This window comes from Parasteatoda tepidariorum, chromosome 2, assembly GCF_043381705.1.
Source record: "Parasteatoda tepidariorum isolate YZ-2023 chromosome 2, CAS_Ptep_4.0, whole genome shotgun sequence".
Taxonomy (NCBI): domain Eukaryota; kingdom Metazoa; phylum Arthropoda; class Arachnida; order Araneae; family Theridiidae; genus Parasteatoda; species Parasteatoda tepidariorum.
The window spans coordinates 101,124,652-101,265,063 of record NC_092205.1 but is presented as its reverse complement, the minus strand read 5'-3'; the positions used below and the strand labels follow the sequence as shown (position 1 = coordinate 101,265,063).

The following is a 140,412-nucleotide window of genomic DNA, read 5'->3' as shown; positions in this document are numbered from 1 at the left end:
TATATATATATATATATATATATATTCTTTCATTCTTGGATTTCCTCTTTTTTACTTTCTGACTACTCTCATCCCTGATTATTAAAGTTGAATACAACAATGATAACAGGGATGTAGCCCTGTTATTATATATATTATATACATATATATATGTTACTGGCAAAGTATGAAACGCTTGCATTGTATAGAATGCCGGATGTTTTTAGGCAAAGTATGAAATGTGAGAAATATTACATACTTTCCCTAGGCATTGTATAAAATGCCTAGGCATTTTATAAAATGCCAAATGCTATTTGGGCAAAGTATAAAATAAACATACTGATGAGCTTATTATGTAAATAATGTGCATGTTACTGTGAATGACCAAAATCGTTGGTTGTGGACTTTCTCTGGTGAATGTTGACAATCACATAGTCGCTTTGGTGAATGTCCGAAATATTTATTACATCCGATTTGATATTAATTTATTCGTGGATATAATTACATTTATTTGATATTTTAATACTTACTGACGATAGATTAGAAGAATCATCAGTGTTTGGAGTATCGGGCAAATGTATACCGGACAATGGCACCTGACCTTAAAAAAACATCAGTGTAGGGTATACTGAGCAATGGTACTTGACCCTAAAAAACATCAGTGTAGGGTATACCGGCAATGGCACTTGACCTTAAAAGAAACATCAGTGTAGGATATACCGGGTAATGGCTCTTAACTAGGTCTACTATGACTAGACCTTTGGTAAATGTCCGAAATATATACTAGGTCTAGTGCCACTGCCCGGTATACATTTGCCCAGTATATCCTTCGCTGATGTTTTTTTAAGGTCAAGTGCCATTGCTCGGTATACCCTACACTAATGTTTTTTTAAGGTCAAGTGCCATTGCTCGGTATACCCTACACTGATGTTTTTTTAAGGTTCAGTGCCACTGCCCGGTATACCCTACACTGATATTTTTTTAAGAACGAGTGCCATTGCCTGGTATATATTTGCCCGATACTCCAAACACTGATGTTTCTTCTAATCTATCGTCAGTAAGTATTAAAATATCGAATAAATGTAATCTGTCATCAGTAAGTATTAAAATATCGAATAAATGTAATTATATCCACGAATAAATTAATATCAAATCACATGACGTTTTGAATTTGTCATTTTTGAATGGCATTTTGACGAATCGGAGATGTATTTTATACTTTGCCAGTTTCTCATTTGGCATTCTATAGAATACCCTGGCAATGTGGGAAATATAAATCATTTCATACTTTGCCGGCTAATTTTAGGCATTCTATACAATGCCATATTTCATACTTTGCCGGTAACATATATATCAGAAGGAGGTAACCAATAACTCCCCTCTAACATACATTAAAACTACATCACTGTTTGCTCTTGGACTCAGAGTTACATTTTCGAAGTGTGCACATTAATTAGATGCAGTTTTTTTTCTTTACTAGCAATGGTATCAGCCATGGATGATTCAGTGGGAAAAATAGTCTCAACTCTGAATTCCCAAAATATGTTGGACAATAGTGTGATACTCTTCACTACAGACAATGGAGGTCCTGCAGCTGGATTCAATAACAATGCAGCCTCTAACTGGCCCCTGCGTGGTGTGAAAGCAACTCTATGGGAAGGGGGAGTAAGAGGAATTTCTTTTATATGGAGTTCACTGCTGAAGATCAGGAGAATATCTAAGGATTTAATGCACGTCACTGATTGGTTGCCCACACTTTATCGAGCTGCAGGTAGTGAGTTCATTCTTTATACATTATAATAAAAGTTCAGATTTCTTCTGTAAATTAACTTATTTCTCCTCTGAAAAATCTGCAAAAAAATGTTTTTGGAAGAAATGAGGCAATAAATAAATGAATTAAGAGAACAGTTTAAATTTAAACAAATGAAACTTAACATACAGTACAAGAAAGTTGAAAAGTTTTTTTTTTCTTCATTTATTTCTTAAAAAAAAAAATTGTTTTCTTATTATTTATATTAGTTCTGTAAAAATTTTAAAAAACCTTTAGAATCTCTATTGTATTAATTGATAAGCATTTGAATTTATGTTATCCCAATTTTCTTACTTAAATAAATACACTTATTGATATCTAAATCAATTATGTGTGCTTATATTATTTTTGGCTCGCTTCTTATTCAGTTTTAAAAAGATACATACATTGTTATTGTGTTATACATTGTTAATAATTTCATGCAGATATAATTATTATTGTTTATGGGTTTAATTCTGATCACTAATATGACTGTTTTGTTTTAAAAATGTTACTTTAAAATTTTTCTAAACTGGCTAGCATTTTTTTATCAGTGTATTTTTTAAAAATTGGCCATATTTTGTTTTTGATATCAGACATAATAAAATAAAGATGTCATTAAAAAAATTAAATAGCTTGGAAATTAATGCTATTAATGTAACTAGAATTGTTTTAATATTTTTTTTGTATTGTTATAATAATGTTTTGTATTGTTTAATATTTTGTATTTTGTCATTAAAAATTGTTTTTACTATTCCTTTCTTCTGGGTTGAACCAAATATTTTTTCCTGGGTCATTTTAAATTTGGTTAAAAAAAGTTTAGTTTAAAATATCAAATACTAAACCAATCCTTTCTTGGTCAAGGTTTTTAATTTTGCTTAGTTGTAAAATTGAAACAATAACTTCTAATTCTCATTTTCAAGTCTCAATTATCTAAAAAAGTACTAAGCGATTTTATATACCGGGTTCGATTTAAAATGGAGGCTTAATTAACAATTCATAAACTACAAATTTTTGAAATGTTAAACTTGGGGCTTTCCTCAAATGTTCTGAAGGGATTCACTATTCAGGCATATATATTCTTCCTGGATTAATATTTATTTTTCCTGAATTGTTGAATCAAAACTATTCTAACTTTCAAGTAATTCTCTGGTGGGAAAATAACATTATTAACTAATTTTGAATTTCGTGAAATTCGATATGGATGACCCTGGTCGGACAACAAAAAAAGTTTAGTGGTCAAAAGAAATTGGGATGCTTTATTTTTTAATGGTGCTGTGACATATTTTTTATTAACATGCCTAAATTATAATGGTATTATGCACACTATTGTTTAATCATGCGTTGGCAGTAATTCTATTGACAGACATGAAAAATGGAAAGAAACCATTTTTATAAGCAAACAAAAAAATATGTAGTATGTCTTGTTACAAATATTGATTCAAGGAAATCTTTAACATGTGTTTTATTTCCTCATTTCCTAGATTTTTCTGTTGACACATAAATGTTTTTAAGATAGCTTGAAAACTTGTAGCGAGTTCTGCAGCAGCAATTCAAATGCGTTAAAATTCTGTTCGCCTTTTAAGAAAGCTAATTTTACCTAGAAATATTTCTATAAAATTTTTTTAGATTTATGGTTATGTAATGTTGTTTTTGGAGTTTAGATTACTAAATAAATTAACTATTGTACCTGAAATAAGTGGCAAAGTCTATTTCATTTTATAGTTGTTTTTGAAATATATCAACCTATTTGAATACCAAAATTATATTTTATATTATGTTGCGAGAAAGAGAGTCATATATATAATTTTTAAAAAAATATTTTATTATATAAACAAATTTGACCCTATCTGAGTCTTAAAAATAATCCTTTGTTGCTTCAATTTTTGTTTGTCAGGATAGTTTAATGTCATGTTCTGAAATTGTTTTCCTGCTTTTTTTGGAACCTGAAAAGGCTTTTAGATTCATGATGAATTAAAAAAAAAATCTAAATGTAGTTAGCATTAAGTTTGAACTAAAAAAATATGTAAAATAAAGGAGTGTTTTTCCCCCCATTCAACTGAGAATTAATTTGGATTTAAAGAGTTGCAAGAATCCTACAAGGCCAGTCAAATCATCTGTATAAGGGGTAGGCAACTAGCGGTTTGGGGGCAGCTGTGACAATTTTTTTTAATTATTTATTTATTTTGGCTTGCAAAGAGAGTCAGAAAAATTCATTTTGAACATTGGTGTTGCTGGGGAAATAGATGGGAAAACAGCACTCGCAACTAAAATGCCCTTTTTATTAATTTTGCAGTTTTTTATTAATTATATTTTTTACTAATTTTAAAATTTGTTTAATTTTAAGTTTTTATGTATTTTAATTTGTTAAAGGAAGTTTAATCTGTTACTGCTTCAAGCAAAATACCAAAGCTAACCATCAATATTCTGGTAGTGCTTTATTTACTTCGCTTTAGAGCTGTACCAGCAACAGTCTTAGAAACATCATTGAAGATGATCCAAAGACATGCCATCACAATTTTGATCCTCTTCTGAAGGCAGGTCTTGTCAACCACTCACTCACTAGTGATACTTGGTGATCTGTTGCCTGTACAGTCTACAAAAGTAAAACATTGCTATAAAACAGTTGGGCAATTCCATATGTGACGGAATGACATTTTGACTTGCAAAATAACAATTAATTGAACTTTCTATGTATCTAATTTCAAATGAAATTTTTTTTCTCTCATGCATATCATTATTATTGGCATAATGCGCTTCATAAACTAAAAAAACAGGATTTTCTACCTTTTTTACTTTTAATTTTACGAACTTCTTATTTGCGTGACGGAATGACATTTTGGCAACCAAGCTTTCGGCATGCTGCTTAGAACTGGTAGTTTCTGCAAATTTTGCAGCTATTATTTTTCTGAACTATTTTATACTTTTAGTATAATGTGTAATCAATGTAAAATACGAATTTGGAAAATTAACTTCAGGTTGGCTAGCAGTTATTAACATCTATTTGCTGTGACGGAATGACCGTGACGGAATGACAAAAAGTTTAGTAGAAGAAAGCCTTCATTTAAAAAATGTTTTATTAATATGTAAATGATAAACAGAATGTAACAGATAAACAGGATTAATATTTATGTAAGAATTAGTAAAAATTTCAACAGTTTGAAAATTAGGTTGTCTCTGAAGAGGTTTTATATCTAACTTGCCAATGTCACATCTTATCTTCGTTCTCAGGAAATTTATGCATTATTAAGACATGTGACGGAATGACGCAAAAGAAGTTACTTTTATTTTATATTATAAACTTAAAATGTTTACATTTTGTTCTATATGCATATTTTTATCAAAATATTGCAAAAGAAAGATACATTTCTTTTGTTTTAAAAGTTTTTTTCAAGAAAACAATTTGAGCACAAATGTGAACAATTCACTTGTCAGCCATGTGATTACTTTAGAATGCTGCCAGATTCAAAAAATTTGAAATTATCAAAAATGAAACGGCAATATGTAGACTTTGGCTATTTTTGAACATATTTTTAAAATTAAAATATGCAATTCATAAAAAAAAAATTTTCACTTAAAAGTTGGCAGTTCCGTGGAATTGCCCAGTTATATAAAATTAGAACAGTTGTATTTTATTTATTTCCATAAGTTTTTATTGTACAATTTATACCTTTTCTGAAATGCAAAAATTGCTACTGAATCCAAAAATTTTAAAAGGTGCTGCTCACCAACCCGCAACTCAGAAACTATCGCTCGTCCCTAATCTGCAGATATACGAAAACACGCTTAAAGTCATCGGAAAATCCCTTGACTTTTCAAGAGTAAAAAAGTCATAAGTTTTCCAAATTAATTTTATTTAATCATAATTCTTTATATTGATTACAGGTGGCGATGTGTCCCTTCTAGGTCCATTGGATGGATATGACATGTGGGATACACTGCGTGGTAATAAACCCTCACCCCGTTCTGAAGTTTTGTTGAACATAGATCCTATACACCAAAACTCTGCACTACGAGTTGGCCAATATAAAATTATCCAAGGTAAAATGTACGATGGCAACTGGAATGGATGGTATGGGCCATCTGGAAGAAAGAATGTATCTGAGGTCATCTGTGGTCCAAAACCAGCCAATGCATCCACTAATTGTCAACCTACTGTAAGACCCTGCTTATTTAATATTGAAGACGATCCCTGTGAATATTATAACCTGGCAGCTGTAAAACCTGAGGTAACATGTTCTTAACAAATCTTCTAACTTATTTTTTTTTAATTGTTTGACTCTGACAGTGAAGGTTAAGTGCAGGGTATCTGCACTCCTGAATCATGGAAAGTCATGAATTTCGGTATTGAACAAAATTTCTCATGAAATGTCATGTTTTTAACTACAGTCAATTTGTGATAACTTGAATCTGATAGGACTGACAAAAAACTTCAAGAGATTGGAAGTTCGACTTACTGTTAGTTTCGATTTTGGACTTTCAAAATATTGTGGGATTATTTAATTAATGCTTATTGATTACAAATCTTCTAAATGCTTACAATATTTTAGGAAAAACTGTAAAGTATAATATAATAACTTACTTTATTATTTGTACTACATTTTACGTTTTTTTGAAGTAATCCGTCACTTTACATTGAAGTAATCCCTTTTGAGTCTCTAGAAACAGTAAATCTTCAATTTTCTACTGGTGCACAAACATAGAATTATCAATTCCTTCTCGACTCTCTAGAAACTTTTGAAGAACTTCGAGAGATGCACGCGCTTCAAGTATGTTTGGGACTATTGTTTTTTAACCTTCTTCCTCAGCAGCACTTTCGTCATTTTCTTCTGTGATCTGCATAAATTCTTCATCGGGAATATCACCACAAACAGCAATGTTTTCATCGAAGTTTATGAAATCGGATTTCTCAATTACTTCCTCATCTTGAAGCTCTTCTATCACAGGTTCACTCTGTGTTTCTTTAAAAAAACCACACTTCCGGAAACAGTTTCTTATTGTCATTTCGCTTACATCATTATTCCAATCACTGGAAAGTAGACTCATGGCTTCAAGTACATCAACTTTGAAAGAATCTTACATAGTCTTCAAATACAACTGATGTCATCCAAGGCTTTTTGTTAGACTTGTAATCCGAAGGATATGTTTTTATATTTTTGAAACTTCGGGGATGTTTGTATTTTCCGATAACAAGTAAGGGCAATTTCTCTGTCCCAGGCGCATTTCCTCCAACTAGGACAGTCAAACGTTCCTTGCTCATTTTACCCCCTGAGCGGTTTTCATCCTTAAACATCATAGTCTTATTTGGAAGACATTTAAAAAATAAACCCATTTCATCAATATTGAAAACATCATTTTCACTGTATCCTTGAAGTAAATTTGGTAACGTTTCATTTAACCACTGTTCACATACTTCAAGAGGGACAGCTTTAGCTTCTCCATGAAGAGTGCGAAAGACAATATTGTGTCTGCTCTTGAATTTTTCTAGCCACCCAGTACTAGCGTGAAAATTGTCTATTTTTAACAGTTTAGCAAAATCTATCGCTTTCTCACGTAGCAAAGCACCACTTATGGGAATGGCATTTTCTCGATTTCTGTACTGCTGAAGCCATTTCAGAAGAGCTGATTCCACCTGGGGAAAGGCACACATATTCATTCTTTTAGACAGCGGATTCGTAGATTCATATCGTTTAAGGATATTTTCTCTTTCTTTTAATATCGTAGAAAGGGTATTCAGGAGAATTCCATACTTCAACGCTATATCTTCCTTCTTCATGTTTGGATTTCTATCTACATCATTAATAAGATTAATTTTATCTTCCAAGTTGAGAATTTTTAATTTTCGCTTCGACTTCTTTAGAGGTAAACACTTCTTCCACACAATCTCTAACAGCAAATCATAAGCATAAAGCTTGTTCAGACCAGAAAAAAGTTTACTCATTCCCCACAGGTGTTATCCCTTTATCTCACACTGAAAACTTGTTCTGATCAGAAAACAAATTTATCATTCCCCACATAATCCCTTTCTCTCACTCTGACTAAACTTGTCCTGACCAGATGAGTCTATTGTGTGTGTTGCAGAGGAAGGGGCAATATATCAGCTCCTAGGTTTTTTTTCTTGCTTTAAAAGATTCAGTAATCTTTTTAAAAAAAATGGAGTTAAAGGGAGTAAAATTTGAGTAATCGAGAATAATTAACAAGAAATAAAAGATAAAAGGGTCGGGACCTCATAAAAAAATCGAGTTATAGTAATATTCGAGTTATAGTGAATTAACTGTATTTTTTAAAAAATAAGGAAAAGTCATGGATTTAGGTCACCGAAAAATCTAATTTTTAAAATGGCATTTACCCCCTCCCGCTCCTCCCTCTAAATTTCATGGTGTTCCGAGTATCTAAATTTATAACAAAATCCCCACTCACAGTCATATTTTATTAAAATATAAAATGTTTTTATCATGCTCTTTAAAAATTATGGTGTTCTTTCAAAAAATGAAAGAAAAATCATCATTTCTTGTGGGAATTAAATTTTAAACTTCCCTGATTTTTGAATTTACTTATTTATTTATTACTTTATGTTTATTTTATCAATTTAAAATTCTAGCTGGAGCAAAGCAATAATTGGCGAACTTTTTTCCCCCCCGAATGCGAGCATAAAAATCATGAGCATTTCTTTCTTTACCAATGATAAAGGAAAGTATCTTTAGAGTATAATTCCGCAGAAAAAAAAATCTTTAAAATTCTGCGGAAAAGAAAACCAAAATTTTTAACTTCCCAAAAGAAAAATCATTTTGCTCTAATCTTCTGCAAGTACTCAATTGCGTTCTGCGACAATTGCCTGCGATTTTGTCATGGGGCTTTGAGAGTGGCCAGCAATGATATCCAGTGGTTAAAGGCTGATGCTGCATGCTTGAGCGGATGAAGGAGAATTATTAAATTTATTGTTGTGTTTTTAAATAGTAACTTCGGTAAGTCATGAAAAATTCTTGGAATTAGTCATGAAAAGTCATGGATTTGAAAATCTGAAATTTAGCAAATACCCTGAATTTTTTTTTTAATTGTTTGACTTGGACAAGATGAAGTAAACAGTCTTTGAATACTTTCATATAAAAGTATCAAGCAGTAATATTGCTACTGGCTCTGCAATGTCCCAAATATCAGCCTTTAGCATAGTGCCAACTCAACTGGATTTTGCCAGTTTCTCCTGGTTTTTATACATTTTTGAAAATTCCCTAAAACTGAGTAAGCTTCCACAAGAAATCCCTATTGAAATAGAATTTTTGTGCAGATTATTGCTTGCTTGAATATTTAAATAAATGTCACTAATACATAATAAAGCGGGCCTCATTTACAAAATTCAGTTAACTATCTTTGATTTAAATTCCTATTACTATTCAAAATTATGAAAAAACTCAATACATAACATTTCAAGATCATTTAATATTAAATCAAAACTGAAAAATATTGCAGTTTTTTTTTTCTATTTTGATGACTTTGAAAATCCCTTATGTGTAAAATATTTAGTATATTTTGCAACAATTATCATTAAATTTATGTTATTTCATAAAATCTGCTGTATTTTTCCCTATCTTGTTGTCAGTTATGCTTCAAAAAATTAAAATTTGGGTGATTTGGGAAGGCAACATGTTGAATCATCCCACAAACCATGTCTTTGTAAAAGGCACCTTTGTATGTTCATGAAAAAAATGTGCTGTATATTTGCAAAATTAATGGTGATGTATAATAAATAGCAATAAAAATATAATAAACAGCGATTGAGCCACGGTGACTCAGGGGATAGAAGGCTCCCCCCCCCCTCCAATGATGCGACTCAGGTTCGAATCCCAGGGATGGCAACGAATTCCGCACTGACCACTGTGCTGATGTGAAATATCATCAGTGGTAAACGAATCATGGGTTTGAGTCCCGTTGCTGTCAGGCTATCCATGGGAGGTTTTTGTAGTTTCTGCAAATGCGGGTTAGTTCCATTGAAAAGTCCTCCACAAAAGCAAATTTCTCCCCTGGAGTTTCCTTTTCTTCTAGATTGGATTCAAATTGAAAAGGCTACGGAGTTGTACATTAGTATTCGTAAACTCAAAAAATTGGGTTGGTTGTTCTACGACGATGATAAAATAAAATAAAAAATAAATAAGGATTAAAAAACTGCCTGCCAGTTGCCACCTGACTTTTAGTTTTTTTGACAAATATATATGCCTAATTGTTTTTTATTATTATTTTAATAGATATGGAATTATTATACATATTTTATTATATTCTGAAATTTACTTTACTTTGCGCTTGTTTCTTAAAAGTAAGAAAGTCATTTAGAAATGAACCTTATTAATATTTACCATACTTTGAAAAATGCTTCTAAAGAAATGCCTTAACATCCACAACTTTTTTTAAACCTTAAAAATTTTAAACCTTGGAAGTTGCATGTTTTTAGGAAGTTCATCTATAAAAAGATGACAACAAATATATTCTTCAAATCAGGAGGACAGTTTATTGGTGGCCATCTCATGATACCATAATGAATCACGAATTTTTATGAGAAAAAGCTTTTTTTTTTTAAAGTGTTTACATTTTCTAAAGTTACGCACGCTTCTGTACTTAACTAAGAACTCATCTAAAAAAAATATGTATATTTCTCTATCCTCTATTAACGCTTCATCTTTCAAACTGTGGCCACTTTGTTTTGAAAATATTTTAAAATTATTTTTGACATACATCACTAAATATATGGACGCCTGTTCTCATTCCTTTCTTTATGTGTTGCTATTTGTGCTTTATTTTGTATTTTTCTAGCATTTTTTGCTTGATATCTTTTATTTTTTAATCTGTTTCTTTTTTTTTATTTGGTGCTCCTTGTGTGTTGATATAATTTGCTTTGTCTATATTAATACAATATAAAAAACACTTTTTTGTGGTTATAATCATGTAAACTAGGGACAACATGACATTTGTTTGTTGTTTTTCTTCTGATTTTTTTTTTCAATTTTATATAAATTTTCATTATATTATTAAAAGTATAAAAAAAAGCAAGGAAGGAAATAAAAAAAAACATTTTAGAAAACGAAGAAAAAATGAACCAAATCAACCGCTTGATTATATCTGGAAAAATAGTTCTTTCTAATATTGTATTAATTTAGCCAAAGCAAAATATAACAATACAATTGTGTGAAGAGTGCCAAAGAAAAGAATTTGATTTGTAATTTTACAGTTTTCCGGACAGACGAATTAAGCGTGATTCTTCATGTTAGTTTGAAAGCCACTTAAAAATGTATCTCATTACCTTCTATTTACACTTTCGTTCCATACTTTGTAAACTGGCAAATAAGATATACTATTAAGATATTTATATAATTTGTTGGAATCTGTTCTGCCTTCACGATTAATATATTCTTGTACGTTCCTATTTATATTTTTTGTATTTTTCTTGAATTTTTGTGATTTCTTCATGATAAAACTTTTTTTAGGAATTAGATAATCTTCTTTTTGATGCCCTTCATACTATTCCTATTTTCGTTTTTAAAAGCCCTTACAGGTGCTTTTTTCCATGGGTGTTTTTAAAAAGTGCTTAACTTTCCCTTATCCGAAATATGATTTTTTTTTTAACCATGTTGATTTTCATTACAAATTATGCAAAAACACATTGTCCTATTCTACGTTTTCACAATTAATACAACCCCAATTTATTCTGGCGTACCTCCGGTATGTAGTGTATGAAAGCACCATTTTTTTACATGTTTTATGAAATACTTGCGGGTTCACACTTGCGTATACCAAGCTGTATTCAGTGGTAAGTATTTTTGCAACCTTTTGCCATATTTTCAGACTTCATTTTCCACCCTCTGTAATAGAATCGAAAAATCTCTCGAATTTTTGCTGATTACGGGGACTCACTAAGCATTGTCAATTTCTTTTTCTCTATTAGCGATAGAAAATTTTATTTCTCTTGTTAATTTCATCATTTGTGACGCGCCATCTTTTTCGTCACTGTAAATAAAACCGGATAAAACCATCAATTGTCAAAACTTGCCAACCCTGTCTAATTATGATATTTTTCAAAGTGTTTACAAATATTCTTTGAGTACTTATTTTTTGTTGAAAAATTTGGCCCTGGCTAAGAAAATCCCAAACATTCCCTGCACTCTGTGTGTTTTTAAACAAGTTAAAAATTTTAAATTTTCCCTTTCGTTAGAGAAAATCTTGCTACCCATTCCCTTTCAGAATCCTTAAATAAGACCTGGAAAAGCCCAGTTTAGCATATCTTTATGACTATAAGACTCTGTGAATCATGGAAACTGTTAACGTAAAGTGCGAACATAATGTGTATATTTATTTTAAAAAGTCCTATTTTCTTATAAGTGATAGCCATTGAATGACAGTTTATAATATATTATCTTCTTTTAGATTCTGACTGCTCTATTGAAAAGATTATCAGAGTATAACTCAACTGCTGTACCACCTGGTAATAAACCGATGGATCCAATGAGTAATCCAAAATACCATAGTTACCAGTGGACCCATTGGATGGATTGAAGGATCACTATAGAATTTTATTCTTAGTTATTGTATAAATTGCTCTCCCTTGTAAATAATATTTTTTCTATTAAAAAGTGTCTCTCTATTTAACATAATGGTCTAAAACCCTTTCCAGCACATTCTTATCATACAGGAAAATCACATAAAATATTTCAAAGAGGTTAATTTAAAAGGGCCAAGAAAATTACCAGAACTTAATCTCATAATAAATCTTAGCTAGTAAAGACACACAAAAATGAATTGCAAGACGTTAAATGTTCTTATTAGTTTATTGATTAAAACATGCTATAGGGATGATCAAAAGCAGTAAAAGCCTGGTCAAATCTAAAATAAAGGGTATATTTAAATGTTAATACAGAAGGAAGGAAAAAAAAAACTTCTTTCTTATATATTAACTGTTGTTTTGTGTTTGAACTCAAATAATAAACTCACTAATGCAACTATTTATAATTAGTATTTAACTAATCCTTAAATGCCAATAAAGACCCAACCTGAATAGCTTTGTTAAACTTAAGTACTTAATTTAGTTAAAGGTTGCAATAGAAAAAATATTTTAAGATTACTTTAATTGAATTTTTTTCTTTTAATTTTTTATTTTTTTATTACTGAGTTCACAAAGAAAGACAAAAGCATTTTCTTTATTCAAGAAATCATTTTTTAAATGCTGACTTCACTCTTAATGCTTATTAGCAATATATAATCGATAATTATAATTATAACACTCCTGTGTATTAGGAACAAGATAGCTCAACTGCTATACCAGTGCATGGGTCGTCAAACTTTTTTGATCATCGACCCCTATATAATTTTTCGAAATCTTCATCGACCCCCATAAATGTAATTTTCTGTTAATTAAAATAAAACTATTAGATACTGTGTTTGCACATTTATTTTATGATTTTAAACATTTATTAAAGTAATAGTACATTGTGTAACAATAGTTTTATGAAAAATATATTAATGTTGAAATTTAAATACCTTAATATTTATTAAATAATAAGTAATTATAAGTAAGTAGAAATAATAAGTAAAGTCACTACAGATTTATTGCTTCTTAATCAATGAGATGGGTGTGTCTGGTATTTTTTTGCAAGGTTCGCTATATTGGGTTCAAAATTGGTCAATTTTAATCTTAAATCCCCTCAAAACTCCACATTTAATTTATTTCCGTACTTAGTTAAGATTGAATTTACGTGACTGAAACCATATAGGAACTTGGAAATGCTAGCATAAATGGCTGAGCTATTTCGTAAAGTTTCACATATTTTTGCATAATATTTATATTTGTCCAAAATTTGCTTATTGTTAAATTTTTAAAAAGCGTCTTTGCTTCAAGATCCGATAATAATTCAGCAAGCTCATCTTGCAATTTTGTCTCGGGCTGTACTAATCCATATTATTAATGCTTACCTTCTTTTTTACATGTATTGATAATTAAAAATTATTGATATCTAAACTAAACGAATGGTTTTATCAAAACAATAACTAATTATCAAAAACTGTAAAAGTTTTAATAATGAAACTGCAAATATTCAACACTGTGTTCGATCCCCGGCCAGACACCGGATTTTCGGGATACAGAAAATCCTCAGCAGCCATGTCGTATGATTATGCGACATGTAAAAGATCCCTGGAGTGCCTTATTGGCTCTTGGCATTTCCGGCAAAATTAAATTCCTAGTGCACTTTAGCATCCAAATAGTCTCAGTGCTGCCATCTAGTGTGGCAGAAACTAGACTTTCAAATTAACATGACCAACGGTATCTCACCCATTGTGGTGGTCCTGAAAGAGTGGATACCACCTCCTGAGAACGCACTGGGTCTGCTCATCGGCAAGATCAATTATGCAGCTCATTGGAATTTTAAAAAAAATATTCAACACTGTTCACAGTTTGCAAAGATAGCTGGAGCTGCATATGATATTTGCGTTTTTAACATCAATACTCGTCACATGTGACATTTGGACAAGCGCACATAGGCATATGACTTATAATCCAGCTTGCTTCACCCAAATAAATATATGTTTATTAATTTTTGTTTTATAAAGAAACTGATATTAAGTCAATTACAAAAAAATTCACTAATTTTACATAAAACAGTTCTTAATTCGCAAACCACACAAATTACGTATGTGTGATTTGCGTATTAAGAGCTGTTTTTTCTTCGACCCCTGGAGGTCTATATAGACCACTTTGGCGACCTCTGCTCCGGTGTATTAGGAACAAGGGTGTAGTGGAGTCAGATTGCGACGTTCTTAGAATATTGGTCAAAAAGGAGTATATAAATTAGAGATCGTTAACATATTTTTAACAGGGTGGATAGCCAAATTATTCAACAAAAAATAAGCACTTCAAAAAACTATCACAATTAGGCAAGGTTGGAGAGTTTTTAACAATTTACGGTTTTATCTGGTTTTAACCGTCATGTAGAAAGAGAAAAAAAACTTTTGGCATTGTTTTCTACAATTGTCAAAATTTTTTAATCATGTAAATCGAATGGCGTTCTCACACGCTCCGGACTAACGATGTGCCGAAATAGATTGGGGTTGAAATAATTGTGAGAACGCTGAATAGAACAATGTAGACAGTGTCTTTCTGCATAATTCGTAGCGAAAATCAACATGGTAATGAAAAAAGCACCTTTAAAAAAAGGTTCGCACCCTGTTTTAAGCTATCAAACTCTTAACAGAATTTTCCCTGTGATGATGGTACTAAAAACAATATACAGTAGAAGTCCATTAGTCCTGCATCGCTCCGGAAAATTGTATAAACTTTGGTTTTCTCCAAAAGTGTGTCTTTAAAACAAATAAAAACGTTCGAGAGCTATTCGGAAGTTTTCGGGATCATCCTTCTTTTGGACAATTGCAAAGCCCCGCCAGTAGATGAGTCAGTTTCTGGAAATATTGTTGCTACTCTGCTCCCACCTGACGTAACATTTTTGATTCAACCCATGGACCAAGGGGTTATTCAAAATTTTAAATGCTTTTATAAAAGGTCTTGTATTCAAGGCCTGTTAAATGCCGACTGTGACGTGACTGATTTTCAAAAAAAGTTTACAGTAAAAGATGCGGTCTATGCTATTGCACTGTCTTGGAACCAAGTAAAAAATACAACACTCCAAAAATGCTGGAGAAAACTTTGGCCAGCTGCAAACCCTGCATCTGACCTAACTCTACAGACTGATGAGTAAAGCCCGGATTTTGATGAACCAAAAAATGCCCTTAAAAAGTGCGAAAAATGCAAAAATTGCGCTGAAAAGGCCTTATGACATGACTTTAAAGTAAAAATATTGAACTAAAACAATGTTTTACTCTTTAAAATTATTATGAGTCATTTCAAAAAATATAAAGCAATGCAATACTTGTTCAATAAAGTTTGAAAAATATGTTTACATCCTAAAATAACAAAAAAAAAGGAAAATATATCGACTCCAAAACATTTTCATTTTGTATAAAAACTTTAATGAATATAACAACTTCCAACTCATAATATTGCTAAATATCAGAATTACTTTGGATTATTAAATTTTCTTTGATATTTTGAAATGTAAACGAGCGNTTGGGGTTGAAATAATTGTGAGAACGCTGAATAGAACAATGTAGACAGTGTCTTTCTGCATAATTCGTAGCGAAAATCAACATGGTAATGAAAAAAGCACCTTTAAAAAAAGGTTCGCACCCTGTTTTAAGCTATCAAACTCTTAACAGAATTTTCCCTGTGATGATGGTACTAAAAACAATATACAGTAGAAGTCCATTAGTCCTGCATCGCTCCGGAAAATTGTATAAACTTTGGTTTTCTCCAAAAGTGTGTCTTTAAAGCAAATAAAAACGTTCGAGAGCTATTCGGAAGTTTTCGGGATCATCCTTCTTTTGGACAATTGCAAAGCCCACCCGCCAGTAGATGAGTCAGTTTCTGGAAATATTGTTGCTACTCTGCTCCCACCTGACGTAACATTTTTGATTCAACCCATGGACCAAGGGGTTATTCAAAATTTTAAATGCTTTTATAGAAGGTCTTGTATTCAAGGCCTGTTAAATGCCGACTGTGACGTGACTGATTTTCAAAAAAAGTTTACAGTAAAAGATGTGCTCTATGCTATTGCACTGTCTTGGAACCAAGTAAAAAATACAACACTCCAAAAATGCTGGAGAAAACTTTGGCCAGCTGCAAACCTTGCATCTGACCTAACTCTACAGACTGATAAGGAAGAAGACCCTCTGACCAAAGTTTTGGATGTCGTTAGAAGTGCTGACAATCCTTTGAAAAACCTGCCTGAAGATGAGGTAGGGGAGTGGCTTCCAATCGCCGAGAATGAGCCTGTTGAACAAGAACTAACCGATGAGGACATTATCAACATTGTAGTAAACCCTCAGCCTACTCAAAATCTTGAAGAAAGTGACTCAGATGCCGAAACGGAAGAAAAAATCAGCTGAGGCTAGTACTAGCTACAGAAATTATCACCGAGCCGGGAACGTGCCGGATTATTCTACTGTATATGAATCTTAGATTGAAGCTACCCTCCCTAAAATGCGCCATTCTTGTTTCCGTAGCACCAGACGACCTTAGACTTTGTGTCCGGAGGAGTTCTTAACCTAGACAAACTATAATGGCCTTTCCGCTATATTCTATTAATAGACCATAATCCTTGAACTTTACTTGGGGAACATTCACTAATTGCGTATTTTCATGTGGTTCCCCAGAGCAGTAGAGCATCGCAAAGCTTCATCCCCTCAAAATTTCCCTTTCATTCATTAAATTTTCTGTACTCTTAAGTTGTTTTATGAGAACAAGATTTTAAAATAGTATGAAAAAAGGGGTTTATAATATTTTAAATGCAGCAAAAAATTTTATTATAGTTTTGTAAAAATATTCAGATTCGGTGTAAAAGTGGGTATAACAGATGGTAAAATAATTTCAATCAAGAAAATTAGTAAATAATTTAAATTAGTAAAATTAAGAAAATTCAAAGAAAAAATTCCATCTTTTCTTTAAAAATCCCTGATTTCTATCCAAATTTCTGATTTTTCCAGTATAGAAAAATGTCCTGATAATTCCTGGTTTTCAAGGTGGGTGGCCACACTGTTTAATCTACTTTCAGGGTTAATCTTGCAAATGAATCATTCAGCACTGCATCTTTTGGCTTCGAGTACCGAAATATAATTTTTTTGAAGTATTTATATAAACTGAAAATCTTAGTAACTCATTCAGGCCAAAACAATCCCCCCCCCCTCAAGATATCCTAAAGATACTTTTTATAAGATTTCGTTGATAACCCTACCGATATTTTCTCTTGAAATAAACAAAAGCCAATGGTTTGATGGATCTAGATCATTAAGAGATCGAGTGTTTGGAATATTTCATTTTATATAGTTATATTTTATATGTTAGTGTACATTTCATTTTTAGTCTTGAAGTGAAAATTTTTTGAACTCAATCGTTCGAAATCCGTTTAGAATAGATAATTAAATGTAAAGAATAATTTTGAATAATTATATCATTTAATAATGGTCAAAAAAATTTTAGTGAGAATATAAATTTTTACATTTCAAACTACGAAATCAGCTGAATAGCCTGAGAGAAAAGGAACTAAGAATAAGGTTTTTTTTCTCTAAATAATATTATTCAAAACAAACTGGGTGACTTAAAATTACATCATTCAAAATGGTATGAAAAAAATGTCTACCAATATTAAATAAGCAATTACTAGAAATTTTCTTTTACATTACTTTGCATAAACGAATTTATGATTATACCAAAAATTTGAATCACTTAAAAACTTCAAGGTATTCAAAAAGTGAAATTAACAATGAGTGACCTTAACTTTCAACTGCTCCTCCAGATTAAACTATTGGGGCATTTTTCAGATTGCAGCTACTAAACACAAAATTTGGAAATTTTACTATTGAAGAGTCGTAGCATTTCTTAGTGGCCACTTTTTAAATATTTCAAACATATATATACATAAAAACTTGACATTAATAATGTAGGGTATTTAGTTTAAAACACTGATCAAAATATGGTTAATATTAGGAAGTTCATTTCTAAAATGAAGAAAAATTAAGAAAATAATTAAGTTTTCAGATTTAATAAATACTGAATTATTATGAGAATTTAATAAAGAAACACAAGCATTTTCAATGAAAAAGTGAGGATTGGATGGCCATTAGTCACCCTATGCTGTAAGTGGCTACCCACTCATTTAAAAGGCAAAGAATCGGGAATAAAACTCCTCCAGGGAAAAATAGGAGGTATGTTTATACAGAGAAAGTATATTAAACTGTCGCATGAACAAATTAATTAACATATTAGAGGTCAACCCGTTGAACCACTTAGTTTGATACTCAGTTAGCGAGAATCCAATCATTAGAACTAACATTATTCAGGTTTAGTTTTGCGAAGTGAAATGCCAAAAACAATCCTGTTTTGTGAGAAAGCACTGTAAAATATCATAACCCTACAGCAATCTGAAACGTTTCAGAATAAATTCAACAATAAAGAATGCCAAAAAATACATTTTTCGAACAGAAAGGGAATTTAACGAACACATTTTTCTCGTCGTATTCTGAAAAGAAAAAAAAAAGAGAATTCAATAGACAACATCTACCGATCACTTTGACACTTTATTTTTTCACCTACAAGAAATTTTTTACAAGTCGTTCAGAAATTTTTTTTTATTTCATTTATTTATTTTTTCATAAAAATGGACAGCTAAAGATTTGCAGAGGATTTTTTTTTGTTTTTCACACGCCATGTGAATTGTATAGTCGAGATAAACACAACGTAACTCCAACTCAATTATTGTGCTCGACTACAAATCTACACTTGTGCACAGGTACGACGCTATGCTTCTACAGAGATTTACTCCACAGCGGGTCCCAGCTAAAATGGTATAAACAAAAACACTCGAATCAAATATAAATTCTGTTGAAAAAGAAATTCTGAAACCGTTCATCGACTTGCTTTCAGAAACTGTGCAAGGCTTGGCTTAGTAATGAATTAACTGTGGAAGAAGTTTTTCCTCTCAGAGTAAATGACAATGTTCCAATCACTGTGAATCCCACCATATGATAAAAGGATGGATGTTAATATGCACAGCTGCTTACTCTACAAATGTGGCTAAATAGTATAATATATATATGTAAGTATGATTAGGCAATTTTTGTTGAAAAAGTATCTCAGAGAGCTTGGCAAGGATTGCCTTTATACAACAGCGCCAATTCAATAAATACACATTTATGAAGAAAATAATCAAAAATCTGCTTTGTGTTACCAACTTAATACAGTACATTATATTAAAAAACCAGTACTCAAACCTTCAATGCTCGCTTTAACGTCGATGAAATATCACCAAATATATTAGACAGTTTTTGCTCTGAACCGTTAAACATTTTACCGAGTTTAAGTCCTGATTGCCACACAATAGCAAAATACATTTTGACAACACTTGATATTTTTTTGTAGGCAGCTCAAGTTCATTGAAATGTGAAAACAACATGAGCAGAATTGATTTCACATTCCATATCACATAGATTTATAGGAAGGCATTGTACTATGATTCAAACCAAAGAAAAAAATCAAGGATGTTGCTTACTAAGTATCGCTTAAAATGATTATAATCATATTTAGCAGCAAAGTTTGCTGAAGTCAATAATTTGTTACGCATTGAAGATTTGACATACAGGGGGGGGGGGGGGATAATAGAGGCCTGAATTTATTTTGATACAAGACAGCTTTTAAAATCGATTATTAGCCTTGAGATGCATATACATTTCGCAGACATAAGCTACATACTTTTGATGTTGAGTGCTGAAGCACAAAGAATATACTGGTCGCTTAGCACAAAGTTCTACATAAATAGGATAAAAAGATAAATATATCAAATATTCTATTAAAACATAACTAACATTCTTTCATATTCTTGAAGCTTTAGATATTACAAGTATGAAGGAAAAAAAATTACACTGACAATTATGTAAAAGAAAAAAAAATGAAACACCCACAATGATTATAAGCAGATAAAACAGGCACAAGGAGAAAGTTTCACTATACCTTAAATTGATGCCATAAAAATCTTTTTTTTTTTTTTCCTTTCTCTTATCAGGTTACAAAGTTATAATACTAAAAATTTTTTTCCATCGACAATAGGCATACAAGACAAACTTATGAATAAAGCAGTGACATTTCTCTTTCATTTATTTTACAAGTAGCAATGAAAGAAATACCAAAAACTTATTAATGTTAAAATATGAAAAACAAAATATCTGATTAAAAAGAATATATCCTAAGAAGTACTATTCAAAAGAAAATTCTAAAATAAACTTTTTAGGAAAAGAAAAACAAGTAAGCCATACATTTGAAAATATTTAACAACTAAACAAACCTAAAAAAAGGTAAGAAGAAACAAATGATTCTTTTTCCTCGAAACCATAAGTTTCATTTATTGTTTTTTTTCTTCTCAATATATGTTGAAGCTCCAAGTGCCTCAGACGTCAGGTGTTAACTGAATGGCTACATATATAAATTCATTTAAATTTTCTTGATTTTTTCACCCACAACAAGAGGATTGTTTTTGCGGATTTCTTGAGCACCAAGCTGTTTGTAATCGAATTGACAATTATGTTCGTTAGAGTATCTGTGAATACTACAGAAGAGACCTTCACATCGACAGGGGAATCCTGTAGGGGGAAAAAATAGTAACAATTTAACAAATGTTTCACTCATTACTGATAAACACTTCACATAGCTGCCAACACGGAAAGGACAGTACACTTTGCAACATAATATAAATTTCTTGATAACTATTGCCTTATATACTAAATATTTAGAGACTTTTATACCTGTCAAAACACAAAAACTTTATTTCATTAACAACTATTAATGGTCTGTAATATTTTCCATTTATGATTGACATTAAATGAACTCAAATTTAAAATGTTTTTTTTTTTTAATCATGCTAACTCATAATTTTGAATAGATAGTAATTTACTATAGATAAGTTAAAAAGATTGTGATTAATTTGAAAAGGGAGAACTGAACAAAAATAAACTGAAAATTTCAGAAAAAAAGAATTCCAGAAAAGAAGAAAAGAAAAAATTTCAGAATTTCAAACAAGCAATTAAGTAAAAATTTAATTTCAATAAGGATTTTTTTAAGGAACCTTGCTTAGTTTTAGGGAATTATTTTAAACTAAAAATTGGCAAAATCCAGTAGTCTATTGGTGAACCCAACAGAGTTGGCAGCTATGTTGCAATGTTTAGAAAAAATTCCTATTTTATAATGCTAAAAACCCCTTATTTGCTCATTGAGGATACTTGACATATTTGCAAATACAGTAGCATGCACACAAATTTTTCAGATAGTAGAAACAAGAAATTTCACCCAATTCTTTCTTAATATTTAATACTAAAATTTTAAGCACATCATAAATTTATCAAGTAAAGTAAATTAAAAAAAAATAGTATATAGCCCTAGCTGAAATCCACACACAATTAACAATATTAATAAAATTACTACCTCATAACAGAGAGAATTTTAAAGAATTGAAAATAGTAATTTCAAATTAACACAATGATAAAGGGGATCTAGCAGCCACCACAGTGAAGTGAAGTACCACACATTATAGAATTACTCAAGCCTTTCGCAAGTAAGAAATAAGTTAGCAAAATAGAACTATAACTATTTCAGTAAAGCAATGCAACATAGTTATTATACAGGGTAATTCAAAATAAATATAGCTGTTACAAATGGCTATAACTATTTAATAAAAAATAAATAATCGATGAAATTTACACAGAATGTAAAAAGAACTTCAAAATTTTGTATACATGCGTCACAGATTCCCCTCGGTTACATGGACAACATGTAGGCGGCAGTCCATTTCACGACGCATGTTCTGAAGCATTTGTGACAGTCACCGACGCAAAGCGCATTACAAAGCGTTCAGTTGTTTTGGGCATGGGAAGTACATATCTGGGTCTTTGGTCTTTACATCACTGGTTTTTGATTGTTTGCTCATGATTATTCTTTTCTGCACTGTGATAACACAATGAAAATTGTTAAACTCCAACAGGGTGCGTAGCCAAATTAGTCAACAAAAAAGCACCTTTTAAGCACTCAAAAAATATTTTTAAGTACTTTAAAAAAATATCATAATTAGACAGGGTGGTTGGAAAGTTTTTGACAGTTGTCAAAAATCATGAAATTTTGATCATGTAAAACCAATGGCATTTTCATATGCTACAGACTGACTATACGCCGAAATAGATTGAATTGAATTAATTATGAAAACGTCAAATAGAACAAAGTGAACTGTGTCTTTTTGCATAATTTGAAGCGAAAATCAACAAAGGAAAAATCTCATTTTGAAAAAGGAAAAATTAAGCACTTTTTAAAAAGACACCATGAAAAAAGCACCTTCAAGGGCTTTTAAAAACGAAAATCTAAGCACCTTTTAAAAATGCTACGCACCCTGTCTCACATGCAGAACGCTTTCCGCACAAGGCTCGCCATTTTCCCTAATGAACTTGTGCACACGCACAGATTTTACAAGGTTAGAGCTGAAAGATAAAAAATAGGGCGGAAACAAAGAAAGCTTTTTTAGTTGGCAACTACACACATGCTAATCAATTGTCTGTAACTGATGGGTTCTTGATTCTGAAATTGAAGGCTCTTGATTCTTCATTTTCTATCCAAGAATCCATTTTGGGTTCCCCATTCTTTCGTATATTGTTGCTATTTTAGACTAATAATGAAAGAGGAAGATGATGATCAAGTTTCACAATAGCTTAAAATCTATTTTCTAATAGATATGGGGGGTGGGCACACAGACTGTCAATAGACAATTGTTTTGTTTAAGCTACCTTACAACTAAACTAATTCACCTGAAAGAATTGGACAGACCCCTGACTGAACTAGACAGTTTGTGAAAGGTCCTGTTATTGTGAAAAAATTACTCGTAATTTGTGAATATAAAATAAACGTCAAGTCACATTCTTTCAACCAGGGCCCAGCTTTTGCGAATTTGTGAAAATAGGGTCCTGTTATTGCAAAAACTTTTTCAAGGAGTTTTTAAATTGTAACTGTAAAATTATAATAAAAATTTAAATTTTAAAAAATAAATAGCAATTTCTGATACTAAATTAGAGATGCAACATACAAATATTTGGCATTTAGCATATACTGCTGAACGTAGAATATTAATTTCGGACAGATAATGGAAGAAGCGTCTACCGAAGACAAAACTTAATTCGTTTACATGTCCTTCTCCCCCCGGGAAGGGTTTATTCGATTAAAAAAAAAAAAAAATGAAGATAAACAAATTTGTGAAGGGTCCGATTAAAAGATAAATTATTTTGCACAGGGTCCATTTTTATGAAAAGATATTATGTGAAGAGTCCATTAACGGACCCAAATCTCCTCTGACCCATGTAAGTTGTTAACACTGTTAAGAAAAATTATTTTTAGGAGTCAAGGACATTTATGAAAATAATGTACATTCAAAAGAAAATTATAGCAAGAGAACACCAGTAAATAGAGGCAAAATATGTGAGTTTCCTATAATTGAAAATGAGTAATCAAAGATACGGTAACAGACACCCTTAGGATATGATTCTAACCAATATATCCAAAGCAGACACTAATGACATTATTTAAAAGAAATGTACACAGGGCAAGGAGCACATAAAATTTTTTTTCTTTTTAAAAAAAAAGGTAATTAGTTTATCAAAAAAGGTGACAATTGGTAGTTTTTTTTTCTTCCTTTACATATTCGCTAAATGCATTATTGTAAATTGACTGCAATTCAAGTATTAGTAGAAGTGCAAATTGATCTTGACAAGCAGTCACTTTATTATTTCACTTTGTCAGGCTACCAAATAAAGCTAGAAGTTTAAGGAGAGAGAGGAAAAAATGATTTGTTAAATATCCCCGACTGAACTATCCTAGTTCAAACAATATGGTTCTAACATTTTTTTAATAGAAATTTTACAATATTTATCTTCCTTCTTTTTTTAACAATAAGAATGTCTTACCTAAAACAAAAAAAATTATGGCTATAAAATAAAAACTGGATCAAATAATAAAAAAAATCATTATACACTCCTGGTTTTTGCTTCTTTTAAAGACTATTTTATTCATTTCTGTAGCCTTTTCTCCAGATTTCATATTCTCGACACCCTTGAATTAGCTTCATTCATTTAAAATAATTCTTTTTTTTTTTCCACAGCTGGCAAGGTTTAAGACAGAACGGATTAATCTACAGTTTACACTGTCCGGTAGCATGACACTGTCCCACAACAATGCAGAATAATAATGGTGAACGAGCTCAGCTCGTCAGCTTGCATTGGAGCAAATTTCACAACGTGAGTAGTGCTCGTTACGAGCCACTACGGTCTAAATCTTGCTCCCGAGCGGAACTCATTTGTGCGCATTATGAAGCACGATTCAATTGCGAGCCAAACTCGCTCATAACCGTCAAAGGGTTAATGAAGTAAAGTTTTTCTTACTAAAAATCACCAAAAAGGTGAAAACCTTCAAAAAAAAGGAGACAAAAGGTGACTAACTCCTCACCCTGACAATAGTTCCTCAAATTTATCATTAACAATGCAATCAATCAAATTCACAATAAAATCCATTACATATAATCTGATTTTGCTTACAAGTTAAATCCAAATCTTAAACCAACAACCATCCGAATAACTTGCTGCTGGGGTGTTGTAATTACTTTCATTTTACTTAAAGATAGGAGAAAGAAAATAGATTACTGTAATTTACACCATTTAAAGTTTACACAACAATTCATATTATAATCTCCTTTCACATAAGCTATTCATAGTTTTATTAAATTGGAGACCCACTTGTAACATATTTTTATGCACACACACATAAGCATGTTTTTAAATTTTATTTTTCAGTATATATATATCTGTTTCACTACAAATATCGTTTAAATCATTTGACATCTTTGCTTCAGCCATCTGTTTTCTGAATGCCTTTTCCTTTTTTCAATAGTTAATCCTAATTAGAGTTCACACTGTTACCATTTGTTCTAACGAAGTTAATAAAACAACAAAAAAGACCAATAAAAAGGTCAATAACTTATTTTAATAAGCAGGGCTAGCGCTAAGCATCCATCACCTCACCAAACGCGATAAAATCGTACATTTGGTGAAAAAAAACTATGCTTTGGCTAATGTTTTTTTACCGAAAAAAAAGAAACATTCCCCTCAATCCCAGCAACAACAAAAAATTCTTTTAGCAAACCTAGTAGTTTTTATCCAATTAAGGTAAAAAGTTGTAGCAAGATGCATATTAATTATCATCTAACTATTTATGCTTCTCGTGACAATAACCTGGCAATAATATATGCAATAACAATGTTACTTCAGGTTTATCCTTATATTACACTTGTTTACTGATCTAATAAGTTATCAAAAATCAATCCTAACCTATTCCTCAAAGACCAACATATTTTACCTCCTCTCTTTCATTCATAGCTTGTTCTTTACTCCCCCCTCCCCTAACTCCATAATACCTCTTCATTTGAATTTGCATTCTTATAGAATAATTCAATTTAAAATAAATTTGTATTTTGATTTAAAGTTTTAGAAGGTAAAAAATCAATCTTAAAAATTGTTTAAATTTCACATTGGCTATGAATTTTAAAACTTGGCTAATACTTCAGCTAATTTAGTGGACAATAATTTGAAGTCCATAACACGGGCCCTGAATAAGTAAATTAAAACATAGCTTTAACTATTTTGTAGGTACAAGCATAAGATACTAATAGAATTTAGATTTTTGAGACATTTATAAAACAGGAGATTTCTAAACATCCAACCAGTGAAACAAAACATAGTTTTTAATCAAGGATCAAAAGGTTTTTTTAAAAAAAAAAATCTGCATACTTCTATAATAGTAATGTTTTAAACAGAGCGATTTTATGTATAAGTTTATGATTCAGAATAAAAAAAATGTGTGCTCCAATTGGGCAAATTAAACAGGGAAATTTATTTACTTTCACTTAAATCTGACACTAAATTGAGAAAAACATTAACATATTAAAGAACATGATCTAAAAGAATGAAATAAGAAAAGAAAAACCTATTGAATTTCAGTTAAAATCTAACTTATCAACAAAAGAATGTTGCTTATAAGAAAAATATCAAAGTACCAGAAATTGAAACATTAATTTTACCACAAATGCGATTCTGAATGAAGGTGGGGTGAAGGGTTTCCTTACCAGTTAGGCCTACTTTCTTTTTGCATATGTGGCATCTATTTTTCTTTTTCTTCTGATCTTTTTCCATATCATCCTGTTGAGAAGAGTTACCATCACCTTTATCTGAGGAAGCAGGACTTGCTGGTGAGGCTTCATCGAGAAGGGACTGTTTTGACGCCTTTAAATAAATTTATATCTTAATAGAAATTCAAACAAGTCAGTTGTTGTTAAAAATTGTTTAAAAAACTCTCCATAAATCAAACATTCTTACATTAACTTATAAATGAGTATTAATATTGTACAACAGGTTTTAATAAAATGAAAAAACTTTTTGCAAACAATTGATTAACTCTAGTAACTAGTTTCAACCCTTTTGTTGCCACATTATTTTTAAAATTTGTATGAAAATTAAGGATTTTTTTAAAAAATGTTTTAGTTTATATAATATCCTATATATTAATTCATACCAGAGATTTAAAAAAATAAATAAAAAAAAGCTGAAAATAGAAACCTAAAACTGTTGCGGGAACACATTTTTTAAAGAACTTAAAAAATTCATCAAATTGAGCAAGAAAATAGTATTCGCGATCGCAACGCTCGAGTATGCCGTCTAGCGGGAGCCTGTAAATATCAGACATTAATTTATCACGTTTTCATTTAGTTACATCAAAGTCATTGACAGAATCAGACGCCATTTTTTAGCAGCAAATAAGAAACAAAATTTCCCTAAGGAAAAGGCCGAAGAACTTGAAAAAAAAGCTCCAGAATATTAGTAAATCTTTCAGGAACAGAACACGCCAAACATTTGAAGAAAAATTCCTCAATAATTTTTGATTTCTATTATCAACAAACTTGCAACTGACGACTTCCGTTTTCGGATACTGTTACAGATGTGTGTATTAAGGTAAAATGCATTTCTTCTGTCTTCAATTCATTACGAATTAAAGTGAAGTCAACATTGCTTTCGTCATTCCAGTGAATAAATATGAATTCAGAACATACAGAATTGTAATAGTTATAGCATATTCTTCTTCGTTATAGAATAGTATATATTTCTGTATCCATATAATTCGGAAAACAACAATAAAAAATTATCCAAGTTACTTGAAATAGTGCCATTTGTGCTGATTCTTAATTAATTTAAATCGTTTTCTTGGTAAGTTTTTTTTAATTTTGAAAGAATAAGTTCAACTAGAATTCAGCTATTCTGTTTTTAGCTACATATTCAAATTCATATCAATTATAAAATTTTGCTGTGTAGTATGTTATCTAAAAGTAATGAAGGTATAAACTATGTATCTATTATTTGAGAATAAAGTTTTCAAACAAGGAACTTATCATTTTGGAATTCTCCGGGAATCATAAATCAGGTAAGTGCAATGATTTTTACAATAAAAAATTTGCTTGTAAATATTTTTTTTTCATTTGATGATGGTTCTCTACAGAATGGTTTTTTACGTCTGATTAAGAACTATAAGAATAATAAAAAAAGAAACAATATGAAAGTTTTTATTTCAATGTTAATAATTCTTAAAATCGTTTTTTTTATCCTAAGAATTCTTTATTTTCCGTTTTTTAGTTTATAATTTTTTGATAAAAATTGTTCTCAAAATACTTTTGAAAAATTAAATGGTATAACATTATGTGTTTATGTATACTTCTTGTATATTCCAATGTTTGAAATAATATGATTCAGAAAAGTATGGAATAAAAATTCGGTACTTACGACGTATTAACGCCACCGCCGCTACAGATTTGGCGGTTTTTAAGTGCCGCCAATCTACACTTAAAATTTTTGCGACAGTTCATAAAATAAAACACTTTATTTAAAATCAAAATAGTTAATTGGATTTCGGTGGAAAATGAGCCGATATAGAGTTTAGCATAGATTCAAAACAATCATATCGCCATATGAACTCTGATGAATAAGATTCCAAATGAAATAACATTTCCAAAACGTACGTTTGCCAAGATAAAGTTTTATGTTGTGGGAATTGGTACATTTTCGTTTTTTCGGTAAAATATTTCCCTCCTGAAAAAATAAAATTGCATCTTGTTTTGTTTTTGGCAAATCCCAAAGACGAATATTCGTAGCACTAAAAATGGCGACAAAAAAGAATTGTTTTTTTTTTTTTTTTTTCGTCAGCATTCTTTATTTTACGTTTCTTAGTTTCTAAATAATGATTTTTATTGAAACTTGAAATTTTTTGATAAAAATTGTTGTCAAAAAACGTTGTTTACAAAATTAAATTTCATAAAATTATGAGGCTTATGTATACTTTTTGTTCATTTTAATTTTTGAACTAATATGATTCTTAAAACTATAGAATGTAAAGTTTAAATGGGCCTTTCATGTTATATCATTAAATTTAGTAATACTATTTCTCGGGCATTAGGTTTTAACTCTTATAAGAATATAAATATTTTTTTCTGTTAATGTACAAATATTTTTCCGATGTGTTGTGGATATTCCTTCTCTAATAAAAAGAGATACCATTTTGTTTTCGGTTGTGCAAGAAAGAATATCAAGCACTTTCTTTTTTAAAATTAATAAGCCACATTAAAGAAGGAACGTTGCAATGCTACACGCTACATCAACGACGTCTATAACGACATTAACGACGTAACATATAGAAATCGCAGGTATGCGTCTCATACAACAACGCCCCCTATAGCTCGTTGCGATCGCGAATATAGTATAGTATAAAGTCTAAAAATATTTCCAAAATAATTGGCTAGCTTAAGCATGAATAAAAGTGAAAATATTTAAAAAAATAACCGGCTAGCAAAAACATGAATAAAATAAAATAAACACATAAAGAGATAAATAAAAAAAAATAAAAGCAGACGAGAAAATTAGAAGACTTTTTGTAGAACAGAGCTGTTGTTTTTTTAGAGATTAGTTATGTTTTGGAACTTGAGTTTTCATATAACCCGTTACGGGTTTTCCTAGTTTGTTTTATAATATTTTGACTATCCCGTTACAGGTACTTCATATTTGTTACTGTTTGTGTTGTTTGCGAATAAAAGTTTTTCTTATAAGAAACAGAACTGTTATTTATTTAGCTGGATATGTTATAGTAGGAAGCATTCATCCACAGAATGATATAATTGGTGTAATTTGTAAATTATACAGCTCTCAATGTGCGGTATTTGAATCGCGTGAACCGCTATATTTAATTTCAAAGACGAATTAAGTCACATGAACCATAATATTGGATTTTAAATTGAATACGAAGCGCAATATTTGATATAAAACTCTAAGGATACAAAACACAAAGTGCAATCCTAAATCGAGTAAATGCAAATCGCAGTGGATGACTTTAAATCATGTCAATATGAAGAGATGAGTGATCATATGAATGTAATTTTAAATCGGGTTAACAGATGCTATGGAGTTCTTGAATAAATATTTTTCTTTTGAAAAGTAAAAAAAAAGTTTTGTTTTCAACAGAAATTTACACGTATAATTTGAATCATGCATTTAGACAATCCTTTTTTGACATTTGATAATATTGGATTTTAAATTGAATACGAAGCGCAATATTTGATATAAAGTTCTGAAGAAACAAAAGTGCAATCTTAAATCGAGTAAATGCGAATTGCAGTGGATGACTTTAAATCATGTCAATATGAAGAGATGAGTGATCATATGAAAGTAATTTTAAATCGGGTTAACAGATGCTATGGAGTTCTTGAAGAAATATTTTTCTTTTGAAAAGTAAAAAAAAAAAGTTTTGTTTTCAACAGAAATTTACACGTATAATTCGAATCATGCATTTAGATAATCCTTTTTTTGACGCAATTAATTTACGTCGATAGTACCGTAAATCAATGTAATGTTTCGATCGAATTTTCGGAAGTTATTAATATTGATTTTCATGCGGATTTTAATATCCTGATACATTTCAGACAATATGGTAAAATTCGAATCTTGCATTTGAGTATTTACTTTTTAAGGCAATGATTCTATCCACTTTTTGGCAGGTATTGCTATTAATTTCCCCAGTTTTTTAATCTGATATCTTTTATATGATATTATTTATTACAACGACTTATTTTCGAAATGAAACACGCATGAGTAAACTCTTTTTGAGGAGTTCGATTCGTGTGGTTTCGTCGATCTTTTTCTCAGCTGCGGATTTCATGATTTAAAAATAAAAAAAAAATTTCTATTGTGATGATTATTTACAAAAAGCAAAGAAAGTAATAATAAGTGTGCAAAATACGAGAATATACCATCCATAATATAAAAATAAATCATTACAAGTTAAATTTTAAAAAATAATAGCTTTTTTTTCATAAACACAGTGCTTTTGTTACTTTAAATTAGTAACATATATGTTTGTGATCATTTAAAGTATCTTGCAGAAAGATATTGGTGCTAAAGAGTTTTGTCGCAGATAGCTCGAAAATATTCTGCCACAGGGGTAACAGGGGCCTTTTTTGATACATAAAATATAGTACAAAACATTTATACTTGTTTTTAGAGGTGGAAATAAAAAAAAAAATTTTTTTTAATTGTTACAAGAAAAACTTTACTTAGAAAAAAAAAAAAACATAGGTCTATTTAGTATCTTAAATCTGCAAATTTCTTTTACAAACTTTTATTAAATTTTAATTAAATTCCCTAATTTTTTCAGATTCTTAAATTTTCCTGTTCAGCGGCCAACCTGAATATAAAAAAAGTAATCAATACTAAATGCAATCTTTAATCACCAAAGAAATTACAAAAAAAACTAATGTAATTTACATAGCCTAATTTTACATCCTGTAATTTTACACCCCCCCCCAAATCCTTTCATCCTCATTTGAAAACTAAAGGATTTGCTTGGCAATTAAGCATAATTTTAATTGCAAGCTTTGCAATTCTCAAAGATCTCCTCTGAACATTAAATCATTTTGAAAAGTTTTAAGTGCAATTTAAAAAACAATTTTAAATACACTAAAAGAACATCAATATTGTTTTTAAGGAAATCACCTCAGGTTTGCTCTGGTCTTGACTAGGTGGGGTGACAACAACAGCGGGTACTGTGGGAGATGCAGTGGATAAATCATCATCTTTCGGTAAAATACTTTTATCCTCACATTCAGAGATGGCTGAAATATTTAATAAAAAAACATTAACTATGACATATATGAGAAATAAACACTCACTTATAATAGAATGAGTAAACAAAGCCTAAATTTGTTTATATAAATTTCATTGCGATCTTTCTAAATTTCTTACATTACAATCTTTCAAGAAGCTTTCGTGAATCATAAAGGAAGTCCCCTTAAATTCTGACCTGGGGACTTACTATGACAACAATACAGCTTAATAATAATAAGAAAGGAAAAAAAATTAAAACAAAGAAATTTACACATTTTTCAAATTTACGCCTCCAAATTACAGAATAATAAATTGACACATAGTTTTAAAACAGCCTGAGTGACTAATTCACAGGGTTCCCTCTTTTTTATCAAATCAAAAATGAAGGACTTTTTTTCTTTTGAAAAATTATGAACCCTAATAATAGCTTATCATTAAATATATATATTCCCACAGTGACAATGCCTATTAATTACCTTTTGTGAAAAAAAATATATTATAATGCAAGCACTGATATTGTATTTATTACCAGGGTTCGCCAAAGTAGGCTAGGCAACTTAGGCGAACCGGGATGAGTTTATTCTGGTGGGTCCACTCGTAAAAACTCACTTCTACAAGGTGAATTCTTTTCAACATTTATCGTACTAAATCAATAGGTTTTGCTACAAAAGCAAAATAACTGTAAATTTTTGTCCTTGGAGCAAGAACTCTAAACAATTGAAGATACTGATTAAACATTAGTCTAACAGAAAAAAGACTAAGCTATTAATTAATTTCTAAATGCCTAATAACTATTAATTTCTAAATACCCAATCAGTCGTATACTGAAACTCATCAGTAACTTGGGCAACGACACAAAAAGAAAAAAAAACGCTCTATGTCTTTGAGCAGTGGATACTAGGAACTATTTTTTTTGGAGGAATACAAGTTGATGGCTAATAGCACAGATGCTCAAATTTAGAACTTTATCATGTTTTCATAAAAAATCCAAAGAATTAAAAAGGCTGCTCATGCTATAAGAATGACAAATGCAGAAAATATTCTTGGCCAAGCCCTCTGGTCAACTAGTTCTTTATTTAGGGCTTTACTTAGTTCCCATAATCATGTGCGCTACCAGTAGAACTGAGTTTCTCAAACTCTGCAGATTTTGAAGGTCAATGCGAGTCTTATGTACCTTATGCCTACTTATGTACCTTAGAGCTGCCCATCTCCCACAAAAATAGGCATGATCTCTTCTGTAAGCTGTACTCCTCTTGTCCACACCTTATTTATATTTTTTTCAGAATGCTCTACTGTCCTCATGTGGTCTCACTCTAAACAAAAGGTAGAATATATTAATGAAAGGACGTAATGCTTCCTTCCCTTGTCTGTAACACCTCATTTGCCCCTTCATGTCTCTCAAAACGCTCTACCCTTGATTCATGGTCTCATTCTAGGCAATAAAAGAATGACTTCTAGTTATAAACTTTTTTTGTAAGACTTAAACATTTTTCTTACCAACTATTGTAATACTTTAAATTAAGGATTTTAAGAAACCTGGAACCAAAATAAAGTACTCTTCAGGGTCCTTATTTTCCAAAAAAAATATTAACTAGTTTATAACGACTTTTAAGGACCATGGGAACCCTGACAAGGACTCAGAATAACCCAGCTTGTTGAGTAATATATAAATAGGAAAAATTTGGAAACTTTAAAATAATTGGCATAGCATAGACCACAGTTTTAAAAATATTAGCTATATGGACAGTTAAGGTGCACTACATAATGCTGAATAAAATTTTTTAACCTTTTCATAACTTATATGATTGTAACAAAAGTGCTTAAAGTAAAAATTATCCAAATTGTGCTTATTGTTCTTTACTTAATTTAGATACTGGTACATACTTGTTCACCAAATTTAAACAGAGTAATATCATAATCTTTACAGGACAGGTAACTCACTAGATATTGTAGCAGTTGATGCACTGGGGCTATTGCGACCAGCTCCACTCAATTGTGATGGAGCAGGATTTGCGTTTTTTCTTTTCAAAGCATCTTTATAACATTTCGAACACAATCCATCAGTCTTGGGGCTACCATAAAACCCACAACCAGATCTACATAGAGAAGGACTCTGGGACATTTGATTTGTATCACGCTCCATTTGAAGATCTATAAAAATGTAGATAAAAATTAAAGTACATAGTATATGTCTCCTTACTTTTGACAATGTAAACATTAAATTAACAGGCTATAAAAAGGCTACTTAAATAGGGTTAACAAAAAACATAATTTTTTAAAAATTGCCCACTGTAATACAGGGGTGATTGTGAGTCCAACTGAAAAAATCCAGAAAATTTCTTACGTAAAATCATTAATGACGCATTTCAAAAAATTAATGCCTTTATAAATTTAAATCATTGATATTTTCAGAACATTAAATTCTAAATAAATTATATACAGCATAATTTAAATGAATAATTATGTATAAGTTTACTTTTATCTTCAATCACATTTATTATTCTACCAGAAAAAAATATTTACAAATGAAATATTTTTTCATGAATTTATATGAAATGTATAAATTCTAGTTCTAATATTTTTAAATAAAATATATAATTTTTATACACAAATGTGACTGATGATTTCTTGAAATTTCTGGAGCGTGGTTAGGGAAAAATCCGAAATTTTCCGAAGCACAATCAATCATAGTAATACAAGAGGGAGAACACTGCTGCGTTATTCTTATAGAATTTATATTGTAACCCCTTGACTTGACGATTCTCGCTTTTCCCGAAGCGAAAGAAATAACTCATTAAAAAAGCTCTTTAAAAAATGCTGTGTAATAACAAAACACTGATAAAAAGAAAAGTTATAAAAAATAGTATAAAGAATTTTTTTTTCTCAATTTAGAAATGATACTGAAAAATCACTCTTTTCTAGGTTACCTGTCTCACTGTTAAGGAAAAAAAGGGACAAAAATAAGTCTTTAAGAAAAAACAAAATTTCTTATTATGTTTCGCTATGATAACAGAAAAAGGTCAGAAACGAAACAAATTACAATAGGTCCTCAATGCTTGGAGAAAAAAAAGTGTTGTAAAAAAGATCAGAATATAATTTTAAAAAATCATACATATTAAACTTATGGTTCAGTTTAAAGTAATCAATTCAATTTTATTCAATAAGTTTCAATTTTTAAAAGTTTCACTTTTCTATAGGTCCTACAGAACATAAATTAACAAGTTTTAGAACTTACAAAATATTTGTCAAAACTATTTCTAATAATGTGCTGCAAAAATAAAAATTTACATTATTCTTTAATAAATGTATTCAAATCCCCCCCCCCAAAAAATTGACTTTGCCGAATATCAGGCCAAGTATTGGAATAAAATGGTCGAATACAAAATAGTAGCGAATATTTGTCACATCCCTACAACAAAGCAATCACACATTTATATACTTATTATTAGTTCACTATTATTAGAAATATTCATGTACATATAAGGTGGAGAGAAGAAAATTCTCAAATATTATTTCCTGAGAACAAGGTTTCTCTTGTGGATCAAAATTATTTCACAAAATTGTTAACCTTTTTCTTATTACAGTACAGAACCCGTTATCCAGAAATAAAAAAACCGGAAGAAACTATATTAAATTTTACCGCCATTTTCTTTCAAAACAATTTCTTTTCCTCATAAGATTTTAGGATTTTACTTTCTATTTTGAAAGATGTTTACCTTAGCGTCATTTTGGAAATAATCATTAGTGCATTACTTCATCATTTTTTCTTCTTTTCAAGATTATTTGCCAATAATTTTTGTTTTTTTTAGCTTGGTTTAACAATAAAAAAAAAACGGCTTTTTGCAGCGATTCAGAAAACCGAAAAAAAATCAGTTATCCAGAATAGCGGTGGTCCCGATCGTTCCTGATAATCGGTTCCCTATTGTACAATAACTTTCTCAAAATATTTTTTGAAAATAAAGTTTATGACAGAAAAAAAAAAATTTATTTTTACCATGTTCTCGAATAAACGAGAAGAAAACAGAAATGGTAAAATAGATTAAGCAATATAAAATAGAAATCAAAATATATTGAAATAGTAATAATCAATTATATTAACTTAATATACTTATTATAAATATATTATTTATTAACAAATGGACTTCAAACTAACAATAACATAAATTGACATTCTTAACAAGAAAAGTTTTGCTAAGATACATTTTATAAAAAACAAAATTAAAATATCTATTAAAAAAACATCTCTGAAAAAGATTAACCATGAGGCTAACCTCAAAAAAAAATTTTTTTGTTTAAATTTTCCAGTTTAAAATCAATTTCTAGTTGGTGTAGCAGATCACTATATGAAAATATCCCCAGTAAAAAATAGAGTGAAGTTGAATTATGATCTAATTAAAATATAAAACCTCATTAAAATGGAAAAAAAAATTACGATTATAAATATTATAGCTTTTGCATAATGAAACAAAAGGCAATGTATAAAAAACTATTTTAAAAATGAATTAACAAAAATTAAATTTCTCTTACTTCATACTTCCAATACAATACACAACTTAAATACTAGAAGTTCTGAAAAGAAGCACTACCGTATGGATCATATTTCAAATTTTATCTTTACCAACTTTCAGTGACCTGAAAATTTGCTTATGGGACCAAGTTCATATATATAAGAAATATAAACACCAATCTACACTAAAAATTTTATTTTTAAAGGTAAAACAAATTTCCCACAACAAATATTGTTCCTTTAAGTTCCAGAAGTAACATTTTGTACAATACAGTCAGGAATGATGCAATTACAGCATGAATATGTAAATAAATTTTTTATTCAAGTTTTTATATATATTAAAAAAATTCCAATTTAACACAAGAGAATCAGATTTCATAATTACAGAAAAAATACGATTAAAAATGAATATAGTTAATAAGATGCAAAAAATTTTAGCAAAAAATCTGGAATTTGGTTATATGTTACAGGCTACGTATGTTCACAATGTAGAGGATTACTTATCACGTGTCGTATAATAAATAATTATTCTTATTTTATAAGAATATAACTAAATATATAAATGATAAACAATGAGCAAGTTACATGCCAACGATGAAACAAAGAATCATCATAACACGACGAATTATCTGAGTCGTCAAGAATAAACAATGGGGATACCCTACTAAGAATTAATGCGTTGATCGTCATCAATTATGTACAAGTGATTATTCAGTAAAATAAATTAAAGATAAAAATTGAAAACTACAAAGGGATGTAAAAAAAATCCTTTCAAACACGTAATCGTTGGTTTCAGAAACAATTCAATATGTATTTTATCAAGGAAATAAAACACTTAGGCTTAAGGAGTCATCCAATAATAGACGCATTTTATCAACAATACAAGGGTGTAATGAAATTTTTACTTTAAATTAAAGTATACGAACAGAAGGTTTTATACCTACCTATCTTAATTTACGGGAATAACTTGAAATTTCTTGTGGGTATATCAACTACAATTAACAAAAGAAGTATATGAAAGACCACTCAATACATATCCACCTGACGTCTTTTCCTTCCGTTTTCTGCGTTGTTTCTTATCACTTGATGACTTGCAACCCTGACAGAAGGGCACGTGACTTCTACGTCGCATACGATTGGTCCAATACTTAATGAAGATCAGGCATGAAGTTCATGACCCTCAAAACCTGCCTTGGCCGGAATTCAAATATTGCAGTATGTTTTGGTGGTATGGAACAAAAGCTAGAAAAACAAATGCGACATGTTTACTGAGACATGATTACTCAGGAATAGCATTAAATTTAATATGTATCTGAGAACTGTCATGTGGAATTATTCCACAGAAACAGTAAAAATAGAGGAAAGAACAGCACTGATTTTCCGCACATCGCAGCAATTTTAAAAGAGGCCATTTCATACTAGACAAAATCCATATATTTATTACATTTTATGAGTACAGTGGTAGTTTTCGCCGCAGATTTGAGCATGAAAATGCGAAAATCTTTTGAAAATCATATAAAGTATTGCAAAAAAAAACCTCTCTCGGTTCTGGGACCATTTTCATTACATGTGGTTCTTATATGTGATTACACGCAAATGCAATTCACGCATGCGCGAGTAGTTCACCTTACATGTATTTTCGAAACAATCGCTCGCGCAGATGATGCATGCGGACATGGATGCATCAATTGCGTCGCAGTTTTTAGTTTTAGTGTGGAACAAACCACAAAGAAATATATACTGATAGAGATAAACTGAGGTGAAATGAACTGAAACCCAGATCCATTCCAAACACTGAATTGTTTTGTTTTCGTTTCCGAGAAGTTAGACATCAAGCGCAATCAGTTGATTTTGTATAATATTTACATTTATGACGGCTTACTTTTGAAAATATATGCTTAAACTTTTAAAGTTTTGCCAAATATTTGTCATTGCTAATCTTTTTTTATTTGTTTAGAATCGCTCATTAATAATTGTTCTGTTTAATCAAAAATAAACAGAAGATAGTTCCCTGTTTTAAGCAGCATTTTTTGACGGTAATAGCTTGAAACAGTAGTAACATTTAAAAATGTTTCTTTCGTTACAAAAATTTTCTATTTGATTGTATTGGTGAGTTATAAATATGCTAAGTAACTAAACTAATAGCATTCCTATCTATTTGTGCCTCTTATAACTTGAAGAAACCAGCTGTGTGGAAAGAATAAGCTACCTATATCAATTATTTAATTACTACTGCAATTAAAATTAAATACAGAAATTGCCAAGATACTAGACCTGACATTGGTTTCTAATAATTAAACCCAACATTTCAAATTTATGTCAGCTAAAACAATTTCACTCTTCCTTTTAATTCTGTTGACTTGATGTTTTAATTATTGCTTTTGAATTTTGTTTGTTTTGTGACCAACTCATTTTGGTTGATTCAGTTTCATTTTTGTATCCTGAGCTCTGAAAATATTCATCCTTAGTTTACAAATAAAGACATTGCCAACTGAACACCTTTGATTGCGGAGTGGAGAAGGGGAAAGAAGGATTCCTTTATTTAAGTCATGGTCTTGCAATTTGGTGTAAATTCCACTGCCAGATAGGTTTCATTCGTGTCTACTGCCATCCGTGCCATTTCGCAGTGAGCTAATAGCCATTGATGAAGCCCTTGACTCTCTTGTGTTTCTTCCGCATGGAAACGAGATATGGGTTCTGTCTGATAGCAGAAGTGCAATACAACACTTGACCAATTGGCAAAGCGGGAGAGATAGTGCTGGAGTGTCAATACTCATAATGTTAAAACGGCTTTCCATTTCGCGTCAGATTCATCTGCAGTGGATTCCTTCCCACGTCGATCTTGAAGGAAACCAGAATGCGGACAATTTGGTTAAAGCTGGTGCTTGTGAGGCCTCTGTGCCGTCGGCACCCCTCACCTTATTGGAAATATTTTCAATAATAAAACACAAAAACAAGACCACTTGGATTGTCCCCCCAAAGCACCCATGGTATCATTGTTCTCGACCTGGAGGCTCCCTGGCCCAAGGTTTTAATAGACAAGAACAAACTATTCTTGTCCTCTTTCGAAGTGGTCACCTTAAATCAATGAAATTTTCGAAGGATCCGAGAACTTTGTAATTTGTACCAACTGTTCTTCAGACCAGGCTTCGCCTCATCACATCCTAGCATGCCTGGGGCTCACCAAACAGGATTTAGCAGATGATCCATTGACGGTGTTGGATTTCTTGAGGGTGTATAACGTCATGGACCTGGTCTAGCACTGCTGGCCAATGGGGGCGTGCAACAGCAACAGGATTCTTTTCCTGTTGCTGGTTTGTTAATTATTTTATGAGTGTTTGATTTGGTGATCATCAGTTAGTGAATTCTAGTTAAAATGGAACTTAAGTTGTGACGCTAAAAAACCCTTTTAATTTGGAAACTGTGATAGTTTTTTAAGTCCTGTGTGTATTTGTAGAGTGATATTATTTTACAATATATAATGATAAACATCCGACCCAATTTTTGGTTTTACGACTACTAATGTTCATCTACAAAGCCTTGTAATTTTGAACCCAATCCAGAAGACAAGGGAACTGAAGAAATTTGCCTTTGTCAAGCACTTTTTGATGGAACTAACCCACATTTGCTTTACACGGAGAGGAAGACCATGAGAACCACCCTCGGTTAGCCTTACGGCAAGGGGACTCTCACCCATGAACCGTCTACCACTGAGGATATTTCACGTCAGCACAGTGGTCGATGCAAGCCGGATACGACATTCGTATCGACAAGGATTCGAACCTGGTTCATCTCATTGTAAGGCAAGCGCTCTATCCCCTGAGTCATCACGGCTCTTAGAGTGATGTTATTTTTTTTTGTTTTATTAAAATACAGTGTGTATTAAAATATAACTAAATAAGTAATTTATAAGTTTGTATTAAAATACAATTAATGACAAAAGTATTTGAGTTTTCCATATTTCCCCTATCTCCTTTATGTATATCACCATCTAGCATTTTCTATTAGCATAATTTTTGGAAACTTAAAATTTTGTCAAATGTGAGATTTGGCACCAAATATAATTTTTTTTATTTAACTTCTCAATGTACTTAATATTTGTGAATATAATCATTATTTTGAATGTTTTTTTTTGTTTTTGTTTTTCTTTATTCTTTCTGTTTTTTCTTAATATATGACCCTTACTTTTATCTACAGATCATGATTTAACAAAAAAAAATTTCAGGTTGTGGAGCAGATTTCCATCAAAGTTTGAACTGAAAAGAAAGTATATAAGAGAGAGGTTGATACAGGCTTGTACAGTAAAAAATACTGTAGGATTTCTACAGGTGAAAAAAGGGAATTCAAATCAGTGAGTATTAAAAAAGAAATGTTTGTTTTAAATTATTGCAATTTTAATATTTGTGATTTAAATACCGCCATTTAATAGATAGTCAAAATCTAATTGGAATGAATGGTAGTAGTTTTAACATTAAAAATGTAACTTAAACTATAAGTTGAAATTAATGTCAAAACAGTATTCACTGCTATAATAAGATTTAAATTAATGCATAATAATTTTGAAAAGGATTTTATCCCAGTGAAAATAAAGGGGTCAAGGTTACAGCACATTAATTTTATTTCCGGTAGCAGAATTTTCTTAGTGCATCTGCAGCACGATATCCATCCTGTGGCAGAATTTTTTCGAGTTATCTGCGGCAAAACTCTTATATCTTTATGCAAGATACTTTTAATAATGACAAACATATATGTTACTAATTTTAAAAAAACAAAAGTGCTGCTTTTACGAAAAAAAACTATATATATTTTATTTAATAGAACATGTAATAATTTTTTATTCTAATATTATGGGTCATATTCATGCATTTTGTTGGAGGGGAGGAGGAACACAAATTATTTCCTTCTTCGCATTTTGGAAATAATCATCACAATAAAAAAATAATTAAAAATCATGAAATCTGTGTGTGTGTTGTAGGAATTGCCGGAAAAAAATTTAAAACAAAATCACTCGAATCAAACTCCTCAAACACGTGTTTCATTTTGAGATTAGGTTGTTCTATTAAAAAATATAGGATTTAAAAACTATGGAGAATTCAATAGCAATAACTGCCAAAAATTAGATAGAATTACTGCATTGATAAGTAAATACTCGAATGCCTGATTTAAATGTTTCATTTTGTTTGAAGTTAATGGAAAATTTAAAAATCATGTGAATATCAATATTAATAATTGTCGAAAACTACAATTGAAACATTAGTACATCGATTTACGATACTATCAGCGTAAATTGAGTGCATCAAAAAGTGATTCTCTAAATGCATTATTCAAATATTTTGTGTAAATTTCTGTAGAAAATAGAAGTAAAATTTTTTGCTTTTCAAAAGAAAAGTTTTTCTGCAAGTACCCTTTAACGTTCTGCGACAATGTTGCCATGTCACTGCAATTCTGTCACAGGGATCTATATAAATTTAAATTTGTTTGCAGTCTCAAAACTTTCAGATATTATTATGATTATTAGATTATTATCAGAGATTATTATGTAAAAATTCAGTTTAATTTTACATACCTGTAGCAAATTTCGCAAATCTAAGTTTCTTAAAAATTATAGATTAAGTTGTTTAAATTTTAAAGGAGCCTCAACAATTCCCCCCCTCCCCCATTTCTTTTACATAGCTTTTTAAAAATGAAAAGAAAATTTACATGAATAATAATCTACAGTGTCCGTTGCTAGGCTACAGGATTTCTTTTTCTTGGAATTTATTTATAATAAAAAAAATATTATGCTTCTGTGTGCGAAAAAATGTTTTTGTTCATCTTCATATAGATATGTCAAAAAGCATTTCTTTCCCAAGATGTGCTTTTAAAGCTTTCAGCATAGACATGGGGTCAGTAGTCTGGAAATGGGTGATACAGAAGCTGTGTGGTTGCCATACTTGGATTATGCTTAAAATATTATTTACACAAGTTTTAAAATTGTTTTAATTATTTTAATCTCCTGTAAATTAGTGTAAACTTTTTGCATCAGTAAATTTAAGCTGATATCTAAGATAATATTTTGATAGCTGATACCTAAGATCATGGGTGCAAGTCTTCCGTCCCCAGGAGGGATTTCCGCCTTTGAAAATGTCCGCGGACGGAAGTAAGACGGAAACAAGACTGACTCGAAGACGGAAATCGGAATTTTTTTTTTTTTTTCTGTCCATAAAAATATTTTTTTAGGTCTACGTTATTGGTCTACTTTCTTATGTCCTGTTGTTATTTTATCAAAAGAGAGATGAATAAATATTTTTTGTACAGTATTTAAACTTAATGTATTATGGTAAAGTTTTCTTAGATATTTTGCATATGTCGAGGGGGTATTGTGTATGTTAGGTATTTTAGTCAAAAAAATTTCAGTCTTGGCCTTTTTTCCAACTTGCACCCATGCCTAAGATTTTATTGGCAAATTGTAGTCATACCTCAGGAAGAACATGGAAAACTATGGGGATTTAAAATTAGCTTAAAAAATCATTGGAAAAGATTGTTTTTGCTTAAAAAAATCTAGAAAAATTTAAATTTCAAGCCTTTTTATGATTCCCGGTTATAGGGACTGTGTGTTGGCAACTACATTTCCGCGACTGCTTTTCTAAGATATCTTTATTATGAATATTCTGTCCCTATAACTGACAAGGAGGAATTTTACTATTGTGATGTATTTTCAAAACATTTTGATATTTAACAGTGTATCACTATATTTTTCTAATTTTACTCATTTATGTTATTTTTACATTTGTCAATATTTCTTTACCCAAATACAAGGTAAACAAAATTCAAAATAATATTGTATTCAATAATTATTGTTGCATATAATTAACATGGTATTATCTTTCTAAAATGTTGTGTTACTGATAATAGTCGGGACTATATATTCAATAATTATTGTTACATATAATTAACATGGTTATTATCTTTCTAAAATGTTGTGTTATTGATAATGATCGGGACTATATCGCATTCAATAATTATAGTTATCAAAAATGATTGAGATATTATTGTATTCTATACATATTATTATCGTTTACGGTCGGGATTTTGTCATATTTTGATTTACCAATATGTATTAACCCTCTGAGCATTAGTAACACCTTTTTCCAAACATTCTGGTGCAGACTTTTCTGCATCAAAAAGCTTGTTTCTCCATGTTAGAAAATGGGTAAATAGTGCATAGCAGGAAAACGTTTGTGAGATTTTACCCAGGAGCTCAACATATGTAAATTAGAACCTGACATTGTTCTTAAGTGTTGGCAAACTTGGTTTCACAGTCTCTATAATTGATAAGCACCTTTTTTTACAGAGTTTTTTTTTCCTTCTTTTTTGTTAAATTTTTTTAATGACTTTTTGTTTTAACTTCTTTCCACAAAAGTTAAGTTTTTCAATGCATATATGTTATGTAGTCAATTTTGTAAACAGAAAGCTTTTCTTGACACTTATTATAAATTTATTTGAAGCAAATAAAGTTTTCAACCACGTAACTTTAGTAATTGTTAGAAAGTAATCAAAATTTAGCTACATTATTGGTATAAGATAAAGGGGGGGAAAACCATAATAGTTATCCGTTAGAAATATTTGAGATAAATAAAAAACTGTCAAACAGCTATAAAAAAAGTGCATGTTTTTATTAATGAAAAAAACTAAAGTTAAAGAAAAAAACAGAAATGGAAAAAAAATAATCTTAATTCTTAAAACAAAACTTCGATACATAAAATATTAAATTGTTCAATAAAATATTAAATTTTAATGAAAACATTGTTCATAATTGTTGCAATGATATCTCACCACAATAAAAGAATGCGATTGATTGAACGTCTACTTGCTCAACACTGAACATGCAATAACTGGTCAAAAGACCAGTTCTTGTATGTTGTATTGTATTGTAAAGTCTTGCAATGTTTAGTGTTAGTTAAACAAACAGTTTAGTGTTAAACAAAATTTTTACTGTTGTACCTAAATTTGTTCGAGTTTTTATTTTACCCAACATTTTGAAATGCTGTCTAAAGTTAAATTGAGATTATTTTTTAAAAAAACTCGAAATTTATAGAGTTATTACAAACAAGAAATAATGAAACAAAAGAGAGTAAAGATATGAAAAGCTTCATAAAAAAATTGGTGAACTTTCATGAGTACTAGTATTACCTGATATTCACTTATTAGCACTTATTACATCGATAATTTTCTTGCTAGTACTGTTCACTGAAGGTGTAACAAAAATTTATTAGGTTAGCTGTTATTTTTATCTTGTTTGCTGTAAAAAATAAATTTATAAAATGAAAAAATTTTGACAAAATAATCAAACCATTGATTTAATATATTTGCCATTATCATGGAAAGGTACATTTTGGATGCAGTAAGCTATACATTTCTGGTAAACAACACTAGATCGTGTTAATTAGTCAAAAAAAATAAGTTCACTCTTGAAAATTTTTTTAGTGGCACTTATGGTTGCCATTTACATAAATTTTCTCTCTAATTTGTTTAGATTACATTTGTGAGTTGTTTGTTTAGATTACATTACACAAGAGGAACATGTCACGTCTACACTACTTAGTAACTAATATTAAACAAATTTTTTTTCGCTTCTGTTATTCAAAGTATCTTAATAAAATATTTTTGAATACAAAATTTCAAATTTAAATTCAAAGAAATTTTTCTGTGGAGGTATAAATGTCACTTTTTTTTTTCTTTTACGGGTGTGACAATATTTGTAAGAAAAATAAGTAAACACATTTGTGCATGCAAAAACTCTCTATAATAGTAGTCAGTTTGTATGTTTTCAGAGATTTGAAAATTTTTTTGTTCAGCTGTATAAGCATAGCCTGATTTTGAAATCTGAGGCACAGAACTGTTAAGAGGCCCCATTGATCTTCAAATTTAGATGTACAAGATGCTTTTAAACTTTTTATAGCGTTAGTAAATTATGAATTTGTTTTTCTTTATTTCAATTGTTAACTCATTCTAATTGACAATTCTTTAAGAAAAACACAAAAAAAATATTTGTAGAACTTAATTGGCTCCCTGACATATGGGGCCATAGGCTCAGACCTCCCAAGTCTTATAATAAATAAGACCCTGTATATGATACCATAAAACTTAAAGATTTTTGGCACTCATTTTATCACACAGATATAATGTCACTATATATATTAAAATAAGCAAATTAACAACAAATTTTTTTTAAAATTCTTTTTCCTTAATATATAAAACAGCTTGCATTTTTGCTGTTAATATACAAAATTTGAATCTTAAAATTTTTATTCTCGTGTCCTCGTTTTTTGTGGATTGAGCGAGTTAGCTTGTTTCCTATGTAATAATAATAAAATAAATACTATTTAATTTTTGTACATCATTTAAAAAAATTTTATTTAACACTGTTTAACTAAAGTTATAAAATTGATTATCAATACAATAACTTTACGAAAAAAAGACATTAAATGGTATGCCGATTAATTAATTAGCAAAAAGTCAAGATATTTTAGGAGATTAATATTCGTTGGCAAAAAATACAACTCTATAATTTAATTTTTAAAAATAGTTTGGAATTTATGAAAGGGTGTATTATTCATCTTGAATTCATCAGCAAAAGTTTAAAAGAAAATTAAAAACTATATAAATTCAAAGTAAAACTAAAATTGAAAAGTTTAAAAAAAAATTTTCTTTTACTTGTTAGTAAATAAGTTTTTAAATTGTCAAATTTATCTTGGAAGAAACTTTCAAATAACATATTCATTGAAAAATTCGAATTGCTGAAATTTAAATTTAAAAATAATTCCTCTGAAATGAATAAAAATATTGTCAGTAGAAAAGTATTGTTTGATGTCACTGAGACAAAGAGGGAGGTTGTCAGTAGAAAGAAAACGGATTCTCGATATTAGTTCATAGACATATTTATATATATACAATTTACAGAGCGTAATATTTCCACTTGAAACCTCCAATATAAATTATCGTTATATATTAAAGCAAAAACAATTTTAATAAAGCATAACTGAAAGTACATAAAAGGACATACTATAGTTTCAGTTCAATAAACAACCATTTTCATCAAAGTCTAAGAACCAAATGATAATGATGACAACATTTGGTGTTTACTCATTGAGGAAGGTTCTTATTTGTAGAACTGAGACTATAGTTAGTCAAGGTTCGGGCTGGCCATTGACTTGAAAATGTGATCGGCCCCAGCCAAACTGGTGGGTCTTCCATTAAGGTGGTGCTGTCTTACACCATGTCCTTTTGAGGAAAAAAAAATCATACAAATTCATACAGTTTTAAAAAAGTCTTTGTTGTAATTTTTTTTATTATTGGCATTATGAATAAAATATTTATTTAGAATTTTATTTTATGAATAAGTCTGAAGCTACGTAAGTGTTTTGCAGTTTAAGTAACTGTAGGGAACTGCATCGTTAGCATAATGCTTGTGCTTAAAATTTCGAGAGAATACTGCTAGTTGTAAGTTAATTCACTAATTCTGTTCAGGAAACTTTTGTATGTACAAACTGGGCCCCCCGCCTGCAAAAACTTTGTCACCAAGGGAATCAGCCCCCTCTAAAAATAGGAAGGGAAGAAAAGAGAATACTTCTCTCTCACAATAATGAATAATGAAACCTGACTGCCCCACCTACAAAACTTTTGCTTCAAGGGGTCCCTTACAAATTAGCCCCCTCTAAAAATAGGGGAAAAAAGGAATGATAATACTTGTATGCAATAATGAATTATGAAACAAATAATAATGTGCATTAAATTCTAAGTTAACAAGCTTTTGGGTTGTGCAAACTGGGGTCCTACCTGCAAAATGTTTGAAACCTAAAACTGCTCGCAGATTTATTTTCTTTTCCCTGGACTTATAGATGTATTGGCAATGATGATTATGACTACAATTAAAATTTTTATTTGAAAGCAGTTTTTAAACTTTTTCATATAAAACAGAAATATGTTGGGTAAATTTCTGCAACATTTCGAAATAATGAAATAAATCGACTGATTTTTTCTGACTTCATATTGGTTATTTAAGGAAAAGTAATTACATACATGTTAATATCTTCTTATAATGCTCATTGCAAGGCATGCATTTCAATATTTTTAGCTGATTCATTGGTTTTATTGTGTATACTTTTTTTTCTACGAAAAGTTACGTTTTCATGTATCAGTTCTTAAAAGTTTAAATGCAGTGGTAAATTTATGACAAACATTTTTGTTTCAGGAAATTTAAATATTGATTGAGTAAAAAAGAGAAAAAAACACGCTAGGACATTTTTTGGGTTGAACTGAAATAAACGACTTTTTAAACTGCTTCGACAATTCAGGGTTGAGAAAAAATAAACATATTCTTGGAGACGGACCAAAAAAATTTCCTGTCATATATTTTATGATAATAATTAAATTAAGTCTAACAGAACTGTTTTTTTACAATAAATTCTAAAATATACAGGTAGATGTCGTCAAAAAAATAAGTGCTTTGAAATTAAATGTAAAATATTTAGCTCATTAAATAATGTTTAAAATTTCTTATAAATTTTGCAAATCAAATTACTGAGCGAAATTAATAACTCTTTATTATTTTTTCCAAAAAAATTGCGGATATTTCATTCTTTCAAGGGGCCTCTAATTCAAGTGCCCCCTTGGGATCCTAGCACCCCATCATACCCTGAGTATGTACTTTCTGGCTTTATTCACGTTTTTGCTTTAGTCTACATAGCGCCAAGTATATCCTGTCATTTGTTGTATATCGTTATATATTTAACAAGTGAAATTATTTTTCTGATACCTCTTATTGTGTCACATTATGGGAGTTGCGGAGCCTACTAGCAAATTAAAATAATATTGGAAAACTTTTGACTGCAAGGTAAAGAATTGAGAAATAATCATTATAATTTTTAAAAAAAATTATTATGCATAAAATAAATTAAATAACTAACTACAATTATGACCAATTCAAAAGTCATTAAATAGTTTTTCAACACGTATATAAACTGAAATAAAGAATTATATTAATGTGATAATCATAAAATTTTGTAAAATTATATATTAGCTATTTGAGATTTTAAATTTTTTTTCAGCTTTTATACTTATGAATTAAAAAGTAGCTTTTTGCGGTCAAAAAAAGAAATAATTTTAAAAAAATTCTAAAAATTATTGGGAGAAAGGACGTGTCCCCCCCCCCCAACGNGTGTTCCCCCCCCCCAACGACTATTCGCCTATATTCATAGATATTACAGCATCCGCTATTAGTTGAAATAATCCATTTTTAATGAAGGCTGAATATTTGATTTTGTATCTATCAAAAAATTTTTTATTTTGTTACTATTTCGGGATTAAAAAAAAAATCACAAAAATCTTATAACTCCGAAACTAATTTAAAATTTTAAAGGGGTCTCCTTTTTTTTAGGTCTTTAGCTATAGGCATGCATTCCTTGCAGAAAAGTATAATTTTATAGCGATTTGCATTGAAACATCGTAAAGATGAACTATATGATTGCTTCAAAACTAATTCAAAATTTATGCAAAGTAAGACGTCTTATTTATTTTCAAACTTAAAATTTTAGAAACAGCGTAGTCAGGATTAAGGCGTTCACTACTTTCCAGAATAAATCTGGATTCATTAGGGAAAACGACCTTTTTCCATACGGTTGCAATTTAATCCCGTCGAGAGCTATACCACATTAAACTTAGGCAACGATGGGTAGGTTTCAATCCTGCCAACACTGTACAGTGGCACACAGCTTTTACAGCTGGTATAGTGCTATGGAGAGAAATCGAATACAACCCACGATCGCCCCCTAATATTTAGCCATTAGTATCTTCGTGACATCCTTCAGCCACTCATGACATTTTACGGAGCCATTTTTTAACAAGCAAGGCTCAGAGAGCCATGGTGGCTCTGGTGATAGAGCACTCTCCTCCCAATGAGGTGACCCGGGTTCGATCACAACGATAGCTGGTCGATTCGAATTCCGCACCTGGCTCGCACTGACCTCAGTGCTGGCGTAAAATACCCTCACTGATAATAGGATGGTAGGTTAGAGTTCCCTTCCCATAAGGCTAACCGTGGAAGGTTTTCGCGGCGGTTTTCCTCTTCACGTAATGTGGGTTAGTTCCATCAAAAAGTTCTCCGCGAAGGCAAATTTATCTTAGTACTTGATCCCGGAGTTTCCTTGTCTTCTGGATTCGGTTCAAAATGACAAGGCTATGGAGTTATACATGAATAGTCGTAAACCCGAAATTGGGTCGGCTGTTCAATGACGGTTATAAAATTATGTAAGAAAGGCTCAGAACCGTGGTAGCTCCATGGATCGAGCTCCCCAATAAGGTAACCCGGGTTCGAATCCCTGCGATGGCTGATCGATGCGAATTCTGCACTCGGTTCGCACCGACTACAGTGCCGACGTAAATATCCTCATTGGTAGACGGATCACGTGTTAAAGTCCCCTTGCCGTTAAACTAAACTAACCATTGTTTTTTTATCTAGTTTTCCTCTCCATTTAACGCTAACGTGGGTTATTGCCATCATTTAAATCCTCTACGATAGCAAATTTTTACTAGTAATCCAGGAGCTTCCTTGTCTTCTGGAATTACTAGACTACGGAGTTGAATATCGATAGTTGTAAGTTCAAAATTGGGTCGGCTGTTCAACGATCGGTTGTAAAATAGAACGCAAAATACAAGCAATGCTCACACAGTAATAAGGGTGCCATAACAATGTTTCCACAATTCCCTGAAATCCCCTTGTTTGTCACCGAAGAAGCATCACTTGGTTCGGAAAGTTTGACAGTTCAGTCGACAGCAACTTGTAGACGGGGTGTCGCGGGGGAACATCATAAGTGATTTGTGTGCCTCCATTGACCAAGCGTATCGCATCCTGCATTCGCACTACAGGTGATTCCAAGAGTTGTAGTAGGGTCAGTATGTCAACTCTATGACTAAAACCTCCATTGATTTGCAATTTTTTTACTGCAATAAATTATCACTTTTTAATCGCTTACTCATATCAACACACATGTAAAATTTCGTTCTTTTTCTAGGTGCTTTCATTTTTATGACAATGAGTGTAGTTACAAAAGAGTTTTAAGATTTGTAAAATCTTTTTCACCACAAAATAATGAATTTTCCCTTCTCCCGATTTGGGACTCCCCCCATAGAGAAGTGATTTCCTCTAAGGGACTTCCATAGAGATTAGAGAGGTAAAAAAAAAAAAATAATAATAAGCAGAATCTATGGTTTGCGGAATTTTTTAAATATATGTGAAATGCGAATCGGTGAAATAAAAATCATGCTCAAATCATGAACTTCTTTTAAATAATCTAAATTATTCTGAATGATAATGCTTTAATATTTACCAGAATCAAATGATAGCGTAGATATTTTGTGAATCTTAAAAAGTTAGAATTCGCACTCTCATTTACTTTCGATAAAAACGAAATCAAGTGATCCAAAATATCGTCTCGTTGTATAAGTTACAGAATAAATAAAAAGTCCAGCCATTCATGACATACGCTTCTGAAATTTGGACAATGACAAAACTGGAGGAAAATTGTATCGCACTATTTGAGAGAAAGATTTTGCGGAGTATACTTGGTGGGGTAAATGTGAAAACAATAACTGGAGGAGGAGATTTAACTTTGGACTGTACAAGATTTATAAACAACTCGATATTATTTGATATACATAAAAATAAATAGAATTAATTGGATGTCCCACGTGATTCAAATGAGTGATGACAATACAATAGAAAAAGATGCTGCTTTTTAGAACCACTTTAACAAGAAAGCGTGGAAGGCCGCGGTTGAGATGGGCTGACTTGGTGGAGTATGATTTTCATGCAATTAATGAAAAGAATTGGAGATCAAAGATAAATCGGAAGTCGTTATAGAGAAATCTTCAGTGGAAGGCATTGGCTGTCTGGCCAACTATGATGATGCTTAAATAACAATAAGCTAGCAGTGACTTTCTAATCAAAACTTTTCTCGTTGAATTTCCGGGCTTTTGTTTATGCTTACTTCTTTATTGAAATACATAGTTGTATCATCTTTCCACTCACCGTCTGGTGGCCGGAAGATACGGCAAAAAAATTTTGAAGGGGTTTTTAATATCCTGAGGGGTTTTAGACGTATTTCAGAGTAACATGTGAGAAATACATGTTACTCTGCTCTTTGCTGTTTAAAAGTGCTCTTTGTTGTTTAAAATATTGACAAATTTAATGTCAACAATAAATGATTTTTTTAAAAAAAAGACAAAATTATGAAATTTTAACATAAAGGAGAAGAAAAATGTTTGTACGAATGTTATTTTTTAATTAAGGGCCGTTTTGTTGTGTACACTAATAGGTGACGTGTGCGTCGTGTCCTAACATTTCTTGAGAACTGTTACAGCTACGTAGTTGATCTGTACGGTCAGTTCTAAGCCGTCTGTCTTTAAATGTCTTAAGTTTAACAAGTCCCCCGCCGCGTATGATGCGTTTTTAGTCGGCAAAAAACCTGCTGCTGCAAACATTCACGGGCACATTCGTGCCCGTGAATATGTGCAGCCAGGGTCTAGTTTACGAAGCTTCCTGCTGACAGGAAATTTTGCTACTCCGTGACAACGATTCTCTTATAATGCTTCATTGGACTCTTCCGAGCTTCATTCCGATCCCGAGCTTCATTGGACTCTTTTGGCTGGGAAGTTTTGGCTCACCCTCCATACAGCCCAGATCTTGCGCTGAGTGATTTTCATCATTTCCGATGTTTTAAACATCATTTTGGCGGCAACCAGTACAACGATAGAGAAAACGGTCGTTACGTCTTGGTTATCGGAGCAGGCGGTAGGTTACTATGAAGAGGGTATTCTAAAAGTAACTGTATGGTATAATAAGTATTTAAGCAAACTTGGCAACTATTTAAAAAAGAGAAACGTATATAAAGTCAAAAAATAAATTTGCATCATGAAAATTTTCTTCTGTTTAGATTTTATTTTCAAACGGCCCTTACTTTAAATTAAAGTTAGTTAAACGAAGTGGTTCGCTTTATTCTTTTTGTTGTTTTCAATTATTTTGAATTCGGATTTAACGAGCATTTTTCTGTTTCACGAGTCCCGTATTATTTATGGGTATAACCAACAGTCCGTAAGGAAAGGTTACCTGATAATTAAGATTTTACAAAGAATCTTAGAGTGCGCGTCTCATAATATGGCAATAACTCTGTTTGCCTATACTTGTGCCTCTCACGTCCAAATATTTCTCTTATGTTAGAGAACAAAAGTAATCATAATCATTTTTTTAAAATAATGAAAGATTATGTACATAAAAAAATTCGGTGAATTCACAACCGTAATATAATATTTTCCCTTACCAAATAGACGGAATATATTAAATACTACTAGTGGGTTGCGCCCCCTGCTCGCTAACGCTCGCCAACCCCCGAAAATTGCTACGCAATCTTATATGGTTTGCTTCGCGTACCAAGATCGCTTCGCTCGCTACTAACTTAGGTACATTGCAAATGCACACAATTCTAAGAATTCAAAACAATCATTCAAATCCATATAAAAAAAATTACATCTTTTTAGTAAATACTAAGTCATTAAAATAAATATGAATTCAAATAAAGACTCATTGACTGAGACTCATTTTTCAATGAATAACTAATAACGATAATAAAACAAATAAATTCGAGATATAAATCAAAAATCGTCAAATAAATTCGAGATATAAATCAAAAATCGTCAAATCAATTCGTAATATATAAACTCGCGAAAAAAAGCGCTTTTGACAAAATACTAAAATAGAGATCTATCGACTAAGTCTACTCACTTCTGCCTAGCTTATGCTCTCTCTGGTTATTTCAGTTTCCGTTTTTAAAAGCGCTATATGTTGAGCCATCTCAGCTAGATTTAGCATGTGACATTTTTAGCTGCAATCAGGGGTCGATTTTCTAGCGTTGCCATTCGGGGAGTTGTAATGAGGCTTTTTTTGTCGCCGTGTAAGAGAAATATATATATAGATGATTTTTGCATGCATCACATTGTGTATGAATCTGATGGTTAATTTCTAAATCATAAAGAGATCGTTAATTTAACGAATCTCTTTCATTGTAATTTATAATAGTATACTAATGAAATTTGTACAAAAATAAAAATTTTAAATAATTTGACACCGATTTAAATAACTTAATTTTAAAATGTAATATTGAATTACTCTATAATAATGATCATAAAAAAATCAATTCTCTTAGTTTTAAACTCATAATTTAGAAAACAATTAAGATCAAAATAAACATTAAACAATAATTTACACAAATAAAAAAAAAAAATTTGTTTTTTAAATATTTTCAAAATGCTGTAGATTTTCCCTTATTTCATTAGAGATGACAATCGTGAAGTAATTTTCATTAATAGTTCCAGATCGTAATATAACTTTTAACCGTAAGATTGTAATAATGCTGAATAATTATTTTTAAATTATCAACATCCGTTGTTGATAAGTTAAAACATTCATCATTTTAGCAATCTTACATTACGTATCAATTAATGTTAATCAGGCGCGTAAGTTTCAAACGCAGATTGATTTTCGTTTAAAAAAAAATTAAATAATGACTTAACTTATTTTCACAGATTAAGTTGAAAGACGCTTCCCAGGGTCAGCTTGTACCCATCTATCTAAAACTGATTGAGCTTTAAGCCGCCACCGGGAATAGAACCCCTATCCTTCACAATAACATTTGAATCATTGAGCAATGGCGAATCGTTACATTTTTAAAAGTGAAACCGTTTTCTGGAACTAAAATTAATTTTATTATTTATTATCAGTTCGTTTTATTTTATTTTATTACCGAAGTTGAACAGCCGACCCAATTTTGGGTTTACGACTACTAATGGTTCAACTCCATAACCTTGTCATTTTGAACCCAATCCAGAAGACAAGGAAACTCCTGGATCAAGTACAAGGAGACATTTGACTTCGTGGAGATCTTTTTGATGGAATTAACCCCCCCATGTTCGTTAAATGTTCGAAAAATTCCCACGGTTATCCTGATGGCAAGGGGACTCCAACCCAAGATCCGCCTACCACTGGGGATATTTTACGTCAGCACTGTGGTCGGTGCGAGCCGGGTGTGAAATTCATATCGATTAGCCAGTTCTGAAATTTGAACCTGGTTCACCTTCATGGGAAGGCAAATGCTCTATCCCCTGAGCCACCACGTCTCATTATTAGTTCATTTTTATGTTATAACCGTCGTTGAACAACCGACTTTGGGTTACGACTACTAATGTTCAACTCATTTTGAACCCAGTCCAGAAAACAAGTGAATTTTTGGATTTAGCATTTTAGAAATTTTATGCCTCTTAGAACGTATAACATTAACTTTATGGTTTTTTGAACGGGTATTTTAAATTTTTGGAAGGGTCTTCGTTTTCTTAACAATTGATTGTAAGAAAATAATGGTTGCCGTAATAAAATTAAAGTGTTGCAAGTTTATCTCGACTTTCTCTTTGAAATAAGCTTTGAGAGGTATTTGAAGGGAGCTGCGGTTTCAGGAGCTGGCAAGCTATTGCCAGTAGCAGTTTTTTTTTTTCTCTTAAAAAATGCTTATATTTATTCTGTTGTTTGTTTTATTAAACGAAATAATAATAAAAAGAAAATGGAGGTATGTATTGTTAGCATTTAATAACGACGAAACAAAAATGTTGGGGGCGGAAAAAACAGTCGCGGAAAATATTTAGTGCTTTTGAAACTTAAAATTAATTTTAAGATATTTATTATTAGCTTTTGCGCATAGATTCTATATAAAAATATGTATTAAATTTTAAAAATAAAAATAGTGTTTTAAAAATACTGTTATAAATACTTTTATGTTTTACTTTCAATAAAAAATTTTAAGTTAAAGCGGTTTGAAATTTTGAAGTGAAATCAATTTTTTATTTTAAAATACCATGAATATGTAAATTAAATATTAATGAGATCACTCACTAGATGGCAGATCTCTTGCTTCTCCCCCCCCCCCTCCCTCCCAAACCGAAACCAGCTTTGGCGAAATAAAAATTATTTGAAAGAAGAACGGTCAGTTGATTAAAATAAAAAAGGCTTCTCTCGATTTGTGTCACTTCCTTCAAAATTTCTAGAACAGTCAGTCAGAAGCTTCTTGTTTTGATTACGTAAAACACGTGCTTTTCGCCGAACGGTAGAGAAACCTGGTTTATGGTGACTCATTGCAGGGAATCTTGCAGGTACCTTTTCCTTTTCTCATCAGCTCTTTAAAGTGAGCAAAAAGTTAAATAAAAAGCAATGTTAATTTGAAAGTGAATTGAAATATATAATAATGAATTTTTAGAATATGTTTTTATCATTATATTTAAACTGGCATTACATATTATTAGAGTATAATAGGCATTGACGTAGGTTGAAAGAAAAAGGGGGGGGGGACACAAGGTTTATTTATATATATATATATACACTACCGGTCAAAAGTTTGCGAAAATTTTGAAATCTACGAAAAAATGGTCTAAATTTAAATGTTCATAGAACTGCGAAAAATCATTCAAACTGCATGAAAATTTGATATGTTCTAAAGTGAACCCTCTACATTTAGTTACATATGATCAAATTGCAATACTTTATTTTTTGCGATCTGAATCCAGCTTTTCATCATGGGTTGTTTCTATGGTGAAAAAAGTTGCTAAGTTTGAACACTTGCCAAACATGCAAAAAAAATTTTTTGTACTTTCTGTTAATGGAAAATAGTTATTTGAACCGTTCTGTGTAAGCCCTCAAAATTTCAAATCGTTTCGATTTGTTTTGACGAAGTTATAGAATTTTGAAAAACATGTGTACTTTTCTCGATTTTTGAGCATNTATAATGACTAAAATTATATACTATTTAAAAAATAAATTTGAAAATTCTGTATGTTTATTTTTAAATAATCAACGATAATCAATTATTATCGTCGACAATTTTTTAATAAATCTTAAAAATTTATAAAATGAAAAGAAATTATTTCTTAACAATATTCAATCGAAATGACCTTGCTTTCTTGACAAGAGAGAATATTTCAAATTAGCTGAGATTTAGGACGCACATTCAGAATTATCCTTATTTACCTCACTTTTTTATTTTATTATTATTATCAATATTAATAAAATAAAATATAATTAAAAAAGGTGACAGGGTTACTAGATTTTGAATGACTCGCTTTTTTGGCAGTCTTGATTTGTCCTCTTTTCATTTATTTATTACTGTTTGTTCGTGTTGCAAGCTGTGCACCATCTTACGTTAGTGTTAACACTTTTAGTATTGCAAACAGTATTGTTAGCATTGTAAACATAAGTAATAAGTAATCAAATACATTGTTTGCAAGAATCTCAAAACACAATGATGCCAAATGGCTTTAAAATACAACTGAAACAGTAACCCGGAAATTTAGGCAGTCCCGAGCTTGCAGCGTACCCTAGTGTAGAAAACACCATCCATATATATGTATGTATATGCATATAGTATATTGTTTTTATCTGTCTGAAACCGGTTTGCACTTCGTTACGTTAGTGTATCAATTGGTTAAATTAGACGATTTATAATATAAATTTAACGATAGGATAAATTAGGCGATATATTATATAAATATAGAATATTTATTACATCAAGCATTGTATTATAATAATAAGATCAAATTATGAGACGCACTGAAGTGTTTTAATAATGACATGTTAATAATGAAGTGTTTTAATAATGACATGTCGAACCAAATTGTTCTTTGAAATTCAACTTATTGTTTTATAAATTTAAATTAGTAACTTTTTATACAAAAGTATATAAAGTAAAACATATTTTAGTAATTTGATTTTTGAAAATAAAATTAAGATGAACAAATGAGCTAATTGCATGATTAAAAAACATTGCTAAATTATAGTATGTTATCTATAAAACAAATGATGTGTAATATACATACATATAATACTTATTGCATACTTTTTTTTGTATTGTAAATCCTTCAGGTTTTGTTAAAATACATCAACGGATATATGTTGCATATTTCCAACATTTCAGAATGAATTAATAAGAATTTTTTAAACAAAAAATGTAGCAATTAATGTGTCAGTTAAAAAAAAGAAAAAGAAAAATCTGTATTGAGTACTAAAATTAGACCAAAATAGCCCCATTTTAGATTAAGATATCTATTATAGAATGTATCTGTTTCCATCTATTGTACCTTTTAACAAACAAAAAAATCTGTATTTAAAGGCAAAGTTTAGAATATTAAACCCAGATTTTGGCAAAAATAAAATAATAATAATAATAATTTTGGATATCAGTTGAAAGTCGAAACATTTCTTCAAATCAATTCACTCCTTCTCTTATGATATCGGGACTAGAAAGAATATTTTCTGAATTTTAGATTAGATCAGTTCAAACTATGAAATCGCTAAGAGACTGTATATGAACATGCACCGAGGGACCAATATTGGATCGTCTAAATTTTTTAATATTAATCCTATAGGGCCTTGACAGCCTGGTTGGTAGGGCACTGGACCCATGAAAAATATCGTGAGTTCGATCCCTGCCGGCCGAAGACTCCTCGTGGAGTAACTGGTGACTGATGCAAGTTAAATCTGAAAAGTCACAAAGTCCTCCAAGTTCTCATACCTCTGGGGGTACTGATCCAAGAGTTTCCTTGTTTTCTGGATGGGTTCAAAATCGCAAGGTTACGGAGTTGAACATGAGCTGTCGGAAATCCAAAATTGGGTCGGCTGTTCAACGACGGTTATAAAATAAAAAATATTAGTTCTATAATACGGTGAATATTAGCCAATATACGTATACGTATAGCCAGTATAGGTATCTTAGCCAATATACGTCCTATATTGGCTGAATAAGGAATATAAAATGTCGGATGAATCTGACAATTCTACATAGGTCCGATATTGGTTGTAAAGTGGCAGTAAAATATCTGGTAAATCAGACAATTCTATATAGGGCCGATATTGCTTGTAGAGTGGCTGTAAAATATCGGGTGATTCTGATAATTCTATGTAGGGCGAATAATGTTTGTAGAGTGGCTGTAAAATATCTGGTAAATCTGATAATTCTATATAGGGCGAATATTGTTTGTAGAGTGGCTGTAAAATATTGGGTGAATCTGATTATTCTATATAGGGCGAATATTGTTCGTAGAGTGGCTGTAAAATATCTGGTAAATCTGACAATTCTATATAGGGCCGATATTGCTTGTAGAGTGACTGTAAAATATCGAGTGAATCTGTCAATTCTATTTAAGGCCGATATTGGTTGTAGAGTGGCTGTAAAGTATTGGGTGAATCTGATTATTCTATATAGGGCGAATATTGTTTGTAGAGTGGCTGTAAAATATCGGGTGAATCTGACAATTCTATATAGGGTCGATATTGCTTGTAGAGTGGCTGTAAAATATCGGGTGAATCTGACAATTCTATATAAGGCTGATATTGGTTGTAGAGTGGCTGTAAAATATCGGGTGAATCTGACAATTCTATATGGAGCAATATCGAAAAATAACGGCTCTTTGAACTTTTATTGAGCCAAGATTCGTGAATATTGTTCGAATTAGGGCCTAAGTTATTTTGCTGCTAGAGACGTTTAACTATTTCAACAATGATACTTTAAATTTTATCTAATATTGATACTTTAAAATTTTAGTTTCACGAGCTTGTCATGACACTTGAGATTAAACTTATATTTTCCATTTTAACGAGTACCAAAATTGTACTTTATTTAATATTTCCTAATCTTACTTTTATTTTCTAGTAATTTATTTGAAAAAAAAATTATTAATTACAAACGAATGATGAAATTATTTAGTGAACATATAATTATTTATTAATTGAATGTAAATGCATATTGTGTATATGTGTTGTGCATATACTCGTTCGTACATTAATTAATTAAATTTAATTAGTATTTTTGCATGTGCGTTAGAATCTTAAATTATATACGTGGAATATGTTAAGAATTTAAATTTTTAATTCTTTTTTTCATTCACTTCAAAAACAAATGCATAATAAAGATAAGAATTGATAATTTATTGTACGTTGTAAGGCATATAAAGAATTTATGCATCGAAAAATACGAATGAACATACCATATGCAACAAAAAGATAAGTGTAATTCGTTTCATGAATGTTTACAATGCTTCTGGAAAATACATTAATATCCTTAAAACAAATTATGTGTTTATTTATAATTTTAAACTAATCACAGATCTTATTATACTTTACATTTTTCAAAGAATCTTTTCATTGTACATTTAGAAGACATAAAAATGATTGAAATAGTTATTCTTATAACAATTGTTTTTTGTTTTTTTTTGGAAATATTTTCACCATGTAACGTATCTTATATTTAGTATATTTAAGTATGCATGTAGAATATACTTGAAAAAACTCACTTATCTTCAGGCGAAATTGTTNTTTTTTTTTTTTTTTTTTTTTTTTTTTTTTTTTTTTTTTTTTTTTCGTGGAAGAAACCCGCGTAGGCTGTGTTTTTTTTTTCAATTTTTTTTCTTCTTAAAAACCTGTGTTTGTCCAAACTTTGATTATAATTGAACTATTGAAACTTAACGACAACTTTATTTTGACTTAATATTATTATTATTTTGCAACAGATATCATCCATTTTTTTCAGTTTCTACATTCTTCTATGGTTTTAGTATTCAAAAAATTATTCGTACTACATCTGCTAGCATTTTTAAAATCGTTTGCATTTTTCGTTGAAAATAGAGGCGAGGGAAAAGTTTTATTATGTCTGGCTAATATCTTTAGAACTGAAATTTCATAATTACTTCGCATTTATTTCTTCTTTTCTTCTTATTAAGTCTCACTATCTGTATTAGTGGGATTAATTTTTTTTTTCTGGTGCAGATTATTATTTTTCTAATCTGTGTAATCGTCTATTTCATTACGATTAACACATTTACGTACAAAAAATGTTCAATGTTTCTGTGGGAAATATTTTATATTTATATTTGAGAATAAATAAACAGTGAATGAGAAACAATTGACAGGGGTTTGGCTCAGCGGAGCCTGCTAGCCTTATTAAAAAAGCTATAGTTATGGAACACTAGCGTTCGTCTTTCCCCAAGAATAAATTATTATTTCATTATTCATGCCACTGAAAACTCCGTATCTACATTTTCCTATTTTAAAGTGAATAGGGAAAAAATTTAACTTATGTTTATTTTTCTCTTAAAAAGAAAGGGGGGGGGAAACGAAGCAAATAATTGAAAATGCATAGAGTCATTAGGCATAACTCATTCTTGCATAATCTTTAGGTAATTCCAACTTTATTGTATCACAACTTTCGTTAACCTTGACCTTGACTTCGTATTATTACGGTATTGCGAAATGTCCGCAGTATGTTTTTCATTTATTTATTGTATTGATAAATGGTTTTTGTGGAGAGACATTATAATTATAGTTTTGTTAAAGAATAAACGGTGTCGTCGGTTCTGTAAGCAGCATACTTTTACTCGTTTTTTTTTTCCTTCTCTTTTTTCTGGAATATGATTTTAAATATTCTTGCTAGTGTATTTTTTGAAAGATGAGTTATTAAAGAATTTTAAGGTAGGTGACCACAGAACTAGGATAAGACTAAAAAATTTCCCCAATCTGGAAAAGTCAGTGAAATTTTAAGGAATTTAACTAAAACATGCCAGAAGTAAAGGGAAATATATTAATTTGAGGTCAAAGTATCAAAAAATTCGACATTTTTTTAAACAAGAAAAAAAAAAGGTCAAATCGTACATTTTTAAAAAATAAGTAGAACTCTTTATACTTAATTCTAATGGCAAATATAGGTGTTTTGAAATATATATTATGTATAAAAATAAGCCGCAACTAGAAACAAGAATAAAATATATGCCACCGGTGACTAACATCAGAGAAATCCGGTAAAATAAAGTCTTGAAAGACCAGGATTTTTTTCCCCCTTTACTCTGAGAAAGGGGGTGAGGGTAGGTGTTTAGATGATGAAGTTAGACTAAAAAATTGGATTCTGTGTCCAAGGCTAGTACTGCTACTCAAAAATGATCAAAACCATAAAAATTAAAAGAATTTCTTAAAATGAAAGAAGAAAAAAAAAAGGAAAGACTTGTTTTACAATGAAACGTCACCACGTATCAATAGGAAATATTTATAGTACGTTATTCAAAGAAACTACAGATCTATCAAACTTTAAAGTTAACCTTTTTTGGTTCGTTGCCTGAACTACATAGAAAATAGGGAATGAATTTGGAGAAGGCACCTGCTGTAATAATTGGTGCAAGAATTGTGGAAATTAATTCTTGAATGAACTATTTTATTTGGGTTTTTTTTTTCTTCTTTTTTTTCTCTCAGACCTTTATATGTTTGTTCCCCTTTCCTAAAGGCTGAGAAGAAGCTTGCATTGATGAGACTTAAACAATCAAGGTCAACCTTTACAGAATAAAAAAAAAGGATCATGATCCGACCCAAAAGATAAACTCTCTCTCTCTCTTTCTCTCTCTCTCTTCTTTATACTTTGGTTGCATTGTGTTTGGCACAATTATGCTTGTGAGAGATAAAAAAGATCTCAAGGGAAATAACATTTACATTTCTGTTATTATTTTCTTTGAATTATTTTAAATGTGTCCGTGAAATAAAACATTTTGTAAAGTGAATCTGTTTCCTGAATGACAAGGATTTCAACATTCCCACAAAAATCTTCACCTTGTGAATGAATTCCGTTTTACTCCTCTTTGAAACTGAATGCCTTTAAGATTGATATCGTGTCAATACAATGATGTATATATATATATATAAATATACAAAGAAATACAATGATATATATATATATAGCCATTTTTCAAAATTTGAATTTTTTCAAGAGCCGCAATTAAATACGTATTTAAAAGGTATGCAAAAAAGGTATTAATTTTTTTTTTACATAAATTATATTTATTGAGAACATATAAGTGAAAGTACAAAATATGTGTATTGAATTTTAATATTACAAATTAAACACTTTTATTTTACCTCTCTTGATCAGTCTTTAAAATTTGGTGAATAATTAGTAACAGCACTTCTCAGTAATTCTTTGAAATGCTGGTTAGTTAATACTGATCAGTGTTTGTATTTACCGCTGCTGGTTAGTTAATACTGATCAGTGTTTGTATTTACCGCTGCTGGTTAGTTAATACTGATCAGTATTTGTATTTTATTTATTAAGCCAGAAATTTTGAGAAAGAAAGTTCACAGGTAAACGGTTTGAGAGAGGCCAACTTATTTATATATAATGAGAGAATAGAAATTAACGAAGAAAATTTAAAAAAATAGTAATAGGTTTCATTTACTACTCATACGCTTCAAGTACATAGAATCCATAAAATAAGTTAAAAATACGGAGAAAAATTAATATTTTTAAAGATAGGAAGAAAAGTCATTATTACAATGGTTTTTTAAAAATTACAAAACAAAAAAGTCGGGAAAACAAAATAAGGAAAATGAGAATGCCATGAGCTCACACGATTATAGCCGCAAAAAAAAAGAGTGTCTGGTGTTGTATTAATACAGCCAATGCAAATTATATCAATGCAATAGTGTGAGGAGCATCAAAGAAATTGAAAAAGATCAATTGAAAAAATTTAAATCAAGATGTCTTCATTCCCCTTTCTAAACTAAAATATGTTTTTTCTTTGAGTTATTACTTAGATTATGAAAATATCCTTATTTGCGATTTTGATTATTGAAAAATTCTATTTAATATTTGTCTTTTTAATTATTATCTTAACAATGGAAAACATATTTTTGTTCAAATAGATGGAGTACCACAAGAATCAAATTTTTCATCACTTTTAACTAACTTATTTTTTGCTAACTTATTATTAAAAAAATAATACTCCTACTCTTAAATTTGTTATTAATTTTTGATCATTTAATTATCTTTTTTTTTTTAAATTACACAATTTTGTTAAATATTTTGAACGAGAAATTAATCTTGCTACATAATCAAAACACTAATATTAATTTTAAACTTTTGGATTTAAATATTAATAAAGAAGAAAATATCTGCATTGATAGGAATGATTTTAAATTTTATGCTACTGAACTAATTGCATGGAAATCTAATGTATCTAAAAGCATTTATTTAAATACTATTTTTTCTGAAATAAATAGAACTAAAACAATTTGCAACAATGTTCATTAATTCTAGAAACAAATCGACAAACTCTTTTAATTCTGTATAAATATTAATCTAATAAATGTTTATAATTTCTCTAAAAATCAACAAAATGAAAATTTTATGATCAAAATTTAACCTTTTACTAATTAAAAACTTAGAACTATCCAGTATAATATATTTACCTTGCGCAGTGAGTACAGTAAGGACGCACCATAAAATATATCTCACTATCATCTTTTTACGCTTATATTTTCATATTTTGCAATCTAGTAAACTTGATACGATAATACTATAAATCTCTTCTGAAAGATGACCATAAGTAAAAAGGCATTTGAATTAGCTACTCACTTTATCTATTACATTTTATGTTTCATTTAGTATTTTTTGCTTAATAGGTTCTTTTTTCGTTTCAATTTTTTTGGTGCTCCTCGCACTATATATTTTTCTATTGCTATATTTTTTTCTATATTTTATTATTAATACAATATTAGAAAAAACTCTTTCTGCCGATATAATCGTGTGAGCTGATGACGATATTGTATCTTTTCCTTGTTTAGTTTTCCGCCTTTTTAGTGAATTTTTTTTTTTTAATTTTTAAATATTTTTTAAGATGGTTATTTTATTTATTAATAGTTTTCTTCCCTTTAAAATGTTTCCTCTCTATATATATATTTTCATACTCTGGAAATATTTCTTATTTCCAGAGTATGAAAATATATCTTATTTATTGTAAGTATGTGCGTAAGTGGTATATGAATGGAAGAGGCATGGAGCGCTGTGAACGATGACGGAATGTGAAAATAACAGTACACCAAATAAAGGTTTTTTTAATTTATTGNATTTTTCTTTGTCTCTTTTCTGTCCTTAAAAATATTTTTTAGGTCTACGTTATTGGTCTACTTTCTTATGTCCTGTTGTTATTTTATCAAAAGACAGATGAATAAATATTTTTTGTACAGTATTTAAACTTGATGTATTATGGTAAAGCTTTCTTAGACAGTTTGCATATGTCGAGGGGGTATTGCGTATGTTAGGTATTTCAGTCAAAAAAATTTTCAGTCTTGGCCTTTTTTCCAACTTGCACCCATGCTGTGGCCATAGACGATTGCTTTTTTATGTTGCACACTGCATCTGGATTGCTTTGAATATTTAGTGGCAGCTTAATAATGAATGAGCTGTTCTGCATACGTCCAATAAAGTTGCCGCAATGCCAGACGATGAAACGGCCAACGCGATGCCATTATTTGATCGTATTTCAGCGAGAATTAGCGAAATAATAAATGTTTTGCAAGTTCCACCTGGTGCATCCAAAGAAAAAAATCCACCTTGTCCTGCCGAAACTGAAATCATAATGCGGTCATAAATGTTCCTTTGTTTCTCATTCATTGGTGGAACATTGCGAGTAACAATCGCTGTCATTTCTGTCATATTGTATTGAAGTTCACGATTCATGTCATTGTTTAATAAATCAGATGCACTTCGATTTGGCAAAGGCATACCGAAATGACTGAGTGGCAAGTTAGCAATAATAATGCAAAGATCCTCAATAGCAATCAGTGCTTCATTGTGCATAGCATTGCTGAATGCTATCGTTAGATCGTTGCAACGTGTGCGGTGTTGATACCGTATATCATCAGTCATCGCGTCTTTGTGATTATACCATAACGTTTGTATACGGGCCGGGAAACATGTAGTTAATACTATAGCAAATAGTAGACGAATTTGCTTTGCGGTACAGCTTCAGCAAGCATACATTCCCACTGGTTGTCGTCTTCCAGCAAGCCGAGTGCGAGGCATCCATCTTTATACGATGGATGATGATGATGTCCATCGACTCTACGTATATCTTGAAATGACAATTAACCGGTGACATTAACCAACAACAGTCGAAAATAAAAGCACTCAGTCTGCCTTGGGTTGACTGTAAATACTCTCCCCAAGGCGTTTAATTTGAATAAACCGGGACATGCATCAACCGGTGTGCCTTGCTTGCAGGGTGTCCATTTTTTTGTTTGAGCCCATGTGAAATAGTGTGGTACTTCTGAGTAGAGTAATGTCCATGCAAAGGCACTAAAAGCATCCGCACGATTACACAATTCAAAAAATTCGGTGAGTAGTTTTTGGTGGATTTATAGCTCGATCAATCGCTGTCTTGTTCGTTAAATATACGTTCTGACCGATTTCAAGATGGACGGCTAAATGAATAACAGTTGGATCCCGTTCATGAATTGGTACACCAAAGATACGTCAAACAGCTTCATTGGAGCTGATGCACCGGCCAATTTGGTACAGCGTTATTTCATCGTTGTTATTCACTGGAAGAGCAGTCTCATTGGCATTTTCAACTCGAAATACTGCCATATCACTGCCTTTATTCACATACTTGCAAATATATTTGATACTCTTCTCTTAAGGGCGAGCATAAGTTTTAGAGTTTAATATGACTTGTTGCAACATGCGTGAATATTGTTTCTGATTTATCATGTTTCTATGTCTAGTTTGGATTCAAATACGATTAAATAAAGATATATTTAAAATATACGTTAAATCCGTTCAAAAAATGAAAAAAAATTAGTTATAAACCTATTCTCAGGCCTACTGAATATACATATAACATTTCATGAAAATCGGTCGGGCCGTTTCGGAGGAGTATAAACACTAAAACTGTTACAAGAGATTTATATATATATATATATATATCTTTTATTTTGTATTTTTTACTTCATTTGTTCTATTTTTGTGCTCCTCACGCTATTTTATTGATATATTTTGCTCTGGCTATATTAAGATAATATTTGTTTTCAGGCTTATGAATTTTTTTAAAAATATTTTTTAAAAATTATTTTATTTGTTAATTATTTTTATTAAGATGAATTGTGGGTTAAAGTGTTTAAGTACTTTTTTTAGTTTTAATACTTTTTTCATGATATCCTAATCTTAGTATATTAAATAAAAATACTCTAAATATCATTGAAAAAGCTGAAAGAACTCGGAAGGTTAAGATGAATACGTATAAAATAAGATAAAAGTAGGAAATTGTTCTTTGCAACATGTATGGAAAGTTTTTAAAAATATATTTCTGCGCTTCTCCCTGCATTTTAATGTTGGAAAAGAGAGTGCGAAATCGTGATCTTCTTAAAATGAGTCTGCGATGGTGTTAAAAAACAGGACTTCCTACAAACGAATAAGAGTTAAAAGGGAGAACCAGGTTAGTGTAACAAATGGGTTATTGTCCTCTTTACCTTTTCCTTCCTCTCTCTTCACTCACTGGTTAAATTTAATTTTTTTTTCTCTCATTGCAAACGAGTTATATGAATCTCTTTTTTTATTAATTTCTTTCATTGAATAATTACTTGCACTAGTCTTAAATGTAAATACCCGTAAAAGCTGTAAATGGTTCATATATAACAGAGGTTTCCAACTTACATTAGGCCGGGGGCCGCAATTAAAAACATTAGTCAAATGGCGGGTCTCAAAATTTTATGTAGGACTCTTTTATGTTTGAAGGCACATAAAATATCACTATGAGATTTTTATCAAGTTGTACAAAACAAAAGTGTTGAATTACAAATTAAAATAAGAAGTAGATTTTTAAGATTTTATTTGCATATTAATTTATATTTGCAATATATTTATATATTATTTGCATAGTAGATTTATATTTACATATTAAAAAATTCTGGCTTCAATAACTTTAATTGTGCATCTATGTATTAAACAATTAATGTGCAACACATATCAAATTGTTAAGATATAAAGTATTTAAAACTCATATAGATTGTCCGCAGAAAAAATGACAACGAATATATTTTAGTTCGCTGGCCATAAAAAAGAGGCTTCGTGGGCAGTAACCACTGATACATAGTAAGTAAATAATTTCATTATAGTTACTTCCATGTAAGTTATAGCATAAAAATTATTTGGTAATTTTTTAAAAAATAAATGTTATAGTTCCAATGCAATGATTTCAAGGAAACGAAGTACTATTACTAGTTTGTATGTTTAGTAGCTATTTAGTGTAGCTTATAAAATAATGCATCATCTTTTTTAATATATAACTTAATGTAATACTTTTCATAGGCACCTTTTTTCCGTTAAAAATTCTTTCTTAATATATTTTGGTCTCATAATCCTCAAGTTTGACTGATTCTGACCCACGAGAGAAGTTTTTAATTGTTGTAATGCAAATTACTAACACTTTGTTAAATACAGATGTGAGACACTACTCTTTCGATTCGTGTTAATGAAATCCTCAATAAGGATGACAAAGGATTATTTCAGGTATAAGTATTTATTTCGTCATCTCTGGATTAATTATGAGTAAAAAATAAAATATGAGTATATACATAATCTACATGGCATTAAAGTCCGGCATTAAACTCTCCTGCTCCCTTCCAGTTCATACCTTCGCTCTCCTAGTCCAGCTAATACTCAACTCTTCTACGTTCAAACTAATACTGATCAAAAATATTCTTTCCCATAAGAAAAAGTCCTTCGCTCCACCCTCAATGTAGGGGAACGACACTTCCCATGTCCCTTACCCTCTGACCCTCAGGTCAGGGGTCAATCAAATGCGTGGGAGAGGAATCAGGATCCTGACAACAGAATATTACTCTAAATTGAAGGGGGGGGGGAAATTTATTTTTACATTTTTCCCTTCTTACCTAGTATTTTGATTTAATAAAATAATGTATGAAGGTTAAAAGGCTTGTCTAAATGAAAAATAAATTTTTAAAAAATTACTTATACTATACTCCCGTGGATTTATAAGTATAATTTGTTCACCAGAAGTTGGCACTTTGCTCTACCTCCTCGGTCGAAAAGTTCATTTCAGCGCGGCAGTAAGAGAAGAAACGTCTCCGTGCTTGAAAGGGAGACAACCCTTAATGCGCGCCAAACGCTAACAGCGAATTCTTTCTCAGTCACTTACTTCGCTTTATCATCTGCTAGTATACATTTCGTTACTCAAGTTAATTAAATATATTGCAGCAAAATGTCTCAAAAAATACAAACTATTCACTAAAAAGAGAGAAATATCATCAAATTTAGGAAATATTTAATGTTAAAAAATGCACATTAAGATGGTGCAATAAATATTTTTGTCATGCGATCGCCAAATAGCAACCTTGTTCAGGATTGTTCACATCCTTCTCTCAAAAATAGCGAGATAGTATCGTCGGATACCACGTGATGAAGCCGGAGTCAAGTGCCAACTCCTGGTGAACGAACTATAGTAGACTAGCTGTCTTCATAAGAAATTCATTAGCGGGAGAGAAATAACGCTTACGTCATTAAGTCTTATAATTTCTAAAATTCCGTAAAAAAAAAAAATTGAAATAATATTAATGTGAAATCAAATTATATTATATATATATATATATATATATTTGAACAGGTCCATACGTACGTCTAAGAAAGCGATTAAAATTCAAAAGTAATAATTTCAACAAGGAATCAGCTGAATCAATAGAAAGAGTGAGATTGTTTTAGCAGGTTAAGTTTTGAAATATTGGCTTTAATTCTTGAAAACAGAAGACGGATGCCAGGTTTTAGTATCTAGATAAAATCAGTTTTTAGTTTTGATGGCATGAAAGGCTGAAAACAGATTCGCTTAGATAAGATCGAGCCAATATAAGAACATTCTTTGCTTTTAAACGAGTTACTGAATTCCCCCCCCCAGGTTAAGACGAAAATGNTATATATATATATATTATAGTCTGAATTAATAACAAAACAAGATTATATATATATATATAAATGGGATTATAATAATATACTAAACATAACTATTTGTACTACAGGACCAGACAAAAAAATTACATTGCTATTTGACAATGTAAAAGCTCTTAAAGGTGCTTTTTTTATTGGGTGTCTTTAAAAAGTGCTTAATTTTTCCTTTTTGAAAATGAATTTTTTTTTACCATGTCGATTTTCGCCACATATGCGTAAAGCGTGGTTTTCACGTTGTTCTATTCAATGTTTTCATAATTCATTAAAACACAATGCATTTAGGTGTACCGTACCATCGGTCCGTAGCGTATGAAAGTGCCAATCATTGTACTACTTGTTTAGTGAAATACTTGCGGGTCCGCATGTGCGTCTACTGAATTGGGTTTGGTGAGATTCTTGCTCTCTTATGTGCATCTCTGCTGCATTTTTCAAGATATTCTCAATTTCGACTTCATTTTCCACCCTCTGAAATCGAACTGAAAAATCCCTCGATCTTTTGTGGGTGGCTAATATAATGAAGAAAAAAAGTTCTTTGTCAAAAACTAGTTTTTTGTCATGATTATGTAAAGTCATCTAAAACTATTTTGTTAATGTATATAGTGCTTTAAAATATTTTTAGCTCTTAAGAAGTACTTAAAAGGTTCTTATTTTTTGTTGAAAGATTTGGCTACGCACCCTGATGAATCATACGAACTCATAAGTCCCAAATCTAGTGTATTACCCATTAAATTAGTTCTTTTTAAGCAATATACCCACTATCTATATAACGCCTCATAATTTTAATTTACGGAAATCATTAGATAGTAAGAGTATCTAGTAAGGTATTGTATTAAAATTGTGTATGTTGTCTGACCAACATATGTTGGATGTAAAATTAGCAGTAGTCTTAATCTCATAAATCACTAGTACTAAGCTTAATATATTTATTTCAGAGGATGTTAATGTTTGGGTGACATGGAAGGGCGTTTGTCCTCCAGACAACGCTATAGGAACTGTGCAGGTAAATATTTATTTTCATCCAACTTCTCTCTTTGCTATTCATTTATTTTTCGAGAAAGAAAAAAAAAGCTTTATTGTATTCATTTATTTTAACGAGTCTTGGTACGATCCTTCTCTAGGTCAAATATTTATGTAAAACATGGATGAGCAAAGTATTCTTTAGAGAAAGCGGCTCTCAAGATGGGCCTCAGAATAAACGAGAGCAAAACAAACCTGTACTAAAACAAGCTTCAATAACTCCCATTTAGAAATGGAAGAATATAAATTTGAGGTTGTTGACTTACTTGGGTTCTGTAATCAACAACAACAGGAACAATATACCACAATGGAAATACAAATAAGAATTACTATAGCCAATAAATGTTTCGAATATACATCAAATCTAATGTAATTTATAGAAAAACAAAAGTTTTATTCTATAAATCTCAAGATCAATTTTTACAGATGCTTGTGAAGCCTGTCTTGTACGGATGAGGCTATGTTGGGTACCTTTGAGAGAAAGGTCTTGAGTAGCATTTTTTGAGGAATTCAAAAAAATGGCGTGTGGCTTAGAAGATCAAATCTAGAGCTTTATCACTCATATAATGAACCTGACATCATTAACTTTATTAAACGACAAAGAATAAAAATGGCAGGCCACGTTATCAGAATAGACCAGTAATTATCATGTAAAAAAGAAAAAACTTCAACGTTAACATGTTTTTATATAATAATCATAATCATATGCCATTAAAAGTAAAGCATTCCCGCAAACAGCCCGCTGAAATTTCGATATCAATGGTATGATTGTGGCAATGTGAACAACAGTCTCCTTCTAGTTTTCAGTGTTTCATTTTTGCATTAAAATTAATTAGGTTTCAGAAAAAAAATTATTTTTCATATTTAATCAATATATATATATAGTATAAGCAAAGAAGTTATGGGGTAAAAAACACAGTTTTGAGGTGAAAAGTTTATTTAACTAATAAAAAATACTTTTCTTAATTTTTAAAGGTATTTACTAGTAATAGTTATTTATCATCCATTCTTAATATTATTCTCTACTATTATAATGACTTGGTTTTTATTATTATTCCTAATTTGAGGATTATAACTAAAAGTGAATTTCTTTTATTATATGAAGTAATTTTGTAATATTACATTATTACGTAAAATTTAAGAAAAACTTATTAAAAAGAGCATGTAACATCGAAATGGAAAAATACCTTATAAAACACCCTGTAATTTTGAAATTCCTATGAAACTAAGCTTTCGCCATTTTTTATTACTTGTTAAATTGTAGTTCATTTACGTCGCACTGGATCTGCACAATGGGCTATTGGCGACGGTCTGGAAAACATCGCTGAGGATGATCCGAAGACATGCCATCACAATTTTGATGAAACGAGGACCCATACCGCACACCCTCGTTCCCTACGCAGACTGATCCAAGTGGTCACCCACCCGCTCACAGACTGCAGCCAGTGATGCTTGGCTGCTGGAAACCGTGTCTTAACTATCAGTTCACTGCGGGACTTACTTGTTAAATAAATTTGTTTATATTACTTAATGTACGTTTAGTCAGTTAGTTATTGCCTCGTTTTAATCAGTTTTAATCAAAAATAATTTGAAAAAACCGCTTAACTTGTTTAATATTAATAATTGTCTTTTAAACTGATTTAATATATTTTAAATATATGTATAAATAAAATTAAAATTCTAAAGAACTTAATAATAAACAAAAGATTGAAATCTTTTGCGTTTTATTAAATTCTTTTAATGAAAATTTACTTTAACCAAAATATGTTTTAAAAATTTTAAAAGTGAGTTTCGAAATATTATAAAATAAAGAGAAGACGATTCCTATGAAACAGCAAGTTTTATTTACTTCTAATATGGGTTCTTTAAAATAAAGTAAAAAAAGAAAAAGAAAAGAATAAACAGGTGTAAAAGATGCTTTCTGGATTTAGAAATCTTTCTTCAAGTTATTTTTCGTTCTACTTTGTTTATTTTTCATGACGTGATAACAATTTCGAATTACTTATATGTATGACAAGGTTAAATCGTACGAAAACATATTAAAATTTTAAAGTTTGATATTTTATTTTTGTCGTGAATCCGAATGACACTATTTTAAGAGTTTAGAGGCATTTTCGTGTTCTATTCGTATTCTATTTCGTATCTATCTATGCCAGAATTTACCAAGCGTCCAGCTAAAAATGTCCTTTAAAAAATGTTCTACTTGAAAGTGGTTTTTAATTTTTCCTATTCTCTCGAGTTGTCGCTTTATGCGAATGTTCATTTACACAGACTATCATTTTTTTAACCTATGCAAATGATTGTTTACACAGACGATTATTTTTTAAATCATTTTATTACATTCGACATGTAATTTCGCAAAGACTAATGCAAAAAAAATGTTTCCTTGAATCTTGAATAATTTTTGAGTTCTATTATTATTTTCTAAAATTTCACTTTTTCAAAAAAAGAAAAGAAAGACATTTTCTGACAGGTTTATTATTAGCATTTTACCAGCTGAATTCGCGGTGTGTAATATACAGAATACAAAATTTTATTGAAAAATGACGATGTAGGCATTGATAAGGTACAGAGATTCGAATTTCGTGTCGAATGTTTTAGAAAGTTACCGCTTGGAGGTACGATCGATAGAACCGCCATTTCAATCTTCTCTCGGATGTTGGTATTTTGGTGGGCGAGACGTTATGGCGGCCCCTCTTCTTCAACTAATTCTACACTTAGAAGAAGTAAGCATTCTCTTAATTAAATTAAATATTATATTACCTTCACGTCATACCGCCTTATTGCTCTTGAAAAACCCTTAAGTTACTATCGTTTTTTTCAAGTCTGACATTTTCATTTAGATCTTGAAAATTGATATCATATTAATGCGTGTTCAAGTCCATTATCTTAGCTTTTATTTATTTACAAATTGAGAGTTCTTAAGACTTGAATTTTCCCTCCTGTTAGTTGACTGATATTTCATTGTTTGTAAATTTTAATTTTCACTTGCACTAAAAATAAATAAATAAAAAAAACTAAATAAAGAAATTTAAAAAAAAAATAAAGAAATTTTAAAAAAAAACTTGAATATATAAAAACTTACGGAATGATGAAAATTAAATTTAAAAATGAATATTTGTTTATTGATTGAATTAATCGAATTAAAAAATTAGTTTGTACGCGGAAGGGTTAATTTAATTAGCATGATTTATATTATTATTTCAGATTTTTCGGAATCACAATGTACGATACCTATATAATTATTATTGGTATGTGTGCATGCATATAAATGATATATTTTCAATTTGCTGTTTATTTTCAATTTCGTGTTTATTTTCAATTTCCGTTTTTTAATTTGACAGCAAATTGAATGAAAAGTATCAGAATATTTAGTTTTCATCATTTAAATTATTGAAAAGTTGTAAACACAATAGCAAAAAAAGCCGTATGTGAAACGAAAACTGGTTTAGAAATATGCGTCTTGTAATTAAAATTTAATAAAATCATATGAAATTTAAAGTTACCTAACAGGCTAATTAAAGAGCTAAAAGCTGTTTTTAGAAAACGGCATTTGAAGTTTTTAAATACTTATTTCATCGATCAATGCGATATTTCACAAATAGTCATTTAGCTTATTTTAAAAAAAAAAATTTGATAAGCAGTTTTCATTAGTTATATGTATTGTGAGAAGTGTATTCAATTCTTTTCAATTAAGATGTTACATTTTTATTCTTTTTCAAAGTTTTTCTTTTAATCTATTTCTAAAATATTTTTTTACACATGTTAATAAATTTTTTTTTTAACGTAAAAGCTTGACAAGAAATTAGTACTGACCTTTTGTGAAATTTAAAATAAGTATTCATTGTTAGATCACCTATCATAATTGTGCTTATTGGATACCTGCAAGAGACGTCACGTGTGGGGTAGTAAAACTGATTCAACGCAATAATAAATTAAAGCCGTTAGCACGTAATATACTGCGTTGTCATTAGTTGCAAGTACCCAACTAGGTACCTGTAAGCGACGTCACGAGTGGGTAAACTGTGGCATTTGTTTATGTCACGATTCAGCAGCCAATCAGGTTCGACGCACACGCGTAACGTCGCTTGCAGGCATCTATTTAAATCTGTTTAAAAACTTATTCCAGCATGATAAAAAACCAAAATATAATAGCTGTTACACCGAAGTGAAGCATCACTGGCTACGGTCAATATGCCAAGCACAACCATGCGATTTCAGCTGTTATCTTCTCTAGTACCTAATTAACAGTTTTTCGTCCCGCAGTGGACTAATCGTAAAGACGCGATTCCCAGTACTACACCAAAGTCAAGCATCACTGGCTGCGGTCAGTAAGCGAGTGAGTGACCACTTTGGTCTGCCTGCGTAAGGTCCGAGGGTGCGCGGTATCGGTCCTCGTTAAATTGTTCTATTGTAAAGTGCTCTCAGGTCACCGAACTACCAAAGCAGGGGAGCCATCCCCTTTGCAAAGGATTAAAATGTCTTTGGATCATCGTCGGGGACAGTCGCCCATTGTGCAACTCTAGTGCGACGTAAATAAAGTGCCTACCTATCTAATAGTTTTTCGGAATATTAGTTTTAGTAACCTATTGAACGGAATATATCGCGTAACAAATAATCTTCACGGTTTGACACATGTAGCATTAAACTTTCAATAATTAGTGATTCTAGTTTTTTTTTCTTTTTTTTTCTTCAAAATATAGTGATATTTGATTGATTTATTGAAGCATTTGTGTGTAATATGTCGATAAAATATTTTGAGGTTGAGAAAAAAATCAGAAAAGTGTTTTGTTGATTTTTGTATATGTGCATTTTTTTTATAATACTTTTTTTTTTCAGAACATCGATTTATTCTTTAATTTTTCGAAAATAGACAATTACATTAATATGATCAATTCCGATTATCAAATTTCATTTCATTGTTTTACTTTTTTATCATTGAAAACTTAAAGTACCAGAAACTTTGAAAACTTAAAGCAAAATGAAAACGCATACAGCATACGAAAATACAAAATTTGAGCGAAATCGGTCAAATAGTTTGAATTATAAAATTTCGAAAAAGGTGTATTTTTAAATCTGATAATTTCTTCCGATCTCGTTTGTATTTTGTCATTTAAAATTACTCAGTTTAAAAAAAAAAAATTTAAAATTTGCATGCCATACAATTCAAAAAATGTTCGAACCTTATTTAATAAAACAATAACAAAACAATAATTATTAAAATCTATTTTTTACATTGGGATAAATAAATTTTATTAAAGCTTGTTTTTTTCCCTTCTAATTCGTTTAAAAACTTACCGAGATTAGGACTTCTCGACTGACTGAACTAATCGGAAAACTTTTTCCAGATTGCGGCTACTTTCGANCATTGGGATAAATAAATTTTATTAAAGCGTGTTTTTTTTTTTTCCTTCTAATTCGTTTAAAAACTTACCGAGATTAGGACTTCTCGACTGACTGAACTAATCGGAAAACTTTTTCCAGATTGCGGCTACTTTCGAAGTTCTGATAGCCGAAAATTGGTCGAAAAAATAATGTGTTTATACACAGATAGTGAAGCATGATTTCTTTTAAAAGTATGAATTTATATTCTGACTGCAACCCTGTCGTCCCCGCAGGAAAGTTTCTAAATTAAGCTGGTATTTACATGTACTAAAATTGCTATTTTGATGACTCTAGCTGAACGCCGTAAATATACTAATTAATTTACGTAACCAAACTCAAATAACGCGTTTTTTCTTCTTACTTACTTTCTTTTTCTTCTTCTTTTTTTTTGCAGGAAAAGTTCTGTTTTTAATGCTAAAATGAAATGAGCTAGATGAAATTCTGTTTTTAATGCTATTTTATTTTTACATTTTTTGTCGTATCTCTCGGAAGTTATAATATGAATGGAAAATATTTTGATTTGAACAGTTACATATAGCATTTATATATGCAAAGATATTTTTGGGGAAAAGTAATTTTAATTTTTTTTTTCCTTATTTAATTTGTTAATGTCAACACAGGCAAAACCTGATGTTAAATTAAATTATTTCGAATACACAAAATTGAAACCAATCGGCTGAATAAAATGTTTTTATAATTTTTATAAAGGACTATGTCTTTTAATTTTTTTTCCTGGAAATATTTTACCAATTTATTTAAATTTTAGTTTTTTTTTCTCGATAAACTTCGTTAAAATTAACGAAATATTATTTTTGTTTTATATTTGTATTATTTATTTATTTTTTGAATTACTTTAAATGTCTGGCATAATTTTACTGTTATAGTATGTTTGTTAAAAGTTTCATCTAAATTAACATTTTCTTTTAGGAATAGGATTAAGTTTAAAATGAATCACTACTTACACAGTATTGTGCAAATAAAATTTAATGGAATTTAATGTTATAAATCAAATTATGGAAACAATTGACATATTATGGTGACATATTCTAGTGCGGTTTTTATTTTCTTATTTCGTTTTAAAGTAAAATTGTGTTGGATGACAATATTTTCCTCTTTATAGTTGTGAAGCAGAGGTTTAAAAATTAAGTAAAATTTGAACGTTAATTTGCAATTTTTTTTTTTTTTTTAATNATTTATTTTTTGAATTACTTTAAATGTCTGGCATAATTTTACTGTTATAGTATGTTTGTTAAAAGTTTCATCTAAATTAACATTTTCTTTTAGGAATAGGATTAAGTTTAAAATGAATCACTACTTACACAGTATTGTGCAAATAAAATTTAATGTTATAAATCTAATTATAGAAACAATTAACATATTATGGTTTTATAGAATCGTTTCCATCATTCTTATTCTAGTGCGGTTTTTATTTTCTAATTTCGTTTTAAAATAAAATTGTGTTAGATGACAATATTTTCCTCTTTATAGTTCTGAAGCAAAGGTTTAAAAATTAAGTAAAATTTGAACGTTAATTTGCAAAAAAAAAAAAATTTTTTGTGAGAAAAGCTTTCAGAAAATTTGCAATAACACTTTTTGTTTTTTATCGATCCAGAAAATGTTTGGAAATTAGAATTTTCTTTTTTTGTGAAATAACTATTGATCTTTCTTCACATTTCATTTTTGGCTTAAATTTTCCTGCTATATAAAATATATATAGTGTAGTGTTTCACAATTAATACCTTCAAGTTTTTTTTTTTTAAATTCTTGAAAAATTGCATTTAAAAAAAGTGCATACTTTAGGAGTCGTAAATTGATAATCAACTCTATCAAAATCGAAACATCTAAACCTGTTTGATTGCTGTAGAAAACACGGATGAGTAGAATGAAGATTATTAGAGTCACCACCAAGCAATCCTGCAATCAAACTGGTTTTGATGTTTTTCCTCTTCTCGTCTTCCTTCCTGTTTCTAATTTTTTTACTTTCATTTGTGACAAGATGAGCGGTTATTATTGAACACCATGTATATTTTTAATCCTCTAAAACTTTTTATTATTTGTAGGGAGTAATAACAACAACAGTGGGCGAGGATGGATGAAAAAGTATGTGATAGCATGTCTTGTGTGCGGAGGTTTGTCCATCGCCCATGGCATAGTCTTTGTCATCATTTACCTTCTCCTCCGCTCCTATACTTCATCCCTACAATTCTTCGAGACAATACCCACCTATGTTCCAGGAATTGTGGTAAATATTTACTCACATTTTGATCATTGAATATGAATATAATGTTGGATTCAAGAATTGTGGATGTTGAAACCCAAATTTTTTAAATTACATTTTAAAAAGTAAGTTGTATGGGTGTCCTATTTACACTGTCAGTTTTTTTAAATAAATAATTGCAGAGATTTATGGGGCTAGTAATTATTTTTTCTGCTTTAATACCTGTCTTAATCTTTAACCTAACAATTTCCCAATGGGTGTCGCTGTTAATTTTGTTGTTATTTTTCCTGGCTGTATTTTGACATATAAAAATTTTATTTTCAGATTAATATATGTGATTGTGGTTGATGGGTATTTCAAATATAACATGAAATAATTTTCTTTAATTTAACCGTTAACTGGCAGAGATAACTTTGAAAAAACTTAGGAACTAAAACAGAAACTCGGAAAGAGAAAATGTACGACCTGTCACAAGAGTACATGAACTTTTTCCTGTTAAAATTTTTTAAATATCATCATTCTTGACATTTTATTTACATATCATAATTTATTATGAATTATTTTAAGTTAAAATAATTAAATTGAGAGTATTTTTGGCATACTCTTTAATTTTATGTGGATTTATAAATTAAATAAAAGTGAAATATAAGCATTGCTGAAAGATATTTATAGGAGCTATAATTGTATGTTATATATATTTTTCTTGTCTCTATTTTTTTTCACTCATTGTGATAATACTGCAGTGGTTTTACTACATCTTTTTAAATTTTTTAATGCTTTTGTCTAAGAATTACTAACCAATTTGGTTATATTTGTGGAACTGATTCGGTTTTGTCTAAAATGAAATTAATGAAAAATTTATTTTACTTCTATTTGAATGGATACAGTTCTCTGTAGAAAATTCTGAAATATTTAAAATACAAAATGCTTGTTCATATTTTTTTTTTTTAATTTCTTTGATGATAATCAAACTTTCTCTAATTTCAGACTTTAAAAAAAAATGTGTGTGTGTGCTACTCAGGGTTGGCAGGTTTTTGACATGTGACAGTTTTTGACAGTTTAAACCATGGTTTAAACCGTCACGTCAAAAACCTCACTGTCAAAAATGTCGAAAATGTCAAAAACCTATATTCATATGTGAAATTTAATTAATACATAAAATTTATATATTTTTTANTAAAATTTTATTTTTGTATCCCTTAAGAAACGATAAATCCACATTTTTACCATATTTTTGTGTTGATTTTTAAATATAACTTTTAATTTTTCACAAATTATGTCTAAATTTTCACAAAATAGGTACCTCTCAGAAAAACCTAGACAGACCCCTGCTTCTATTTGAATGGATACAGTTCTCTGTAGAAAATTCTGAAATATTTAAGATACAAAATGCTTGTTCATATTTTTTTTTTAATTTCTTTGATGATAATCAAACTTTCACTAATTTCAGACTTTAAAAAAAAATGTGTGTGTGCTACTTATTTTTTAATTTATGCTTACTTTATTTTTAGTTTATTATAACTGGCCTCATTTTAACATGTTTTATCAAGCGAAGGAATCGATATGCATTTCTGGTAAGTTTTTATTTCATTGATTTTTTTTTAATATTTATAATTGTTTTAAATATTATATTTTTTATGTACATTATAAGTGGCATAGTTAAAATATGTGCATGTTTATCTCCTTCTGATATACCTATTCTTAATTGTGACAAGGGACTTAGTCTTGGTGGAAAAGAACTTTTTTTCTTGTCACTTGAGGCTGTTTTCTCACTCAGGCGATTCAATAATGCCCTGTAATATTGATAGATTTATTTTTTTTAAGATAGTCAATGAACAAAACAGCAAGCACGTCCCAAATAATTGAAGCCATAACCTTTTGAGTTTTTGGATGACTTCAACACTAAACATACCAACACTTAATATATACCTGTTTCTACCATAGTCGATCAAACGACCGGACTTTATGTTTCTTGATTGAATATGGATGTTAGGAAGGAAACAAACTAAAAAAACTTTATTATAATTAAACAAAAAGCTGGGGCAGACAAAGAAGGTGATCGCCAATTTTTATGTATTGCAAACACAAGAAATAAGAATATTTAATTCATTGCTCAGCGCATTTTTTTACATATACAGGGTATTTCCATAGTATATTTTCCGCCAACCTATTTCTTCTAATTATTATTATAATCAATATTATATCTACTAAGAACTTGTGATGTCTTGATTGGTTCGACATTTTTCTGTGTCAAAACTAGCAGTTAGTTAGAAATGAAGTAAATCTATCAAAATAAAATATAAGCTGCTTACCAAAACATATAGTTTTTGTCACTTTTTCTGACACAAAATTGCCATTCTAAAATTTAAGGTACTCTCTTGAAATTTGAATTCACAGTTAGTCTGATTGAACTAACTGCACAACAGTCTTTGGAGAAATGTACAACTAATGTAAACTAGCAATTGTTCTCCCGGTCGTGGTAGAAATAGGTATACGACAAGTATTATTGGAAGAAAAAATAATAATAATAGACTATTACCTGTACATAATTGTTAATAAAAGTCAAATGTGCAAAAACGATAAGATGATAAGCGCTTTTTCGATGCAATCGTTCTTAAACGGTCATTTGACCGGTTATGGTATGTTTAGTGTTAACCAGCTGTTGCCCACTCAGCTGAAGATATTTTTGATTCAGGTTTGTAGTAGTGGATCCATGTTTCAGCCACTGTGACATACCGACACAGATAATCCTTTTTATATAGCTTTAACAGTTCCAAACAATGTTTTGAACTGTCTACTCATTGTTCTTTTTTGTCGGGTGTGTGTAAACGCAACACCCATTTCGAAAACACCTTGTGCAGGCTCTAATTTTCATGTAAAATTGTAAACACTCTAGGTTCTGATGGAACGCTAGATATACGGGGGCACCAAACAACAACCAGATTTAATGTTCTGTAAATTATTTATGTTCTCCTTTTCTAAAGCATTGTTTGCTTTAAAAATATATTTATAGGTTATTTTTAAATAAATATATATTATGAGTTCAAATTTTGTGTGAATTGAGCCTGTGTGTCAATTTAATATAATGTGAATTTGCTGAAGTAAATATTAATATTTTATGCAGGACGTAGTTCTATTTCATCTCAAAATGCAATTAAAGCCAAAAATATATTTTTAGAATGCAATTTTTTTTCTTCAAATTTTAAGTAATTTATTTTAGAAGATTTATCACACAAAAATTAGCTGCATATGAGAAATATGTAATCCTTCTTGGATTCATATTTAGTTTTGATTGGATGATATCTGAACAATTATGCTTAATGTGTTAATTTAAATTGGCTGTAAATTTTTGACTTTTTATATATTTATTAGTAATTGATTAAAAAATATAGAGCTCAATATTAATAAAATTTCAAAGGGTTAAAACTATATGCTAATAATAGCTTGCAGGTTTCAATATTTTTGCATGTTAAGTTTAATAGTTTATTACGCTTCTTCCCTCATAAAGAACCCGTTCTGGGCAAACTGGAATCGCTATTTTTTCTACTTTTAAAATTAAGTGTTTAACTTATTGAATAATGCTAAACAATGATTATTTATATTATTTATTGCATGAAATATAATAAATGAAATATTAAGTTATACTAAGTGCTTTTGAGAACTGAAATTAAAATATACTTACAGAAATAAAAAAGTATTTATTAAATTTTTTTTTTGTTATTTAAACTCATAAATTTGATTTAGAAAAATATGTTTGAATAAATTTGATGCTATGATTTTAAGTGTGATTAGATTATTGCAAGTGAGAATTGATAACAAAATCACGCAAATATATAATAATTTATCTGAACCAAATTTTATTTGCAAATATCTTTTATTCCTACCTAATATTTCTTTACGAATTCCTAATCAATCAAATATTATTTTAAGGTTTATCTTCCTTACTTATTTGTATAAAAAAAAATCGAGAAAAACTTATCTTAAAAAGCTCGTGGAAATTTTCATATTATCCATTATAAGGTGTATTTTTATTACAAATCAGAAGATATTTTAATTTAAAGAAATATTTTATTAAAACTCAATGTTGTAAATTGAATTAATGACTTGAAACAATATTAATAAGCAATATTTTACATAGAGTTGTAAACAGTATTCAAGATTTTAATAAAATTAACATATTTGATAATTTTTAAACAATAACTACCTCTTGTTTAATTGTATAAATTGTCTTGTATTCTAAATGTTAAGTAGTGTTTTGCTGATAGTTTGCAAAATAATTCATTTATGTAAAAATTAAATTCTATAGTTCAGTATTTTTTTAGTTCAAAATTAAATTTTATAATTTCACTAAAATATCAATTTTTTTTAAAAAAAAAATCATTTTTATTGTTTCAAATAAGAAGCAGAAAAAAAACTGTTTAAGCAAAATAACCAATGATTTTAAACTTACATTAAAAAAAAACTCATTTATTTTAAACAAAATAGTTTTATAGTTTTTTTCAACTAAGATATGAAATTTCTAGTTTAACTTTATCACTTACATTAAAGTTATAAAATTAATAGAGAAAACAAATTTAAGAAATTTTGAACTTGTTCCCTGTGCTCATTCATTTTTTCAATTTTATCCAGTTTATATACACCATTGTCTTTGAAAAAAATAATTTTTTCTTAAAAAGTGCTTAACCTTCACTTAACATAAAGTCTACTTTAGACATAACACAACGCATGCCTTTTTATATTACTTTTTTAATGCAACAATGTAGCTCTTCTATTTATAGTTTTTTGAGATATTTTTTCTGGAATAGATATATTTTAAGTTTTGATGTTTCTTTTTGAAATTTAAGAATATATTATTTCCTGAACTATAAACAAGACAAATAATGGTTACATGCTTTAAAAAGGATCTAAAGTTATAAAAACCCTGATTTTGAGTATTTACCCAAGACAGGGGTAAATACCTATTTATAAATACTCTACCCACTGGGTAATTAGCTGACCTACATCTTTAGACCTCAGCACNTCTGTTGTTCTTAAAGTTTCTGAACAATACTGGTAAACAGGGAAGCTAGATAATGGGGCAGGTGTTGAAAATAATAAAAGATCCAGGAAGAAAAGTGAAGCGGATTTTATTCTAAATGGCGCAAATGAGAAATTTTTTTCAAAATGCGAGAAATTCGCAAATTTTGAAATTGGTTTATAAAATGCGCTAATTTCTCGAGGTAATCATTTTTTAATGCGAGGATATAAAAAAATATGCGAGATTCTCGCGTTCTCGCACTGTAGTGAAAACACTGCCTCAGCACCAATCCAAAGGGATGGTAGCCATTTATGTTTTTAGGTTTCATGTTTCGTTCTGTATTTTGTTACAAAATAGCTTATTTCTAATGACTATTTTTTAAATTCAATCTATTAACTTTAAAAGTAATAGCGATATGCAATCAAACCAGTGAAAAAGTTTGTATGATATCTTTCAGTTACTGTTATCTATCAGCAACTAAATTTTGTTCCCCTGCTAAATTTAGGAAATGATTGAATAAGTTGCTGTTTAAGTTGTTCAAAGTTGCTTTGTCTTTTAGATTAAAATGGCTGGTGGCTGCTGCCTTGTTTGTGCCCTTCTTTGTGTTGTCATCACGGTGACAACAACCGTCGTTCACATGAATCGCCTTCAGACGCTGCACGAGTGCGTGTATACTCCTCAATCTAAGACGTGCATGTGTATTTCTGCAGTTGGAGACCACGATAACCAAGAAAGTTAGTTCTATTCTTTTAGAATTTTTATAAGTGTTGAAATTTATAAACTTATTCTTGAATGGACAATTACAACATCTCTGAAAGTTTTATATTTTCAGTCCTATCCTATTGGAAATTTTCTCCTGAATTTCACTATGGTTGGAAATTATTTTTATTCATGTAGTTTAATTTCTCTTTCTGAAATATAGCATTTACAAAGTATGGTTATTATTAATTTATCATCCTATTTTTGCTTATAAAAAATTCTGTTAGTGCTTGTAAAGAAGAATTCCAAAATGTAAATTAATGCATGTAAAATGTTTTACAAACTGAATAAGAAATAATTGGAAAAACCACTGGCAAAGTTGTTATTGCCAAAAAGCAAAATATTGCTTTCACAAATCTAGTCCATTGAAAAATTTCAGTCCATTAGCATCATCCCCGCAGTCTAAATGCTTGTGCTCAAAACTTTATTTGATATAATTTAAATTTGTCACATAAAAGCAGTGAATCATTTAATCTAGACGTTTTTGTTTGACTAAAGCTAAAGAATTAGAAACAAAAACCTTCATGCAAAATAAACATAATTTTTAATGCACTTTTTTATTATTTATGAAATAATAAAATTGACAGAAAAGTTGATATCAACATTCTTTGATTAAATAGAAATTTTTGAGTATAAAATGGGTTGTACCCATGTAATTTTTGTACCTTTTCATTATTTTCACCTGTTGTTTCATAAATATTAATATAGAATATATATGATATACGACCTTAAAAATATTAAAATTTGTATTGATTCAATTTCATAAAACTTAATTAAAAACTAATATTATAAATTGCATACAGCTAAATAATGGTATTAATTCAATAACACTAAAGTTATGCATTTTTATATTACAGACAAGCAAAGGGGGAATAATCTCTTTTTAACAAATATTACTAAAATAAATGTTGTGTGATCATTTGCCTATTAAGTGGAGTAGTAAAATAATATAAAAGCAAAGTGAAAGTATTCATTCTTTTCTTTTTTTGTTTTGTTATTATCTTAGGAAATTTAAGGAATAAAAGTGTATATTTCTAAATTGTTTATTAGAAACATTAATAGTTAAATCCTATCAAGTACTTTGGAATGGATAAATTAATTTTAATTATGAGCTTAAAATATTATTCAACATATTGCTTTAAAAAAAAACATGTTTTAAACAAATAAAAAAATCTATTTTAAACAAATAAAAAAACATTTGTTTTAAACTCTGTTTGAGTATGCAAAGATTTTTTAATCCGTGGAAATTTTGTTTCAAATATTGTTGAATTACCTAATTATGAATTTTGTAATTGAACATTGCATTGTTATTATTAGAAAACATATATCTATGTATACTATTTTTAGTTTTCTCTTTAAATGAGTTTTTTATAAGTATGAGTTTTTTCTTTAAATGAGAATTTAAAATAAAAACTGTATTGTTCAAAATATGATTTTCAGAATTTAGAGTAAAAATTTGTACACTGTTTATATTTTTCTAATTGCCCTTTCCTACCTTGTTACAGCACACCGCTTTGTTTTCAATAGTACGCCAAATTGTGAAGTTGTTCACGGAAGTTTATATTCCTGTTTGCGTGTGCTCTTCAGTTTCTCTGTTTTAGGAATACTTTTGTGCATTTCTTGTTCTATGTTGCTATACCAACTTCTTAACCATGAAAAGAAACGACTCTATTGGGAACAGGTCAGTAAGCTTCTTCTCTCATTCAACACCTCATATCTTATTTTACCCAGTTTATACACTTGGTTTATGTCACTGCATTTTTGTAAATGCAAAAGTATATTTTATGAATTTTTTCAAAATTTATTTCTTATGTACTGTTGAAAAAAACTATTCCTTTAATGTAACCGTTCATTGCCAATTTAGTCAGCTCAATCAAACCCAATTTTAAAAACAGCGATTCTCCATAAACTGCATTAACTTTACTATATCTCTGAAGCAAACCAAAATTGATAGATTTGTTGGATTTATTTATAATGCTCCTTGATCAATTTAAAATTTTCTTTTTAAATAATAAATACTAATTTACACAACTGGTTTCATGGCACTAATATTAACTATATATTGGTAAATGCAAAAGTATAATATATGATTTTTTTTTTTAATTTCCATATTCATTTCTTATGGGCTGTTTAAAAAAATATTCCTTTAATGTAAATGTTCATTGCCAATTTAGTCTGCTCTATCAAATATAATACAAGACCTGTGGAACCCAATTTTAAAAAAACTGCAATTCTCCATAAACCGCGTGGACTTCACTATATCTCAAAAGTGAACCAAAATTGATAAATGTGTTGGATTTATTTATAATGCTCCTTAATCAATTTCAAATTTTCTTTTTAAGTAAAAATAATTGTAACTAAATAATAAAATAATTTCCTACATTATAAAAAAATATTATTTTTCTGCTTATAAATTTTATGCATTAGATAATTTATTAAAAGGTAATTTAATTCTTTGATCCAAAAAACTATACATTATATAGTTTAATAAACTATACATAGATAGTTTCTAATTAAATTCACTTCAAAATTATTAAAAATATTTTATTTAATGCATTAAAATAAAGTTAAATGCTTGTGAAGTGTAAAAGGTTTTCCTTTTATAAATCTTTCTCCACTTCTAAAAAGTACAGCAGTAGGTGACCATTTTTTGTTGAATGTTATAGTTTCAAGCACAACTCAGCAATCCACCTCCATAATATAAGGCTGGAGAAAATATCATCCCTGTATCAATTGACAATGTTCTTTGCAGCTAGTTCTCTCTACATAAATTAATCACTTAAACTTAAAACACATCAAAAATCGTCGAGGGAAAGTGAAAAATAAGTCATTTACTCGTCCCTTAGGACATGTAACTTTCACACATGGGGGGATATCCAAACATCAGATGTATATAAGCAAATTAATAACCATGCTTTAAATACCTACTTAAAAAAATACTCCTCCTTATGTCGTGTATAAGCGATAATCGATAAATATTGCGAAACTTACACATGAAACATAATAGTGGAAAAAGCAGTGCCAAAATATAAAAATTGAAAAAGACTACACTTGTCTTTCACTTAGTTTTATGAGCTGAGAGTGAAATTGAATCCTTACGTAGCCCAGCTTGGTTTTTTAAACATAGTGCTTTCTGCCAAGTTAAACAGTTGCTTACATCTATACATAATGGTAATTGAAAAGCCTAGCGGAGGAGAGACAGGGAAGCAAAAACAGGTAAGGGCTGATGATATGACGTTAATCCTTGCTGAAATGCTTTTGGAGAAAAGAGGTGGTACAATTTTATTTCCAAGCATAGCATTATTACAAATAAAAAATATTCAAATTAAAATTTACAAGCAAAAAGCATTTTTTTTCCAGCTTACACATGAATGAGCTTATATTCGGAAATGTACGATAATTTTATTCATAATTTCTTAAAGCATTATTAACCCGTCTAGCTTCAACAACACTGCCAAGTTCAGTTGACATGAAGTCTAGAAAACTTACTTTGTTTTGGGAACATCTATAAGACTTTAATTATTTTAATTTTTTACAGCTTGAGCTAAGGCGGAGATTTCTTTATCAACGTCACTCTCATCACAGTGTTTGTGGATGTTACGACGAGTTATATCCGTGGCACATTTGGGACATGATTGATTACAGACTTCTGGCATCTCATAATAATATGGCGAGTATAGGCAACGAAGAAGAGCAGTGTTCTCCTACTAACTCTGCCTTCAGGGATCAAGCATCCAGATCGGGAAATCGCCCGTCTGGCTGGAATTGGCTTCCATGGCAAAGGCAAATGACGGAAAGAACTCAAAATGAAATTGAGGATACACCTACTCAAGCTAACTTCATGCAACGATTGATGTCTCGGGAATCTTGGAATCAACATCATACGAGTGCCAGCAATGAGGATGTAGATTCTCTTCCCTGGCGGAGTGAATGCATTCACATTTTCCGCTCCCGGAACACTAGTTGCTTTCCTCCGTCATCTCACTTTGGAATTCGCTCTAGAAATTCACCGTATGGGCGGCCGCAAGTCAGTCATCGGAGAACCAGGTCCAATGATGGAATATTTCATCATTTGCATTTAAATTCCAGTCCGCGTTATGCCCAGCCTTACTCCTTAGTGGACCCATGCAACTTTTCAGGATATGAAGTACCACGTTATATGTGGGGACCACCGCCTCCCTATTCTCAACCACGTTCAGCTGAAAACATAGTGCTCTATGATGAAAATCAGTGCAGAAGATCTGGTATCGAGCAGCTGAGGAGCATATCTCACTGCGACCCAGTTCTCACTGGTTTAGAATTGGAGCAAGTAGGCAATGGATCGATGTCTTCGAAGATGAGTACGCCTTTATCCGAAAGACGTTTTGTGTGCCATAATTTCACTTCAGATGGCATCACTTTAACTATTGGTGGAAATTATACCAACATGTGCTCGCAGAATACTGTACCTAGAGAACATAAGAATGAAGAAACCTGTATAGTTGAAGTACATGTGCCATATTTACTTCAAAAGAAAGATGTATTTTTCAACACATTACCTGCGAGAAACTGTAAGAAAAAAAATATTAATCCATTTAAATCACTTTCAAATATACCATTAGGACTATCTCGAAAAATTAATGTCCAGAAAAGTGAAAAGTCTGACCCAGGTCAACTCTCTGTGATCAAAGCTGCATGTGATCTCCAAGAAAATACTGTATCACTTTACCAAGGTACAAATGTCAACAGTGTGGAAACTTGTATCAATCGCTCTAGCGGATTGAGAAGTTTATCCACCCAACTGTTCTGTGATGAACCCATCTTGAACAATATGACTGTAGACATGGATGCTACACCCAGTTCTGTGAGTTACCAACCCACCCTGGTGGAAGTGCCATCAGATTTAAAGTCCGGTCTTGTGATAGCCACTAGCCCCTCCACCCCCGTGACTGAAAATGTCACACTGACTAACAAAATTTATGCCCAGTCAATGCCTAATTTAAATATGTCCAACTCTTCACTCCCCTGCCATATTCCTAGAGCCCCTTCTAGCGGCAACACATCTACATCTCAAGACTTTGCAGATTTTGAGGATGACAGCTCTCCCATAATTCTGTGCAGCCCGGTATCATCACTGCCACCCTTGCCAGATGACGATGCGACAGACAGTTCCTCTTCATATCCTCCTTGTCTGTTCAGGTGCGACGCTGCATTTTCAAATGAATCGAGTTCAGCCGGTAACAGTGATTCGTCATCGTGTGGCGTCATTGTTATAGGAAATATACCAGAGTCTAAACTGGTCGCACCATCCATCATCATAAGCAAACGTCCTCCGACCGAGTGCCCGATCAGCTGCAACATCCGCCATCTTCATCGCTATCACCCGGATGGTGGTGATCAAAAATTTGTAGTTACTATTAAAAGTGTCAATGTGTGATAAGATATTTCAAGAAAAGGTAATGTGGCTTAGAGACATTGTATGGGACCACTGTTTTTTGAGCTGCAATTCATGCCTCCCATATTGGGTGGTTTCTTTTGCAATTCTTGAATATATTTTTCTAGCAAAAGAGCTGTAGTTTGAAAATAATTTTCTGACTAGTGACACTATTTGGCTACTCAGTTTTTTTTTTTTTTCAAAGTTTATTACTACTGCATTAGTTTCCTTGTTTTGTTGAATTTCAAACTTTTATTTGTTTTTGTAGATAGATGTTTTTTTTCCCCTTGAAATGAGATAATAAATTAATTTTTTAATGATGCAATTGCTTGTGATCCTTGCAATATCATTTATTTCAAATTACTAGTTATAAATGTCAAAACTTAAATGATGATCACAGATTAACAGTAGTAGTGGCTCAACTACCGTAATTGGCACCTGCACTGTCATACTCATAATGAAAGGAAGCTTTTTAACTAGTGTCTAGAGTCAAAATTCTTTTGCAATTTTCTGAAATTTCAAGAAGCAATCTTAAAGGTTTAAAAGACTCTTATTATTAGTTTATTCTGCAGGTACTAACCCATTTAATGAACATACTTAAATTCTACTTATACGGTTCTATTCTATAATTCTATTTTAACGGTTGCAAATCAAAATTACGTACAGTTAGAAAAAATTTGTCACTATTTTCAAATTAAAATTCTTAAACTTGCAATGTTTGTGCATTCTTAAGATTAAACAGAAAATCATTTTATTGCAACATTTGAAAAATAAACATTATTTTAAAATTGTTTTTGTTACATATTTATAAAAATCTTTAACAAAAAAAATTAGGGGATCTTCAATCTAAAGCTTTGTAGCGATTTGCATACAAAATACTAATACCACGAACCAAAACATTCTAGTCAAAGGCATTAGGAGAAATGTGGTGTGCTAACCTTGTAAACTCTGTGATTCACAAAAAGACTTAGTTTTAAACTTTTTTTTTTCGAGATTTTTACCCCTTCCATTAGCATTTTAACACTAAACATACCATTACCTGTCAAATGACCATTCAAGAACTTTTGCATCGAAAATACGCCTAGCATCTTATCGTTTTTTGCACATTTGACTTTTTCTAATAATTATATACAGTTAATATTCTATTATTATGTTTGTTTGTTTTTTTTGAGGGGGAGTATTTTGTTTGTTTCCAATAATACTTGTCATATACCTATTTCTACCGCAAACGGTCATTATTACGATGTTGCACATACGAATTACGATGTTCAATGTATTGCGTTTGATTAGTTGCAAAAACTGTTGCGTTGTAGTTCAATCAGAATAACTCTGATTTCAAATTTCAAGAAAGTACCTAAAATTTTAGATTGGCATTTTTTTTATCAGAAAAAGTGACAAAAACTCAATGTTTTGGTAAGTAGCTTATATTTTATTTTGGTAGCTTTACTTCATTTCTAACTAACTGTTAGTTTTCACCCAGAAAAATGTCGAAACAATCAAGACAGCGCAAGTTCTTAGAAGAAATAATATTAATTATAATTCTTATATATTCTTATAATTATAAGAACTATAGAAATAATAATTAGAAGAAATATGTTTTCGGAAAATGTACAATGGAATGAAATAAAAATTCTTATTCTTAGTGTTTGTAAATAATAAAAATTACAATTTTGTTAATTGGATCATAGAGCAAAACTGACTTATGTCGTAAATTAAAATTAGTTCATGATTTTATATTTAATTCATGGGTATTTATTCTAATTTTATATATTTTTAAAACTGATAAGGCTTTAACTGAAACATCAAACTGTATGAAACTAAACGAACTTTGTTTCCATTTAATAAAATGTTTTTGTGTCATTTAATTTTAAGAAGAACGTGAAGTAAATTTCGTTAATTTTAGATGAGCAAAAATTTCTTTAAAGGCAATTTGTTTCAGTGATCATTCTTTTCTCTAATCGGTTCTTGATAATATTTACCTTGTGGCGTTTTTTAATGATATAAGTTCTACTTCATAAATTTTTACTCTTTGTATTCCAATCGCACCTTTGAAACACCGCCAAAAGTAACCACTCTAAAATTAAAATTTTTTATATCTTAATGAATTTTAATAGTCATGTAAAAATACAGTATTATGTATTTTAAATGATTTAGTGCTTACAAAAGCACTCAGAGTGCAGAGGCTTAAATTTAATGCTGCCATTGCTCCGAAGTGATATTTTGGCAGTCTATAATCTATAGATAAAATTTATTTAAAAAAAATCCCATTTTTAAAAGTGGTCTAATCAAGATTCAATAAAATAAATGTGTAATTGTTATAAATGACTTTTGGCAGGGAATTACCTTTGTATAAACCATTCACTAAGCAAACACCCTGAATAACTTTAATTATAAATTATCGGATTTTTACAAAATTTAACCTTAGATATGCTAATTAGCTCAGACTATATTTTAAGTTACGAAAACATACTCTTTTTGGAAGATAATATCTTAAATAATTACTTTTATTATTTGCGATAATAAAAGTAATTAGACGTTGAGATAATTATAAATATTTTAGATAAACAGAAAACTGAGTAACCGCTCTTATAAAAAAAATTTAAAAGGAAATTATTAAAAAATACCTCTTAATTCTTAAAACAAAACTTAATGCTAAAAATAATATTTTCCGAAAAAAAATTATCCATGAAACATGAAAGGAGACAAAGTCTATCAGAAACGCTTTAAAAAATGCCACGCTATCATAAAAACGCTCTCAAAAAAAGATTACATATAAATAAATCTTAATTTTCGAAAGAAAATTTTAAAGCTAAACATCTGCCGTCTTTTCCAAGAAAAAGTGAAGAATAAAGTCGAATAGAAAACCTCTTAATTGCCACGTCTTATTAAAAACGTTTAAAAAAGAAAAAGCTAAATAGAAACCAAAACAAAAATCGTTCTTAATGTTTAAATGGAAAATTTAAACTTTAAAAATCGCAATTTAACTTTTTCACATTACCGTAGTTTTAGAAAAAAAATGACCATAAAAAGAGTAACGTTCATTAGAACTCTTTTTCTTCTTAGTTCTGAAATGTAGCTCTAACGTTAATAATCACACTTTTCTAGGTTACCTGTTATCTATCTTACCGTACAGGAAAAAAAAGGGACGATAAAAAAATAAAGTTTAAATGCTGCTCTATAATTAAAACAGAAGAAAAATCTAAACAAATAATAGCTTTAAAAATTTAATCCTATCATTTCTATTAACGATGGAAAATTTTTGAAATCGTGAGTTTATAAATTTTAAAATCGTTAAAAAAGATTAATGAAAATATTAGCGAGTAGAAAACGGCTATTAGTAACAATTGGATTAGTCGAAATTGTCATTGCCCGGTTTACCCTACGCTAATGTTTTGTAAGGTTAAGTGCCACTACCCGTTATATCCCTACACTGATGCTTTATTTCCCTTTTAAATTAAGGCCTACACTTATGATTTTTTTTTTGTAGGTTATGTGCTTTGAAAAACACAAAGTAAAAATAATCGGAAAGAATTAAAACCGTCTAGCACNCGCCGATTTTTTTTTTAAAAACCAAGAATCGTACTAAAATTTTGTACAGAATACGGAAAAGAGCACGATTTTTTAGAGCATTCCTCATAATTATTATTTTAAGATACTAGTTGTAAGCTGATTTCTTAATTAGTATTTAAAAAGCAGATTTTCTTATTATGATTTTTTAACTAAACGAAACTAATTTTAAACAGAAAAAAATATATATATTAAAAATATTCTTTTTTGTTGAAATCTAAGTAAAAAAAAAAAAGAAAGAAATGCATAGATGCGCAAAAATACTTTGTTTTAAATATTTATTTTTATATTCTTATTCTTATTTTTTTGTAGATTAATGTACATTAATTTATCCCATATTGGTGATTTGTTGGGGAAGGAAAAGTCAACATAGGCTGGAAATTATTGATCATGAAAAAGATCATACTTATGTTTTATAATACTTACTGTTTTTTTTTTTCTTATTATAATTTTTTAATTAAACGAAACTAATTTCAAAAAAAAAATTTTTATTTAAAAAGATTCTTTTTTGCTGAAATCTAAGTAAAAAAAAAAACGAAATGCATAGATGCGCATAAATACTTTGTTTTAAATATTTATTTTTATATGCTTATTTTTTGTAGATTAATGTACATTAATTCATCCCTCATTGGTGTTTTGTTGGGGAAGAAAAAGTCAACATAGGCAGGAAATCATTGATTATGAAAAATATCATACCCATGTTGATAAAAATTTACTGTTCCTTTTTTTTATAAATAAAAAATTAAAAAAAATTTTCAGAAATTTTTCTTTTTTTACTATAAATTTTTTTTTTCTGAAATATATTTGCTTCTAAGAGACAAGAGAACTTACCTGAAAAAAATAATTAGTATTATCCAAATGGGGGGCGTACTGTTTGTTCGCCCCCCCCCCATGTTTTCAGCTGCCATATCCCACCCTCTTAGACTCAACAGGAACTCTTTGAATAACATGATAACCACCTATCCTGGTGGTTATCATGTTATTCATTTAATATTTTAACAGTTGACAGTTCCTTCTGCAAACTCTNAAAACCGTCTAGCACAAGTATTTATGAAACAACTTATGAGCAGCGTACTCAAACTGCGGACGTCCGCATCTAATTTAAAGTAAACAAGAAACTGACATCGTCTATTTGGAAATCACCATGAATATTAGATACTCTAGCCAAATGCATTAAAAATTATTACACTAACCAAGTTTCATATATAATTATTGATAATAACAACCAGTAAATGTGATAAATTCTGATACATTATTCACTTTAACCACATTTAATCATACTCAGAGCCTGGCTAAGCCCTTTATTTTACGTTTCCTTCTTTAATGAACTTTTTTTTTTTAAACAAAATATCAATACAGTGTAAAATCGAACAGTTTTATATCAGCTTCTTCATTAATCTATCGTATGAACACAATCTATGTTTCCTAAATCCATGGCTTTTTAAGGCGGAATTCAACTACATTTTCGCAATTACGATGGACACATTGGGCCAATCAAAGGCCTGTATTTTTTACATATCGCAAAATGCAATATGTTAACAAAAATTCAGACTTTTGATTAACTTTAATTGAGCCGTCGTCATAGCGAAAATTTAGCTGAATTCTGCCCTTATGTCAGCAAGGATATGAATTTTTCGCGGCTTGAGGACTAAGTTAACAATCAAAAAACTGCACCCAGCATTATGGACATAGAATTGACGAAAAATCAATAAAATGGACAGAACAATATTTCGTCGAACTATTGGAGGGGAACTATTAGCTATTTTAAGTTCTAGTCAATCTTCTTGTAATTTTTAATGAGGTGAAAAATTTAAATACCCCCATAAAGTTCGGTTCTTCATTACTGAAGTTGTGAAGCAGCGGGGGCCCCAAAGAAGTTTTTTCCCCGGTCCCCGATTAGGCTAAGTCGGGTCCTGATCATACTTGAATATCATGAAGAACATAATGTTCCAAAGAGGGACTAAAATTTTCGAAAATGACAACTAGACAGATGTTAAGTTTTTAAAATCGTCTGCAGCAAAGAAGAAATCTTAAGTAAAATTTCCTACACGAGACACTACTCGCAAAGATTTTTTTTTAAAAAAAAAAGACATCCTGTAAGAAATCTTAGAAGTTTTTTTTTATTCTTGAACCACAATTTATAAAATCATCTGAAACATCCAAAGATTTAATTGATCACTGATCAAGTATTTTTATGTAAATATTTACATTATAAGTAAAATTAAATGAAATTTTCCTCACCATAATTTCGTTATATCTCTTTATTTATTTTTGATAACTTGGGGATAAAAATCTTAAAAATATAATTGAAAAAACCATTGCAAATAATGGAAATAAATACAAGAAACATGTTGAAAATAAATAAATAAAAAACACAGAAAAAAAGTATCACGGCATCGTGAACAGGTAAAATGTGTGTTTAATGTGCTGACGTATAATCGGTTGAAGAAAAACATGGTAACTCGTAATTTCTTTATAATTATTTATGCATCACAGATTTGTAATTTTTTTCACATTATAATTACTGTAATATCAAGGTAGGTATATATAGTAAATTTGAAATATTTCGAATCGATAGTATTGAAATGGCAAGAAAAATAGCTGTAAGTCGTTTTTCTCGAAATCTTTCTCTGTTTCTTCGATTGCACGGCAGTAGACAGAGTGGAAAACCTGATAAGAAAATTTCAATAATCTCACCTCATTCATTTAGGCAAATATCAGCATGGTTTCCTTTCATTACTAAACTAATAAATTTTTATTTTTAGAAAAGTAGACATATATCAAAGTTATTTTCCGTAAAAAAGTGAAAAAACACAAATTTTTGTTAACCTTTTCGGAACATATGAAGAAATATATCATAATGGATCGATACATTAAAGATTTTAAACGAATTTCAATTTTTTTGTTTAAATAAAAAAGCAAAGATGCTTTGTACTTCCTGACACATCATGCGTTCATGGCTATAAAAAATTATTTCACAGAAAACCATAAAAAAAACATACACACACAGTTGGGAACCGCTGGTGCAGACGAAATTAGTCTCAACTATTTTAGAAGCGAAAAAGCGATTTTATACACAAGCTTTTCATGTTAACATAATATTACAGAAAGCCACAGAGTGGCTTGCCCAAGAATTATTTCTACAGTTTGTCTACAGTAAGAGCTACTCTAACCATTCGTCGGGACTCGTGGCGGAGACTGTGGTAACGAGGCATAACTGTTTCAAGTAATGTCACTGTTATCATACTTGAATAACAGTATTAATGGTAAGTAATGGGATCACTTTTTAGGATAGGTTTTGGCTTGGGTCAGCGATCTTTTTCCTTCGGTCTATTGTGTTAGCCCTAGAGTGAAGAGAACTTACCCCCTCCCCTGAAATGCTCTATTTTTTTCCCATATCAGCAGACAGCCTCTGACTTTGTAGGAGGGGGTGTTCTTACTGTAGACAAACTATATCTTACACATTTATACTGAGTAGAATAGCACTCAGTGCAATAATGCCAAAAGAAACGAATAAAATTGATTATCAATAAATACAAAGGTGAAATGAAGACAGCTTTAGTTCAGTTTTTCTCTGAAAACTGTCTTTCTTAAGTATAGCATAAATTTTTTTTTTAAGTTGCAATTTAAAAACAACTGCAGTGAGATGGAAAATTTTGGAGATGTGTTCAGATTATTGAAAAATCAACTTATTGTACTTCAAGCAATAGAATAAATATTCAAAAGTAAGGAAATCTAGGATTCAAAAATTACCACAAATAATTGAAAAATCAGGTTACAGACATTGAAGTCATAGTGCAGTAATTCTTCATAACCTGGAGAAGCGAAGAAAATTTTTAATTTCCAAAAAAAAAAATGAAGTAGAAAACAAGAAAATTATTTTGAAGAGTAATTTTAAAATCCGCATTTTTTCAATATCAGGGGGGAAAAATCTATTTTCACTCACCAGTGCAATTTTTTTTTTTTTTAAATTTTATTGTATCTAAATGTGCATTACATTGATCATTTTTATTTTATCCCTGTATCTAAAGAATTTTTTTTCTTTACATCTGGCATGTACTATTAAGAAAGACAAATTTAGTAAAATTGTTACTCTTATTGGAACACCTAACGAAATAGACACTAAAATACATCTTAATAATATGTTATTAAATGTTTAACATCTAAATAATCTATCAACAGGGTGGGTATCTAAAACTTTCAACAAAAAATAAGTACTTTTTAAGCACTATATACATTAACAAGATGCAAAATAATTTTCAAAGACTTTAGATGACCATGAGAAAATAACTAGTTTCTGACAAAGAACTCTTTTCTTGATTATTATTTTTTTTTTAATGGCGGGCACTTGNTTTTTAATGGCGGGCACTTGGAGCTATTGTCCATTGGCCCCAGAAAGTGCCAGAACTGCTAACTCTCTTTTCGTTACCCAGTGGGCACCTGTGGCGAAACCACGTCACACTACCAGAACCCGTTTATAGGGCGGGTCACATTCACACACAAAGGACATAGAACACAGATAGAGAGAAAGAAAGATCCATGCCTTGCCCGGGATTCGAACCCAGAACCTTTCTGATGCAAGGACAGTTCCCTGCCCCTACACAGGCCGGTCGGCTTCTTGATTATATCGGCCGTTATAAAATGATTGAGAGATTTTTCGGTTCGATATCAGAGTGTGGAAAATAAAGTCTGAAATAGAGAATATTTTTGCAAAATGCAGCAGAGTTTGCACATGAGAACGCAATAATCTCACCGAACCCAGCTGAGAAGACGCACATACGGACTCGCAAGTATTTCATCAATCATGTAAAATGATGGTCGCTTTTATACGCTATGGACCGACAGTACGCCGAAATGAATTTGGAAAATGTTGAATAGAACAATGAGAAAAGCACGCTTTTGCATAATACGTAGCGAAAATCGACATAGTTACGAAAAAAAATCTAATTTTTGAAAAGGGAAAATTAAGCACTTTTTAAAAACACCCAATGAAAAAAGCACCTTTAAGGGCTTTTAAATAACGAAAATAAGCACTTTTTAAAAACGCTACGCTCCATGATCAATGATAAAATGTAAATTTCTAACTTTCGAAACAAAAGCTGATTACATATTCTATAAAATATTGAGAAAATTTTTTGCTTTGGAGAGCAACTAGGATAAATGTGAAACGAAATCATATTTTCTTGTGTCATAACTTTTAATTTAAGAACAACATAAAATAAAACTTATAAAGCATGATAACCCACACATAATATCACATATCCATAAACTTGTGAAACAAAGCATGATTAATTATTTAATTAAGTTTCATAATTATAGATTCACTGATTTGAACCAAAAATGTTTCAAAATACAGTGCAAAATCTTTTTTTTTTAATCAATTATATTTTATTAGTGAAATATTATTGAAAACTAATCATCATTAAGTTAGAACTCTAATACTGCTTTAAAAAATGATTTTTAGTATTACAAAATACATGCAAATACACTTTTCAAATTTACTGAACAATTAACATTTGAAAAGTTAGCTAAAATAAACAAATCACAAAATGAATTTGAAAGATGGTAACCCTATGATTAGAGGTAACACCAATGGACTGTAATAATAATTATAATTGCTGATGCTGCATCATCAAATACAAATCTATTTAAAATTGCAATTAAGAAATGTTACTGAAAAGCACACATATCTGTCAAACATTTTTAAGTAAAAAATATATTTAGAGGTACACCTTTGAAAGAGCTGGTAATTTGTATTTATTTATTTATGCTCATTTTTTTTTGGTACAACACTTAGTCAAATTAATGATGCTGAAAAAAAAACATTAAAACAATTAGAATCCAAATAATTGGGAAAATAAACAAGAAAAACACTTATTTTGAAGAGGTTTCCAAATAGTACTTGAGTCTCCAACCAAATCTCAATCTCTTTATTACTTATGAAAAAATACAAATTTAAAGATTCTAAAAACATCATCAATGTCAGGCTCAATACGCCTCACAGTATTTGTTAATGCATCTTTATGGCAAATGCATTATGTCAAGAGAGAACAATTTGAAATATTTTTAACTTGAAAACATTTCGAATACTTAATTTTTTTTAAATTTTAAGAAATTTTTATACATATATTTTTTCCCAGCAGGCCACTTATACACCCAACATACAAAAAAATTGCTATTTCATAATTAGAAATAGAAGGTCGACTTGTACACTGGGTAATATGGTATTCTGTAACAAATAATTTGGTTCTACTAAATTCTGCTTCGATAAGAAAAATGACTTTCTTCTTTTTACGCAATTAAGCAGTAAAGGAAAACAAAAAGCAATTGGTTATATAAAGAAATTTTTTTATGTTTATTCTAAATAATATAATTTGGTTCCACAAAATTTCATACTTACTCATAAATGAAGTGTTGTCAAGTAGTAATGGGACATGAAATAATTGAATTTCCAATGACTATTAAAAATTTTACTTCAGAAATTATGCACGTTTTGCATAATGTTATAGATGCAAAAGAAAGATGAATAAACATATTATCTCAATGCAAAACAGAAAATTTTCTACATTTGTAACAAACTGCTTTTCATACCTTGGAGTAAGCGAAAGCAAAAAGTTCCTCAGTGTTTGAAAGGCTTTGATACCTTTAGCAAACGCCACTAAAATGTTCCACTTCGCTATCCTACTTTGTATAACCTGGCCAGCACAACCATTTTTCAAAAGAACAAGTCTACAAATTTCAAAATTTTTATAATAACTAATGTTAAAAAATCAAACCTGATGTTAGGGGTATTTCCCTCAAATTGTAGCAAGTAACAAATTGTCATTTTCTTTTTCATCAATAACATCAGGAGTTGCTTTTTCAATATGTTACTGTGTAGAATTTCAAGTTCTAGGGGCGATCTAAGCAGGTAATATTAACATTATAGGGTGATTCTAAATAAAATCAACCAATGTCAGGTCTTTGTAATTTGTTTGACTTTGGCGTAGAAATAGAATTAGTAGATTAGATGAGAAGTGCAACATTACTTTTTGAACAAGTAGTCTCTGAGATAAAAATTTTCAAAATATTGAAAATTCAAAAAAAATTTCAACAGCTTTAACTTGAGAACTATTTGATTTCGAAAGCTAAATTTGGAGGCGTTTTTTCAGTTCTTACTGACCTTTAATAAAATATAACAAGGTTAAATTATTTTTAAAAAATTTATATTTCTATTATCTCAAAATCTAAATTTTTAACTTTTTTTGAAGAATTTTTTTTTCATTTAAGTTTTTTTTAGCATTGTTTGTGTCCAATTTCAAAATAGTATTCCTTTAGGATCATAATTATAAAAAAAAAAAATAATAATTTAAATCACTTTCGATAAAAGGGAACAAGTTCTAGAAAAAAAAGTAACTTATTCATGCAAAAAAATATATAGATATATATTCCAGAGTTGCCACAGTAAAAAATGAACAAAAATAATTGCTTTTAGTAGCCTCAAGCATGAAAATAGTTGCCTGAACAGGAGCAAAAATTTATCAAAAATAGTAACCAAATAATTAAAATTGTAGCTTAATTGTCAAATACTATGATAAGGACTGGTTGATGTCAGAAATTTTAAATCGTGATACATCGCGATTTAGCATATGTTCAGAAATTAGCTATGGGAAATCAATCAAAAATAAATAAAAAGGAATAAATCTATTACAAAAGAAAATATTAATTCTAAACATATTCTACTATGACATCAATATCATTGCTTAATTTTTTCAATTAAAATAATAAAGAAGTCAAAAATAAAAGCAAACCCAAGATTTATTTCATTCTTCTTAAATTAAAAATGATTTAAGATTTATTGGTTTAAAAATAATAATACAGTAACAAAATATTTTACATACATGCATTAAAAAAAGTGGAGAAAAAAAACCCATGTTTTTGAAACATCATTAGACCATCTCTTATTTAATTATTTAAAATAATATAAAATAGTATTAACTAATGGTCAAATTCTGTACTGAATAAATGTAAAAATATTTTTACTTATTTATTATTATTTTCGTTTTTGAAAATAAAATTGACTAAAGATTTATTTCTTTAAAAATGACACTGACTATATCTAACAAATTATAAAACAAACAAGTATTGAAAGAATTTTAATAAAATTTAAAAAAAAATACTTTAAGTACTAATGTTAAATTATTAAAAAGCTTATTATTATATTAATTTCTTTACAAATAAAAACAACTGAACATTTATTGGTTTAAAAATAATCAAATTATTATACTTACCTACATTAAATAAACTTAAAAAAAACTAACTTTTTATAACAAAATTAAGTACAAAATACCCCTATTAAATTGTATCGCTTAAAATGAAAAATAATAATTGAAAAAAAAACCAATAAAGAAACTTTTTTAATTTGTATTTTCTTTTCATTGATCTATTGAGTTCAGATTGAAAGTTTAAGATAACAGCGATTGTGCAGCAATCGCAAAGTAACAGTAGGTCTACGAAAAATAAGTATAAAAATAACTTCGCTAAGAGTAAAAAAGTCTCCCAATAGTCGCCTAAGGCCGAAAATAGTCGCATTTTAGTAGCCTGTGGCAACCGATATTCAAATTGTGAAACACGTTGTTCAGCAAGCAAATAAGTTACAACTTCAAAGCAAAACAACAATCCTGCTATGTTTCTGAAGGAAAAAAAAATCTACGTTTAAAAAATATATAACTTTATAGAAAATTATTATTTCTATTTTGTAAGAGGCAAAGCTCTTAAGTTTTCTATTGGAACAATTCAATGGCTACCGTACATCCATGTTGTGTATTATACTAGCAACAAAAAATGCTAACATTCATCTTAGGGACGTATTCTGTGCAGCGCAATGAAAAAAAAACTACATGTCTTTCAAACATCAAATATTTATGTTAGGGATTTAGTTTTATAATGTTTGGACATTATCAGGTTAAATGCAGAAAGCATTTGAAAAATACAGAAAAGTTGACAACTTATAAAGACTGTTAAAATTTTTTCCCCTCTTTTGATCATACATCAGGAAAGAGTTTAAGAACAACTACTTACCTCGAGGTGCAAATTGTGCTCAGCAACAGAAATGTTCATCTTGGAGGACAAAACAAAGTATGATTAAAATTCACTTAGTTCCCCATGAGCAGCTCAGACGAAACACAAATGCAATGTTAAATGTCCATGCAAAAAGATTCTGAAGCTTGCAACTGCAATGTGCCTCCAGAGATCTCGAATAGGTCTAGATGGAACATTTTCAACATGACGTGGGTATTATGTAGAATTCTGATCGCCTCCTATGGTTAGCTTTTTTAAAAGGATGTAAGTAAGAAAGTTGATGCAGTTAACAAGCTCCCTTAGCAAATGAATAGCAACACATTAATTGCCTTCGATACTGCAATAGCTAGAGAAACACTGGGAACAATTTTCCAAATTGAGATTTTGATATTGCTGGTGTGAACGAGACTGGTTATGTATTGGATGAATAAACCACTTTTTACAATGCTTCCAGAACAAAAACTTAAAGAATCCTTAAATGAAAACGATCACTTTATAATAATTATTACATTATTAGCTATCACTTTCAAATTTAATAAATAAGACAAAATTCAAATAAGTTTTGAAAAATCAGACATTCTTTTTAAAAGCAATTAACAGTAAACATATCATAACCAGTCGATTGTATTATAAAGTATTTGTATGTCTAGCATTAAAATAAGATAATAGAAAAAACTATAGACTATTGTATTTCTAACTACTATAATTAATTGATTAAGATCTGGGCTGGGGTTTTGGATGTCCTTAATTGGTTTTGGACCTGACACTCAGGTTTTACTGCCTAAAACTGTCTTCAAGTGTCCAAAACCTTGATAATTGGTAAGAGGTAAAATTTTTATATTTGTCCATGTGCAACCATTGTACACATAATATTAATAAATATTTGATACTTTTTATACAATTTAATGAACATATTGAAGAAAAATAATATAATAGGAAAAGATGTATAACTTGTGAAGCTCCACAATTCACTGAACAATAAAAGCGAATACCTTATCCAGTAAAAATGAATAAACATGCTTTAAATACTGATAGATTATGTTTTTGCATAAGGATAAATAATTCAATATTAAAAATAATAAACTTTTTTAATAAAATCAAAACTTGTCTTCATTTTGTTTCTCGTTCAAAAATTAACATCTTATTTTTTACAATATTTTTTTTAAAATTGTGACATAATTTGTGTGAAAAGGCTTTGGACAGGAAGGTTTAAACCGTGGGTTAATCCATTCTGTCCTAAACCTTGCCAAGATGAATCCAGCATTAAACAAACAAAATCTAAAAACATAAGATAATAGGATTACTGAAGTCAAATTGGCTACTAAACTTTTGGTCTCGATTGAAAATTTACTATAACAAAAATGTTGTAACACTTGAAAAAAAATAAAAAAATTTTTCTAAATTTAATTATCGTAATTTCTCAATAAAAATCCCCCCCCTGACAAAAACTAATAAATAAAAGCACCAGCAAAAATATTAAATGTAGAACATTAATATAACAAATTTATTAGCTGGTGCTCATAAAAGTTCGCACCTCCTTTGGAATAAGGAACACTTTTTTGTTCATTTTCGAAAAGAGTAAACAATGCTGAATAGGGTGAAATAAATGATAAAGAGCATATAAAAGAAAACAACATACTGTGAAATACATTACTTTTATTTAAACACTTTTCTATAACAATTTACATAGGTATAAAATAAAATAAACTGCAGCTTTAATAAGCACTTGAGATGTTAAATGCTTACATGAACGTCACATATGAAGAATTGAGACACTAAAGAAATCAACACAAAAAACCATTTTTTTTCTTCTTCCAAACTAAAAAATATTAAGCCACTTTTTCCTCACAGTTATTCAATAGTTAAAAGCACATTTCTGATAATTAATTAAATAGATTTATAAAACATATTTCATGGTTATATCACCACTCATAACCCATTCTTCAATAAAAGCTTACGTAGCATTATGAACAGACTAAATAACTCTCTAATCACCATTTCTTACAAAATTATGACAGAACATGGACTAATTTTTATTGTCGATACAAAATAAATTCATTTTTTTCATTGTAAAATGTTGCAGATGTTGACCAGAAAATGTTTATTTCATTTAATAAATTGTAACAGCTTGTAAGTTTACTGTAGTATAAAGGCATTGCAAAAAAATTGATTCTTTGATATTTCTAATTATTATTCATTTTGGTGCAGAGCAGAGAATTTGTTTTCTAAATCAAGCTTTAATTCCCTCTGAGTATTATCTTTTGACCGCACACCATGCTTAACTGATTGAAAACTACGATCAGATTCCCTAAAAAGAAAGAAAAAATATTGGTATAAAACCTAAAAATCAAAATTTTAGAAACTTAAAATAAGAAATATTTGAGATTCACAGAAAAATTTAGTTAAATTAAGGTTGTTGCTTAAAACAACACCTTTCTTTAGACATGCACAGGGTGAGTAGCCAAATCTTTCAACAAAAAATAAGCACCTTTTATACCCTTTTTAAGCACTTAAATATTTTTAAGCACCATATATAATAACAAAATGCAAAATAATTTTCAAAGACTTTACATGATTATGATAAAATAACTAGTTTCTGACAACAAACTCTTTTTTTGATTATATTAGTCATTATAAAATGATCGAGAGATTTTTCGGTTCGATATCAGAGGGTGGAAAATGAAGCCTGATATTGAGAATATCTTACAAAATGCAGCAGAATTGCGCATGAAAGAGTCTCACTGAACCCAGCTCAGTAGATGCACATGCGGACTCGCAAGTATTTCACCAAACATGTAGAACGATTAGGGTTTGCTTTTATATGCTATGGACCGACGCTAGGCCGAAATGGATTGTGGTTCAATGAATCGCGAAATGTTGAATAGAACAATGTGAAAAGCACGTTTTTGCATAAAACGTGGCAAAAATCGACAGGATAAAAAAAAAGGGGAAAATTAAGTACTTTTTAAAAACACCCAACAAAAAAAGCACCTTTAGGGTTTTTAAAAAAACAAACTGAAAATAAGCACTTTTTAAAAACGCTTTACACCATGATGCATAAGCAGATATGGTACCAGTCACTAACTGATACAACTGAGTATCAGTTAAGAAAATCAGCTATTTTTAGCATCAAACTTAATTTATAAATTGAAAATTTTTTGTTTTTAACATAATTTTCAGTAATTGAGTTAATTATAATATCAATCCCTCATAACCCTTTAATTAAAAAAAAATTCCATTATGCCACCTTTAATAAAGCTATATATCCTAGGACCATAGGACATAACTAGCACAAATCCATACAATTATTATGGCTGAATAGTTAAGAAAATCAGCTATACTAAATGAAATACTTATCATTTTCATTTACTTATATCTGGGATTATATAAACATATTTAAAATGAAATTAGATAATTCAGCCAGCTCAGGAGAAAATATTTCAGGAATCAAATTAAAATGAACTATTCTTATAAATTGCTTTGAAAAATTATTTAATTGAAGTTAATAAAAAAACTTTTCTCGTTTTTTCATTTTGACAGTTTAAGATTTAAAACAAAATAAACAGTTCGTAATTTTTCTTTTGTCAAAGTAGAAAAAAATGTAAGTGAAATTGCGATGAAAGAAATTTATTTTAGGTAATGTATGTGTGGAAACTATTTTATAACCTTGAAAGTTGAAAGAAAAAAAAATGAAAATAAAAATATTAAAAAGTTGAACAACACAAAAATACAATCTTGTAGAAACTCATAATCATTAATTTATGATAGTTTATAAAGTAAGGAAATCGAATCTGCGTCACTCTTCAAAAATCTACTTCTTAGTATGAGTTCAAAGAAGTAACTACTAGTTCGGTACTAATTCGTAAACTTATATAATCCTTAAATGTGATTCTGTAGAAATTGATAATCGTAAACATATAATAGTTTTAAAAAGTAACGAAATGGAATTTGTACCACTCTTCAAAGCTCTATGTCCTAGTATCAGTTCAAAAAATGAACTACTAGTTCAGTACTAGTCCTTCAATGTATATGAATGCTAGTAATCCTGCTAGAATTTGGAAATTACAAGGTCTTTCTTATCCTGACCTAAAAATTCCAGGTCTCTATTTAAAAAATATATAAACCTCTTTGTGAAAGATATGCATGTTACAAAGAAGAGGCATAACTAATTCATTTTATTGCCCCCCCCCCAGATTTCTTGTGCAAATGTGCAAAAGCACAATCAAGGAATCTACAGATGAATACAAGTGCAAGAAATGATTGATTCTTTTGGGAGTTCATACTTTTTTACTGATACAAACGGAATGCTAGAGACGTCAGTGTTCTCACAACAGCGCGAGAATCTCGCATATTTTTTTCTTTTCTCGCATTAAAAAATTATTACCGCGAGAAATTTGCGCTATCTCTAAATCAATTTCAAAATTCGCGAATTTCTCGCATTTTGGAAAAAGCTTTGAATTACGCCATTTAGAATAAAATCCGTTTCACTTTTCTTCCTGGATCTTTCATTATTTTCAACATCTGCCCCCATTATCTAGCTTCCCTATTTACCAGTATTGTTCAGAACCTTTTCGAACAACAGAACACAACCACGGAACCCCTTTCAGAACACATTTCTCTGCAACCACGTGCTTACCGTAGGTAAGGTTTCTTCATGTAAGACGTTCAAATTTTTTATCCACTTATGTAAGATGGACAAATACCTTGTAAAGGCAAAATCTTCTATGATGATGCACCAAAATATTCAATGCTTTAAAAAATAGAAGACATAAAAAATGTATTATAATTAAAGAAGTGATTTTTTCCCCAAGAGTTTTTGTGTTTTTTTTAGTTTTTAGACATCTCACTTAACTTTTTGAAATCTCACCCTGTTTTTGAGAAAGGGTGAGAAATTCCCACCCATTTTTTTTCTATGATGAAAACACTGGACGTTGATATTTGGATTTATTTCTTAAACAATGTGAGTACATATTGGATTACAAAATTTAAAGTTAAAAAAGATGCTGCCATCCAAATTTATAAAATGTATAATTCATTTCAAATACTTTGAAATACTAACAAGGAAAAGCTGCCAAGCTAAACTCATAGCATATGAAATTTTTACAGGTGTTAAAAAAACTTACATTATTATTTTATCCTGTACTTAAAATTTTTAGAGAGAAATTTAACGGAAATTGTCTTCATTTCATCTCTGTATTGATAACCAATTTTATTTGTTACTCAGTACAAATGGGAAAGATAGAAATAATGACACTAATAATTAAAAGGATTTTTTAAAAAACAACCAACAAGATTTTTCAACATAAAAAAAATAACATCTTATAGTTTTTATAACAGACAAGGGGAAGAAAATTGTAAGTATGCATGATCAAACTCAAAATATAAAAACAAATTTTCAGTATGAAACAAAACAAAAAAATGCACTAAAGAACACAAAATGCATACTTAAATCCGGGGTTTGTTGATTTAAAACAGCTTGATTTAAATCAAATGATATTTTTAAATATATATATATATATATTGATTTCAAAAGTTGAAAAACAGTGTTTTAAATTATTGATACTTTTATTACTTTCTTTTCGTAGTTTTAAAATTTATTTTAAATAAATTGCTGTGTTAATTAATTTTAGTTAACGAAATTACTTTCTTCGTGTGTGTTAAATTTCGACACATTTGAAATTACATTTTTAAAAATCTTTTGATTCTTTAGATTGAAAGTACACATTTAATGCTGTCTTAATATAGACTTGCATAGCTGTAGAAAGTAATTAATAGACATGAAGTTTGAAGGGAAAAAAATGCAAATAATCTTTATTAAAATTCTACCTTTTGATTGAAACAGCATGGAATTAAAATCTACATTATATTTTATTGGTGGAAAATGTATATATCTAAAGCTTGAGGTTATATTAAAAATAAATTATCCTAATATGCCAAAAATAGAAGAAAAAAAGAGGCTAATGAATTCAGATAATTTTTCCTGATATAGTGTCATTCTTCCCTTTCAAAGTCTATTTGAGGCAGTAGAGTTATTAACTGGTAACTGATTTTTTTCTCATAATATGTTTACAGTATCTTCGACATTATCAGATTTTCTATGAAGATATTTCGCGAAAAAAAATTCCAATGAGAGCATGTTCTTTAAAAAATTTTTTAGCTGATCTATTTTGATATAGAATTAAAAATGAATATTTTAATTATAACATATAGATTAAATATTTATTTACTTTTTGATGAATTTATAATTTGATATTATTTGATACATTTATAAGTACAATCTATTAAATTTTTTTTGTCATATTAAAAATCAAGAGAAATAAAAAACACAATTTTAAATTAAAATTACGGTTTGCTAATTGAAACTTTAATTTAATAGTTAAAGAGTCTGTCCAAGTCAAATTTGCTACTGCTTAGGGTACCTTCACAGATTCAACTTTAGGAAAAACAATAGTTTCACAAAATACTTGTTTTTTAAATTTTACTTTTATGTTTCATAAAAAACGAATAAATCCATATTTTTGTGTTGATTTTTAAATATTAGTTTTAATTTTCACAAATTATGTCTAAATTTTCACAAAATAAAAACCTTTCAGACAAACCTAGACAGGCGTCTTTCATTAAATTCTCTATTTTATCTTAGTCTTCAAATTTCAATTATGCATTTGTTTGAAAATGGTTGCTATGCATTCAAAGCTATGAATTATAATGAAAAATTATATTAGTAAGTTAGAGTTTCCGAAATAGTGTTATAATATTGTTTTAATATTAATATAATTTTGATTAAACATTTATAAAGTATTTTTAATCATAAATTAAAGTTCTTACAATGTGTTTGAATAAAAAAAATGTGATTTAAATAAAAAAAATCTGATTTTTTTAATTTAAAAAAAAAAAAAAAAACCATGAACCCTGCTTAAATCCCAATTCAAATAGTTTTGAATGCAAACAATAACAAATTTAAAATAACACAATAAAAACTTGGATTACTTGATTTCAGAAATAATTCCCTGCAATTGAGCTATATTGGGCTAAATATAGTTTTAATTGGTGGAAAAACAGCTGAACATATTTAAATAATGCTACAGTAAATGAAACAGTTTAACAGAGCTGAAATATCATGGTTCAATATACCATAGATTACACTTTAAGAGGTAAAAAAATTTTTAAGAGACAAAAATAAGGAACAAAATTCCCTGTATTTTCCCAGTTTGTTTTTAAAAAAAAATCACAATTCCCTGTCTTTTCCCAGTTATTTTAGGAGATTTTTAAATTCCCTGTATTTTCCAGGTTTTCCCTGTGGAGTGGAAACCGTAGTTCAGAGGTCTTAATTTTAAATCAGGTCTTAATTATCAGAGTCTTCAACCTTGAAACTTTAGTTCAGAGTACTTTATTTTGATAGGTACTAAATTGGCTATTCAAAAAAATATTGTACAAGTAGTAGGTCGGATAACTCACCCAAGTTTCCATTTGTTGCTATCCACAGCAGAGGAGAGGGAAGGAAAATGAAGTTCACTACTTATTTGTGGGGCATTTTTTGGGTGTCTTCTACCTCCTCCAGATGTAGGTGTAGATGCTGGAGCATTCCTCAGAGCCGGAGGTCTGTACGTTCCAACAGGTTTGCTAGCAGGCGTTGTTTCTTCCTTCACTTCAGGTTCTTCTTTAGATGGTACTAAAAAAAAAACTTAATTTAAATTCAAATAGATCACACAATTAATATTCACACGTATATGTATATATAGCACAATTAAGACAAAAAGGATATAAAGAAAAGAAAATGAATAAGTTTCATTTACAGCACATAAGCTGCAAGTGTATAGAACTCATAATATAAGTTAAAAATATAGAGAAAACATGGAAAATATTAAAGATTAATGAAAAGAGAAGAAACATTTTTTAATACCTTTTCTTTAATTTTTACCATGTTTTCTTTATATTTCCAACACACACACATATATACACCGTGACAGAATTGCAGTGACCTGGCCACATTGTCGCAGAGCGTAATAGAGCTCTTGCAGAAAGATTGCTCATTTAAAAAGTGAAAAGAAATTTTTTTTTCGAAATTTACATGCAATATTTGAATTATGCATTTAAGTAACCACTTAATGATATGCTCAATTTACTCGATTCGATTGTACTCGGACCATCTAGTAAGGCAAAATGTTTCATCTTGCTGCAAGATAAATGGAACATCTTGTGCTTCCTGATTCTAGCTTCATTTTGAGTGTTGGTTATAGCTATAGCCGTCAATCTTTCGTAAGTATTCTGTTCACCACTGATGATGATATTTGCATGTTGTTTTTTCATAAATACCTCAAACACACCGGTATGGATTGCCCCTAATTCATTCTCTTAACTGTTCTTCTAGCTCCATCTCAATGATGAATTAAATAACACGACTATTACTGATTTTTTAAGAGTACCAAAAACAAAAAAAATTTTGTTTCACATCAAAAACTTGCACTCTTAAAATTTCACAAGGCATCAACTTTGTTGCTAACAGATTTTAAATAAGTTTTCAAACGATATATTTGGACTGTATAAATTTAGACTGAATGTAGAGTCGGAAAAAATTCAGACTTTAAACTATGTGTCCAAAATGAAGTTTGGTATTATGTGCCAGGTCAAGGGGAAAATTTATTGCCTTATATAACTGAGTTACCCTATGAAATGTCACCTTATATAACTGAGTAAAGTTGGGATCAACAGCCAATCTAAATGGTTAACTTAACACTTGTTAACTAAATGATAACACTATACAGTCTACGCTTTTTAGCACGATCCACCAATACGACTCTTCCATAGAGGCAATCTCCATGGCAGAAATGTGACGACACTGTTGCAGAAAGCTACAGAATCCTTGCAGAAAGATTTTTTATTTGGGAAGCTGAGAAGTCTACTGTCTTTTGAGAATAAAAAAATTCCGCACTGACTGGTTTTAGCTAGAATTTCGCATTAATATTATAAAAAGTAATTTCCAAATAGCAAAAATTTAAAAAGGTTAATTAAACAAATATTTTTTAGAACATAAGAATATCTATTCTTCTATATTTAGATTTTAAAATAAATTCTTACACATATAATTAAAAAATATATATACTGTTCTATTCTATACATAAGAGCTTTTTTGTAAACAGAAAGCATTTCTGTTACTTTAAATTAGTAACATATATATTTGCTACTATTAAAAATGTCTTACAGAAAGGTATTAGTACAAGAGAGAATTGTCGCGAAAAGTTCAAAGATATTCTGCCACAGGGGAGGCAATGTTATTTTAATGCCAATCAGAACTTCCAATAACCATTTATTCCAATAAAAAAGACCGAAAATTTGTTCAATTTTTTCCCCTCTATTCCCAGAAATTCACTCCAAAAACTGGTGTTAAGTCATTTTTACACTATCAAAACTAACATTTTTCAATTAACAATGAATTAATCCATAACAAAAGTCCCAAGAAAACTATTCAAACCTATTATTCCTGGGTCTAAACTACAGTCAAAAGAATTGGATTACTTACCAGTACTGAGAATTTGAAGTGTATATTGTACCTTCATTTAAAAATCAGAGTTCTTTGAAAAGGTTCAATATATTAATCATTGTTTGAAAATTGCCTTGTAGCAGAATTTTTTAGATCTTTCGGCAATTCTCTCTAGAACTTACCTTTCTGAAAATAATTTTTACTAATAGCAAATATATATAATATAACAAACTTCAAGTAACAAAAGAGTTTCCTGTTAACAAAAAAAAAAAAATACCCTTCATGTACAGAATAAAACAAACAGTACATAATTTTTCTAAAATTATAAATGCAAAATTTTTTTTTTAATATACATATAAAAGAATACATATTCTGATATTACTGGTGATATCCTCCTGTTCTAAAAATTTTTTTGTGTCATTAACTTTTTAAAATTTTATCAATTTGGAAATTACTGTTTATAATATCTATCAGTCATCGTGGAATTTTTTTTATTTTCAAAACAAAGTAAATAAAAAATCATGACATTTAAAATCTGACAGCATAAAAAAATAATAAATAAAAAAATTGTGATCGCCTTATTACGATCACTGGTAATCCATTGGTCAGATGCATTTTTTTCTCCTTTTTCTTCTCTGGTTTAACTTCGATAAACGCCGTAACATTTTAATTCATAGGTTGCAAAAAACTGTCTCAGTTGATGTTTGTCGATGATTTGGTTTCCAAATCCTTGCTATACACGTGTTTCAAGATGTCACCTTCCTTCTTCAGTATTCATATTTATATTAAAATCACCGTCAAGACAGTAATTATACATTAATAATAAAAATACTTAAAATTATTACGTAAATACATTAAGAATGACTGCTGGTGAAAATAAAATGGAAAAAATACATATATACAACATAGCATGCAACCACGTATGCACACGCCATCAAACCCAAAACAAGACCCATTTTGCCAATAGGTGACAGTAATGGTTATTTCAAAGAAGTATACACATACTTTCTTCTTCCTCTTCTATCTCAGAGACTGGCGTTTGGACAACTTTCCATGGACCAGATTGACCATCAGATTCTTTTCTCGATTCACCATTTTGTTCTGATAATAATTGTTCCTTCAACTGTTCTTCTTCTTTCTCTTTTTCACTAAAAAGAGGAGAGAAAAAAAAAACTCTGGTAAATAACAAAAAAACAAAATATGTGCCCAAATAAGTAACATAACCAAAATAAACTTGATTTTTTTTAAAAAAAAAAGTTTCTAAAATACATTTAAACATAAAAATGAAGGTTGGTGTAATGTACAGGTCATCTGCTACATTTTAGATTTTCAATTCATAACTTTTCTGACTAATTCTAAGAATTTTTCATGGCTTAACAAAGTCACAATTTTCTCCGACGGAAACAGTAAATTTAAAAAGCAGTATAATAACATTATTTGAAATTATATATTCTGCATCTTCATATTTATAGAAAGAAAGAGTTGAAGCAATAAAATAGCTGAAAAAATACAAAAGCAAATAATTATAATTTTTTTCCCCTGCAGAATTATATTCTAAAGATACTTTTTATGTTCATTGAAAAGGAAAGAAATACTCCTGATTTTTCTGTTCTCATTCCGGAATAAAAAAAATTCACCAAAGACTGGCTTGCTTTAGCTGGACTATTTAATTGATAAAATAAAAAAATTAAATAACAAAAATTCTGAAATCACAGAAGTTTAAAATTTTACCATAATTTTTAAAGAACATGAAAAAACATTTTATATTTTAATAAAATATGACTATGAGTGGGGATTTCATTACAAATTCAGATATTTGGGACACCATGAAACTGGAGGGAGGGGGGTTAAATTCCATTTTAAAAATTAGATCTTTCAGTTACCTAAATCCATGATTTTTCTTTAAAAAAAATAGTTAAAATCATGACTAATTTTGCTCAATACTGAAATTCATGATTTTCCAAGTGCACAGATATCCTGAATGTAACACTACAAATTCTAACAGTTCACAGAAGTGCACACATATGAATAATGCACATCGTAAATATGCTTAACATCAGCTGATTCAGAATTAGCCCTTTCCAATGTAGTTACGTTTTAAAAAGTTTTACAATTAAATTATACCTTATAACAAATTTTTTCTTCCCTAGATAAAAAAACAATTAACACCAACATCAATAAGATATCCAATCGTAACTAAAAAAAAAAATTGGGGGTTTAATTTAAAAAGAAATTAGTATAAAAATATTCTGAAATTTTGATAAATAGGGGTAGACCTCCCTCATGCTTTGGTTATAATAAAAGAATGGCCACAGAAAAGCATCAGGGAAAAATAAGGGAATATTATTTATCTGTAAAAATTTGGAATGTGTCAGGGAATTTAACTAAAACACTCAAAAAATCAGAGGAAATGAATTAATTTGATTTTCAGATAACTAAATATCCAATATTTTCTCTAAGAAATTAGCAAAAAATTTAATAAACAAAAAAGCTTTAATTAAAGGTAAAAGGGCTTTAAGTTATTTAAATACTTTGTTATACACACTGATGGAAAAAAAATCTCAAAACCAAGCAGGAGTTGTACTAGATCAGGGGTGGCGAACCTTTATACACCAATGTGCCATTTTCTCTAAACATTGCTTAATGAGGCCATAGACGTGCTGTCAAATAAGTTTGACTTCGTTATTATTGGGAAAATAATAATACTAAATACTATCCACGCAAAACTCTTTATTTACATTGAAAAAAAGAATACATTTTGCAATGTCTCAGTTATACACGTAATTCAACTTAAAGTAAGATCAGTGTGACTTCTGTAGTTGCAGATTAGATGATCAATAACTCATATTAGGTTGTAAGATGTTAGTTTAAGCATGACTGTTGATTTTTTTTGCTAGTTATTTATTGTTAGCTTGTTTTTTATGGTTATTAATAGTTTTTTTAGTATTAATTTTTAATTTTTTTCATTAATAATTGTTTATTATTTTGTTTGTTTTTTGTGAATTTTAATTTAATTGTTACATATGCTTCATAGCGTAATAAAATTTGTGTAATAACAATTCATAGTGTAACAACAATTGTGATTGGTGGAGTGCCCAAAATATTGTGTCGCATGCCATTGGTTCGCCATCCCTGTACAAGATAAACTAAATTTGCACAGCCTGCATTTACAACTNGTTTTTTTAGTATTAATTTTTAATTTTTTTCATTAATAATTGTTTATTATTTTGTTTGTTTTTTGTGAATTTTAATTTAATTGTTACATATGCTTCATAGCGTAATAAAATTTGTGTAATAACAATTCATAGTGTAACAACAATTGTGATCGGTGGAGTGCCCAAAATATTGTGTCGCGTGCCACTGGTTCGCCATCCCTGTACTAGATAAACTAAATTTGCACGGCTTGCATTTACAACTAAAAGATGTCTATTCTAATTTCGCATCAGTAACACCACAGTGAACATGCAAATCATGGTTGCCTTTAATATGTATTCTATAATTCTTAAGCATTATTTTTCCATAAATTTTGACATAGTTGCTGTTAGGCAAGAATACCTTTAAGAAGACAAAGAAGCCATTATTAACAGCTCAATGACTTTTAACGTGGTCGTGTAATAAGGCTGGGAGAAGGTGGATTTTCTTTCCGCAACAAACACTGAAGAAAGACTGGAGAGAAATGCAACCCCCGTGCATAATTTTATATTTTATTACCGTTGTCGAACAGCCGACCCAATTTTGAGTTAACGGCGAATGATGTTCAACTCTGTAGCCCTGTTATATTGAATCCAATCCAGAAGACAAGGAAACTTCTGGATCAGTACCCCCTAGAGGTATTGATTTGTTACGGGTACAGGGAGGACTTTGCGACTCGACAGATTTAATGTGCATCAGTCACCACTTACAACACGGGGTGTGTTTGGCCGGCGGGGATCGAACCCACGACCTCTTGGAACTGGACCCAGTGCTCTAACAACCAGGCTATCCTGAGCATGATTGGTGGCAGCAGTGGACAAGGGAAAGTACTGCTTTAAGAAAACCGTGTTCTGGATGACAATGCAGCACTACTCAAAGGGAAGACCACAGTGCACAGCGTATGGATGTGGCACACCATACTGCATCTGCACCAGAACTGTAGCTTACAAGTCACTCACTCCAAACCACTGCCATTTATGAGTGGTGTTCAATTACAGCTCACTGGAAGACAGAGTAAAGATCTATTGTATATTCTGATGAAAGTCGGTTCTGTCTTGGTGCCTATGATATGGATTAGGAGGAGGCCAGGTGAAAGCTTTCTACACCCAGAATATGGTCAGGGGAACAATTTCCTAAGACAGCAGGAGCACCATGCACCCTCACTGCAAATTTGTACATCAATCTAATTTCTTGCCATTAATGAGCAGCACTCAAGGGGGTATTTTCCAACAGGATAACGCTCGCCCACGTACTACTGTTGTAGTCTAACATGCTCTTCAGAATGTCGACACGATGCCCCTGCCTGCATCATTGGACGACAACTTCAGCATCACCCACAACCAATATGAACTATCCTCTTAATGACTGACCATGTGCAACAGAGATGGGACTCTCTCAAACAAAATGACATTTGGCATCTGTACGACACAATGCATAAAAAAATCTGGTAGTTACACTAGTTAATCATTTACCTTTTTTTCACATTTTAAATTTTTTTTCCTCGTAATTGCATTAACCAGTGATCTTGAAACTTTAATCAACTATATTTAACAACACTCAGACAAACACATTGCCAAAATTTTAAACCCGTACAATAATTTTTCCTTGGTGTTGGTAATCTCTCCCTCATCAATGTATACATTCATTATCGTGACAGGTGAATCTTTAATTATTATTTTTTAAAGCTTTTGATTTGCGATGAATCCATAATAAATCAATGTCGTTTCTGGCCATTTCCACCTGCTTATTCACACTCTGATTATTTATATCAGATGTAGATGTTATAACGACAAGGCAGTTTTTCAATTTAAGGAGCCACTTTTTGACATGCCCAAAATAGATCGATTTTACAGTAAATCCATGTGGTTTCTCACGATTCTGGTGTAATTAATATGATGTTGAGGATAGCTAATTCCATATTTTAGTAACCACTTTTCCACACGCTTGATTTGCAACGATTCCAGCGTGACTCCACATTAATTTTCTATTGTCTTTTAGGCAGATCCCATCATTTTTTCATTCATTTCGATATTGTTTTCAAAATCCTGATATTTTTAATAATAAGCTATCACGACACATTTTCAACACATTACACTCATTTTAAAGATAATGTATAAAATGAGAAATTATTTTTAATTTAAATTAATTATCTGAAGAAGAAAAAAAGATTTTTTTAATGATAAAATTAAAAGCTTTGTACCTTTTGGGTGCCATAAAAGTTATGCAAACATTAGTGAGCAATGTCTTTTTTTGCTCTTTTCTAAGGAGACCTTTTCAGTTTCTAGTGCCCAGCCCTTTTTAAGGTATGGAATGAACACAGTATGTAAGCAATCATCTCTGTAACACTTTAATAATATAGTAAATTACTTAAACAGTGGTAAATTATAGTAAATTATTTACAAAATGTATCTGACACATATTCTTATTGACTTTTCATGAGTATTTTAAGCGAAACATCTATTAAATAATTAAAATATATATTTGAATGACAAATATTGCTCAAGGACACAGAAATTGAAATTGTTACTAAAAATTTTCTTACAAGTGTAAAAAAAAGGTGCAATAATTTAGTGTAATATATCATTGTTCATGAATTTGTGTTTCTTTACAGTATATTCTCTAATAAAGTAAATTAAATTAAATACTATATTCATATAAAATACAGAACAGGCCTTGGAGCGTAGAACAAGCGTAACAATTGACAGTGTCACAAAAGTAAGAATTTTTTTTTAATAACATATGTAGCTGTGTTTGTTACAGCTGCTTGTTAAAGGTCGTCTGTTAACAAAATCAAATATAACTCTATTAAAGATCTTATTAGCTTTGGTAATCGCAGAGGATCAGTGCGACCCTGGCTGTTAACAAAATCAATTTTAAAAGTCTATTAAAGATCTTTTAGCTTTAGTAATTACATGGGCATTTACCACATTCCTTATCAGTGCGACCTTAGCTATGTCAGGCAAACTAAACACGATTTGTGAGTATTCCCACCTAATGTGAATTTCAACTTTTTATTCCAATTCCACAAAAATGTTCTCTTTGAAAATCTTTAACTGTGGTCACAAGAGTAACATAAAAAAGCATCGAACTAAAAGTTATTACCAAGAATATCAAAACACCTTTTTTAGAAAGTTAGATGTGCTTGATAAAGTAAAATATATGTATTTTTCATAAATTATCAATATCATTTCACATATATCTATCGAGTAATAAAGGAGAGGGGAACATGCCTGAAAATCTCTGATGATCGCAAGAGCAGCGTTGGACATACTCATTTGTAAGTCATTCATACTAAATCAGCATCTAAATACATTTTTCATATTTACAATTACAACTTTATGGAAGTGCTCACCTCCAACATAGCACAAATAATGTCAAAATATTCAGTTAATTCCTAAAAAATAGATACTTTTAAATTTTATAAAGCTTTTACCTTATTGAAAGAGCTTGAATACGAAGACCTGAATAATCAGCTTCTTTTTCTTCAATATTCTTCCATTCATCATCTTCCTGAAAATAAGGAGAACATTTTTTAAATATTTTTTCGGAGGCTGATTCAAAAATTATGATGAACAGTCAGAGCAACAAAAAAAAAGATATTTACTAGATAATTAAAGTCACATCACTAAAGTTTCTTATGAGTACAGAAGAACCATAGTATACTTAAATTGCAGCAGAGCATAAAAAAAGTGGAATCTTAATTTTGTTCTTTCTTACAACTTGGGCATACTTTGGCTCTTTACTTAACTAATTTTGTGATTTCATTTTTTATTCTTTAAATTCTCCTGACGTGCCACTAGTACACCAGACACAAAAGCTAATGTTGCAATACTTGCATAAAATTTTCCCTGTAATGTAACAACTGTTGAATATAGATGGTTCTGCGGGTCAATACAAAACTCTTTTGAATTTGGGAACTTGATATTTATAGAATGAGTGCAAAATGTCAAAAGAAAGTTTGCAAAGACCATTGCATGATCAAATAACTAATATATATATAAAATGTATGAATATTGAAAGAGTAATATCAAAGGTATAATTTTTTTTTTTCATCAGCAACATTGAAATTATTAAACTTCATAAAGAACCATTTAAGCTCTTACAGCATGCAATAACAATTTCAGGTACAAGAAGTATGAATTTTTTTTAACCAGAAGGTGATATGCAAATCAAAGGGAAAAGAGTGATGCAAAATTTTTCAGCACTGCTTGTTTACCGCCAAGGGAAAATCTACTAAAGATCAAATATTTGCACTTAGACAAATTTTAGAGAAGACCAGGGAATTTGGTATTACCACACATCATCTCTTTATTGATTTCAAAGAAGCCTTTGACAGTATTAATAGAAATCGCTTGTATGAAGCCCTGGTTGAGTTTCAAGTACCACCAAAACTAATTAGACTTGTAGAAGCAAGCATGTCAAACACCTTATGCAGAGTCAAACTTTTGGGATCTTTATCTGAAGAAATTAAAGTAAATAATGGAGTCAGACAGGGAGACTCCTTATCCTGTCTTCTTTTTAATGTTGCTCTAGAGAAAGTTATAAGAGATGCTGAAATCAATATCAGAGGCAACATATTTTCAAAATCTATTCAAATATTGGCGTATGCGGATGATTTAGACATCATTGCACGAACTGTTCCTGCATTAAAAGAAGCTTTCCTTTCTTTGGAGCTTGCTGCTAGGGATATGGGACTAATCATCAATACCGATAAGACCAAATANCTTCAAATAGCCATTCTTTGAAAAGATACTGCGTGACCCATGCCCTCTGATTCGATCTCCACATTACTGGCAGTTTGTTCTTAATTATGGAATTTTTTTTTAATGCTCTGGGATTCTCAGAGTGGTAAACGAGAAATGTTTTAAGCTTTATAATAATAATTATTGAATGACCTTTAAATTTAAATTCATTGTTAATTCAAGTTTCATTTAGTAATTATCAATATTACTAAGCATGCTTTAAATATTTCTCCTTTCAGTGATCTTATTTTGTATGCAAAATGATAACAAACGTTTAATAGTACTTTTTTTTCAGGCCGAGAAATGTTCGTTAGAATTCGTTTTGTTCATTATCCGAATATGTGTTCGTTGTCCGAACACAAAAAATCTTTCTTGAAAATGTTCGTTATCCGAATATGTGTTCGTTAACCGAACACAAAAATCGTTCGTGAAAGTGTTCGTTAAGCGATTTGTTCGTTAACCGATCACCCACTGTATACATAAAATGTATGAATATTGAAAGAGTAATATCAAAGGTATAATTTTTTTTTTCCATCAGCAACATTGAAATGATTAAACTTCATAAAGAACCATTTAAGCTCCTACAGCATGCAATAATAGTTTCAGGTACATGAAGTATGAATTTTTTTTTTAACCAGAAGGTGATATGCAAATCAAAGGGAAAAGAGTATATACTGATGCAAAATTTTTCAGCACTGCTTGTTTACTGCATGCACTACTATACAGACCTGTCTAATAATATACACGAAACAGCAATCGTGGAAATTTTTTTAACCATTAGCAAAATAAGAAAAGAAATAAAATATTAATGTGTTTCAGGGTTCATACCCAAATCTTTCAACCAAAAATAAGCACCTATTAAGTACTTTTTAAGCACTCAAAAATATTTTTAAGCACTGTATAGCTACATTAACAAAGTGCAAAATAATTTTCAAAGACTATTTACGCAATTTAGAATGCAAATCATGCTTTGTATTTTCACAATTACACCCAACAGCGAAATTCATATTTATGCAATTTAAAACTGACCTAAATATTATACATCAGAGATTGTATTCACAAAATTTTAAAATCGAATATCAATATTACTATTCGTGCGATTTAAGATTGTGCCACTTGTTTTGTATTTTTATGATTTATATCATGATGTTTCATATTAACGCGCATTAAAAGCTGCACTTAAGCATTTCAAAAATTAGATATCAAAATGCGTATTCAAACAATTATAAAATTAAACATTGAGGTTTGTATTCACACTATTCTAAAACTAAACATAGAGATAACTGTTCAGACAGTTTTAGAATCAAATATCAAGATTCGTATTAACACGATTATGTATTCACGAAAGTCTAAAATCAAATATCGAGACTCGTGCTTACATGATTCTGAAAATAGATTTATATCTGTGTGTGATTTGATTTAAAAATCTGACATTGAGATTCACAATCACACACTTTAAATAAACAACAAATCTTGTTTCAATAATTTTATTAAAAAGTTGGAAAATATTCTGCAGATCCTACAAACACCTTTTTCCTCGCTCAAATTTCAAGTATTCGTCTTAGCTACTTAAGAAGTGATTTATCACTTAACTACTATGGATTTCTTTATTCAGCCTATTAGGTGTTTTTTTTAACAGACTCATCTCCCTAGCATGAATTATTACAAAGCTCTATAAAAATGAAACTTTAAAAAAAAAAAAATTATGCTTTTCAAACAAATCTTCAACACAATTTCACAAACAAATTTACAAAAGTTAATCAAAGTGTGCCGAAACTTTTATGAGATTATGAGTTTGCAGAAAGTTTTACATTTTACCTAGTCTACTACTATATCTGATTTTGTATTATGAAAATGTTTCTAAAAGAACACACTCATCCCCGAAAACAATTGTTTTTTCGTTCTAAAAAAAAAAAACATTGGATTTTCACCGCGGTTTTGGTAAACCCTGATATGAACGTCGATGATAATTGTTGAAAATCAAGACTGATAAATAATCCTGACAGGTCAATTGGACAAGAATTTATAAATAATTTTAAAAGATTACAATTATTACCTAATAATTCTATTTCCTTAATCCATAACACTAAAAGTGATTAGACAAATGACAATGGTATTGCACCATTGAATAATAATTTTAGAAGATCGCTACTTGCTGAAGAAAAATCTTTCTAATAGTTAAAAAAATAAAATATAAGTGTACAAAAAAATCATTTCGCCTCTCGGAAAAAAATGATTTTTAGAAAAACACATACTGTATAGATAAACACCTCTCATAGATATCTGTTCCAAAATAATCACTGAGCTTTAGATTGCTGTTGGTACATTAGATCAGGATTTGATAATATCCCCTTAAAACTTGTAGAAACACTTAGGTAAAATTCTATTTTCTCTCTCTTTAAGTTTGGATGCTTCATCTTTGATATGAAGCCCAAAATCTCCGAGAATATTATTAGTAGGTCATTCACAAGAATAGCTCTTTTTATAAGAATCAACAAATCTGGAAAAAATCATGGTAACAAATATGACAAATTAAGAGTGGCTAATGACAATTAGATTCTTTAAAATCTGGCGTTCATAAGCTTCAAGAAACATTCTTAATTTAAGAGGCTATCAAATTATAAATAGTTTTAATGATAAATATTACACATTATGTTAAAACTTTGATTTACACTATAAATTTTAAACATGCAAGTTATTTAACTATAAAATTTATTTACTAATATCTATATTTTATTAGTCAAAGAAAAACATAATCAGAAAGATTAATGAACGATAAAAAATAATTATGAAGCTCTTTTAACAGCTCATAAATTCTAACCCATAATCCATGACATAGCATTTTATATAGAAAATTAAAAGCCCAAGTGGTAATAAGCTCATTTGAACATCTCCATATAAGTTTAAACTACACTATTATACAATAAATTTCAACAGAGATAGCTGCTAACAGTTTGACTGACGTATAGACTTTACTAGAAAAAAAACACACCACCCTACAAAAATGAATAAAAAATAACTTACTTGTTCGTTAGTAATTGAAGGAATAGCTATAGATGGATTGCTAGAACTTAATGGAATTTTTTCTTTCACATCTTTCTTCATAACAACATCGGGTTTTTTGCCGCCTTCTTCTAATTTTTTCGCTATAGTGTCCGACGTCGTATATTTTGATTTAGCCTTTCCTTTTTTTGATCTATCCTTTTTAGCGAAAAAATCATCTAAAGTGGAATCTGACATGATTATATATTTAACTGCTTCACGTACCCCCACCACGTAAATAAAAAGGCTGCTCTAATTTTCACAATATGTGATACAGGACATGAATAGTATTACATCAACGAAAAGTTGAACAGTCAAAGGAGGAAAGTTTTGCTTAATACTAACGGTTACAGGGAAAATAAATGTATCACGAAAAATTAAATTTTAACTGCTAGTGGTCACGTGTCTACCAATGTTCTACCACATTTTTAGCATAGATGGCGCTCACAATAAAAAATTTTATTGTTTGGCAAATACATTTTAATTTTTCTGATAAATTTTTTTTCAATGTAAATTTTACTACATCTAATCAAAAACTTAAAAAAATGCATACATTTTTATGCAGATATCGAATAACTTATAAAAACTAGAGGTATTATTACAAATTAAGTAGTTTTATGTTACGCTTTAAAAGTGTTTAACTCTAATGACAATCCTATAGGCACTCCAGGAAACACTCACGCTTTAGGCACCGCTTGGTACGGTGGAGAATAAACGCTATGTAGAGCCTGATTATTGCCTAGGCTTAATGGGCACGGGCCTAGGGTCCACACTTCCTAGGGGGTCTCAAAAATTAGTAAAAAGTCCACCATATTACTTCGAAAAAAAATACTGAAAAAACAGTTTTTCACAATAAAGGCATTTTTTATTTCAAATTTTCTTTATATTGTGATAAACCAAATTCGTGCAAAGATTACACAAATCAAATTCGAAAGTTCAGCTGAATTTTAATTAGTGCAATATTTACTCCAGCAATTTGAGCAACTGCAATGAGAATACATATTCGCAAAGTCTCTTATAAATGATTATTGTCAACAAGAACTAAAAGCTTTTAACAGCAAGAGCTAGTGGCTTTTAGCAATTAAATTTTGTTTAATTATATTATTAAATGCTATATTAATTTTGCATAAATTGTAATATACAGTCTAGTTTTTTAAATATAACCTCTATTATAGCGACCCTTCCATTATAAAAATAAACATGTCAGTTCCTTTGTGTGGTTTGAGTTAAAGCGTGTGGTTTTAGTGAGGCATATGTATCAAAAATGACAGCTTCGAACCAACATATTAATTTTAATACATTTTTCACAAATGAACTATTATTTTAAAGGGTGCCATTACCTGTGTAATATTATAAAAAATTGCATTGTAACCAATTTTTCCGTTAGTTACCAAATTGTTATTGAAGTAAAACTTCTTTTTGCTAAAATTAGCGAAACCTTTTCTTCCTTTTATTAGCTATAAATTAATATTTACGTTATTTTTGGATACTTACAATATACCAATTTCATGTTATGTCTGTTTTTGTTCTGTCGACAGCTGCTATTGAATTCGAGCATCGGTTACATGTAACAGTGAATGCCTGTTCACCTGTTTTTTTATACAAGTTCATTTGAATCTTGATGAAATTCATCCCCTTTCTACTTCAAAACACACAAAAAAATTACCGTTGACACAGTAAATTTATATGTCCTTATAAATCCAACAATTTATAGTGTTGTTGAAATTTTTAAGAGTTTAAACATTGTTTTATTGATTTGTGTGCCAAACTAAATTTAAAACCTAATTTTTTAAGAAATGTAAATGTTTTTATTATGCATAATTTTATAATTTAATACCTTCAAAATTACCTTAATTTACCTTACCTTAAAATATATTGAGTGCTTGAAGTGTGAGGAAGCTAAAGAATAAAATTAAGTCACACCTTTTTTAGCTGTTGGCAATAACAAATAAAAATACAAATTGAAATACTTTTTTCTGGATGTTGATTTCTGAATTTTTCGGGAGAAAATAATACCATTGTTACACAAAAATTATTAAAATAAGCTCATCTCTTTACTGAATTTTTTTTAAAAATCAAATAGCTGAGTTTTCATTGCCTGTCAAGGCTTGACAAAACATAAAATTAAAATATATAAATATATATTGTTTACATCGAGAATGAAAATATATTACTTTCAATCAACTGATCATAATGCACATGAAAAAATATCTTTTATAGGCTGAAAAATATCTCTTCGCCTGAATCACAAAATCAAAAAGCACTTTCAAAAACAAAACTAAAGTTATGCTTTAAAAATTTGAAAATTGAATTGAAAGTGAGGTTAAGAAAAGTTTAATATTTTAAAAGTTATTGAACTCTTTATAAAAATCGCAAATTTGATGAGATATTTCAACCTAGAGTAAAATCAATAATTAATTCTTGATTTTTGAAATTTTTTTTATGAATCCAAATAATGCAACGTAGGAGAAATTTTTTAAATTTTAAAAAATGAATCCGATTTCGCAAAACTGTGGCTTTTCTTCATATTAATGTTTCGACCCATTTTTCTATATTTTTCAAAAATAGTGCAGGTTGAAAATTTTGACCTTAACAGTCATAAATAACTGTTACAAACCCATAACCGGTAAAAGTAGCAAGTGTGTGAATGGATGTGTGAGCCGGTGTGTGGGCGGATGTGTGAGCATTCATTACAAAACATTATTTAAGTCACACCTTCGCTTTAAATTTTCCCCGCAACACAAAAATATATTAAGATTCAAGTCATGAAATTACGTTTTGTATTATAACATAATAGTTGAAAAATTAACTTTAAAATTTATATTTGTAGGAAATCGTAGGCTTCGCATCGGGTACCTGAAAATTGAATTAAAAAAAAGTTATTTCGGTACTCATGTATTATCGTGTCGACCATTTTCCCCAAATATGAAAATAAATTTGAAAGTTGTTTAAATTAAAATATTTCCTCATTTTTTCATGAAATGAATTATATTAATATGTTGTCTATTTCCTTATGATCAATTACTGTTATAATATTAATATGGAAAATACCAAAATGACTTAAGCTTGGTGTGTGTGTGAGTCATTGTGTGAGCGCGTGTGTGAGCAGGTGTGTGAACGGGTGTGTGAGCGCGTGTGAACGGATGTGTGAACGAGTGTGTAAACAAGTGTGTGAACGGGTGTGTGAGCGAGAGTGTGTGAGCAAGTGTTCACACACTCGTTCACACACCCGTTCACACACCGTGAGCGAGAGTGTGTGATTTTTGCGAAAAGGTATCAGATATTATATTATCTTTTATGCTACTGAATCTTATTGTATTTAATTATTCTTTTTTCATATCGCATAGAAAATCAACGCTAGCTTAAATTTCAATTTAAAATTCAACCGTAAATATTAATCCAATAAAATAGCTGAGACCGTTCAACGACCGTTATAAACATATATAATATGTAATTTTGAACCCAATCGAAATCCAAGTCAGGAAACTCATGGATGTGAGACATTTGCCATCGTGGAGAACTTTTTTTAGTGAAACTAACCTACGTTTATGTTACATGCAGAAGGAAATCATGAAAACCAACAGTCAGTCTTATGGCAAGGGGATTCTTACCTCTGGTCCGTCTACCAATCACTGGGATTTGAACCCTGTTCAGCTCATTTGAAGACGAATGCCCTAAACCAGCTCACTTTTAGAATGAATGGTGTTTTAAGTAGAAATGTAAACAATAACAATCTTTCAAAAGTTTTTCACACTTTTTTTTAAAAGTTTGGTCATCATTTTACTTAAAATTTACTGTTAATAGTTTATGATTGTTAGTAGCTTGGCCGTGTTCTTTGTTCGCCAAGGTTAGTAGTTATTTAGCTTAATTTATGCATAATACCAATTTTTAATTGTAATAATATTATGCAACATTCAATTATGATCTATCGCTCATGGGCTGCAATAGTGGCACAACTCAAAAAAATAATGCGTGGAGTCCCGCCGCGCGGAAGAAGTTAAACTTCTCAACCTGCGACGTTAATAGCAGAGAATCAGCAGTCGTAGAAGGATTACTAGTTCTATTCAACGACTCTTTTTCCTGCTCCGCTCGCTTCCGTGCTCTGTTATCACGGTAATATTAAGCCCCAGTGGAAGTGCTTGTGGTTGCCTCGTCGTCTCGCTCTGGAAAATGTATTTGTATTAATAATGTACGTGAATGCGTCATAATGTAATTTCAGAAGAGAAAACCTAGCAATCAATTGATGTTCACAAGAGACGTACCTTGACATAACCTTAAATCCGTCGCATTGTCCGTGGGATTGTTTTCACTCATTTTTTACAATTGTTATCCACTAAATTTGAAAATAAAAAATACTACCCTATTAAATTATATGTGTATCAAAACAAACTAAAAAAATATTTATAGAAAAACAAGACTTTTATTATTTTAATGCTAGTGAGAACCAAAACAATATGGAAATGAATGAGGGAAAACTGGATCCTACCACGTGATTTCACGGCCAATAAAAATGTAGCGTTAAACGTTTAACGCAACCTTGTTGGAAGTCGCATAAGAAGTATAACTTCAAAAACACGCGTTTTGGACTAAGAACAGGTATAAATATTAAAATACACATTCTCTCAGCAATACTAGCACAACTCATAATTCAACTTGTAGGTAATCTTCGTTTAATCAAACTAAAGCATTTCTTACGCATTTTGCTTAGCAATGAAAATTATCAACCCATTTATTTCAAAACTTGATTTTTTGAGTTGATTTTGACTTGATTTTTTCCGCTATTGCAGCCCATGAGCGATATATATAAGTATATATATACCTCCTTGAAATAATGGATGAGACACTTATAATTTCTGACAATTATTTAACTTTCTCAATAAATACTAAGAGAATTATTTTTGTATATTTAGAGGTAATTAGTTCATACGATTTTTCACACTGTTAAAAATTCCGCAAGATATTATTATTTATGGAAGTTCTTCTATACAGAGTATGCTCGTAAAACTTAAAAAAGCTTATATCTTTGTAGTGAATCATATTTGGCAACTAATGAAAAAGTCTGATTTGCAAGTATAAGCATAAGTTGTAAAACTTATTGCTTGATTCTCAGGTATAAGGTGTAATAAAATACTGGTTTTGTTTTGTAATTAATTGTTGGTCCCTGAAGGCTTGAAACTTTATTGCTCAGTTTAAAAAATCACATAAACTAATTACCACTAAATTTACAAACTAATCCTCTAATTATTTCTTGAGAAATTTAAAAAAAAATTATAAAAACATGAATGTGTCTTCATTCTTGTTAGGCTGTGTATAAATATATATCGTAATACAATTTAAGACACAAATACAAATCGAATGAAAACTGAAAAGTATAAGACATAAAATTCCAAGTTGCTAATTTCATAGCTGGAAGAATATTTGAAGAAAAATATTTTGAGATGAAATAAAATACGTTATAACCTCATAAGTTCAGGTTTACACAGACTTGCAAGCTTTAGTTACAGTCCAGGACCTTTACTCTAACACATCTCAGTCTATTAAATTTTCATTTAGTTAGTGAGAGATAAATAATTTAGATTATTTTACAGTCAAAGCGACTTGGTTGTAAGCGCAAGGGTTCTTCAGAAACTTCAGGTCACGGACAGGCGACCTAGGATTACAGCCCAGGATCACCCAGTTCTTTTGACACCCCGGCCCTTACTGCACCGTAGTCAAAAGAACGAAAAAGTTCCGAAACGGCTGAACAAGCGTGAAGCTCGAAGAGGGAGCAGAACGACCGTCTATCACTTCCAATTCGGATTTCACACTTGTTCAGTCCACTCCAATGAAATTTTCCGTTTCATAACATGTTTTTTTGTTTTAAAACGACATCGACGTGTATTTGTCAAAAAACGGGAATTTCTGTTTTAGTAAATATCCGACAAAAACGTATGACCAAAAACATGTGAACGTTCATGATGTTAACAATCCTTGGTGCCATGCTCACATTGTTTTTAAAAGATATCCACTATTTAATATACCGATTTAAGAAGGCTCTTCGACTGCAATCAGTGCGATCCCATCGAAAATTGTGCTTGTACAATAGAACACAGATATTAACCAACATATATTGCAGGAAAGTAAACAATTTGAAAACAAATTAAGCTTTAGTTTTAATTTACGATAGTATTCAACTGATGTAATTGCATAAAATAAAAGAGCGGGTGCTGAATGATGTGTACTTTGGAAGGGTTAATCATTACAAATTGAAGTAAATTGAAAGAAATGTGTAATAGCTGGAAAAGTTGCAATGTTTAGAAATTTTTCTATCAGTTTTTTCTAGTATAGGAAAGATCAGCTTTTTATTAGGCACAGTTGAAATTTGAGCTCTCTAGGTGTTCGTAAATTTGACTAATTGATTATTTTAATTTGGTGAGAAAATTGTCAAAAATTTGATAGTTCAAAACTCCTCGCCATTCTGTATTGTCGCCAAGCACTGTGATGTAGTTAAGCACTCTATCTCATGTAGAAATAGAATCAAATGTATACTGAAGATCAATTCGCTTTCGTGAATATAGAGCTATAAATTCTGTTTGCATTGGTGAAGAAACTATTTAAAATTGCATTATCATCGGGCACTGAGCCCTGAGGCTATCAGTGCCCTAACTAGTCTAAATTTTCAATTGCAAGATTAAATTGTTATAAATTCTAACGTATTAATGTTGTAAATTGGGTGCGAGATTCACAATAGAAAGGGTCTGACAATAGCAATATTTAAAAATATGACGCATTTAAAATATGTACAAGAAAGAAATCTGTTTCCTGGTGCTTGATGGAAACTATCATTAATTTTCAGTAAAATTAAAAGTTTGCCAACTACAGGTTCAACAAATATAGATTCCTTATTTACAGTTATGTTCCTTCAATTATTCTATATTACATATTTTTATTTACGTTTCAAGCAATCAGTTATACTCGACCATTATAAAATGAAAAGCAAATAAGTTTTAAAATACCGACCGGCCTGAGTAGGGGGCAGGGAACTGTCCCTGCATCAGAAAGGTTCTGGGTTCAAATCCCGGGCATGGATGTTTCTTTCTCTCTATCTGTGTTCTAAGAAAATTACATCTTTTTAGTAAATACTAAGTCATTAAAATAAATTTGAATTCANATGCGCGCATAACTATTAAGCAGTTATCGCGCAGTTTGGCGAAGAAGTGCCCCAGAGTTAGTCATAGTGAAATATCGCGTCCCGTACACCTAAAACTCAATCCTACACAGCCACTGAAGCCTGTTTCTAGGCTTACCTGTTGAGAATGGGGTTACAGCAGTATTAAAAAAAAAGGAAATAAAACCAATTAACTTGAGATATTAGTTGCTAGAATTTAAATATATTAAATGGGTTATTTAAAAATTGACTCAATATTTAAGACTACTGGGCTGCGCTCCCTGCTCGCTAACGCTCGCCAAATCCCAAAAATTGCTATGCAATCCTATATGGTTTGCTTCGCAAATCAAGCTCGCTTTGTTCGCTACTAACTTAGGTACATTGCAAATGCATAAAATTCTAAGAATTAAAAACAATCATTCAATTACATATGAAAACTTTAAAAAAAAATTACATCTTTTTAGTAAATACTAAGTCATTAAAATAAATTTGAATTCAAATTAATGACGTGTAATTCGTCAAACCTATTAGAAATGTGCTATAGTATAAAATCTTAAAGCGTAACAGCACGACTGAGACTCACTTAAATGAATAACTAACAACAATAATAAAACAAATAAATTCGTGATATAAATCCAAAAATCGTCAAATAAATTCGTAATATATAAATTCGTGAAAAAAGCGCTTTCGACAAAATACTAAAATAGAGATCTATCGACAAAGACTACTCACTTCTACCTAGCTTTATAGTATGAGATTGCCGCAGCTGATAGGGTGAATTTCGGAAGAGATCACATTTGGTGAGAATGCTCTCTCTGGTTATTTCAGTTTCCGTTTTTAAAAGCGCTATATGTTGAGCCACTTCAGCTAGATTTGGCATGTGACATTTTAAGCGGCAATCATGGGTCGATTTTCTGGCGTTGCCATTCGGGGAGTTGTAATGAGGCTTTTTTTTGTCGTCGTGTAAGAGAAATATATATATATAGATGTTGTTATAACTAAACTGACCAACTTTAAAACAATTTAGTTACATTATTTAATTTAAATACTAAGTTTATTTGATTATTTTATTTGCTATTTAATTGCCGCAGCCTCCTGAGTATCCTGTGAGATAAAGAAGTACTTCAAACGAAACGTTGGGATCAAAAAAAAAAAAAAAAAGAAGGAAAGTTAAGGTGTTTGCTTTCCCGTTGTACTTTCGGCGAATTATATAGAAATGGTCTATAAAAGCCTAATGCGTGGCATCGCACACGGTGCAATGTTTCACCGAACTCATACAGGGAGATTCGGACACAAAAATGAGCTCCAAAATGCATTATGCGGACTTTAAAACAAAAAATAAATATAAGAGAGACGTGTTGAAGCATCGACAGCTACAAGACTAACCTCTCCGTTGTACTACCACTTCTCAAACACATCACCGATTTGCTTAGGAAAACATGCCCACAGAAAGGTTCTACTTTCGTTTGTTAATCATTTCTACTCTCACGTGGAGAGGTGTTCACTAAACTGTTCAGATTTATTTAGTTAGTTTTGTTACTCCTGAAGACGGTGAGTTTCTAACAGCTGCCTGGTATCAGGTTAAGTTTAGAGAAAATGTTTTCAGGCTAATATTGTTGAGTTATGCGTTTGAAACAGTTTACTGTTTTGCTTTATTTTGGGCTTTCTGTCCCAAAAAAAGTTGATACGTATTAGTCAATCTCCTGATTTAACACAGAACCGAAAGATTATATTTATTTACAAAATTAACCCCTTCGATTTGATTTACACTAAACTTTTAATTGCTGTTGTTGTTCATTTACGTCACACTAGAGCTGCACAATGGGCTATTAGCGACGGTCTGGGAAACATCCCTGAGGATGATCCGAAGACATGCCATCACAATTTTGATCCTCTGCAGAGGGGATGGCACCCCTGTTTCGGTAGCCCGACGACTATTTTCACTCGTGAGTTTTATCTTTATTTTGTCATTATTCATCCAGTCTATTTCTAGTTTTAATCACATAATTTATAATCTTTTATTTATCTGTTCATGGGATTTATGAGAAACCAGTTTCGAATAAATCCCATGTTGTAATAATCATCAAAATTTGTTGTTGTTGTTGTAGTTCATTTACGTCGCACTAGAGCTGCACAATGGGCTATTAGCGACGGTCTGGGAAACATCCCTGAGGATGATCCGAAGACATGCCATCACAATTTTGATCCTCTGCAGAGGGGATGGCACCCCCGCTTCGGTAGCCCAACGACCTGCACGCGAAGTCGAGCACTTTACGGTAGCACAGTTTAACGAAGACCCATACCGCACACCCTCGGTCCCTACGCAGACTGATCCAAGTGGGTCACCCACTCGCACACTGACCGCAGCCAGTGATGCTTGACTTCAGTGATCTGCTGGGAACCGTGTCTTAACGATCAGTCCACTGCGGGACCATCATCAAAATTTCGCAAACCGTCCTTCATTCGAGATCGCAACGAACTATAGGGGGCGTTGTTGTATGAGACGAATTCCTGCGATTTCTATATGAACAGTCATTCCATTACTCTGGTCATTCAGTTACTTCCTTCTTTATTGTGACTTATTAAACTTAAAAAAGAAAAATTTTTGATATTCCTTCTTATACAAACGAAAACAAAATGGTATCTCATTTTTTTTTAGAGAAGGAACATCCAAAACATATAGTAATAAATATTTGCAAAATATTTATAAATAAACAGGACAAAAAATATGTATCTTCTTATTAGATATAAACCTAATATGCCTGAGAAATCGTTTTACTAATTATAAACAATCGTTTAATGATATTACATGAAAGGCCTATTTAAACTTTTATTCCATAGTTTTATGAATCTTATAACTTCAAACATTAAAATATGCAAAAAGTATTTTTATAAAAAAAATTTTAAGTTTCAATAAAAATCATTATTTATAAACTAAAAAACGCAAAATAAAGAATGCTTACGAAAAAAAAAAAAAACGACTCTAAAAATACCTTAAATTAAACTGAAAAACTTTCGTGTTTTCTTTTATTACTAATCAGACGTAGAAAACCATATAGAAAACTATCATTAAATTAGAAAAGAAAAATATTTACAAGTAATTTTGTTATTAAAAAAATCATAACACTTACCTGATTTATAAATCCGGAGAATTTCAAAATGATATGTTCTTCATTTGAAAACTTATTTCTCAAATAATATATACATAGATTATCCCTTCATTACTTTAAGATGACGTACCACACAATAAAATTTTATAATTGCAAGATCTCGATATGAATTTCAATATGTAACTTAAAAACAGAATAGCTGAATTCCAGTTGAAATTTATCATTCAAAATTAAAAAATATTTACCAAGAAAACGATAAAAATTTATTAATAATCAATATTTTTTTTATTTCCAATGGCAGAGAACATTAATAATCAATATAAATGATATGATTTCAAGTAATTTGGATGATTCTTTATCGTTGTTTTTGGAATTATATAGATTCAGAAATATATACTATTCTATAACTATTACAGCTCTGCATGTTCTGAAATCATATTTATTCATTGGAATGAACTAAGAAATGTTGACTTCACTTTAATTTGTAATGAATTGAAGGCGAAAAATAAATAAATAAATAAATAAATAAATAAATAAATAAATAAACGTATTTTACAGTAATGCACACATCTGTAACAGTCATAGTATGTGATCACGAAATCGGAAGTTATCAGTTGCAAGTTTTATAATGATAGAAAGTTAAAAATTATTGAGGAATTGCTCTTCAAATGTTTGGCGTGTTCTGTTTTAAAAAGATTTATCAATGTTCTGGTTAATTTTTTCAAGTTCTTTTGACTTTTACTTAGGGGAATTTTGCTTCTTATTTGCTACTAAGAAAATGGCGTCCGACTCTGCCAATAATTATAATAGAGCTAAATGAAAACTTAATAAGTAAATGCCTGATATTTTCAGGCTCCGCTAGAGGGCGTACTCAGGCGTTGCGATCATGAATAGGATTTCAAATAATCATATAACACTTATACTAAGCAAATGCTATTTGATAATATTTCTAGACATACAAGGGTATTTTCAAAAAGTACGCTACCTATATTTTAATGAGAAGTCAGTTTGAAGTAAATCACGCTATGCAAGACGTTTTAAAAATAAAACTACTCTTTTATAAGCTTTTTATATGATGCTCTGGAGATTTCATAGTTTGAAATAATTAAATTTATTTTTAAAATTTCTGTAAATATTTCTAAATATATATGGATATTTTAAGAAAATATAAAACCCACATTTGAACAAGAAATCAATTTAATGATGCATTGCAGATGCTTTGCAATGAATCACATGATGCAATAAGTTATAAAAATGAAATTACTTTTATATCAATATAATTTTATATTTCATCTTTTATGATCAGGAAGTTTCTTGGTTTGAACTAAATAAAATTTATTTTAAAAACTTCGGTAAATATTTCTAAATATATATGGGTATTTTAGGAGAAATTAAAAAACCTAATTTCAACAAGAAATCAATTTCAAATGATTCACGCAATGCAAAAAATTACGCAAAATGCGTATGATATCTGCTCTTACGTTAGAGCTATGATCTGGAGTTTTCATGTTGTGGGGAAAATAGAAGTTATTTAAAAAAAATTCTACATTTTTCTAGACATATATATGTCTTTTTAGGAAATCGGAAACTCATATTTTGGAATAAAATCAGTTTAAAATGAATTCAAGAAGTAAAAATATTAATAAATAAATTTTTTTTTTATTAATACATTCTCATGTTAGCGCTGTAAATTATTAGGAGTTTTTATGGTTCGTAAATAAGAGAGTTTGTATCAAAAAATCCTATAAGCATTTTCAGACATGCATGGATAATTTCGATGACAAAATTAAAGCAATATTTTAAAGGGTTTTCTGGCATAGAAATTTCTATATATCTAATTTTTTTTATTGCCTATGTTTATACTTTATTCTACGATGTGTTACTTTATACTAGCAAAACAGTTTTGTCCACAAACTGTTTGATATGCGGTATAACGCCATTTATCAGAACTAAAACCAATTCAGATAATGAAAAATGCTAATAGTTAGGGCCTCGTATGCTAATAGTCCTCGGGAGCCGTGGTGGCTCAGAGGATAGAGCGTTCTCCTTGCCGGTGAACCGAGTTCGAATCCCAGTAATGACTGGTCGATACGAATTCGACAGTGATGACGTGAAATATCCTTAGTGGTAGACGGATCATGGATTAGACGTTAGTCCCCTTGCCATCAGGTTAACAATGGGATATTCTCGTGGTCTCCCTCTCTATGTAACGCAAATGCGTATTAGTTCCATCAAAAAGTCCTCCACAAAGGCAAATTTCTCCCAATCCAGGAGTTCCCTTTATTTCTGGATTGGGTTCTAAATTACAGGGTTAAGGAGTTGAACAGTATTAGTCGTAAACCCAAAAAAATTGGGTCGGCTGTTCAACGACTGTTATAAAATAAAATAGTAACCCTCGGGGTGGGGATAGCCTGGTTGGTAAAGCTGCTGCTAGCCGACCGAAGAATCCCCGTGTATTAAATGGTGACTGGTGCACGTTAAATCTGTCGGAGTCATAAAGTCCTCCAAGTTCCCATTACAAATCAAAACCTCTGGGGGTACTGATCCACGAGTTCCCTTGTCTTCCGGATTGGGTCCAAAATGACAAGGCTACGGAGTTAAACATTAGTAGTCGTAAACCCTAAATTGGGTAGGCTGTTCAACGACGGTCATGAAATAAAATATTAGTAGTATAAGCCGCAGTGGGTGGGGGGATAGAGCACTCGCTCTCCAGATAGGTGATCCAGGTTCGAATCCCAGAGGTGGCTTTTCGAAACGAATTCGGCATTTGACTCGCACCGATCACAGTGCTGATGTAAAATATGCTCAGTGGTAGACGGATGCCGTCGGGCTAGCCGTTGAAGTTTTTTGTGGTTTTCCTCTCTATGTAACGCAAATACGAGTTATTTCTATCGAAAGGTTCTCCGCTCTTTTGTTTGTCCCAAGGCCTGATCTAGGATTTCCCTTGTCTTCTGGGTTTGGTTCAAAATGACAAGACGGCTTCTGAATTGAACATTGATAGTCGTAAACTCAGAATTTTCAACGGCTTCTCAAGTCAAATTTTCAACGCCGGTGATAAAATAAAAAAACATCACTTGTAATAGCAAATTTAGTTAAGCATCACAGGCAGCAGTAATAGTTTTGGGGGGGATATTTTAAGATCTATAAATATGCTAGTACAGGATACTTACTATATGTGCTGCTGCGGAAATGTATTTCTTACGTTTCAACGAAAGGAATATCTAGAAATTGCTGATTATCATAATTTTTGACTATCGACTATGGTTGACCTCAAATAATAGCGTTATGCCTAAAGATACTGAATAGAGTTAATCTATATTTTGATAAGAACATGATTTGCTTATTCTAATAACGTAAAGACACCGAGATGGGCAATAAATAAATGAAAAATTGGTGACATTTCGGCTAAATTAATTGCGTCGGTATATATCTCTTACTTTTGTGCAAGATTTCCTAGTGCTGATCAATACCAATTTATTAATTATTTACTTTTTTCCCAACCCGTACGAAAAACGGGTTCATTTAATAACGGTATGTTTCCTTACATTTTGAAAATCTTGAAAATATGGATGGTGCTTAACCCGGTATCAACAACTAGATTTCTAAAACCAAAGCTTAGAAAACGTTGCCCCTCAAATGTTGCTTTTACGGGGCTAAATAGGAACAGGCTCGATATTCTAGAAAATTTCATAGCAGAGAATTGAAATTTTCAACCAATACCAGCAAACAATTTTTTTTAAGTAAGTTTCATATATTTAATCAGCTTGCAAGACTTTAATTGAACTAAAAACAGTAAAAACAAGCAATAATTGTTATTTTAAGAGTAGTATTGGTAATTTTTTAGTTTCCATATCGAATTATTTTTTTATAGTTTAATAATATTTTTCACTGAAAATTATTCCACATGTTGAAAAATACAAAATAAATAAATAAATAAACACAAATCTTTAATATCTTAACATTAACGTCAACTCTAAGCTCTTTTTCGCAAAAATTAATTGGGAATCCAGAAACCTTTTTATTTTTTTGTACGATATTCTCGGATTTTTGTCCGATGCTCGAAATGACCCATATTCGTTCATGTAACTTTATTTATCTGAAATAATGCCTATTTCCTCTAATTTTAAAAAAGCAGAGAAAAAAAAATAGTGCGTGGAGTCCCTCCGCGCGGAAGAAGTTAAACTTCGCAACCTGCGACGTTAATTGTAGAAGAATCAACAGTCGTAGAAGGATCACTAGTTCTATTCAACGACTCTTTTTCCTGCTCCGCTCGCTTCCGTGCTCTGTAATCACGGTAATATTGTGCATTTTTCCCTCGTGGACCTCTTGAACCAGTGGAAGTGCTTGTGGTTGCCTCATCGTCTCGCCCTGGAAAATGTATTTGTATTAATAATGTATGTGAATGCGTCATAATGTAATTTCAGAAGAGAAAACCTAACAATCAATTGATATTCACAAGAGACGTACCTTGACATAACCTTAAATCCGTCGCATTGTCCGTGGGATTGTTTTCACTCATTTTTTACAATTGTTATCCACTAAATTTGAGAATAAAAAATACTACCCTATTAAATTATATGTGTATCAAAACAAACTAAAAAAAATATTTATAGAAAAACAATACTTTTATGACTTTTATGCTAGTTAGAGCCAAAACAATATGGAAATGAATGAGGGAAAACTGGATCCTACCACGTGATTTCCCGGCCAATAAAAATGTTGCGTTAAACGTTTAACGCGACCTTGTTTGAAATCGCATAAGAAGTATAACTTCAAAAAAGAGAATTATGCGTAATAGGGTGCCACATTTAAATATATTATTTTTTAACATATCATTTTCATTGATTGACATTTTTAAAAATATATATATATATTTATTTTTCATCTCACTCAGTAGCTAAAGGAGTTATTTTTTCTTTATTTTTTAAAAGATATAAAAAAAAATATTTATTTAACTAGATCTTTAGACATCGTTTTTAAGTTTTCATTTTTTAAAAGATATATAAAAAATATACTTAAATAAATTGTGATGAATGCATGTGTTAAATAATGGAATATTAACAATGAAGAAGAAGAGATTCCAATTAACATTCTTTATTTTCCATTTAAAGACAGATATGTATTATAAGAAACAATTCTATTACACAAACTTTACGGAGAATTGTGTGCTATTTTTTATTTCGATAAAATTCCACCTTTTGACAATTTGCTCTTTCAACGAACAACAATGACAGAATTTGACGAAAACAATGTCACCGATCTCATTGTTCGAGGGGGGTCATTACTATAAACTAGACTTTGAATTTTCCCTGAGGTAAACCCCCAAATGAGATCGGTAAAACGGTAAATTCAACCTCTTTGAGAATGAATAACTGACATTCCCTTCTGGTTTTAAAATAGGGTGTTCCGAAATCACCGCCCTTTGTATACACTTTTAGAATCCTATTTGAAAATGAAGCTAAAAAAATTAACATTAAGAGTTGCAATTTATCTTTTAATTAAAAAAGAAGAAAAAGTGTTCCCAAAGCTTTACTATTAATTATAGAGGAAAGCAGGATTTATAGCATTAAAAACCATTTTGATTGCCAGAAGCAATTAAGGACATTTTTAGCGATAGGTTGTCATCCTTTTTCTTTTAATTTCATCCGACTATGAAATTTGTTTAGTGTTTTCGATCCCACCTTCCTTGATAAGGATTCGTTAGATCATAATAAAGGCGTTTCGTTCTTTTCTTAGTTAAATATCAATTCGTAATTTCTAATACCTCATGCTTTTTTACTATACTTTTGAAAATGATTATTATAAGTGTGGTTATTTATAAAGTACTCTAATGTAAAACGTATCTATAATCTATAAACCGGTTAACTCTTTCACAATCCAAATACTTAAATGAAAAAGAATGTAGTAATTATAAAAAAAAATTTTTCAAACCAAAAAAAAAGTAAAGGCAGTTTAAAATTTATTTAAATCCTAAAATGAGAGGATATTTAACTTTTTAAAAATATTCATTCATTTAAAAATTAGTACTTTTAAATAAAGAGGAAGAATTAATTGTCATTATTTCACAGTACTTTAGGTGAATTCTTGGAATTAATCTTTCTTTTTCTTAATGTTTAGTTCAAATTTTCGCTTATTCAAGTAAAACGTCTGAATTTTTTGTAAAAATTAGTAATTTTTCCGTTTAGTAACCAAATTATTTTACAACAGTGAGTAAAATTTGAAAGTCAATATGTAGTATATTTAATTTTGAGTAACATTGCAATCATAGCATTTGTAAAGAAATATTAAAAACAAAAAGCTAAATTAGACAGCATTAGAATTTATTTAAATAAGCGTAAGCTATATTAAGTATTCTAAGTCAGGGTAAATTTATTTAAAAATGAATGCACGGTTAGTATTAATTAGAAAAAACAACCCATTATTCATTCTCTCAGGAGTTTTTACTTCAGAATATACAAAATCGTATATTTTTATAGGAATAATATATTCTTCAAAAAACAGGAACTTTGTTTTTTTATCCATACAAATACAATTTACAAATAATCACAAATAATTAGAGGACGATAAAAATTGGCACACATTTACATACACACAAATCAAAGCTCTTTTAAGGAAAAAACCTTTTTTTTTAGGAACTCTTTCATTTGAATAACCATCTAAAAGAACATTTCATAATGAATCATTCAACAAAATGGAATTGAGTTGGAAATTTTGATGCAATTCGAATTTTTTCTTCATACATACAACAAATTCCAAAATCGCCAAATCGGAAAATTAGGAGCAGAAAAAAAAATCTACCTCGAGGATTTGGGTTAATTATTTACAAAACAATTAGCTAATATATATAATTTTCTTTTTTAGTTTCCTTAATTTCGCTAATGAGAAAGAGTTTTATAAGTGAAATAAAATGTGCTCTTTTGATGTGGTAATTTGTTGTCACTTCATAAGAATAAATGTATCGATGAGCCCAGGGGGACACTTAATCACCATCTTTAATGCATATTTTGAGCAAAATAAATTACTCAAGGGGACGTTCAAATGTTACGTAAGCACGTTTTTTGCAATTTTGGATTCCCCTACTACCTTGTTGCAAAAAATAAGCAAATCGCTTACTCACTCTAACGCAAGAAAGTCACAGCGCAATCCCCCATTCCCGATTTTTTTAAATTTTAGGATTAAATTTAAAAAGAAAAAGATATAACTTTCCATACAGCAAAATTTATGTTTCAATTCATTTTATAAAATTTTGAGCAGGCTATCTTTCAGGAATCCATTGTGTTTCAATTTTAAACTCAAAAATCTTGATCTCTGAAAACTTCGAAAAAATTTGTTTCCAACTTATTCCTTCCCTAAATACAACTATCTTTCAAATTTAAAATTTTACCAAATATAATTTTTTTTCTCGTTTATTTTTTAAAAATGTAAATAAAAGTAAGGAGATTTTAGTGTCTTTGCGTAAGCATTACTTATATGCGTTCTCTTCTCTTGCCAGTAAAAATAAGCAAATTATGAACTTCTTATCCCCGTTAGGTACTTGCGTAATATTTGAACAGTCCCTAAGTGAGGAAAAAATGCTGTGGAATAAACAAATAAAAAAAATCCTCTAAGGTAGTTGAAAGGAAAAATATCTAAACCAGTTTGATTATCTGAGGAAATTTGGAGGGGTTTTTATTGACCAGCATTCAACCCCGGTCTGTTTATTGGCTAACAGGTTTGAATATTATCACTGTCTTTTTTTTCCCCTCAGTATTTCGAAAGATTTTTGTTGTTTGTTTTATACAGGATATGTACTAAGGAATACCCTGTATACTAATTTAAACACTGAAAGAGAGCGAAGTTTATTTGATAAATGGCACTGGTCAGTAAAAAAATTCTTTTTTTCAAAAAATCAATTAAAAAAGAAAATTATTACATGAAGACAGTAATTTCCTACCTGAAAAAAAAATGGCAATTATGAATTTGTACTAAAATAGTAAGTTTTTTTTTCTTAAATACTTAATAATGAACTCCACATTTCTAATTGAGCGACAAGTCTACTTTTTATACACCTTAAATATTTTGTTATATGAAATCAGCAGTAATCAGAATTCAGAAATAATTAAAGAGTAAATTATCAAAAATATAAATTTCCGACTTGTTTAGCCCACCGTAGGTGGGAATAAACATAAAATAAAACTACTTCTTGATAGAAATAATTGTATGACAGATTTTTGAATGAGACCTCAGTAAATCAAAATAAA

At 30.0% G+C, this 140,412-nt stretch overlaps 5 protein-coding genes across 16 annotated transcripts in view; 3 read left to right on the top strand and 2 right to left on the bottom strand.

The window, feature by feature from the left end:
* The window catches only part of LOC107455733 (arylsulfatase B), a 40,275-nt gene extending 27,089 nt beyond the window's left edge, over nt 1-13,186 (top strand). For 4 of the 8 annotated variants that reach the window (XM_043044851.2, XM_016073406.3, XM_071178001.1 and 1 more), the window contains 3 exons: nt 1,460-1,753; nt 5,654-5,997; nt 12,179-13,186. In XM_043044851.2, the coding sequence (XP_042900785.1) occupies nt 1,460-1,753; nt 5,654-5,997; nt 12,179-12,307 (767 nt within the window). In that variant the 3' untranslated portion in view covers nt 12,308-13,186. The remainder of the gene's footprint in view (nt 1-1,459; nt 1,754-5,653; nt 5,998-12,178) is intronic. The other 4 variants (XM_071177999.1, XM_043044850.2, XM_071178003.1 and 1 more) reach the window with 1 other exon arrangement.
* Nucleotides 13,187-14,059: 873 nt separating this feature from the next.
* LOC139424919 (jerky protein homolog-like) lies at nt 14,060-16,744 on the top strand. The gene is made up of 2 exons (XM_071177038.1): nt 14,060-14,236; nt 16,130-16,744. The coding sequence occupies exons 1-2, from the start codon at nt 14,060-14,062 to the stop codon at nt 16,742-16,744; spliced, it is 792 nt and encodes a 263-aa protein (XP_071033139.1).
* A 2,168-nt stretch (nt 16,745-18,912) lies between these two features.
* LOC107455732 (doctor no) lies at nt 18,913-37,712 on the bottom strand. Its single transcript, XM_016073404.3, has 5 exons — nt 37,073-37,712; nt 33,563-33,772; nt 31,511-31,629; nt 26,551-26,707; nt 18,913-20,986 (listed from the first exon to the last, which is right to left on the bottom strand). Exons 2-5 carry the CDS (start codon nt 33,762-33,764, stop codon nt 20,838-20,840), a joined length of 627 nt encoding a protein of 208 aa, XP_015928890.1. The 5' UTR covers nt 33,765-33,772; nt 37,073-37,712; the 3' UTR covers nt 18,913-20,837.
* An 83-nt stretch (nt 37,713-37,795) lies between these two features.
* LOC107455730 (uncharacterized) lies at nt 37,796-89,159 on the top strand. 5 transcript variants are annotated; one of them, XM_016073401.3, is made up of 8 exons: nt 37,796-38,164; nt 40,354-40,479; nt 69,958-70,025; nt 77,488-77,669; nt 79,157-79,219; nt 83,222-83,396; nt 84,927-85,102; nt 86,960-89,159. In XM_016073401.3, exons 3-8 carry the CDS (start codon nt 69,980-69,982, stop codon nt 88,835-88,837), a joined length of 2,520 nt encoding a protein of 839 aa, XP_015928887.1. In that variant the 5' UTR covers nt 37,796-38,164; nt 40,354-40,479; nt 69,958-69,979; the 3' UTR covers nt 88,838-89,159. The 5 variants fall into 5 exon arrangements, with proteins under 5 accessions (XP_015928887.1, XP_015928886.1, XP_071034099.1 ...); XM_016073400.3 differs by having other exon boundaries at nt 37,839-38,237; XM_071177998.1 differs by lacking the exons at nt 37,796-38,164; nt 40,354-40,479 and adding an exon at nt 48,595-48,665.
* A 13,941-nt stretch (nt 89,160-103,100) lies between these two features.
* On the bottom strand, nt 103,101-122,350 carry LOC107455740 (protein CDV3 homolog A). The gene is made up of 5 exons (XM_016073418.3): nt 121,898-122,350; nt 117,565-117,641; nt 111,945-112,087; nt 108,917-109,130; nt 103,101-103,769 (listed from the first exon to the last, which is right to left on the bottom strand). Exons 1-5 carry the CDS (start codon nt 122,111-122,113, stop codon nt 103,652-103,654), a joined length of 768 nt encoding a protein of 255 aa, XP_015928904.1. The 5' UTR covers nt 122,114-122,350; the 3' UTR covers nt 103,101-103,651.
* Nucleotides 122,351-140,412: the final 18,062 nt, after the last annotated feature.

What these genes read in the sequence shown, in the direction of transcription:
- LOC107455732 (XM_016073404.3), bottom strand. Translation starts at nt 33,764, where the DNA reads ATGGAGCGTGATACAAATCAAATGTCCCAGAGTCCTTCTCTATGTAGA. An exon ending in ATCAACTGCTACAATATCTA is followed by an intron (nt 31,630 to 33,562) that starts GTGAGTTACCTG and finishes TAAATATTTCAG; the next exon opens with CCATCTCTGAATGTGAGGAT. An exon ending in AAGACCAGAGCAAACCTGAG is followed by an intron (nt 26,708 to 31,510) that starts GTGATTTCCTTA and finishes ATTTATTTAAAG; the next exon opens with GCGTCAAAACAGTCCCTTCT.
- LOC107455740 (XM_016073418.3), bottom strand. Translation starts at nt 122,113, where the DNA reads ATGTCAGATTCCACTTTAGATGATTTTTTCGCTAAAAAGGATAGATCA. An exon ending in ATTCAAGCTCTTTCAATAAG is followed by an intron (nt 112,088 to 117,564) that starts GTAAAAGCTTTA and finishes TCCTCTTTTTAG; the next exon opens with TGAAAAAGAGAAAGAAGAAG. An exon ending in GATAGAAGAGGAAGAAGAAA is followed by an intron (nt 109,131 to 111,944) that starts GTATGTGTATAC and finishes TTTTTTTTTTAG; the next exon opens with TACCATCTAAAGAAGAACCT.
- LOC107455730 (XM_016073399.3), top strand. Translation starts at nt 72,699, where the DNA reads ATGTTGGTATTTTGGTGGGCGAGACGTTATGGCGGCCCCTCTTCTTCA. An exon ending in TAATTCTACACTTAGAAGAA is followed by an intron (nt 72,769 to 77,487) that starts GTAAGCATTCTC and finishes TATTATTTGTAG; the next exon opens with GGAGTAATAACAACAACAGT. An exon ending in AACGACTCTATTGGGAACAG is followed by an intron (nt 85,103 to 86,959) that starts GTCAGTAAGCTT and finishes AATTTTTTACAG; the next exon opens with CTTGAGCTAAGGCGGAGATT.
- LOC139424919 (XM_071177038.1), top strand. Translation starts at nt 14,060, where the DNA reads ATGACCAACGGTATCTCACCCATTGTGGTGGTCCTGAAAGAGTGGATA. An exon ending in GAGCTGCATATGATATTTGC is followed by an intron (nt 14,237 to 16,129) that starts GTTTTTAACATC and finishes GTGTCTTTAAAG; the next exon opens with CAAATAAAAACGTTCGAGAG.